Raw genomic sequence first — 144,179 nt, 5'->3', positions numbered from 1 at the left:
CGGAGGCTCTGATACCACTGTTGGAACACGCGGTACGCTACGCTAGCGCCAAATAAAATTTTCTACCGCGCACCCAAGATCAAGCTCCTGGAAATAGATCACGGGATCGGGTTTACCACTAGACGCGCAGTCACCACAGCGGAAGTAGAGTTGGTGATGCATGTAGCCGATCTCCCGGGCTGTCTCCTCCTCGCGTTGCCAATCTCCCGCGAACAGCGAAGACCTGTGAACGGTGATCCCCCGCGAACGGCACCTCGCGGTTCCCTCGAACGGTTCGTCCAAGCACCGCAGATGCGATGCTTCCAAGGTATCCACACGTACGGGGAGCACGTCGAGCGGCGGACTGCTAGGTCCGGTCGCGCGGCATGGGCATGGGGAGTGGCGGTGGCTAACCAGGGTTCAATCCAATCAACCCTCAGTGGTGTGCCCACTCCCCTTTATATAGACCTCCAGGTGGGCTCAACACTTGAGCCCACTAGGAGTCCACATCCATTTTCCACTCAGATCCAATCCGAATGGGCTGCAGCCCCTTAAGTGTGCGACCCTATAGGTTCACGTACACATGGACACGACCAGAGTCGATAGTTGGTAGCGGCTCCTAGCAGAACGTGCCAACTCCCATGTGGGCGTAAAGTCATTTGACGAACCTCAACAATGTGGCATATGCAACATTCCTTTTGCCTCACGATATTTGTTGTCGAGCTCAAGGCGAGTACTTGTCACCCTTGTGTTAGCTCGACCTCTCTTCTCGAAACCATGATATAGGTTCCCGAACTGGGTTAACACTTAACCCAAGTCACATGGCCATGCTTTCCGAATCTGATCACTCGAGAGGGCCCAGAGAATATCTCTCCAAATAGGAGGGGCAAATTCCATCTTGGTCAACCATGTCTCGCGGCATGTCTCATGACTCACCTGGAAGCTACCTTTATAACTACCCAGTTACGGAGTAGCGTTTGATAGACCCTAAGTGAGTCGATCCTCATCCCGAGAACATGCGAGGACCTCAGATCTAGGACATGGCATAGACATTGCACTTGAGACTAACAGATGAATATATCTCGCTGTGTCTCAAAGTGGGTCTGTCCGGCTCGGTGATCTCCATCCCCGAGCCCATACTATCGGTTTAGCATCTCCATGCACATGACTTGTGAAACATAGTCATCAACCGAGTTGTATACTAGTCAAGGATATGCGTCCGCATAACCTTATCAACTAGGGACCATTAAAACAATCATCATACAATACATAGTTCCACAAACAAGTCACATACTTATTGATACATATCATTGATGATGTTCAACGACAATACAAAGGACTCATGAATACATATGGAAATATCATCATCACATGATTGCCTCTAGGGCATATCTCCAACAGCTTGCTCTTTATCAGCTGCTCAAGAGCGTCATTAGCAAGATCGTCGTCACTTGAGAGATCAATGGCGTCATTCTCGTTCCTCAGAACAGCAGCAGGGGTCAGAACTGGACCAGTGGTGTGCATAGGCTTCTTGTTCTTCTTCTCAGTCTTGGAGATGCGTGAGAGATCTTCAGACTGCACACTTGGTGCAGGAGGAGCACTGACCAGAGGCTTCACTCGCGAAGCTTTTGGTGCAGGGGAAGGCTTCGAAGCTTTAGGTTTCTTCAGCTTCTTTGGCTTCGGTGGTGCAGGCGCTTCGTCAGAATCAGCGTCGTCTGCAGGCTCATCCACGGCTGTCCCTTGAACCATAATATGAGTGATGAGACCCTCTAGGTTGTAGGAGGGCCCAACAAGATTAGGTTCAGCTTCGCGTGTGCCTTTGGCACGAGGAGTAGAGGGGCCTGGATTGAAGTCTAATCCCCGCGACTTCTTGTTTTCTTTGGCAGAGTTCTTGGCAAACCGGAAGTTGCGCTTGAACAGATTGTCGTCACGACACCATAGCAATGAAGATGGGTCGGCATCTTCAGGCTGCGGTCCACGGACCATGCAAGGGTAGAAGCCTTGTTCAATGGCTTCAGCTCTGGACCTGGGTGGAAGATTTTTGTACAAAATGTCTCCCCATGGTCGCTTGATGGCATTCTTCTTAGCATATTCCTGGGTGACGAACCTGTACTTGTACCATTGTTCTGCCCAATATCTTCGAATCCATTGGATTCGGGTTTTTCGTTGATTGTAGTCCTCCTCTGGATCTGTCTTGTACAACTCAGAGAGGTCAGGAGGCAAATCCCTTGAGGTGTTCCCGAGGCGCTGTCTGCCAGCCTTCCTTGCAGACTTCTCTGTTGCCATGAAGTTCAGACTGAATGGCTTCAATACTGTCAAGGGCTTCCGTCTGCTGGTCAGACAGGAACTGGCTTCGGGAGAGTTGATGTGATGTTGTAAGAATTCTGCAAATGAATGCAGACTATGAGAACCAAGGGATTCTCCCACGGACATGTACCTGTGACAGCATTAGAGATGCGAGCGAAGGGGAAGAGGTCATATGCATTCTCAGAAGATTTTGAAGATAAATCTGTTTAGAAGACATTGACCTCATAGCGCGAAGACATTCACTTATATGTTGAGAATTGGTTCTAGATTTGTACGAATCCAAGAATAAGTACAAGTGAGGAATCTAACTATGTGTGAAGCATAAGTGAATATACTAGGCATTATATGAGATGCAGACAGGATAGATCCAAATTTGTGGAGGCAGAAACCACTTTTGGTAGAAAGGATGAATCTATAGGATCAAAAAGACGGTAAAAAGACGGTTTTAATTTACCACACGATGAACTACTAGACGGAGTAGAAGATGAGGCCAAGCAGTTTGATCTTCCGTGCCCTAACTTGGCGACGGAGGACACCTACAGCGGCGGCGGAGAAGACGATATCCGCGGCCGGTGTGAAGACGGCGTCGGAGAGGCCGCGGCAGCTAAGCGCTTCGTCGCCGGCGTCGTCGAGAGCTAGCAGTGGCGCTAGGGTTTTTCGAGGTGGAAGAAGGATTTTGACCGCGATTGGACAGGTATTTATAAGGAAAGGGGATGGCACAGCGCAATTACGCAGGTGCCCCTGGCGGTTCACATCCGAGGACTGTGGCGAACATGCAACACATTTAGAGTTGTCCCACGTTCCCACGCCCGCCTGGACGGTCGGATGGTCGTTCCGGCTTCTCCGGGTTTCAGGCAATAAGAGTTGAACATTTAAAACAGATTTAATGTTTGTCTCTGTATCTTCTGCTGACAAGGACGCAGAGAAGACATTCGACAGTTTCAACAGAACGCATATGATTTGGATAGACAGAGTTTGAGGTAGGAAGCATAGAGAGGTTAGGGTCTGATCACATTCACTTAGTTCAAAAGATTCAAACGAGAAGACATAGCTATAAGTGAATGCTGTAGAGGACAGGACACTAATATATGTATATATGAGAATGCAACCAAATCAACAAAGTGAAGATAATCATGAAGACAAGTTGAATTGAAGACAAACCAAATGCAAAGACACAACAAATGTAACGCCATGAGAAAAACACTTCAAACAGAAGAATTTGGTGGTGGCGTTACCCACCGTATAGGAAGTATTAGACCCAGACACGGCGCACAATTATCGTGGCGCTCCGAAGTCAAATTCCGCGTTAATGTATTCACACTTAGAATGTAAGTCTTCATTGATTGAAGATATACTTTACTTCGTGTGTTGCACATCTAAGTCATCATCATGGATAAGCATTAGGATGTGTGCCAGATCATAGGACATTTGAGGATTCCAAGATATTTAGCTCACACTGTAACTTGCAAAACCTTTTCTCATCCAAGGGCTTTGTGAAGATATCTGCCAGTTGCTCTTCAGTTTTGACGTGTATGATATCAATATCTTCCTTCATGACATGATCTCTGAGAAAGTGATGATGAATTTGAATGTGCTTTGTCTTCGAGTGCTGAACTGGGTTGTTAGCAATCTTGATGGCGCTTTCGTTGTCGCAGTAGAGTGGTACTTGTTTCAGATGGATGCCATAGTCCTTGTGTGTTTGCTTCATCCATAGAAGCTGAGCGCAACAAGATCCAGCAGCAATGTATTTAGATTCAGAAGTGGAGAGTGATACACAGTTCTGCTTCTTTGAAGACCAACAGACAAGTGATTGTCCCAGAAAGTGAAATGTGCCTGATGTAGACTTGCGATCCACCTTGTCACCAGCATAATCAGCATCCGAGAATCCAACTAGATCAAACTCTGAGCCCTTTGGATACCATAATCCTAATGTTGGGGTGTAAGCCAAATATCGAAGAATTCGCTTCACAGCTAAGTGATGCGATTCCTTTGGTGCCGCTTGGAATCGAGCACACATGCAAACACTAAGCATAATATCTAGCCTAGATGCACATAAATAAAGTAAAGAACCAATCATGGAGCGGTATACCTTTTGATCAAACTCTTTACCATTGGCGTCAGGACCCAGATGACTCTTGGTTGGCATTGGCGTCGTGTAACCTTTGCAGTCTTGCATTCCAAACTTCTTCAGACAATCTTTGAGGTATTTCTCTTGAGATATGAAGATGCCATTTCTTTGTTAACGGATTTGAAAACCAAGGAAAAACTTCAGCTCACCCATCATTGACATTTGATATTGCTCTTGCATCATGTGTCCAAATTCATCACTGTATTTCTGGTTGGTGCAGCCGAAGATAATGTCATCCACGTATATTTGGCACACAAACAGTTCACCATCATATGTCTTCGCGAAGAGTGTGGGATCCAGGGAACCAGGTTTGAAGCCTTTGCTCTTCAGGAAGTCTTTGAGCGTGTCATACCAAGCGTGAGGGGCTTGTTTGAGGCCATGCACTGCCTTGTTTAGCTTGTACACCATATCAGGATGTTTTGGATCTTCAAAGCCAGGAAGTTGTGCGACATACACTTCTTCTTCAATCTTGCCATTGAGAAATGCACGCTTCACATCCATTTGATATAGCAAGATGTTGTGATGGTTAGCATAGGCTAGCAGTATGCGAATAGCTTCAAGCCTACACACAGGAGCAAATGTTTCATCGAAGTCAATCCCTTCAATTTGAGTGTATCCTTGAGCAACGAGACGAGCCTTGTTTCTGACAACTTGCCCATGCTCATCTTGTTTGTTGCGATATATCCATTTTGTGCCTATTATGTTGTGCTTGTGTCGGGACCCCGATGCCAAGTCACATCGATCTAGCCGGTAACACCTCATATCACTTTGCGGCCTCATGCACGGTATTCCCACGGGTGTCGCCTTACCATGGCCCGGGACCGTTTGCGCCTTTTGGCTCACGTATATGATAGTGTCGCTAGCATCCATATGACAGAGAACCCGGGCCGACATGGCTAGTCGTGAACCCAAAGCGGCACTAACGTATGGGGACAGGCATACATGAATCAACATCGAACGTGTCGGTCAGCAGCGTGCGAATCCGGGCTGTAGCACTGGGCTAACAGAACTCCAGGAACCCGGGCTATAGCAGGCTAGGCAGGACTCCGGATGTCACCGCGTGACATTTCCCCGAAGGGACAGACACAGGAACGATATGAAACACATGCCGGCCAGTCAAGTGTCCAGAGCAGTAGTGCTGGGCTAGCAGGACTCCGGTGAACCGGGCTGTAGCGGACTACTATGGCTCAAGGAGGCACTAGACTACATTTCCCCATAAGAGAGGCTGCTGAGGATAGACAACTAGATTGTCGGATCCCACACATACCAAGCATTTCAATCATACACACAATATGCTCGATATGTGCAAATACAACATGGCATCACAACAAGACTCTGCGACTCAGAGTATTTATTCATTAGGCTCCGAAGAGCCAGATATTACAAACATGGGTCTCATGACCCAACATTCAGAGCATACAAGTCAAGGCACATGCGGAAGCTTAATATGTCTGAGTACAGACATCTATAAATGAAAAGGCTGAGAAGCCTGACTATCTACCAGATCCTGCCGAGGGCACAAGATCGTAGCTGAGGTATCAAGCTAAACGTCGAAGTCCACACGGAACTAATAGCGAGACTGACGTCTCTCTGCAAAACATAAAATAAGCAAACGTGAGTACAAATGTACCCAGCAAGACTTACATCAGAACTATCTACATATGCATCGGTATCAACAAAAGGGGTGGTGGAGTTTAACTGCAGCAAGCCAGCTTTGACTCAGTGGCTATCCTGAACTACGACTGCAAGCAACTCTTTTGAGGTGGCGCACACGAGTCCACATATTCACCATATCAATACACCACTATGGATCCGCTCCCATCTCCCTACGAGAACGCCATCCATAGCACTCATGCTTATCTTGCGCATTTTAGAGTATCCACTTTCACTTGTCTATGAACTGTTATAGGCAACCCAGAAGTCCTTTACCGCGAACACGGCTATTCGAATAGATGATGTTAACCCTGCAGGGCTGTACTTCGTCACACACGCTCTCGCCACTTACCACCATGTACACGTCGTGTACCTCGGCAACCTTCAAGCGGAAGCCTGGCGAGGGAGTCGGCCACGACCTGACTAACCAGACAAGTCTCTCGTCCAGGTTTATCGCCTATTCGGGTTCCATCTGCAAGGAGATCCAGCAGGGGTGTCGCTCACGACCCCAAACGATGTGTGCAGGGTTCCCGAGCCCACCATCCGGGTGCCACTCGGTACACCAGGCCACGTGTGCCTAGTCTGTCCCAAGCCCACCTGTACCGGGTGCCACTTGGTAGACTACTAACACTACCTACAAACACCAGAAACTAGTTGCAACTCCTGGACAGAGATCAGGTTGATTAATAAGTCGAGAGAGCTTGGAGCGCCCGGAGCCCAATGTGTGGTAGTAACTGTTCATGGATCACAAACACAGAACTCAGTTCCTGAGGACAGTTTCAATGAGACAACCCACCATGTACTCCTACATGGCCTCTCACCGCTACCTTTACCAAATCGTGTTCACACACTTAGCTCTCACACAGTAGGACATGTTCACCACTTTCCAATTCATTCCCGATGAATCAGACCTGACACAACTCTAAGCAATAGCAGGCATGACAAACAAGCATGAATGAGTAGGCACATCAGGGCTCAAACAACTCCTACTCATGCTAGTGGGTTTCATCTATTTACTGTGGCAATGACAGGTCATGCAGAGGATAAGGGGTTCAACTACCGCAGCAAGTAACACATGAATCGTTGTTGTCCTAATGCAGTAAAAGAGAGCAGGAGCGAGAGAGTGGGATTGTATCGGAATGAACAAGGGGGTTTTGCTTGCCTGACACTTCCGAAGATAGTATAGCTCTTCATCGGTGTCATCGATCGCATCGTCGAAGCAACGTCTACTGAGAGGGGACAATACCGGCAAACAGAGAAGAAACACGATCAATGCAATGCACAATATGATGCATGCTATGACATGGCAATATGAATGTGTTTTGAGCTAATGCAACTAGCAACATATTAAATGGAGTTGGTTTGAACCTTAGGTTCAAATTCAAACTCCATATAAGACATTTCAAATGCCATTTATTCAAATTGTCATATACAGTGGCTGTAAGTTGTTCAAACATGCATGAGGATGCCATAAACAGATTCTTTGGATTTTTCTGATAATTTTTCATATATGAATCATTTCATTTGGAGTTATAGATTAATTTCTATGGATTTTTGAAGTTTTAAACATTTTCTGGAATTTTCAGATTTATTACTAAATAAGAAAATCCCAGCAAATGTATTTATGACGTCAGCAGTGTGTCATAGCGACGTCAGCAGTCAACCACGGTCAAACCTGACGGTGGGACCCGCATGTCATTGAGACAGTGTTGAACTCCGGTTAACCCCGCGTTGACTCAGCTTTGACCCGTCGTGGGGCCCGGTGTCAGTGTCACTGGGTTAAACTAACCACGGGGTTAGTGGCTAACCTAATCTGCCACGTCACCTAGCCGGCGTTTAGCCGCCGGTGCTAATCAGGACGCGGCGGCGCTCCTCGTCTGGCCATCTCCGGCGATGAGAGCTCGCGTGGCTGGGCGCGTTGGAACCGGAGCAAGGAGGCGCGTAGGTTGGTGGCCTCAGGCGATGCTAGGGTGGCCGGGAACGTCGACGGCGTCGAGTTCCGCGGCGGCGCAGCTGCGGCTTGCACGGGTGCGAGGGCCACGGTGCACGAGCGGGCGACCTAAGGCGCGCTACGGGTTCCTGGAGAAACCCGGAGCACGACTCCATGCTTGGGTTGGTCGGGCGGGGCAGCTAGCAGCGGCGAGCTTCGCGGCGGCGGCAGCGAGTGCTCGGCCATGGCGGGGATGCGGTTAGAGAGCGGGAACAGAGGGGGTGAGCACGGGGGAAGGTGTAGGAGCTCACAAAGATGCGGTAGAGAAGGTCAGCGGCCTCGGGGACGGACGGAAACCGACGAATCGACGGAGACGATCTCCGGGCGCCGGCGGTGAAGACGAGGACGTTGGCGACGAAGCAAAGTCCTCCGGCTCGTTTCCTTCGGCTTGGGGATGTGGTGCCCGATTGCGGAGCTGCTGGGCACGATCACGGGACAAGGGGTGGCCGGTGGTCATGGCTACGGCGAGCGGCGCTCTCAGGTGCGTTCGGTGACGAGAGGAAGGGAGAGCAGAGGAGGAGGAGGGGTCCAGAGAGCGAGGGAGAAGTGAGAGGGGGTCGGGGAGGTGCCGTGGCACTCGTGGAGGCGTCCAGAAGCGGCGGAAGCAGGAGGTGGCCTCGCGCGCGGCGACCACACGCCCGGCGTCCCTCTGGCGTCCTTCTGGCGCGAGGTGGGAGACGGTGGCGGCTCTGGTGGGCTGGGCCAGCTCCTGGGCCGTGGTGGGGCGCCAGGTGAGTCCAGGTGAGGGGCCCAGTGGCCTTCTCTCTCTCTCTTACTTAATTGTTTCTGTTTTTCTATTTTATTTCTCTGTTTTGAATTAGTAAAAATACTAATTCATTTTGTAAGATCCTGAAAATAATTGTGGGCACTTTTGAAACTATTTCCAACAGCCCTCAAATGCTTTCAAGATTATTTGGACATTTAAAATATTTTATAGAATTTAAATGTCCAAATTCAAATACTTATGATTTAATTCAAAAATCCAGAATGTCCTAGAAAAGTGTGCACCATTTTTGCCAGGGGTTTTAGCCCAATCCAGAAATGATGAACATTTTGTGAAGGGCATTTTGGGTTCATTGAAACCAATTTTAGTAAACCCTAGTTGGTTTCAGGGGGGTGCTGGGGGTTCTGTCATCCCCATTTCAAGTTTCTGCAAAATTCAAACATGATGCACACATGAAGCTAGCCTAGTGCAATACGAGAAGCTAGGGATGTGACAACTCGCCCCCACTAAACAAGAATCTCGTCCCGAGATTCAAGTCGTGAGGTAAGAAGACAGAGGGACACAAGCTAACACAATCTTCACGGTCCAACTGCTCTTCTCGAAGACGTTGACTCATTGCATCATCCTGACCTTGACATCTTTTCTTTCGAGAGCTTCATCCAACTATGATGACGGAAGAGAGGGAAACTCTACAGGATTGATCTTCTCGAAGATCGAGCTATACAAGACCAACTCGCGGAATGAGATGTTGAAACATCTCGAGTTGAGACACCAAACACGTCGAGAGGGATGGAAGAACAAACGATGAGGTTTGATTTGGTGGGCAACAATCCCACGCTTAGATAATATGGTGCATGGGTTCCAAAGCAGCGAGGAGTTAATTGCCATGACTCCATAACGGGGCACCTTAGGAAAGGTGACTCGTTGAATTATCCCTTAAGTGGCAAAAAGAATTACTTTTGATTCAGAGATCATTGAAACTCTTCATACCAGCGTAAGGCAATTTACAAAATATCGTTTGAAAGAATTTGAAAGAATGGCGCACTCAATTTGGAATGGAAGCTATGGTTATAGAACAACTCGGCAAATGGAAGGCACATTCCAGTTGATACCAAGGATATAACCTAGTGACTGAGCGTGCTTTCAAGGACTTGAGCATTTCCATATTCATCAAGGTTTTACCAACATCCGTGCCGAGGATCCTGGCAACACATCATACTACCATGATGAACGGTGATGGAGGATGCAGGTGCAAAGGAGGACAACACTTTCTCAGATTTCACCTTAGCGAAGCCAAGGGAGCAAAATCTGGATGATCGACCGAGAGACATTTAGCACTCCGCTTCTAATGTTCTCCTTGATGTTCTAGCGTAACCCATTAGATGTGGTTTGATATCTTGAACATCAAGTAGTAGGTCGGACTTCAGGAGCTCAGGAATCCATAAGGAACAACTTTTAGAATAGATCATACGAAATCCTCATGGAGAAGATGGTCAAAGTGCTTAATCAAGATACTATAATAATAGGTCTGCCGGTTGGGTGTGTTGGCCACGACATCCACTCTACCGGTTACCGAGAGACCAATATTATAGCTCTTGGGAAACGTTCCAACCATCACATCTGCTCAAGATTCAGATCTGGTTGGTGGTAGGATATTCCAGACTCAGCGAGTCTAGGAAGAAAAATGAAGGTTTGCAACACCAACTGACGAGATGACGTTGCGAGATTCTCAGGGGATGAACTACGATAGCAAGCTCCAAAACATGAGCTGGTTCTGCTACAACATGTGAACACGCTGTCCCAGACAAGCATGACCACATAGTAGTCTTACAAGAAAACACTGCCGAGCTCAGGTGGGGAACCATCATTAATGACATCGAAGTTTCCACGCGTGGAAGTCCAAAGAATTCACCTTAGAACAGACTCCTTTATCTTGAACAAATCAATCAGTGGCTTGGTATGCTAGGGATGCATATGGAATGAAGATGATCAGTCTATCATACCACAGGGTACTTTGCATGTGCATGATTGACTTGGGATGATTCCAGAGGAAACAACAAACCTTTCTCAAATTCATGGCGGCGACTAACACCTAATGCACGTGAACTTGGAGAGGGTCACTTCTTTCACCCCAAACATATGCTTCATGAGCTGGCATGAAGAAATGCTTTCAAAAGTTTCCAACACTAGCTTAATGTGCAACATTAATCATGGACGAGATAAAATGTTGCTGATGGGCTCAACAACAAGTTATCAACATTCCAATGGAGATGGACTTCCATAATTATGTGAACAAGTGATAGCGTTGGTCAGACCAAAAAGATATAATGGTGTATGCTCGAGGGTTCAACCACGAGTAAGACAACATTATGAACATCGTTGGTTCTGATTTGCTTTGATGATAGCCCATACTCAAATCAAAGTTTGGTTAAGATGATAGGTCCATTAATTGATCACGAGGACCAATCGATGAAGAAATCATCTTTCTACAACAAACACACACACAAGAGATATCCTTTGGAGAGAACTAAGTCAGGCAGGCTTTTATCTTCCAACTCTCCAAGTTGTTGTTTAGCTTAACCAACTAGCTCAAGGTATCCAACACAGATTCTTGGAGAAAGAGTGGTTTATTGGAAAACCATTTGATCACGAGCTCAACATAGCGGTCAAGTGACAACCTGGTGATACTTCCGAGAAGATATTCGGAAAATCACGTACCACCGATATGTCACTAAGCTCGAGAACAATCTTGCCTTTCAGACAAGACAATATGATCAACTGAGCAAGGGTTTGACAAAATCCTAACTCATTGATTGAAGAGTGCACCAAAAATAAGCACTAGGTAGCACGATCAATCTTAGGGTGATGATTCAATAACCAGCACGCTAAGAATGAGAGTATTGCCATTAACTACCAAGCAACGAGTTGCTCAGAGTATTGATTTCACGCATCACGATTCACTTGTCGGTATCCCAGTTGTGACAACACGGGACCGAGGAATGAATAATGATGGCGAGAAGTATCACTGCGTCAAGAATTCATAAGAGGTGGTGCAATTCTCATGGCACTCTTGACATAAAGATGGTAATGCTCCAAGGTAGAGCAGAGCAAAAGCTGGATTGGCATTTTGGTCTGCGGGATACAATTGCTTTGACCCAATCCTAGATATGGACGAGGTTCTGGAGTTTGTTTCTCCTAGTCATTCCGGATTAGAATGGCTTGACAGACCACACGAATAATAGGCATCGATAACACAAATGCACAATTACTCCTGACTATCAACTGATAGACAGAGGTCAGAATACAACTAAAGAGAGACAACTCAAAGGAACATATGGTTTTCTGAGTTGCGGATGCATAAATTTAGTATGTCAAACAAGTTCAACATATTTCTTCCAGATAATCCATGCAGAAAGGTAGGACTGGCAGATTCACAATGCAGAATGGAGAACTCGTCAAGAGCACTCTGGTTATGATCTTTTGGTTCAACGAGGAACTTCTGCCATGATGGTTCATGGTATTGGAAGAAGGAAATACCACGGACCTCGAGGACTACCGCAAAGGTTACTAATATCTTAAGGGAACTAGCAAATACTAACAACATGAGGTAGGGTGGAGTGAATCTTGGGTTCAAGAACCCAGAAATAGAATGCCTACTAACTAAATGGCATCACGGGATGCTTTCGAGAAAGATGGCCAGAATCATCACAACGGGAACACAAAACATGGCTAGATTACTAGGCGACTCCCTAAAACACCTAGGGTCATAATAATAGCTCCAACATATATACCGAGGCAATAGAGTGCCTCAACGCACCGATAGTGTGCTTAATCTGGCCCAAAGGGACGCAAAAACAGAGGGAAAGGATTTTGCAAATGCATCAGATTGTTTAGAAGCCTGGGATGACTCGGACAGCATAACGGCTGTAAATGCTTAGAAAGGATTTGAAACATTCACAAGGATTTGCATAGTCACTTAACAACATCATATCAAGGTTCTGGGATGAACTGTCAACTCATGGAAGTAGTAGAAATTGAACTGAGGCTTGAAACCAACAATCATATGAGTCTACGGATTAGTAACACGTGATCCTGATAGAAAGATGAGAAGCCTAGTCCTTAATCCCCGTAGAAGAGAAGAGGATGACTCATATCAGAAGGCTATAAGGTAAAGGAGTAAAAAGAGCCTTACGTTCCCTTCCACAATCAATTCCCTTATATAACTAAAGCATTTCTAGACTCAACTTCGACCAGTTTGGCTTCGTAAACCTACAGGCAGTCAGGCTCTGATACCAACGCTGTCGGGACCCCGATTCCAAGTCACACCGATCTAGCCTGTAACACCTCATATCACTTTGCGGCCTCACGCACGGTACTCCCACGGGTGTCGCCTTACCATGGCCCGGACCGTTTGCGCCTTTTGGCTCACGTATATGATAATGTCGCTAGCATCCATATGACAGAGAACCCGGGCCGACATGGCTAGTCGTGAACCCAAAGCGGCACTAACGTATGGGGACAGGCATACATGAATCAACATCGAACGTGTCGTCAGCAGCGTGCGAATCCGGGCTGTAGCACTGGGCTAACAGGACTCCGGGAACCCGGGCTGTAGCAGGCTAGGCAGGACTCCGGATGTCACCGCGTGACATTTCCCCGAAGGGACAGACACAGGAACGATATGAAACACATGCCGGCCAGTCAAGTGTCCAGAGCAGTAGTGCTGGGCTAGCAGGACTCCGGTGAACCGGGCTGTAGCGGACTACTATGGCTCAAGGAGGCACTAGACTACATTTCCCCATAAGAGAGGCTGCTAAGGATAGACAACTAGATTGTCGGATCCCACACATACCAAGCATTTCAATCATACACACAATATGCTCGATATGTGCAAATACAACATGGCATCACAACAAGACTCTACGACTCAGAGTATTTATTCATTAGGCTCCGAAGAGCCAGATATTACAAACATGGGTCTCATGACCCAACATTCAGAGCATACAAGTCAAAGCACATGCGGAAGCTTAACATGTCTGAGTACAGACATCTACAAATGAAAAAGGCTGAGAAGCCTGACTATCTACCAGATCCTGCCGAGGGCACAAGATCGTAGCTGAGGTATCAAGCTAAACGTCGAAGTCCACACGGAACTACTAGCGAGACTGACGTCTCTCTGCAAAACATAAAATAAGCAAACGTGAGTACAAATGTACCCAGCAAGACTTACATCAGAACTATCTACATATGCATCGGTATCAACAAAGGGGTGGTGGAGTTTAACTGCAGCAAGCCAGCTTTGACTCAGTGGCTAACCTGAACTACGACTGCAAGCAACTCTTTGAGGTGGCGCACACGAGTCCACATATTCACCATATCAATACACCACTATGGATCCGCTCCCGTCTCCCTACGAGAACGCCATCCATAGCACTCACGCTTATCTTGCGCATTTTAGAGTATCCACTTTCACTTGTCTATGAACTGTACAGGCAACCCAGAAGTCCTTTACCGCGGACACGGCTATTCGAATAGATCATATTAACCCTGCAGGGGTGTACTTCGTCACACACGCTCTCGCCACTTACCACCATGTACACGTCGTGTACCTCGGCAACCTTCAAGCGGAAGCCTGGCGAGGGAGTCGGCCACGACCTGACTAACCACACAAGTCTCTCGTCCAGGTTTATCGCCTATTCGGGTTCCATCCGCAAGGAGATCCGGCCGGGGTGTCGCTCACGGCCCCAAACGATGTGTGCAGGGTTCCCGAGCCCACCATCCGGGTGCCACTTGGTACACCAGGCCACGTGTGCCTAGTCTGTCCCAAGCCCACCTGTACCGGGTGCCACTTGGTAGACTACTAACACTACCTACAAACACCAGAAACTAGTTGCAACTCCTGGACAGAGATCAGGTTGATTAATAAGTCGAGAGAGCTTGGAGCGCCCGGAGCCCAATGTGTGGTAGTAACTGTTCATGGATCACAAACACAGAACTCAGTTCCTGAGGACGGTTTCAATGAGACAACCCACCATGTACTCCTACATGGCCTCTCACCGCTACCTTTACCAAATCGTGTTCACACACTTAGCTCTCACACAGTAGGACATGTTCACCACTTTCCAATTCATTCCCGATGAATCAGACCTGACACAACTCTAAGCAATAGCAGGCATGACAAACAAGCATGAATGAGTAGGCACATCAGGGCTCAAACAACTCCTACTCATGCTAGTGGGTTTCATCTATTTACTGTGGCAATGACAGGTCATGCAGAGGATAAGGGGTTCAACTACCGCAGCAAGTAACAGATGAATCGTTGTTGTCCTAATGCAGTAAAAGAGAGCAGGAGCGAGAGAGTGGGATTGTATCGGAATGAACAAGGGGGTTTTGCTTGCCTGACACTTCCGAAGATAGTATAGCTCTTCATCGGTGTCATCGATCGCATCGTCGAAGCAACGTCTACTGAGAGGGGACAATACCGGCAAACAGAGAAGAAACACGATCAATGCAATGCACAATATGATGCATGCTATGACATGGCAATATGAATGTGTTTTGAGCTAATGCAACTAGCAACATATTAAATGGAGTTGGTTTGAACCTTAGGTTCAAATTCAAACTCCATATAAGACATTTCAAATGCCATTTATTCAAATTGTCATATACAGTGGCTGTAAGTTGTTCAAACATGCATGAGGATGCCATAAACAGATTCTTTGGATTTTTCTGATAATTTTTCATATATGAATCATTTCATTTGGAGTTATAGATTAATTTCTATGGGTTTTTGAAGTTTAAACATTTTCTGGAATTTTCAGATTTATTACTAAATAAGAAAATCCCAGCAAATGTATTTATGACGTCAGCAGTGTGTCATAGCGACGTCAGCAGTCAACCACGGTCAAACCTGACGGTGGGACCCGCATGTCATTGAGACAGTGTTGAACTCCGGTTAACCCCGCGTTGACTCAGCTTTGACCCGTCGTGGGGCCCGGTGTCAGTGTCACTGGGTTAAACTAACCACGGGGTTAGTGGCTAACCTAATCTGCCACGTCACCTAGCCGGCGTTTAGCCGCCGGTGCTAATCAGGACGCGGCGGCGCTCCTCGTCTGGCCATCTCCGGCGATGAGAGCTCGCGTGGCTGGGCGCGTTGGAACCGGAGCAAGGAGGCGTGTAGGTTGGTGGCCTCAGACGATGCTAGGGTGTCCGGGAACGTCGACGGTATCGAGTTCCGCGGCGGCGCAGCTGCGGCTTGCACGGGTGCGAGGGCCACGGTGCACGAGCGGGCGACCTAAGGCGCGCTACGGGTTCCTGGAGAAACCCGGAGCACGACTCCATGCTTGGGTTGGTCGGGCGGGGCAGCTAGCAGCGGCGAGCTTCGCGGCGGCGGCAGCGAGTGCTCGGCCATGGCGGGGATGTGGTTAGAGAGAGGGAACAGAGGGGGTGTGCACGGGGGAAGGTGTAGGAGCTCACAAAGATGCGGTAGAGAAGGTCAGCGGCCTCGGGGACGGACGGAAACCGACGAATCGACGGAGACGATCTCCGGGCATCGGCGGTGAAGACGAGGACGTTGGCGATGAAGCAAAGTCCTCCGGCTCGTTTCCTTCGGCTTGGGGATGTGGTGCCCGATTGCGGAGCTGCTGGGCACGATCACGGGACAAGGGGTGGCCGGTGGTCATGGCTACGGCGAGCGGCGCTCTCAGGTGCGTTCGGTGACGAGAGGAAGGGAGAGCAGAGGAGGAGGAGGGGTCCAGAGGGCGAGGGAGAAGTGAGAGGGGGTCGGGGAGGTGCCGTGGCACTCGTGGAGGCGTCCAGAAGCGGCGGAAGCAGGAGGTGGCCTCGCGCGCGGCGACCACACGCCCGGCGTCCCTCTGGCGTCCTTCTGGCGCGAGGTGGGAGACGGTGGCGGCTCTGGTGGGCTGGGCCAGCTCCTTGCCGTGGTGGGGTGCCAGGTGAGTCCAGGTGAGGGGCCCAATGGCCTTCTCTCTCTCTTACTTAATTGTTTCTGTTTTTCTATTTTATTTCTCTGTTTTGAATTAGTAAAAATACTAATTCATTTTGTACGATCCTGAAAATAATTGTGGGCACTTTTGAAACTATTTCCAACAGCCCTCAAATGCTTTCAAGATTATTTGGACATTTAAAATATTTTATAGAATTTAAATGTCCAAATTCAAATACTTATGATTTAATTCAAAAATCCAGAATGTCCTAGAAAAGTGTGCACCATTTTTGCCAGGGGTTTTAGCCCAATCCAGAAATGATGAACATTTTGTGAAGGGCATTTTGGGTTGATAGAAACCAATTTTAGTAAACCCTAGTTGGTTTCAGGGGGGTGTTGGGGGTTCTGTCATCCCCATTTCAAGTTTCTGCAAAAATCAAACATGATGCACACATGAAGCTAGCCTAGTGCAATACGAGAAGCTAGGGATGTGACAGCTTGCGGGGGTCAGGACGCTTGACAAGTTCCCAGACATTGTTCAGCTTGAACTGTTGAAGCTCTTCTTGCATAGCTTGAATCCATTCAGGTTCCATGAAGGCTTCAGCAACTTTCTTGGGTTCAGATATTGAGACAAATGCAAAGTGCCCACAGAAATTTGCTAGCTGTGTTGCTCTTGAACGAGTGAGTGGACCAGGCGCATTGATGCTGTCAATTACCTTCTCAATTTGTACTTCATTTGCAACTCAAGGATGAACTGGACGAAGATTTTGCTCTTGCTGATCATTGTCACCATTAGGAGGATTGTCTTCAGGCTCAGCATTGTCTTCAGGTTGATTAGGTGCGGAAATGATAAGTTCCTCTTCAGGCTGTGCATCAGTCGGTTTGAATTCTCCAGTTCCCATTAGCTTGATGGATTCACTAGGTGGAACTTCATCTAGCACATTTGGCAGGTGCTCCCTTTGTGAGCTGTTAGTCTCATCGAACCGCACATCCATAGTTTCAACCACTTTATAGTGAAAGAGGTTGAAGACTCTGTAGGAGTGTGAATCCTTTCCGTAATCAAGCATAAAACCTTCATGTGCTTTCAGTGCAAATTTTGAAGTGTGATGTGGATCCTTGATCCAGCACCTAGCACCAAATACTCTGAAGTAACTGACATTTGGCTTCTTACCAGTGACGAGTTCATAGGATGTTTTCTTCAGAAGCTTGTGAAGATAAACACGGTTGATGACATGTCATACAGTATCAATAGCTTCAGGCCAGAACTTTATTGGTGTCTTGTATTCATCGAGCATCGTCCGAGCGATCTGAATGAGTGTTCTGTTCTTGTGCTCCACGATGCCATTCTGCTGAGGTGTGTACGGAGCGGAGAACTCATGAGTGATTCCCAATGTATCCAAGTAAAGGTCGAGGCCGGTGTTCTTGAACTCTGTGCCGTTGTCACTCCTGATATGCTTGATCTTGACGCCATAGTTGTTCATGGCACGGTTGGCGAAGCGTCTGAAGACATCCTGCACTTCAGTCTTGTAGAGAATTATGTGCACCCATGTATATCTTGAATAATCATCAACAATGACGAAGCCATAGAGACAAGCAGTAGTAGTGAGAGTGGAGTAGTGAGTAGGGCCAAATAAGTCCATGTGTAGCAGCTCGAAGGGTTGAGATGTCGTCATGATTGTCTTCGAGGGATGCTTGGCCCTAGTCATCTTTCCAGCTTCGCAGGCACCGCACAAGTGATCCTTCTTGAACTTGACGCCCTCGATGCCTATGACATGCTTCTTCTTTGCGAGAGTGTGTAAGTTCCTCATGCCAGCATGCCCTAGCCTCCGATGCCAGAGCCAGCACTCTGAAGCTTTTGCAAGAAGGCATATGGAAAGTTGTGGCCCTACTGAGAAATCTACCATGTACAAATCATCTTTCCGGTACCCTTCGGACTAGAGACTTGTCAGATTCCATTAGTACAAGGCAACAATATTTTCCAAATATCACAATCATGTTCAAGTCACAAAGCATTGAGACAGGCATTAAGTTGAAACCAAGGGATTCAACAAGCATCACTTTATCCATGTGTTGATCCTTTGAGATTGCAACTCTACCTAGACCCAATACCTTGCTTTTACTAGTGTCAGCAAACGTGATGTGACTCTTGTCAGATGGACGTAAGGTTGAGTCCATGAGAAGACTTCGATCTCACCAATCATATGATTAGTGCATCAGCTGTCCATAATCCATTCTGAAGCATGAGGTGCCATACCCTACAGTACAGTTAGGGGGATAGGCTTCACCAAGAGTATTGTGAAGCATAAACATTTGACGGGCAAGAGGATTATCAAAGCTCAGATCAAGATTAGGACTGATAGGATGATTGGCAAACGATTCAGGAACAAAATACATAGTGAGACCATTTGGGCATTTGATCTTGCGCCCTACAAGATGTTTTAGGTCCCCAGCTATAGCATCAGACGCCTTTGATTTCTGGCTGGAGACCTTTCCCTGCAAAAGAAAGTTAATTCTTCTTAACCACCCACATCTTCAGGGGTGGCTTAGAAGCAATGAGTCTAAGTGCAGCATCTGAGAACTTTGGCTTTGGAGCCCTAGCAAATAGCCTTGCAGGAGAAGAATGATACTCATATGAATAAGCAGAAAAGTTCTTAGTTTTATGAACATAGCGGTTTGAAGACACACGCTCATATTCATAAGTCTGAGTATGGTTTCCCTGCAAAACATTGGCATTAGGGTGACTCAGTTGAGTCCTGTATCTGTATGAAGCCTTTGGACCATATGAAGCCTTTGGTCTGGGATTTGTCTTCTTCCCAGGTGGTGTCATGATGACATTCACGGGAATATTCTCAAGACAACTTTTGGGAACCCAGATCTTCTTCATAGGTGGCCCATTCCTGCAGTTAGTACCAATATATCTGGCAAACACTTCACCATTTTGATTCTTAAACATTTTATAGTTTGCATCAAAGGATTCATCAATGATAATAGGGTTAGCACAGGTGAAGCCAGATAAGGTGGATGGATCCACTGAAGGTCCCTTTGCAGCAACCCATGTGGTTTTGGGGTACTGCTCAGGCTTCCAGTAGGAGCCGTCAACATTCATTTTCCTCTCGAACCGAACACCCTCTTTCCTAGGGTTTCGGTTCAGAATCTGCTTTTTGAGGACATCGCACGGTATCTGATGCCCTTTGAGACTTTTGTACATCCCTGTTTCAAGCAATGTCTTCAACCTAGCATTTTCATCAGCAATAGTAGTGGTATCCTCAGCAGAGGGGTTAGTTACCACATCAGCAGTTGAAGATATTGCAATAGTAGCAGCAGTTGAACATTCAGCAACAAAAGTAGCGTTCTCACGCTGAAGGCATTTTAGACATGGTGGTTCAAATCCTTCCTGAGCGGAACTGATCTGTTGAGCGCGAAGTGACTCATTCTCTTTTTGAAGATCTTCATGAGTCGCTCTCAATTTCTCAAGATCTTGCTTCCTTTGAAGATAATCATAGGAGAGCTTTTCATGAGTTGTTGAGAGCGTTTCATGACGACTTTCAAGTTCTTGGTACTTAACATGAAGATTTTTTATGTCTTCAATTAAGGACTGAGAACGGGTCATTTCAGCGTCCAACAGGTCATCGGTTTTATCTAACAGTTTTTGAGTATGTTCCATAGCTTTCTGTTGTTTAGTTGCAATTTTAGCAAGTGTTTTGTAGCTGGGTTTGGATTCACAATCAGGGTCATCTTCACTAGATGTTTGAAAGTAAGCATCGCGTGATTTTACCTTGGCACCACGTGCCATGAAGCAGTAGGTGGGAGCAGAGTCATCCTTGTCATTAGCTTCAGCATTGGTGATGGAGCCATTGTCTTCAGTGTTGAAGATGGACTTGGCAACGTAGGCTGTAGCTAGAGCCAGACTTGCAACGCCAGGGTCAGACTCCTCCTAAGACTCCACCTCCGCCTCCTCAGAAGCAGACTCCTCCTCTGAATCCATCTCCTTGCCAACAAAAGCACGAGCCTTGCCAGATGAGCTCTTCTTATGAGATGAAGACTTGGATGAGGACTTGGAAGAAGATTTTGAGGATTTCTTCTTCTTCTTGTCATCTGAATCATATTCCTTGCTCTTCTTCTTCTTCTTCTTGTTCTCATTGTCCCACTGTGGACACTCAGAGATGTAGTGTCCAGGTTTCTTGCATTGTGACATGTTCTCTTCTTGTAGTCATGAGTGGAAGCTTCATCATTTCTTGAGCTAGATCGTGAAGACTTTCTGAAGCCCTTCTTCTTAGTGAACTTCTGGAACTTCTTCACAAGCATTGCAAGTTCCTTTCCAATGTCTTCAGGATCATCAGAACTGTAGTCAGATTCTTCTTCAGATGAGGAAAAAACTTTTGCCTTCAAAGCACGAGTTCGTCCGTAGTTGGGACCATAGATATCTCTTTTCTCAGATAGCTGGAACTCATGTGTGTTGAGCCTCTCAAGTATATCAGACGGATCGAGTGTCTTGAAGTCAGGGTGTTCTTGTACCATGAGGGCAAGGGTGTCGAATGAGCTGTCAAGTGATCTCAGTAGTGTCTTGACGATTTCATGCTTGGTGATCTCAGTGGCGCTGAGAGCACGAAGCTCATTTGTGATGTCAGTGAGCCGATCAAACGTGAGCTGGACATTCTCATTGTCGTTTCTCTTGAAGCGGTTGAAGAGGTTGCGAAGAACACTGATCCTTTGATCTCTCTGGGTTGAGACGCCTTCATTGACCTTGGAGAGCCAGTCCCAGACTAGCTTCGACGTTTCCAGAGCACTCACACGGCCATACTGTCCTTTGGTCCGATAACCATAGATGATGTTCTTGGCAGTAGAATCCAGTTGAATAAACTTCTTGACATCAGCAGGGGTGACACCTTCACCAGTCTTGGGAACGCCATTCTTGACGACATACCAGAGGTCGACATCAATGGCTTCAAGATGCATGCGCATCTTATTCTTGCAGTAGGGATATTCAGTTCCATCGAAGACGGGGCAAGCAACGGAGACTTTCATTATCCCTACAGCCGACATAGCTAATACTCCAGGTGGTTAAACCGAATCAGACAGAACAAGGGAGTACCTTGCTCTGATACCAATTGAAAGTGCTAGTTATCGACTAGAGGGGGGTGAATAGGCGATTTTTATGAAGGTCTTCAAAACATGAGAGTTTCGAAGACAAACAATAGAAATGAACCTATTGATATGCAGCGGAAGTTAAACTACACTAAGCAACCCATTGTCAAGTATGCAATGAAGTGAAAGCACGAAGACTAATAGCAGCTAGGTAGTAAGGATCAGGATGGAAGATGGTATGAAGCCAAACAACGATAGTAGTCACACAGTGAAGACAAATAGGTAAAGCAAATGGGCAATGACTTCACGAAGACGAACTGTAAGTAAGGAGAGGGAGAGGATAGAATCAGTCACTTGTTGAGGACACAGGATTTGTTGGACCAGTTCCAGTTGCTGTGACAACTGTACGTCTGGTTAGGGAGGCTGAGATTCAACTCAGAAGACCGCGTCTTCACCTTATTCCCCTTGATCTAAGGACACCCAGTCTTCGCCCAATCACTCTGGTAAGTCTTCAAGGTAGACTTCCAAACCTTCACAGACTTCGTTCACCGGCGATCCACAATGACTCTTGGATGCTCAGAACGCGACGCCTAACCGGATGGAGGATTCACAGTCCTCAAGTGTAACAAGTCTTTAGGTCACGCGGACAGAAAGTCTTCAGTGATGCCTAACAATCTGTGGCTCTGGGTGTTTGGGCTTTGTCCTCGCAAGGATTTCTCTCTCTCAAAAGCTTCGGAGGTGGGTTGCTCTCTATAACATCCCAAATTTTCAATTTGGAATGTTATACATTAGATCATCATGCATAACATATTTTATTGCATTTTGTTTTGCAATCCTAGAAATTATACGCAACTCAAGGACCCACGGAGAGAGTTGGGGATTTCATTATTTTCATATTTGGGTTTTCTCAATTTTTGAAAATAGGATCATTTGTTTTAATTATTTTCTCTCCGAAAATATTTCATATCAAATATATGAGAGGGGATAAAATGACTTCTCCACAAATAATGAAATATTGGAGGAAAAATATTAAAAACAAATATTTTATTTTATTTGGGTTTTATTTGATTTTATTTGAATTAGGAAAAATATGCGTTTTTCGAAATTTCATTTTAGGCCCAAATAAATGTTCATCATGTCCGGCTTATTTTAGAGGACGGGGAAAATTTATTTCCGGATTTTTGGAGTCCGTTAGTATTTCTTTTCTTTCTTTTTCTGCACGTCCAATTTAAAAAAACGAACCGACCTACCTGGCTGTGTCCGTTAGGACTCTGGCCCGGCCGGTCTTTATAAGCCGCGAGGCCGCCCCGCCAGCCCAAGCCGCCCACCCCCGCGAAACCCTAGCGCCGCTGCCGCCGCGTCCCCGCCCCGCCGCCCAGAGCCGCCGCCCCGCCGCCGCCCGAGCCCCGCCGCCGACCCCGCCCGACGCCGGAGACGCCGCCGTCCCGCTACCCGAGGTTGATCGCCGCCGCCGCCGGTTTTCTCCGGAAAACCGTGCGTGTTTTCTTAGAAAACCCGGGTTTATTTTTTTTGTTCTTAGATCGGTTTTATTTTTTTCGGTTTAGCCTATTTCGCGGACGTTCGTCCGTATGTTCGTTTTAACGAACGGTTTTCGTCGTTTAACCGCAGGCAGCGAACGTTCGTTCGTTAGCCTGTTCGTCGGTTTTTCTTTTTCTCGGATTTTCCGCGATTATTTTCGATCGCGATTTCAGATCTGTTTTTCGTTTTAGTATAACTTTTCGCTCGTTTATCGGAATCAGGCGATTCAAGCGCCTAGAGTTTTGTCTCGAAACCCTATTTCTGTTTAACCAACTCAAACAAGTTTTTCCTACTGTAAAATTTGACTTCGGTCCAGATTAGTAAACGAAGCTTGTTTCGTTCGCCGTTTGAGTTCCGTTACTTCGTTCGATTTGATTCTTTTTGCAAACCAGAGTTCTTAAGTTGAACTTTCTAGTTAGATCTTTTATTATGAGTTTTACCCGTGCACCCTTGCTTGATTGCTTATGTATGTATTTTTTTGTTTGTGATAGAGTAGCTGGAGTGCGAAGCGTGCTACTACGAGTCTCTAGGTTTCACGGATCATCAGCAAGGCAAGTAACACTTTGATCATACCTCTTTCCCGCCCAGTTTTATTGCACTAGATCAATCCTCAAACTATTGCATGATTAGGATCTGATTAAAATGTGGGTTTTGGGAAGTAGATGAGGTAGTACCTACTGCCCTGTTTATATCAAACCATTGGGAGTTACTTCTACGTTTGCTTATATTGCTATGCTATGCTCGTAGACGTGGATTGGGTTTGAGAGTTTTACATGACAGATGTGAGATTCTTAATTAATGGTTCAACTTAAGGTGGTTACTTTAATTTACATCTGGGTGTATTGAGGCACCTGGAGAACCCAATGTTGCCTGTATTTTTGGATATCCCGGAGTACCCGTGTGATCATCCTATGGACCGCCACCCAGACTCAAAGGGATCATGAGATTTTTCATGCTAGAAACTTCCGTGTGCAGCCACAAGCTATTATGGGCTCTAGCATAGTTGAGTAGGTTACACGACCTCTTGAAGAGGTGGGCTAGCAGATGTAGGGGAAAGTAGGTGTAACTATCCACCCGGAGTAAAGAGTTATTGTTTCTGAAAAACTGTGTCTCGGTCATCCGTTTCTCAAACACCATGTAGTGCGAGAAATCTAATCATGGTTAGCCGTGTCCCCGGTTATGGACATCTTTAGTATCTAGTTCTTGGATTATCATGTGAATCTCATCATCATGTTACTTAATTTAATTTGATTGGGTTAATCACGTTCTTAATTGGGATTGAGTTGGAGGTACCTTCTCAATGTTTAATAACCACCATGATAGTTAAATAAAATTTATTCCTTTGTGGTAGGGAAAAATTGGCTTTTTGCAAAACTGTAACCATAGAGCTTTCCACCAGCCAAACATGCATGTAGTGATAGCATTATTCTGTTCATTACTCTCTATGTGTTACATTGCCAGCATATTCCATGTGCTGACCCATTTTCGGGCTGCAACGTATCATGTTGCAGACTTTTGAGACGACGAGTAAGGTGCCATAGGTCGTGGTCTTATACTCAGTGATGTCGTTGGAGTTGATGGACTCACTTTATCTGCCAAGCCTTCCGCTGTTATCGTTTTTAGATGGCCTTAAGCCGTATTTATTGTAATAAGTTCTCTTTTTGAGACATTCGATGTAATAAGTGTGTGATTGCTACTCTGTTATAAATCCTTCAAGTATTGTGCGTGTCAGCATTACCGATCCAGGGATGACACTAATGCACAGAGACTAGACTGTTTGAGGTCTGGTCGCTACAAAGATGGTATCAGAGCACACGCTGACTGTAGGACACGACCACTAAGCTAAAGCCCTAGATTACTACTCTCTTCTCATTTTTGACTCCTCTCCTTCCACTCTTTTAGGATGGCGGATGCAAGGAACAAGTTCGCGCAACGGGATGAGGATACACCTTTTGGACGACACTTGAAGGAAGTAACTAAGTACCTGAACATCAGAATACCAAGCTTCACTGGAACCTACAACGCCACACTACCAGAAGAGGAGCGCTGGATGATTCGAGTTCAAGTTCCAGGAAGGACGTTCATGCTAGTCACTGAGCCCATAGAGTTTTCCTTTGATGCACCAACCTGGAGTCTAGGAAAGAGCATGGCAGCCCACATCACCATGGGACGCATTGGAGAAGTGTACCACAATGATCTCAAGGATACTATCTATCAGATTTGTGGGCGCCGAGACGAGCAATGGGAGATGATCAGTACCAGGAAGGATAGATCTATTGCAGCTTTCATTCAGGAGTTAAACCAGCACATTCGTCGCCGGGAGAACCAGATGTGCGCAGACATGATAGAACTGAAGAAGGCAAAGACAAGGATCATGGAACTCGAGGAAGAACTCAAGGCTACACGCGAGGATTATATGGAGGAAATCGTCGCACTAGTGGAGAAGAATGGCGACCTGACAAAGAAGCTAGGAGTTTTCATGGGAGACCCAGTACCAGGAGGAGATGATGACGATTCTACTTGCCCGGAGAACTACATCATCATCAACGACACTGACTCGGACCCCAGTGATGATGATTGGGAGGATAAAGCCGGAGCAGATATCATGGAGTCTTTGACTGAGCAATTTTTCTAGTAGACCACCAAATTAGTAGTAGTATTCCACCATGTATATAGTATAGTCCAAGCACTTTGTAACGATAGTTAGATCGATTGTATGTCTTGTTTGAATTGATTGGAGTGATATGATTGTGTTTGTCTCATGTGCATATGGGTAATGTTTTCCCTCTAGACCTCATTCTATCCTATTTTCTCATCTTTTCTAAAGCCCATCAGATGCCTCCGAGACGCGATACCGGATGTGTTTTCCCACCGGAGATCACTCAGTTGATTCAGCAGCAGAATGCCCTGATGCAAGCGCTAGTTCAGAACCAAGGCAACAACAACAACAACCCACCACCACCACCACCTGTTGATCACATAGCCCGTTTTCTTAGGCTGAATCCGCCGGTGTTCTCCAGTAGCACCGAGCCGATTGTGGCAGATGATTGGCTCCGCACGGTTGGAAGGGAGCTGACCACTGCAGGATGCACAGATGTGGAGAGATTGCGTTTTGCCGCACATCAGCTTGATGGACCCGCAGCACCATGGTGGGAGAATTACACAACCACTCACCCCATTGACACCGTCACATGGGACTAGTTTCAGCAAGCTTTCCGTACTGCCCACGTTTCAGTAGGAGCTATGGCCATGAAGAAGCGTGAGTTTGGCAACTTACGCCAAGGAGGACGTACCGTTGGCCAGTACGTGGAGGATTTCAGTAAGTTAGCACTTTATGCCCCAGATGACATTGCTACGGATGTAGCTAAGCAGGAGAGGTTTCTGGAAGGACTGAATGATGAGCTGAGCATGCAGTTGATGGTGGCAAATTTTAACAACTACCAGGAGTTGGTAGATACAGCTCTCATGATTGAAGGGAAGCAGCAGCAGATTGAGACTCGTAAGAGGAAGTATGGACAAGGAAAGTACAGTATAGGAGCTCACCAGAAGCCTCGTTTTACCCCAAACTCGGGAGGACACCTTCAGCATAACCATGGAGGTCACAATCACAATGGAGTGAGCTCGCACAATCATAGTGGCCCCAAGAATGGCAATGGGACCGGAGGAAGCAACGCACAAAACCGTACCAACCCATCAACCCCAGCCAAGAGGGATCTAAGCCACGTTACTTGTTTCAAGTGCCAGAAGACTGGACATTATGCCACTGATTGTCCGGAAGCTAAGAATGGAAATGGCAATGGAAGCTCGGGGAATAAGTCAAACCCTTTCAACAGAGGACAAGTGAACCACGTTAATGTGGAGGAGGTTGAAGGACAGTCTGATGCAGTGATAGGTAAGTTTTTGGTAAAGTCATTTACTGCAATCATTCTTTTTGATAGTAGTGCATCGCATTCATACATATCACGGGGATTTGTGGATAAGTTTAAGTTGCCCACCAAAGTTCTTAGAACACATATGTTAGTAACCTCGCCAGGAGCAGAGTATATGGCAAGCCAAGGATGTTTTCAGATGCCATTGGCCATAGGTAGTCATGTTTTCCCCTCAGACCTAATAGTTTTGGAGTCGCAAGGTTTGGATGTGATTTTGGGAATGGATTGGCTATCGATGTATGGAGGAAACATCGATTGCGCCAGTAAGACGATTTTGCTTACTACCCCAGAAGGAAGAAGGATTAAGTATGTATCCCGGCATGTGCCGAAGAGGACTCAAGTGAATTCCTTATCTAGAGTTATACAGGAGGAAGTGCCAGTGGTGAAGGATTTCCCTGATGTATTTCCAGAGGAGTTGCCAGGCATGCCACCGGATAGAGACATCGAGTTTTTGATTGAGCTTTTGCCAGGCACTAGGCCAATATCTAAGAGACCGTACAGGATGCCCGCTAAGGATTTGGAAGAAATTAAGAAGTAGATTAAGGAGTTACTGGATAAAGGATATATTTGCCCAAGTTCGTCACCTTGGGGATCACCCGTACTTCTAGTGGAGAAGAAAGATGGATCGTTGAGGATGGTTGTTGATTATCGTGGATTGAATGAAGTAACAATCAAGAACAAGTACCCACTGCCGATGATCAATGATCTGTTTGACCGACTACAAGGAGGTAAAGTATTTTCCAAGATTGGTTTGCGATCAGGATACCACCAGTTGAAGATTCGAGAGCAGGATATATCCAAGGTAGCTTTTACCACAAGGTATGGGCTATATGAGTACACCGTTATGTCATTTGGCCTGACTAACGCACCCGCCTATTTCATGAACTTGATGAACAAAGTGTTTATGGAGTTTTTGGATAAGTTCGTCGTAGTGTTCATTGATGATATTCTGGTCTATTCGAAGAATGAAGAAGAGCATAAGGAGCATTTGCGTTTGGTACTTGGAAAGCTTAGAGAACATCAGTTATATGCCAAGTTCAGCAAGTGCAAGTTTTTGTTAAAGGAAGTTGGATTCCTGGGACATGTTATATCCAGAGAAGGAATAGCAGTAGATCCCACCAAGGTTAACACTGTGACAAATTGGGAGTCACCCACGACAGTTGGAGAAATCCGGAGTTTTCTTGGACTCGCAGGTTATTACCGGAGATTCATCGAGAATTTCTCGAAGATTGCAAAGCCTATGACGAAGTTGTTGAAGAAGGACACCAAATTCAATTGGACTGAGGAATGTGAGGCTAGTTTCCATGAGTTGAACAAACGTTTGGTTACAGCGCCAGTGTTGATTTTGCCAGATCAACGTAAGGATTATGAAGTATATTGCGACGCTTCTCGTCGAGGACTTCGAGCAGTGCTAATGCAGGAGGGAAGAGTTGTTTCATATGCCTCACGACAGCCTGAACCCCATGAGTTGAATTACGCTACACATGATTTGGAGTTAGCAGTCGTAGTGCATGCGTTGAAGATGTGGAGACATTTTCTCCGGAAACCATTGTGAGGTGTACACGGATCACAAGAGTTTGAAGTACATTTTCACGCAGAAGGAGTTGAATCTCAGGCAAAGGAGATGGTTGGAGCTCATTAATGATTATGATATGAGATTGCATTATCACCCAGGGAAGGCTAACGTAGTAGCCGATGCGTTGAGCCGCAAGAGGCATGTCAACACACTCATGACCGGAGAGTTACCCAAGGAGTTAGCCGAAGATCTTCACGAACTATGTTTGGAAATAGTTCCGAGAGGCTATGTAGCAGCATTGGAGATTCAGTCTACTTTGATGGATAAGATCAGAGCAGCTCAGAAGATAGACAAGGAAATTGCCGAGATAAAGGAAAGGATGAGTAAAGGAAAAGCCAAGGGATTTCGTGAGGATGAGCACGATACCTTATGGTTTGAGGACCACGTTTATGTGCCAGATGATCCGGAGATCAGGAAGTTGATCTTGCAAGAGGCCCATGATTCACCATATTCGATTCACCCAGGAAATACCAAGATGTACCTGGATTTAAAGGACAGTTTCTGGTGGACTGGAATGAAGAAGGATATTGCGGAGTATGCAGCAGTTTGTGATGTATGTTAGAGAGTAAAGGCAGAGCATCAGAAGCAAGCAGGATTGCTACAACCATTGCCGATACCCGAATGGAAGTGGGATAAGCTAGGCATGGATTTTATCACAGGATTGCCCAGGACTCATTCAGGCTATGACTCGATATGGGTTGTAGTCGATCGTTTGACGAAGGTAGCTCATTTCATCCCAGCAAAGACCACTTATTCAAGTTCTAAGTTGGCAAAGATATACATGACCAGGATCGTATGTCTGCATGGAGTTCCGAGGACCATTGTATCAGATAGAGGAACCTAGTTTACTTCAAAGTTTTCGAATCAATTGCACGAAACTTTGGGTACCAGGCTAGAGTTCAGTACAACCTTTCATCCGCAGACAGACGGACAGACCGAGAGAGTCAACCAGATTTTGGAGGACATGCTGAGAGCTCGTGCGCTAGATTATGGACCTAGTTGAGACGGCAATTTGCCGTATGCAGAGTTCTCTTACAACAACAGTTATCAATCCAGTTTGAAGATGGCCCCTTTCGAAGCTCTGTACGGAAGGAGGTGCAGGACACCATTGTTGTGGGATGGAGTTGGAGACCGCCAGTTGTTTAGACAAGATTTGATTAAAGAGTCTGAACAGAAGGTGAAGTTGATTCGCGATAGGATCAAGGTAGCCCAGTCCAGGCAGAAGAGTTATGCGGATTCTAAACGCAAGGAGACAATTTACGAAGTCGGAGACAGAGTTTATCTTCGAGTATCACCACTTCGAGGAGTGAAGTGCTTTGGAGTTAATGGAAAGTTAGCGCCATGTTTTGTTGGACCATACAAAGTTTTGGAGCGTATGGGAGAAGTTGCTTACAACTTGCATACAAATTTTTGTGTTCCATGTTTCTCAGCTGAAGAAGTGTTACGCAGAGATGGCTGGGATACCACAGAGAGATACAGTGCCACTGGAAGCGATTCAGCTCGATAGCGATTTGACCTATGAGGAGAAACCAGTCAAGATTCTCGAATATGCCAGCCGAGTCACCCACAACAAGGTTATCAAGTTTTGCAAAGTTCAGTGGAGTCACCATACCGAGGATGAAGCCACCTGGGAGCGAGAGGAAGATCTACGGAAGGACCACTCTCACCTATTTTCTAGCCAACCCGAATCTCGAGGGCGAGATTCATCTGAAGGGGGGTAGGTTTGTAACATCCCAAATTTTCAATTTGGAATATTATACATTAGATCATCATGCATAACATATTTTATTGCATTTTGTTTTGCGATACTAGAAATTCTACGCAACTCAAGGACCCACGGAGAGAGTTGGGGATTTCATTATTTTCATATTTGGGTTTTATCAAATTTTGAAAATAGGATCATTTGTTTTAATTATTTTCTCTCCGAAAATATTTCATATCAAATATATCAGAGGGGATAAAATGACTTCTCCACAAATAATGAAATATTGGAGGAAAAATATTAAAAACAAATATTTGATTTTTTTGGGTTTTATTTGATTTTATTTGAATTAGGAAAAATATGCCTTTTTCAAAATTGCATTTTAGGCCCAAATAAATGTTCATCTTGTCCGGCTTATTTTTAGAGGACGGAGAAAATTTATTTCGGGATTTTTGTAGTCCGTTTAGTATTTCTTTTCATTTTTTTTTCTGCACATCCGATTTAAAAAAAAAACGAACCGACCTACCGGGCCGTGTCCGGCTAGGACTCTGGCCCAGCCGGTCTTTATAAGCCGCGAGGCCGCCCCGCCCGCCCAAGCCGCCCACCCCCGCGAAACCCTAGCGCCGCCGCCGCCGCGTCGTCGCCCCGCCGCCCGGAGCCGCCGCCCCACCGCCGCCGACCCCGCCCGACGCCGGAGCCGCCGCCGCCGCCGTCCCGCCACCCGAGGTTGACCGCAGCCGCCGCCGGTCTTTTTTAGAAAACCCCAGTTTATTTTTTTTGTTATTAGATCGGTTTTATTTTTTTTCCGGTTTAGCCTATTTTGCGGACGTTCGTCCGTACGTTCGTTTTAACAAACGGTTTTCGTCGTTTAACCGCAGGCAGCGAACGTTCGTTCGTTAGCCTGTTCGTCGGTCTTTCTTTTTCTCAGATTTTCCGCGATTATTTTCGATCGCGGTTTCAGATCTGTTTTTCGTTTTAGTATAACTTTTCGCTCGTTTATCGGAATCAGGCGATTCAAGCGCCTAGAGTGTTGTCTCGAAACCCTCTTTCTGTTTAACCAACTCAAACAAGTTTTTGCTACTGTAAAATTTGGCTTAGGTCCAGATTAGTAAACGAAGCTTGTTTCTTTCGCCGTTTGAGTTTCGTTGCTTCGTTCGATTTGATTCTTTTTGCAAACCGGAGTTCTTAAGTTGAACTTTCTGGTTAGATCTTTTTTTATGAGTTTTACCCGTGCACCCTTGCTTGATTGCTTATGTATGTATTTTTTGTTTGCGATAGAGTACCCGGAGTGCGAAGCATGCTACTACGAGTCTCTAGGTTTCACGGATCATCAGCAAGGCAAGTAACACTTTGATCATACCTCTTTACCACCCAGTTTTATTGCATTAGATCAATCCTCAAACTATTGCATGATTAGGATCTGATTAAAATGTGGGTTTTGGGAAGTAGATGAGGTAGTACCTATTGCCCTGTTTATATCAAACCATTGGGAGTTATTTCTACGTTTGCTTATATTGCTATGCTATGCTCGTAGACGTGGATTTGGTTTGAGAGTTTTCCATGACAGATGTGAGATTGTTAATTAATGGTTCAACTTAAGGTGGTTACTTTAATTTACATCTGGGTGGATTGAGGCACCTTGAGAACCCAGTGTTGCCTGTATTTTTGGATATCCCGGAGTACCCGTGTGATCATCCTATGGACCGCCACCCAGACTCAAAGGGATCATGAGATTTTTCATGCTAGAAACTTCCGTGTGCAGCCACAAGCTATTATGGGATCTAGCATAGTTGAGTAGGTTACATGACCTCTTGAAGAGGTGGGTAATAGATATAGGGGAAAGTAGGTGTAACTGTCCACCCGGAGTAAAGAGTTATTGTTTCTGAAAGACTGTGTCTCGGTCATCCGTTTCTCAAACACCATGTAGTGCAAGAAATCAAACGGAGGAGATCGAGTCTTGTGGGGAAAAGTGCGCAAACCTCTGTAGAGTGTACAATCTAATCATGGTTAGCCGTGTCCCCGGTTATGGACATCTCGAGTATCTAGTTCCTGGATTATCATGTGAATCTCATCATCATGTTACTTAATTTAATTTGATTATGTTAATCACGTTCTTAATTGCGATTGAGTTGGAGGTACCTTCTCAATGTTTAACAACCACCATGATAGTTAAATAAAATTTATTCCTTTGTGGTAGGGAAAATTTGGCCTTTTGCAAAACTGTAACCATAGAGCTTTCCACCAGCCAAACATGCATGTAGTGATAGCATTATTCTATTCATTACTCGTGTTACATTGCCAGCATATTCCATGTGCTGACCCGTTTTCGGGCTGCAACGTATCATGTTGCAGACTTTTCAGATGACGAGTAAGGTGCCATAGGTCGTGGTCTTATACTCAGTGATGCCGTTGGAGTTGATGGACTCACTTTATCTTCCAAGCCTTCCGCTGCTATCATTTTTAGATGGCCTTAAGCCGTATTTATTGTAATAAGCTTTCTTTTTGAGACATTCGATGTAATAAGTGTGTGATTGCTACTCTGTTATAAATCCTTCAAGTACTGTGCGTGTCAGCAGTACCGATCCAGGGATGACACTGATGCACAGAGACTAGACTGTTTGAGGTCTGGTCGCTACACTCTCAAACGACAAAAGCCATGCACTAACTCTGAGCATCCACCAATTTATGAGGGACTACTACCTATGTTATCCTACAATTCTCACAAACACATTAGTCCCTCAACACTACAGGAATCTGCTACTTTGCCGTCTGCCACGGCGGACGGCAAAGGCAAGGGTGGCGGACGGCAAAGAGCTTTGTCGTCTGCCGCAGACGGCAAAAGGCTCCGGCAAAGTAGGCTACGGTAAAGAGCTTCTTTGCCGTTTGCTTTCTGAAGCGGACGGCAAAGGGGCCTTTGCCATCAGCGGCGGACGACAAAGAAAGCCGACGGCAATAAATTCGCTGTTAGTCCGTTAGGCGTCTAACGGCAGCCTTTGCCGTCCGCGGCTGACAGCAAAGAGCTTCAAGCCTTTGTCGTCTGCCACTGTAGGCAAACTGACCAAATGGGTCAGCTGCCAGGAAGCGCAGGTGGTTGCCACGTGGCTTATTTGCCGTCCGTGGCGGACGGCAAAGAGCCCGTTGCCGTCGGTGGCAGACGACAAAGAGCCCGTTGCCGTCGGTGGCAGATGGCAAAGAGCCTGTACAGCCCTGTTTGTAATTTAATTCATTCAATTTGACAGCAATTCATAGATATACAGAGATATACACAGCAATTCACATATATACACAACAAGCATATCCAACACACAAGTTTCATCATATATACATACATAACCAACACATATATAGTTCCATCCTTACATATTACAAAAGTTTCTCATTATTCATCCTACACCGTTGTCCATCCATCCATATAACAAGTTCCAACCATGCAAGTTCATTGATACAAAATAAAAGCACAAATGGAAAAGAAGCACTCCATCCATGTAAGCTTCCGTGAATTAAATCAAATCTGCAAAATGATAAACAAGATGTTAGAAAAAGAAGAAGAAAATGAAGAAGAAGAAGAAGACTATAAGAAATAAGCATACTTAAGTAAAATGGAGCTAACCTAGAAGAAAATGAAGAAGAAGACTAGAAGAAGACTAGAATAATAATAATAATAATAATAATAATAATAATAATAATAATAAGACTATAATTAAGCTTATATATAAACTTGGTCATTTTGTGCTAACATAAGTAATTTTGGAGTTAACCTATAGGAAACTAAACATATTAGAGATAACTTAGCATATTAGAGCCAACTTAGGTAAAATGGAGCCAACCTAGCTAATTATGCCATCTTTGAGTGAACTAAGCATATTAGAGCTAACTTATAGCTAACTTATGTCATTTTGGAAGAAGAATAAGAAGACTATAAGCTTATTATGTAAACTTGGTCATTTTGTGCTAACATAAGTAATTTTGGAGCTAACCTATAGGAAACTAAGCATATTAGAGCTAACATATGTAACTAAGCATATTAGAGCTAACATAGGTAACTAAGCATATTAGAGCAAACTATATATAGATCATTTTGGAGATCTGACATACCTGAAATAGTTCAGTTCTCATTGTTCTTCTCCTTCTCCTTCCTCAGCCTGATGCGCCAAGAGCGGCGAGGCGCTGGAGGCGGTGGAGGCAGTGGGATGTAGTCTTCTACCACAATTAGCGTGGTCATGTCGCCCAGCTGTGGGATCGCCGGCGCCACCACCATCGCTAGGTCATCCTCAGCCACCACCATCTCTTGCCCATGGTGCGCCACCACCATCTCCTGCCCTTGGTTGGCCACCAACATCGCTAGGAGGCCATCCTCAGCCGGATGCCCACTCTGCTCCTCTTCTTCCCCACTCCAGTCCGGATCATCCTCCTTGCTGTCTTTGCTGCAGCCCGAATCGCTACTGCTTTTGCTACAGCCAGAATCGATGTTGCTTTTGCTGTAGCCAGTGTCGCTGCTGCTGCTCCCATTGCCTGTCCAAATGCAACAATTAATGACCGTTAACAATCGATGCAAGACAAAGCCAAATGTAGAGGAATAAGAAGAGGCAGAACGTACCGGCATCATCATCGTCAGCGTAGCGCATGCGACACATAGTCGCGTTGAACACCTTCACGATGAGCATGTTGGCGTCGTCGTCGTGCCTGAAGAGAAGGAAGTACCCCAGCCGCAGGTCGTAGGCACGGTAGAACTTCGCCCAGCCATGACACAGGTACATGTGGCCCTCCTTGATCACCAACTCCACGTCCCACAGCCTGCGAACCCCGCTGCCGGCCTGTCGCAGCTTCACATTATTTGGCGGATCTTCACCCAGCATGTTCATATAAGTGTCAGGCAGCCTCTGCAGTTTGGGACAAGGAGTGATGTAGCAAACAACAGAGTTATCATAATGAGATGGGTGAAGGGGAGATCTCTCCTTCTATATACCTGCCTCTTGGAGGAAGTCCCAAGTATGATACTGAAGAACTCGAAAGCATCCAACTCGTACTTCGGTGTGGCAGAGCGGAGACAGCGGTGACGGCCTCCCCCCATCTCTAATAAGCAGCAGAAGAGACCAATTAGTATCTAGCTAGAAGCATATCTATAAACATAGAGCCAAGTTTCTAGACATGAAAGAAAACTGAGAAAAAAAGCAATGCACTTGTGCTCAACAACATCAACAACACTTAGTTAATTTGGTAGGTTAGTTGGCAATGGCAATTGGCACCCTTCAAAACTAGGGATTTCTTTAGACATGAAAGAAAACTGAAAATGTTGAAAAAAAGAGCATAGTAATCTAAAAATAGGGGAAAAAAATACACTTCTTCTTTCTCCTCTTTATCTTCTTCTTTTTTTCATCTTTCTTCTTTCTTCTTAACCAAAACTAAACCTAAAGTTCCTTCTGGTGTGATCACATTGGAATACTTGTGGCAACAAATCATAGTTGCACCATATTTTCATAATATTTTATACAACCCCTACAAGGAGTCTGTGGATAACTTTCGTTTACAGTTCACTAGATATGTGTATTACATTTTCTATTGGAAATGCATTTGAATTCATTTATGACAAATACTAATTCTACCACGACATGCCAATTTTTTTTCTTGTATATAAAATAACTCATGCACTAATATTTACTTCACTGAAAGATTTTTCACTTTGAAGGGAAATAGTTTTTGTTCCATCATCTATTAATAATATAACAATAATAATTCATTATATGGCAATGAGTTGAGAAATCTGGCAATACATTATTTAAATGACACATAAAAAGCATAATGTACTAACTAATAAGACTACTAGTGAGAATTGAGATTATACACAATTATAGTAGAGAAGATGCTATCTATGCTCTAAACCTAAACTAAAGTAAACCTAAACTAAACCAAACCTAAAATAAACCTAAACTAAACTTTCTCCTCCTCCTCCTCCTCCTCCTCCTCTTCTTCTTCTTCTTCTTCTTCTTCTTCTTCTTCTTCCCCCTTCTACTTAACCTAAACCTAAACTAATTAAAACTAAACAATTTAAACTAATTAAACCTAAAATAATTAAACTAAATAACCTAAACTAATTAATTCTAAACTGAAAAAACTTAAACTAAAAAACCTTATCTAAACAGAAAAGAAAAACAAAAAAAATGGCAGGGGCTCACTGTGGGGGGCGGCGACCGGTCGGGGAGGGGGCGGCGACGGGGCGGGGCAGTGGAGGAGGCGGGGCGGCGGGGGCCGGGGCGGCGGGGGGCCGGGGCGGGGTGTGGAGGAGGCGGCCTGGGGCGGCGGGGGGCTGGGGCGGCGGGGGCCGGGGCGGCGGTGGGGCACGGGGTGGCGGGGGGCCGGGGCGGGGGGCGACGGGGCGGTGGGGCGGCGGGGAGCCGGGGCGGTGGGGCGACGGGGCGGCGGGGGCGACTGGGCGGCGGCGGCGGCGGCGGGGTGGGAGGAGAAGGGCGAGGAGGAAGTGAGTAATGGGCGGCGGGGGGGGGGTACCTGCCGTTAGTAAAGTGCCCTCTTTGCCGTCCGCCAGCCTTTGCTGTCCGCCTTTTTGCCTCTTTGCCGTCTGCTAGCGGACGGCAAAGAGGTGGGCCGTTAAGATTTTCCCAAACGAGCGGGGGGTGGGGGCCACCTCACTCTTTGCCGTCTGCCAGCGGATGGCAAAGATTCTTTGCTGTCTGCTGGCAGACGGCAAAGAGCTAGCAGATGGCAAAGAGATTCTTTGCCATCAGCCTTTTCTTTGCCGTCTGCTTTTGGGTAGCTGATGGCAAAGAGCTTCTTTGCCGTCAGCTAGCAGACGGCAAAGAGCTGGCAGATGGCAAATTAGCTGATTCCAGTAGTGCAACCAGGTTTGTCGTCAATACTCCAAAACCAACTAGGGGTGGCACTAGATGCACTTACAGTGAGGCTGCCCCCAGGGAGGTCTTGGTGTCGTCCGCCTCGCGAGGCTTGGCCCCTTGCGAGGGTCTTGAGTTGTTGCTCCTGAAGCTGGGCCGTACCGGGCCATTGATGGAGCCACGCCACAGGCCGCAGGCAGGCAAGTCTGGGCACCCCCATTCCTAGGACGCCGAAAGTAGCCTCGGGCCCAAGGCACGCTCGAACTTGGCTGCGAGTCGAAACCAAAGGGCAAGTGCAGAGCGCCGCAGGCCCTAACCGCCTGCAGCCTCGGTCGACGTGTGACGATTGATGGGACATGAGTGCCTCCGCTTCCCCACGCTGCCTTGGCAACTGTCCCTACCTGACAAAAAGGCTGGTGACCGCAACAGGGCGTTCATTGCCCTTCCTTAGTCTTGCTCCAGATCCCCTTCTCCTTATCGCCCAAGGACTTCCAGATCCACTGAAGCTCTCCTCTCAGTCCGTCGCAGATGGCCATCGACAAGGCGAGGGCCGCGCGCTCGCCTTCCTGGTTCGAGCCTGCTCTGAGTGCACTCACTGTCTCGGAGAAGAACTTCGCCTCCGCACTCCTGGTGTTGGCGGGCACCATCAATGAGGGAGGAGAGACTAGGCTCCGTGCCATCTCCGCCGAGCTGGAAACTTCGGGCGGTACCTTTTATCCCTTCTTCTTGCACAACATCTTTGCGGGGCTGGTCCCCCCTTTCTCCGGCTTCTTCTATGCCGTCCTTCGCCATTACAATCTCCACGCCATTCATCTTCATCACAACTCCATCCTCCTCCTGTCGATCTTCACCTTTTATTGTGAGGCATTCGTGGGGGTGATGCCATCCGTGGCGCTGCTCCACCATTTCTTCTACCTCCGGGTCAAGGAGGGCCAGTGCTCGGGGTGTGCCAACTTCGTCGCAGCCAACGGCACCAACGCGATCACGCGTGCAGGGAAGACGGTGGAAGACTTTAGGAACAAGTGGATCTTCATGGATGCCAGGCGCTCCTACCCTCGGCTGGCGCTACCGACTTGGATGCCAACGCCTCACGAGGGATGGAAGCACGAGAAGCTCACCGATCCCCGGGTGGAGCAGTTGATGGAGAGGATGGTGGCCGACCTGAGAAGCCGGATGACCCGAAAGCGGAGACGTTGATGGGTGCGATGATTCTCAAGGAATTCCTGACACAACGCCTAGCTCCACTTCAAGCACGCTCGCACCCCTTGTGGAATCTTGCGGGCGAGGGAGGCGAACTCCGCCTGCACCCGGACGACCTGCCCGAAGAGGGGCTGAACAAGGTCCTGCGCCTCCTGGTCGGGAAGGACCAAGGTTGCTCGCCTAATACCCATCTGCTATTAGACCGCCGCCCAGATGGGGTGAAGATCGCCGCCGCCATGCCCGTCTTCAACGAGCACAGCCTCGTGCCGCTGGCGCCCACTGGAGCCCCGGTGGTATTGTCCTCCGGCGAATCCGGCCAGGAGGAGGGGTCGAACTCGGAGGCGACCCGGGAGGGAGCAGGGAGACTTCTCCTCCACGCCTCGCAGATCTCCTACGCACCCTCCCTGATGACGACGACGCCGACGAGCATCCGGTGAGGGAGTCGCCGCATCCCGCCGGGGTCACCATGAGGTCCAAGGGCACCCCCCGTATAAGCCGCAGGCCGGGGTCCCAAAGAAGAGCAGATCGACGCTGATCTCCTAAGGTGATGCCTCCACTTCGTCGCCAGCCGGTGCCGCTGTGGATCCGGCCGCCGTCCCCTCATCTGCCCCTGGGGCTTGCGCGCCGGGGCCCTAGCCCGCGAAGCCTACGGGCTTGGTGCTTCAGAAGAGGGTGAGGGAGTACGCCGCCGTGGACCAGTAAGTGCTCTGCCTTGATCTTTTGTTCCTGCCCTTGCCGTAGTTTCTTAATGCATTCCCATTGTACTGCTAGGACAACGCCGGTGGTGAAGAAGAAGAAGGGGGTGTCGGTGTCAAAACCGGCGGATCTCGGGTAGGGGGTCCCGAACTGTGCGTCTAAGGCTAATGGTAACAGGCGGCGGGGGACACAATGTTTACCCAGGTTCGGGTCCTCTCGATGGAGGTAATACCCTACTTCCTGCTTGATTGATCTTGATGATATGAGTATTACAAGAGTTGATCTACCACGAGATCGTAGAGGCTAAACCCTAGAAGCTAACCTATGATTATGATTGTTGTTCTACGGACTAAACCCTCCGGTTTATATAGACACCAGAGGGGGCTAGGGTTACACGGAGTCGGTTACAGAGAAGGAGATCTACATATCTGAATCGCCAAGATTTCCTTCCACGCAAAGGAGAGTCCCACCCGGACACGGGACAAAGTCTTCAATCTTGTATCTTCATAGTCCAACAGTCCGGCCAAAGTATATAGTCCGGCTGTCCGAGGACCGCTTAATCCAGGACTCCCTCAGTAGCCCCTGAACCAGGCTTCAATGACGATGAGTCCGGCGCGCAGATTGTCTTCGGCATTGCAAGGCGGGTTCCTTCTCCGAATACTCCATAGAAGATTTCAAACACAAGGATCGTGTCCGGCTTCTGCAAAACAACTTCCATATACCACCGTAGAGATTACAATATTCCACAAATCTAATCTGCTGACAACTCTTCGTTCTCCCTAACCCGCTACTGCGCGTGTTGCGAGGCGGTTTTATGGGCATGTCTCATCGAGGCAGAGATCGTGTCCCCCTATCTCAGGATTCTCATCAATACGGGCATGGGTAATCCAGCCCCGTCTTCAGCGCGACGCTTGGGAAATAAGCGAGTTTGCCGGGCAAGTGCGGAGGCGCTGGATTCCTCCCGCCTTTATAAGGAGATAAGGACTCCCCTTTTTCACCCATGCCTTCTTCTTCTGCTTATCCATTCCCCTTCGCTCGAGCCCCAGCGCCCAAGCGTTCGTCTTCTCCGCCCACGAAGGCCTTCCGAAAATTTCTGGATCCGGAGCAGGATGCAAGTGGGTGGCCTCTACCGTTTGGGAGAAGGATATCAAAAAGCTTCGGGAGGCCGGGTACCTGGCCCAGAAAATCAGCCACCGTCTCCCGACGGCAGGATAGATCGTCCCTACTTCAGAACCCCCCGAGAGGGTTGTTTTCCTCCCTCATTTTGTCCGCGGGCTGGGGTTTCCCCTCCACCCATTCGTTCGCGGCATCATGTATTACTATGGGATCGATTTTCATGATCTATCCCCCAATTCCTTCCTCAACATCTCGACGTTCATCGTCGTGTGCGAGGCCTTTTTCCGCATCCCACCACACTTCGGCTTGTGGCTGCAGATCTTTAATGTGAAGCCCAAGGTAGTGGGCGGTGGGCACGCCGAGTGCGGAGGCGCCATGGTGAGCAAGATGCCCAATGCCACATGGCCTACAGGTACTTTCAATGATTCCGTCAAAGGGTGGCAGCAGTAGTGGTTTTACGTCACTGAGCCGCGCGGCACGAAATGGGCCGCTGCTCCAGAATTCCGATCCGGAGCCCCCCTGCGGCTTACGTCCTGGCCCAAGAAGGGCCTGGATTGGTCTTCGACCGACGAGCTGTCGGCGCTCCAGACGCGCGTCAAGGGTATGGAAGACAAGAATATCAAACATGTCAATGTGGTCCAGGTGATGCTAGTTCGTCGGATCCTTCCTTGTCAACACCGGGCTTGCAATCTATGGGAATTCGACCCGGCCAAGCACCAGACCCTGCTAGAGCTCTTTGGCTCCTCACACAAAGACATCTGGAAGGTGCTTTTTAAGTCCGGCAAGTCATGGCCTGACTCAGCCGAGGACCGCGGATACCACCTGTCCCGCCCCGCAAGTTCGGTAAGCCATTATAAGTTTTATTCGCATAACCCAAGGGAAACGCTTAATGTGTTTTCCACAACTCTCCTAGGGCTGGACGAAGAAGGTGGGGTGGATCTACTGCCCGGCCTCGCTACCTGAAGAACCCGCCGGCCCACTTCTAACGATGATGCTGGTCCCGGCGCCCTACAAGGCGCCGAAGAAGAAGGCCGAGAAAGAGGCCAAGAAGACCAGGGGCGGCCTCCGTCATCGTGGCGCCTCGGACATGGTATCCGAAGACTCCAATGCCCGTTCTTCCTCCAAAGAGGAGGAGGAGGAGGGAGACGAATCCCCAGCGGGGGGAAGAAAGAAAAGGACAGCCTCCACATCCTTGGAGGCCGAGTGGCCTAAGAAGGGAAAAACTCCTCTTCCAGAGGAGTCCACCGCCGCTGATAGCAGCCCGGAGTGGGATCCCAGGGCTCAGCCCCTGGTGAACTCGTGAGTATATAAAATCCGAACACGTTTATGCGTCCAGACTCATCATGGCATAATATTTTAATGTAGGCCATACTTTTTGTAGTCCGGCGAGGCCCCGCGCCGAGCAATGTTCGTCGGAGGATTTGCTAGGCTCGGATGCTATGGAGAGCGGGACACCCCCGAAGTCCCCTTCCCCCAAACATGTGAATGACACCGAGGCTTTGTCCCAGGAGGACCCAGGCCAAGGAGGGGGAAAAAGATTACAAAGGTGGCGCCAGGAGGTCAAACTTCAGGGGCCGGATACATGGGAGAGAAGGCTCCCATAGGCGTCGTCGGCGGGAGCCATCTTGAATTCGGCCCCCAGCCGGGCGCAATTCCACAGACCAATATGGTTCCAGAATCAGGCAGGCGGCCTCCCTCGGTTAGAGGGGGTGTACCCGTTCCACCGGCAACCTCTGTCCAACTAGTGGTGCTGGATACTTTATTGGCGGCGCTGAAAAGCGCCTCCATCATCGATGAACACCGTGCCCTTATGGGTGCGGAGGTTGAAAAGATTCAGTCTGCGGAGAGTGGACTGAATGAAGCCTGTATCAGCCTTATAAGAGGCTTTGAGGTATGTTTTATGAGGTTTCGAAGAGTGTCACAGTATAGATAGTAGCCCCTGATACACTGTTCGGTGAGAGAAAGAACCGGACAGAGGATCAAATCTGTGCTCGCAGGAGACTCACTTGATGACATTTACCTCTTTTTTTATATAAACAGGCGTCTGTAGCGACTGCCGCCTTTCATACTGCTGAGGTCTCCGGCTAAATCAAAGCCTGGAGCGGGCCACAGAAGAATTGGGCCAGTTGAAAAGGCAGTTGGAGGATAAACAAGGTATGCTCAAACCTTGCTCACGTCCAGTGTGAACGAATTTAAAATATGTTTTATAATGTGTGCCAGGAGCGATGACCGAAGTCGAGGCTCTTAAGAAGGCTATTGCCGAGGCCGAGAGAAAGGCAGCCGCAGAGCGGGGTCTTCGTGAGAAGTTCGGGGCCAAGGTTATTGAAGCTGAGCAAGAGCTTCAAGAGGTCGTGAAAAGATGCGAGGCCTTGGAGCAGAGTCTAACGGAGCAAGAATCCGAACTTACCAAGGCTCATCAGGCCGCATGCGATGCCCAGGGGGAAACCCAAGATGCCCTGCAGGAGATCCAATAGGCGAGGACGATTGCGGCGGGTAAGGCTTGTTCCATGTAAGGCAGGTATTTGGGGAGAAAATCATGTTTCTAATCTTGAGTTCGTACTTCTCCAGGGGTATTTGCAGAGCTGCCACGTAGCATATCTAATGCCGCACAATTCTACCGAGCCGAAGAATGGAACACTGCGAGTAAGCTCTTCTGGATGCAGTATCTGGCACCAAATTATCCGGTGCCTTTTGTTGATCAACTGAAACAGCTTATCGAACTGCATAAGGCGGACGAGCTAGCCATGAAGGATTTGATTATCCGGCTATTGCCCGCCGAGCCGATTCCAAGCAGCTACTTCGGGCTCATGAAGCGGCTTGTGAGTGCCTGCCCTTGACTGGACGTCGTCAAGCGGTCGGTCTGTATAGAGGGTGCGTGAATGGCCTTCGCCCGTGCAAAGGTGCACTGGGGGAAGATGGATGCTGAAAAGCTAGTGACCGAGGGACCGCCGGAGGGAAACGAGCACCGCAAGCCTGAGTTATATTATGAAAGTGTCCTGAAAGGATCCTGTCATGCGGCGGACCAATGCACCAAGGACATTATATTTCCATGAATACAATCATGTTGTCCTTTGTAATGTTGAACAAAGTCATTTCTATTATTTATTGCCTGTTATATGAAAGTTTATCCTCCTGCGCGGCCGTTTTATATGTTAATCCTGAGAGTTGGCCAGTCGTCGGCTTCTGCCCCCACGTAGGAAGTACGAGGGTGTTCGGGATAAACCTGATCACTCTTTATCCCAGCTTTGGGTCTTCGAAGGAGGTGTTCAGCACAACGAACCATGCAATCGGACTATAGGGCTTTATCACTCTCACTTAGCCATAGGAGCTTTAGAAAAGGAAGGTAGGCGCAGCCCCTGGTGTTCGGAAGACCACACGAGGGGCTCTATAAGCACCTGATCGGAAGAAAAACCGATCCATCGCACGCTGCATTGGTTATGGCATTATGCGGGAGAAATCCTTAAAGATTTTACAACCTCTCGAATAGCTGACCAGCTCTCGCCGTATCATGACAGTCAGTTTTCGGCTTTCTCTACTGAGGTGCTTGTCCGGAAGAACCGGGACACAATCGCAGTAGTTCTCCCTGTGCCGCCTTAGCCGATATAGCGGAACGTAAGGCAGCAAAACATGGGAGCCGGGCAAACCCAACATTTGACCCAAGACATGATTCAGAGCTGATGCATATAATGCTATAAGTTCGGGGTGCCGAACTACCATGAAGGTGTTCGGACTTTATTGTCGTGTTATGGGTAAAACGAAGCCCTGGCATATTAAGGCATATCGCGGTGTACGGATGCCATTTGAAAAAAGAGTTTCAATAAGAGATAACAGCAGATAAGCGTCATATAAATCCACATGTTGTATTTGAATAATACGCCGATACGTATGAGTACATGTAATAAAAAGAGAAAATGACTGCAGAACATACTGAGACAAGGCGGGAGGAAGCTGTGTGCGGATCCGGAGTGCAGTCGGATGGTCATCGAGGGGAATATCTAAGGGTTCCCTTGCGCGTTCGAGCTGTTTCCATATCGCCGGTCCTGGCCCGGGCGAGAATGAACCTAAAAAGAAAATGCAAGAAATGTTTGTGTGCCACAGAGTGGTCGAGCCGCGGTATGTGGCCTGTTCTGGCTTTTGCCGGAGTGTCTAATTGAGCTCTGGACGAGCCGAGCTATCCTGCCGCAAAGTAGTTCGAACTCCTTTGACAGTATCCGGGAGTTTGGTCTTGCCATTTACCGTGATGACGCTACGCGGACCGGGCATCTTGAGCTTACGGTAGGCATAGTGTGGCACCGCGTTGAATCGAGCGAACGCGGTTCGTCCGAGTAGTGCCTGATAATCTCTGCGAAAGGGGACGATGTCGAAGATTAAATCTTTGGCACGGTAATTGTCCGGTGTTCTGAAGACTACCTCAAGGGCGATGGAGCCTGTACAGCTGGCCTCCACACCTGGTATAATACTTTTAAAGGTGGCTTTAGTGGGCTTGATCATCGAATCATCGATACCCATCTTGCGCACTATGTCCTGCTAGAGCAGGTTTAGGCCGCTGCCTCCGTCCATAACGACTCGTGTGAGGTGGAACCCGTCAATTATTGGGTCGAGGACTAGTGCGGCTGAATTGCCCTTATTGGTATTAACCGGACGATCCGTGCGGTTCAAGGTGATCGACCCTGGTTTATATTGTGGGGCGACTGGTTCCGTCGAGTCGACATCCCTAAGGGTGTGCATCCGTTCGGGGTTGGGGATGTGGATGGCGTTGATGACGTTCACCGTTCTGATTTGTGGGGGAAATTTCTTTTGCCCTCCTATATTCGGTGATCTGGAATCCTCGTCGCCATCATCGCTTTGAGACCCCTTCTCCTTGTTTTCGGCACCTGACCTGCTGGCTTGTTTGAAGACCCTGCATTCTCTGTTAGTATGATTGGCTGGTGTTCCTGGGGTGCCATGAATTTGGCATGGTCGGTCGAGTATGCGGTCCAGACTGGACGGGCCCGAATTGTTATTTTTGAATGGCTTTTTCCGCTGACCGGACTTAGAGCCACTGAATCCGGCATGGACTGTCGTGTCTTCGGTGTTATCACCATTTTTGTGACGCTTGTGTTTGTTGCGTCGGGGTTTGTCGTTGCTATCTGTGGCCTCTGATGTGCCAGGATTGCCTGCTGTGTTGTTGCTACGGGCCAACCAGCTATCCTCGCCCGTGCAAAAGCGGGTCATGAGTGTCGTGAGGGCTGCCATGGATTTTGGCTTCTCTTGGCCGAGGTGTCGAGCAAGCCACTCGTCATGGATGTTATGTTTAAAGGCCGCTAGGGCTTCGGCGTCCGGATAGTCGACACTTTGGTTCTTTTTTAGTTAGGAACCGAGTCCACAATTTCCTAGCTGACTCTCCGGGCTGTTGGGTTATGTGATTTAAATCATCAGCATCCGGTGGTCGCACATAAGTGCCCTAGAAGTTGTCCAGGAATGCGTCTGCCAGGTTCTCCCAACTCCCGATGCAGTTTGCCGGCAAGCTATTCAGCCAATGCCGAGCCGGCCCTTTGAGTTTTAGTGGGAGATACTTGATGGCGTGTAGATCATCCCCGCCGGCCATGTGAATGTGGAGGGAGAAATCCTCTATCCATACCGCGGGATCTGTAGTACCATCATATGATTCAATGTTGATGGGTTTAAACCCTTCTGGGAATTGGAGTAATAGTAGTAGATGCAGAATCGTTTCGGTCTACTTGTCACGGACGTGATGCCTATATACATGATCATACCTAGATATTCTCATAACTATGCTCAATTCTATCAATTTCTCGACAGTAATTCGTTCACCCACCGTAATACTTATGCTATCTTGAGAGAAGCCACTAGTGAAACCTATGGCCCCGGGGTCTATTTTCCATCATATTAATCTTCCAACAACTAGCTATTTCTGGCGCCGTTTAATTTGCTTTCTTTACTTTTAGTCTTTATCATAAAAATACCAAAAATATTATCTTATCATCTCTATCAGATCTCACTCTCGTAAGTGACTGTGGAGGGATTGACAACCCCTTTATCGCGTTTGTTGTGAGGTTCTTATTTGTTTGTGTAGGTGTGTGGGACTCGAGCGTGGTCTCCTACTGGATTGATACCTTGGTTCTCAAAAACTAAGGGAAATACTTATGCTACTTTACTGCATCACCCTTTCCTCTTCAAGGGAAAACTAACGTAGTGCTCAAGAGGTAGCAAGAAGGATTTCTGGCGCCGTTGCCGGGGAGTCTACGCACAAGTCAAGACATACCAAGTACCCATCACAAACTCTTACCCCTCGCATTACATTATTTTTCATTTGCCTCTCGTATTCCTCTCCCCCACTTCACCCTTGCCATTTTATTCGCCCTCTCTTTTCCGTTCGCCTCTTTTTCACTTGCTTCTTGTTTGCTCGTGTGTTGGATTGCTTGCTTGTCATGATGGCTCAAGATAATACTAAATTGTGTGACTTTACCAATACCAACAACAATGATTTTCTTAGCACTCCAATTGCTCCTCTTACCGATGCTTAATCTTGTGAAATTAATGTTGCTTTGTTGAATCTTGTCATGAAAGATCAATTCCCTGGCCTTCCTATTGAAGATGCCACTACCCATCTAAATAGCTTCATTGATTTGTGTGATATGCAAAAGAAGAAAGATGTGGACAACGATATTGGTAAATTGAAGCTATTTCCTTTTTCTCTTAGAGATCGTGCTAAAACTTGGTTTTCATCTTTGCCTAAGAATAGTGTCGATTCATGGAATAAGTGCAAAGATGCTTTTATCTCCAAGTATTTTCCTCCCGCTCAAATCATCTCTCTTAGAAACGATATTATGAATTTTAAGCAACTTGATCATGAACATGTTGCACAAGCTTGGGAGAGAATGAAATTAATGATACATAATTGCTCTACACATGGTTTGAATCTTTGGATGATTATACAAAAAATTTATGCCGGATTGAATTTTGCTTCTAGAAGTCTTTTAGATTCGGCCGCAGGAGGCACTTTTATGGAAATCACTTTAGGAGAAGCTACTAAACTCCTAGATAATATTATAGTTAATTAGTCTCAATGGCACACTGAAAGATCCACTAATAAAAAAGTGCATGCGATAGAAGAAATTAATGTTTTGAGTGGAAAGATGGATGAACTTGTGAAATTTTTTACTACTAAAAGTGTTTCTCCCGACCCTAATGATATGCCTTTGTCTACTTTGATTGAGAATAATAAGGAATCTATGGATGTGAATTTTGTTGGTAGGAATAATTTTGGTAACAACGCGTATAGAGTAAACTTTAATCCTAGGCCGTTCCCTAGTAATTCCTCTAATAATTATGGTAAGTCCTACAACAATTCTTATGGAAATTTTAATAATATGTCCTTTGAATTTGAGACTAGTGTTAAGGAGTTTATGAATTCGTAAAAGAATTTCAATGCTTTGCTTGAAGAAAAATTGCTTAAGATTGATGAATAGGGTAGGAACGTAGATAGAATTTCTTGCTGCCTGGTTCTTGCCTTATTCCGGAGCTCGCACTCGCTGCCTCCCCCTCGCGGGCCCCTCGCGAGCAAGGCTGGGCGCAGCATACGCACCGCGTGCGTCGATACCACGATCGGCACTTGACTCTCGTGAGGACCTATCGGGCGAATAGGCAGACCCTTCAAGAGTTCCTCGGGAGCTCACGATCTAGTTCGGGGCTTGCCTCGGCTAAGGTAAGACGCAACAGCGAACTTGCCACCAGACTCATGGATTCACAAAAACGTACACTCAGCTTGACATAAAGGAATAAAGGCAGCGGTTTGTTTACACGAGGGGCTCCCCCTCTCAAAATGCTCTTACAATCTTTAGGGGCCACGCCCAAGTTTTTGCATACAGGGTAAAACAGCAGGGAACATGGGATCAGCCGGATATGTCATTCGCCGCGTCCCCCAGGTCGTCTTCAGATGCACCGCTGGCGTCGCTGTCACCGTCGCTGGCGCCGCCACCACCTTCGCTGGCCTCGACATCGCCGTCGTCAACGAAGTCTCCTTCGTCTGCCGCGACTACCACCGCGTCGTCCTCAGAAGCGAAGGCTCTGACCAGCGCATCCACGCTGTCCTCCACCCACCGCGCCAGGTCGCCACGGATAGCCGCAGGTACGGGGGCAATGGCGGCGTCAAAGTCAAAGTCGGGGAAGGTGTTTCGAAGATGGCTGAAGACACGGGAGAACGCGCGCCCGAGCAAGCCACGGCTCCTCTCTTCCACGAGCTGGTGAGCTCTATCGGATCGAGCTTCCAGATGCATCACCATGTCGGAGAAGAAGCAAAGATGGCTGGCGTAGTCGTCCGTATGGGGATGAGGGGCATTCTCATCGCAGATATGGCCCAGCGTAGTGTTGGCCCTGACCCTGAGGACCTGAAGCATGGGGGCGTGCTCACGCTCCAGCGTACGCCGATGAAGCACTTCCTCCCTGTTCTGCCACACAACGGACTCGGCGTCATCAACCCGCTTCTGAAGAGAGAGCAACTCGGCGCGGGCGGAAGCCAGTTCCGCCTACGCCGTGACCAGGGCGGCTGCCGTGGCCTCATCGCGCCTCTTCGCATCAGCTAGCCTTGGCCTAATGGCAGCAGCCCTACCTGCAACCTCCGTCTCCGCAAGCTCCAACTTTAGGTCATGCGTATCCTCAAGATCCGCGCGAGCCTCGGCTACCCGGCGATCAGCCTCCTCCTGGGCCCTGGCCTCACGCGCGTTGATGGCGTCCTCTGCTTGGGCGACATCACGCTCCCTCGTCTCCAGTCGCTCGAGCTCGAGGGTGCGCTCCACAGCTTCCAGCGCCAGCGCTTCCTCGAGCTTCCGAATCTCTTCCTCCTCGACGGATGCCCCCCTCATCGACGCAAGGGCGGCTTTGCGCACCTCCACCTGCTGCTCCAGGGACGCACTCCAGGCCTGGAGCTCCCACACACGCCTCTCCGCAGCCTCGCGATGATGGTCGGCCTCGCAAGCCTCCTCCAAAGCTCGGGAGCAAGCTTCATGAGAGACCTCAAGAGACGAATCGGCCTTCGCATTGTCAAGATCCCGCTGGTGGCGGCCAAGGTTGATAGCCACCTTCAGCTTACGCCATTCCTCCGCTAGCCGAAGACTCTCAGCCTCGAGGCGCACGTCAACATCCGCGAGTTCCCCACCAAGCCGATTCATCGCGCCCATTGCCTCCTGGAAGAGCTCGAGGCGAACGACGCTCCGTTCGTCAAACTCAAGCGCACGGCCCATCTCGCCCTCCAACACGGGGGCTGCCGGTGAGGCCCGAGGCGGCGCGCCCCCTCTCGGCAGGGGGCTGGTGTTGCCCTAGATGCCAGCTAGGCCTCGCAAGGGGCCTGCTGCTCGAGGAGGAGCCCAGGACCGGGGCCACCCAGTTGCCGTCCATGACTAGAGGAGGAGCCCTCTGCACGCTTGCTGAGCTCCAATCAAAGCCGCGAAGGAGGGACGACAAGGGCGTGGGCTCAAGGCGCCATAGAGGCGGGCACGCCTCTCCAACTAACCCTGCTCTAGGGGCGGCATGCAGGCTCGGGGCACTCAAGGCCAGCGGGGAAGTTGAGGAGAGAGGAGGCTGCTTCTCAGGAGATGCAGCGGCCTTGGCGGGAGCGGCCCTGAAGAGCCAATGTCAGGGAGGAAAGCAGCACTCAAGAAATCTCAAAGATACAGTACTTACTCGTCGACAGTGTTGTACTTCCTCCGCTTCAATGGCCCGAAGATACCACCGCTGCTCGGGGATCCATTCCTCTTGTGAAGCTCCTCGAAGTCCACACAAAGCTGACCGAAGCGCTAGGCGTGGCGGCCGGCACGGTGCGCGACCGGAGAAGCACTCGAAGGGACAGCTTCGGGGGCGCCGGGCTGAGGAGAGCAATCGGGCGCCATCTCATCGCGACCCCCCGAGGCGACTGGATCTTTGGCCTCGGAAGCCGCGTGCTGCATCGTCTCCGCAACCGACGCCCCAGGGGAAGAATCATGAGTCCCTGAGGACGACGCCTTGGATCCCCGGGCGGCATCTGCACCTCAGCACTCGGGCCGCCAGCTTCCGGCGGTGCTCGCCCCCTGCATCCGCATTCGGGATGAGCTCAACACCAGCAACGAAGAGGGGAACCATGTTGACAGGGTTCTCGCAGGGCCCCACCAGGTTGTCCGGGCGCAGCCCCCACTCATCAAAGGAAGGCATGTGCTCCACAAATTCTCCCATGTTCATGCAGCGGTACAGCAGACAACTTTTCCCAGGCATGTCGTCCGACGAAGGGACACCCGTCAGGAGCTCGAGCATTGTTTGCCGCGTCTCAAGAGGGATCCCGGACTCCTGAAGTCTCATATAGTCCTGACTATTGAGCAAGGCCCACATCGGGCGAGAATGGCACTGAAGCAGAGTGACTCGGCGCCTGACAAACTCCTTCACCACCATAGGTGCAGTCACGCCACGGTCCTTCAACCTCTTCAGCCTGAGCCAGACGGGGACAAGACAGGGGATCTCGAGCTTCTCATGGCCCAAACCGGAGCTGGGAACGGCAGGCGCCGATGAAGAATGGAGCAGAGGGCTAAGCACTCCCGCGTCGACAAATACCCACCGTGTCCAAAACTCGCTCGTGGATGGAGGAAGCTCGAAGTCGATCCCTGTGCTTGCCGTCGCAGCCATAGCTTGGAAGCTCACGCATCCCGAGCTCTGCCGGGGATCCATCAGGTGCAATGAGAAGAAGTGGCGAAGAAGGGCCACGGAAGGGGCAATGCCCACCATGGCCTCGCAAACGAAGGCAAAGACGGCGATAAGAGTCACGGATTGGGGGTCGAGATGCAGCATGTGGATCTGGTAATGTTCAAGCACTGCGTTGAAGAAGGCGGAGAAAGGGGGGACCAGGCCGGCCCAAAGAGCGTCAATGAAGATTGGGACCTCGGTGGTTGCCCGGTCAATACGAGAACGGGATGCGGGCCAAGCCGTCGTCTTTCCTCACTCATTGAAACTGGAGCGAGCATGGGGCGCACCTTGCCCATGGCCTCATTGTTGAGCACCAGCGATCGGCCAACCGCGGGCTCGATGGCTGAAGGCGCACTGGCAGAAGATAGAGGTTTCTTCCCTTATCCGCCTGTTTCGGCGCCATGGCGATGGAGTGGGTAGAGCTCAGGTCAGATTGGGAGGAGGAGCAAAGTCTTGGGGAAGTAGAGGAATTGGGGAAGTATGGCGCGGGCAATGGAAGAATAACTGTGTAGGTTGCGGGGGCCGCATAGCCAGGCGGATTCCAAGGCAGCATGGGGAAGTGGAGATGCCCACGTCCAATCAACCGCCATGCGTCGACCAAGGGCGCAGGCTATTGGGGCCCGCGGCGCTCCGCACTGGCCCTTTGGCTTTGCCTCGAAGACATGTCCGAGCACGCCTTGGGCCCGGGGGCTACTGTCGGCGTCCTGGGAACGGGGGTCCCGAGACATGCCTGCCTGCGGCCCACGGCGTGGCTCTGCGAGCGGGCCCGTGCAACCCATCTTCACCAACAAGCATTCATGACCCTCAAGAGGGGCCAAGCCTCGCGAGGCGGACGACGCAAGACCTCCTCAGGAGTGGCCTCACCAGGATTGGCTCGCGAGGGGCGGAGAGTTCAAGGAAAGGCAAACCTCGCGAGGTTCTCAGGACGTGAGCCACGATGATCAAGTTCAGGCGGGCGCCCGCGCGTACAGTGTCCATGTTTCCTCTTTGGTGCAAAGGGGGCAAGCGAAGGCGCGGAGTACCGAGGCATCAAGCAAAGGTTTCCATATTAGTGCAACGAGACCAAGACCAGCAGGACGGCAAGACGGAGGTCACCATGGAGCCCAAGGCGGCGTCACCACCAGAGCCTTTGTAGGCGAAGACTGCTTTTGTCAGGATAAGTTGTACTAGCTGTCCCCTTTCAAATTGGCCGTTGTTGGCTCCCTTCCCACTCAATATTTGGGGAGAGGACCAGGGCCTCTATAAATAGGACTAGCCACCACAGTAGGAAGGGGGCTGATCTTTATCCAATCCTTAGCCACAGACCGAGCACAAGAACACCTTAACCTCAGGAGTCTGTTCTTCCCCCTGTACTGTTCATCCTCAGCCCAAGAGGCAATCCAACACCACACACTGGAGTAGGGTATTACACCACAACGGTGGCCCGAACCAGTATAAATCTTGTGTCTCTTGCGTTGCGAGTTCGTCGAGTTAGTCCTTGAGATCTTAGCGAAGCTAGGACATGGATCGGTAGGGGGAGATCTTCGTGCGCACCCCAGAGTTCGAACCTTGAGGGTTTTGCTGGAACCTGTGATCCGACATTTGGCGCGCCAGGTAGGGGTGCGCCGGAAGCGCTATGCTCCGCGCTATGCACGTGCAAGTGCGGAAGCGCTATGCTCCACGCTAGTGATAAACAACTGAGGGTGGCCCCACGGCCGCATCAACCTCACGGAGCCCCTGAGCTCAGTGTCCGACCTCACCACAACACCTCCGCACAAGAGAGTCGCGCGAGGGGGCTGGGCACGGGGGCTGCGCTCGGGTCACGCCCAAGCGTACGCCACCCAACCAGGTCCCCCGGACCTAGTCGTCACGCGCCCCTCCCGAGCCGAGCCTCGGCGAGGGCAACGGTATGAAGGTTGTTTGCGCGTCAAGCGGGACTCCTGAGCATCGTGACTCAGGAGCCTAACTGGTCACGTAGCCCTTCACTCCTTGGTTCCCTCCTGGTCTCCGGTCGGCCCAACGGCGGTTGAGGTCTGCGCGGGGCCGGGCTCTGCCGACGTAGAACACTAAACCTATCCTTGCCTCTCCTTCCTATAAGTTGTTTGCGCGTCAAGGGGGACTCCTGAGCATTGCGACTCAGGAGCCTAACTGGTCATGTAGCCCCTCACTCGGCCCAACGGTGGTTGAGGTATGCGCAGGGCCGGGCTCTGCCGACGTAGAACGTAAAGCAAATAGGAAGAAAATCGCAAAATCTCAAAGCAAATATTACAAGACATATTGTTCTCCCAAATATCAAGCACAAGTTTAAACGCCTCCACGAGGCATGATGCGTTTTGCAAGAGTAAAACAGGAAAACTGCCACGAGCAGGTCACCCCTAGACACCGCCGCCGCCAACAAGAGGTGCTCCTCCCTTGGTGGCGTCGCCTTCACCTGTACCGCCAGCCGGAGCCACAGGATCGGTAGCACCACCGGTTGAAGGCGCGAGAGCGAAGTCGCGGAACTTCTTCCGCAGGGCCTCCACCTGGCCCTTCACGGCTCCAGGAGCGGCCGCACAATGCTCCTCGTCCACAGGCTCCAGCAGCTCGTCCAGGCGGGCAGCGGGATCGCGAAGATGGATGTGACTAAAGACACGTGTCAGTGCAGCTGAGGAAAGAACGTGGGCTTCTACCTCGGCAATAGGACCGATAACGCTCACAACCTCCTCAAGCGCGGCAACCAAGTAAGGAAGCAGCTGAGCAAGGCCATCCTCGTCGGTGGTCAGCGGCCTCTCCAAGCCCTTCTCGCACAGTGCCTTCAGCGCCGCACGGGACCTCTTCTCGAGGAGCGCGAAGGCCGCGCGGTCCTTGGTCAGGACCTTCGCATTGGCGTCAAGACTGGCCTTCTCCGCCTCCACCTTCCGCTCGAGCTCCTCCAACCGGCTGCGCTCCGTGGCCTGCGCCTTCGCCAGCTCCCCCAGCTCAGCATCACGATCCTTGATGGCATCCACCCGGGCCCTCATCTTCTCCTCCTCCGCCTGGCAGCCACGATCTTATTCCGCGCGCCTGGCAGCTTCTTCAGTTCGGCCTCCAGCGCCCGGCAGCGATCCTGGGCGGCTTCGGCATCCTTCAGCGCCACTTCACGAGCAGCTGCAGCTTGGGCGGTGGCTTGCTTCTCCTTTTCGGAGGCCGCCACGGCTTGGCTCAGCGTCGCTCGTACAGACACGTCGGAATGAAGCCAGCCGGAGACCAGCTCCAGGCGCCTGGCTACCAGGTGGGAGTCGGTGCACTGGAGATCTTCTTGCAGCTGGGCCATCTCCAAAAGGGCGCGCTCGAAGACATCAGGAGAAACAGAGGGGCCTGGAAGCACATGGCGTTGTCACCAGAGCCTGGAAGACCGGGGGCTTCTGAGCCTTGGGGACCCCGGCAGCCGGGCTGGACACCAACGCCTCCGGAGCCAGCGGGGCCACGGGGGCTGTCTCCCCATGAGGATGCTCCTCCAGACCTCGCGAGGGTGACTGGATCGAGGAGGTGCGAGTGATGTCGCTCCCCTTCTCCACGGAAGGGGGTGCGGCTGCTGCAGAAGGTTCGGTCCCGGGCGGGGCCGCGGCATCCTCCTTCCTCTTCTTCGCCGCAGGCGGTGGCCTAACCAACACCAAGGAAGAACATCAAGAAGCAGTAGCATGGGCGAGAACAAGGCAAGGCACGAGTACTTACTGGTCCACCACGGCGTAATCCACCCTCCTCTTGCTGAGCTTGAAGCCCGAGAGCCTCGGGGCTTGAGGCGCGGGCGCACAGGCTCCAGGAGCAGAAGCTGGGGCAGCGGAGGGGCCGGAGGCAGCCCCAGGCGGCGTCAAAGCCGGGGAAGCATCTCGGGAGACCAGGGCCGACCTGCCCCTCGTCGGGACCACGGGCGGCTCCCCCTTCTCCTGGCGGGAGTTGGCCTCGTTGTCATCTGGCAAGGTGCAGAGGATGTCGGCCTTGCTCAAGGGGGAGGTCTCCCCCATACCTTCAGGGGTCACCTCCGAGTCCTCCTCCTCTTCTTCCTCCCCACGGGACTCACCAGAGGACAGCTCCACCGGTGTCGGTGCCACATGGGCCTCGGTGGGCGCCGACGGCACCAGTCCACGCCCGTCAAAGCTCAGCCTGGCGGCCATGACCTGCGCTCCATCCGTGCGGCGGAATAAGGGAATGAAGACGCTATGCGGGTACTCCTGGTCATCCCCGACCAGGAGGCGGAGAGCTGCAGCCAACTCACCGTTAGGCAAGGCTTCTGAGCTCAGGAGAACCTTGTCCTCTTCGTCCCCAAGCCTCCACAAGGGGCGCATACGCGCCTGATGCGGGGCCACGCGCAGCATCAAGAATTCCCTTAGAAGCATGGCCCCAGTCACCTTCGCCGCCTTCGCGTTGCCCGGCTTCAGGTTGACGTTCATCTGCTCCAGCACCAACGTCGCCCGCTCATCAGTGAGCTTTGTGCAAGACCACCCCTTGTCGGACTGGGGCATCTCCGTTGGCAACACCAAGCGTGGGTGGGCGCACTTGGCGTCCATCATGATCCACTTGCTCCTGAAGCCGTCGGCCTTCTTCCCAGCCTTCGAGATTGAGTTGGCCTTGCCGGCCGCGATGAAGTTGGCACACCCGGAGGTATGACCCTCTTTGACGCGGAGGAAGAAGAAGTGGCGCAGAAGAGCCACCGACGGCATCACAGCGAGGTATGCCTCACAATAGTAGGCGAAGATCGACAGAAGAAGGATAGAGTTGGGATGAAGATGCAGCGCTTGCAGCCCGTAGTGGCCGAGGACCTCATAGAAGAATTCAGAGAAGGGGGGAACCAGCCCCGCGGCGATGCTGCTCGTGAAGAAGGGAAAGAAGGTGCTTCCCTCGGGCTCCGGCACGTCGGAGCCGGCCCGGAGCTCAGTCTTCCCCCTATCGTTGCTTTCCCCTGCCGTCAGCAGGCGGGTGGTGGCGAGGCTCTTCTCCGAGACGTTGGGTGCGTCGAGAGCCGGCTCGTACCAGGCCGGCAACGAGGCAGGCGTGACCTTCCGGGGCGCCATTGGTCGCTGATGCGAAAGAGGATGGGAGCAGATCTAGAGATTTTGGAAGCAAGGAGCAAGGAAGGGGATCTAGAGCAAGGCGAAAGGAAGCAATGAAGGCACGCGCTATCTGCGCCAGCCTTTTGATAGTCGGGCAGTTGCTGAGGCAGCGTGGGGAAGCGGAGATGCCCACGTCCAATCAACCGCCACGCGTCGACCAGGGCTGTAGGCTATTGGGGCCCGCGGCGCTCAGCACTTGCCCTTTGGCTTCGCCTCTAAGCCAAGTCCGAGCGCGCCTTGGGCCCGGGGGCTACTGTCGGCGTTCTGGGAACGGGGGTCCCCAGACTTGCCTACCTGCGGCCCACGGCGTGGCTTTGCGAGCGGGCCCGTACGGCCCATCTTCACCAATGAGTAGTCAAGACCCTCGCGAGGGGCCAAGCCTCGCGAGGCGGACGACGCGAGACCTCCTCGGGAGCGGCCTCACCAGGCTGGCTCGCGAGGGGCGGAGAGATCAAGGCAAGGCAAACCTCGCGAGGTTCTCATGACGTGAGCCATGACGACAGAAGCCAGGCGGGCGCCAGCGCGCACAGTGTCCTTGCTTCCACTTTGGTGCTAAGGAGGCAAGTGCAAGCAAGGAGTTCTGAGGCATCAGGCAAAGGTTTCCATATCGGTGCAACGAGACCAAAACCAGTAGGACGGCAAGACGGAGGTCACCGTGGAGCCCAAGACGGCGTCACCAACAGAGCCTTTGGCAGGCGAAGACTACTTTTGTCAGGATAAGCTATACTAGCTGTCCACTTTCAAATTGGGCATTGTGGGATCCCTTCCCGCTCAATATTTGGGAAGAGGACCGGGGCCTCTATAAATAGGACTAGCCACCATAGTAGGGGGCAGTTCGAACTGACCTTGAGCAATCCTCACCCACACAAAGCACAAGAACACCTCTCCTCGTGAGGCTGTTCTTCCCCTTGTACTGTTCATCCTCAGCCCAAGAGGCAATCCACCACCACCACACTGGAGTAGGGTATTACACCACAACGGTGGCCTGTACCAGTATAAATCTTGTGTCTCGTGTGTTGTTAGTTCGTCGTGCCTAGCCTAGAGATCGCGAAGTGTGTGAGGGTGTGATATGTGAGGGAGAGATCTTCACGCACACCCCAGAGTCCGAACCTTAAGGGTTTTGCTGGAACCCGAAATCCGACAATGTTTATAGTCTGCGCTATAATTGTAATGGTCCTTTAGCCCGTATATCCATAAAGGATCGGAGGAAAACCCATGTACATGTGTACAATAATAAACAGTAAATTATATTCCTAGTCGTGTATCTAAGACTAGCTCTAAAAATCCCAAAATTCCAAATTTTGGAATATTATATTAAATAAATAATTATGATTGTTTTTGTGAAATTGAGTGAAAATTTAAACTTTTTTTAAGTCGGATGAGAGAGAATAAAAGGACTTTACCAAAACTTTCATACTTGCTTCTGGTTTCAATGGGTTCAAATTTATTTCGAATACCAAACCCTAGAGTGAAGATGACATGACTTCTTCCATTAAAGAAATGAAAAGGGTTTTTGAAAAAAAATTAAATTCCATTTGGAAGTAATTCAAATTCAGAAACTTTATGCAACTCAATGATTTTCAAGAGAGAAGATAAAATGACTTCTCAAATAATAAGAAAGAGGAGTTAGAAGTTTAAAAGAAATTTGAAAGTCCCTTTAGTTCTTTTGAAATCCTTTCTCTCTCTAGTTGAAAGTGAATTTTCAAATTTCAAACTCTATCAAAACTCATTCAAAAGAGAGGAGGAATATGACCCTTCAAAATTTCAAAGACATTTGAAATATATTTGGTCAAAGAGAAACAGAGAAGAATTGCAAATGGGTTGAAATTCAAATTCATACTCATTTGACGTTTTTTTTCAAAATATTTTTCTCCTAAAAGATAAATATATGGAAAGAAGGGTAAAAAGATTTGCTTCAATCAAAAATTAGGATAAAATAATTTTGAAACCATTTTGGAATTTTAAAAATGATTTTATTGGATTTTATTGCAAGAGTGGCATTATTTGAATTTTGTGATTTTATAGTTACTTTTTTTGAACACGAAAAGTAATTCACCTTTTCTTTGTATTTTTCTGAACATTTTGATATATTATATGATTATATGATATTTAATTTAATTTGTTTCTTTTCAATTTTTCTTTTCTATGTTTAGTTTAGAAACAAAATGGCCGAAGCCCACTAGACCTACAGTGCCAGGTCAGCCCAACTCCTCTCGCGCGCGCTCGAGCCCCCTTCGCATAGGCCTCCGATTCCTTTCCTTTTTCCTTCCTTCGTTGACACTTGGGTCCCACTGACTGCCCCTTTCCTCTTTCCTTCTCTCCTTCCTCCTTCCTTACCTCGCCGCGCCGCTGCAGCAACCACCCTTCCCTATGATTTCCTTCCTTTTGGTGAATCCCCTGCCCCAAGGCACCCCCTCCTATAAAGCTCCCCCTCCCATCGCTCGATTTCACCCAAAAGCCCCAGTCCGACGCCCTCATGCCGCAGTAATCGCTCACCGGACATCTCCCTATCCGTCGCCTCCCGAACTCACCTCGCTCCCGACCGACCACCCCGAGCCTCTCCGTCGCCACTCACGAGCTCGCCGTGAGCTACCACATCGCTTGGACACTTCTCTGTCGCTGGAGATCCTCTGGAGGAGCCGCCTACATCGTCACCCGGAGCCCTCGTCGACGTCAACCTCGCTGGAATTCACCGCCGCCCGTTGTGAGCCCTCCCCGAAACCCCGCCGTCTGATCTAGCATGAACACATAGGATTAGATTCTTTATAAACCACGAAACATTTTATTTTACTTTGCGGTCGTATGCCCGTAGCTCCATTTCAGCTACTAGCCCACCCAATCACATACTGCCACGTAGACACCACCCGATCCTTAGCGTTTTCCTTATTTTCTGTTTTTATTATCTTTTTCAGTTTATGTTCTGTTTATAAATCTTTAATACATTTTATGTTGATTCTTTTTGCGTTAGATCAATAAATTTATCTACTTTCTGCATTTTCAATTGGAGCCAAGTTTGAAAGTTTTTAAATTTGAATTTCATGAATTTTGTTCAAATTAGTTTTCAAAAATAGAACCTATTATGCTTGTCTTAGTAGTAGAAAAATAGTTTCTTTTTAAATTTAAAGTAGTTCTTTTTTTCACTTAGTTTTATTTTCAGTCAAATTTCTGTTAGTTAACAAATATTTTTTATTAATAATTACAATTTGTTTTAGTTAACTTAGATTTAAAACTTTTTTGCTAGCAACTCTAGTTTTATATTAGCTTTTGAAGTGTTTTCTTTTGACAGTAAAAACTCTAGTTAAATTGTTTTCTTGTAACTTCGTTGTTTACTAATTTCCTTTCTATTAATTTGTTAGTTTAGTACTTTCCTTGCTGTTAAGTTGTTACTTAGGACAAAACTATTTGGTTGGTTGGATATTAATCTTTATAGTTTGCAGTTGAAGTTTTCTTTGGATTTTTATTTGGTTTTTCTTATTGAATTCTTTGTTGCTTTTATTTGTTGATTATTATTTTGAGTGCTAGAATGTTTGCTTATGTGAATGCAAGAAGAGGGGATCCTAGGGATTGACTAGTGATCACCAGTTCTACAAACTAAGAGGGGATCCTAGGGATTGAGTAGTGATCACCCAGTTCTATAGACTAAAGAGGGGATCCTAGGGATTGACTAGTGAACACTAGTTCTACAGACTAAGAGGGGATCCTAGGGATTGACTAGTGATCACCCTGTGCTACAGACTCAAGAGTGGATCCTGGGGATTGACCAATGATCACCTAGTTTTACCAGGGGATCCGAGGGATTGACCAGTGATCACCCAGTTTTACGGAAGGCCACCCAGGCTCAAAGAGATTGATGGATCTTTCAAGACCAGAAGCTTCCATGTGCAGCCGCAAGCTATTATGGGCTCTAGCATAGTTGATACTACAGAAAGACTGTGTCTCGGTCATCCTGTTCTCAAACACCAGGCAATGCGAGGACTTCAAGGGAGGAGATCGAGTCTGGCAAGAAAAGTGGTCAAACCTCTGTAGGGCGTTAAACTAATGATTAGTCGGGTCCCAGGTTACGGACAATTTGAGCGATTGGAAATTGGATTATCTGGATATTCTCAACACTGTTGCCGATTAAATGAATTTGGCATTATAATGACCTAGGAATGAGAATTGGTTGGTGGAACCATATGATAAATGACATCCACGTAGTATTAAAATGCTAACGAAAACTTTGAGTTGGGACAAAACTGGCTTTTATGCAAAAACTCAGACTTAGAGCTACCACAGCCATATTGCATATAGAATAGCTTGTTTATCTATTTTAATTGTGATCTTTCTGGTACATTAATTGTACTGACCTACATGGCTGCAAATTATCATGTTGCAGATATTTTCTACCAACGGGTAAGAGTTATGATATTGTGTCATGGTCTACACTCAACTTGTCGTTGGTGTTGATGGGACTCCACACCCTTATGCTTTGTTTTCGCTATGATATATAAGGTATACTCAGGATCTACGGTACTTACTTTAACATGTAATGCTATGGTATTTCGTCGATGTACTGTGTGTGCTAGCATACTGATCCAGGGATAGCACAGAAAGCACATATACTTGACCGTATTGGCTCGATCGCTCCAGTGATGGTATCAGAGCACATGTTGATTATAGGACATGACCCTAGAAACTAGAAAGCCCCTAGGGCAGGATATCTCCAAAACTTTATTTTTCAAACAAGTCCTTTACTTCTCGTCTTTTCTGATTTTATCAAATTGTCCCTCTTACCTCAAATAGAATATACCCCTTTTCCTTTTGACCACACGGAGAATCAACCGAGGACCACTTTAGAGTAGAAGGATTTGATCATGCAGAATTGCAGCTACAACAGTTGAAAACTCTGAAGACCTTGGAAAATGCCAATATTTATATGACCTTTGGAAGACCCAAACCCCTATTTTATACTCACGTTAGATGCAATGATGTGTGAGTTGTCATTTTGTAGTTTTTTTACAGCAAACAAATAAAACATATTTCATAAACTATATTGTTTATATGGGTATCCTTCTCCCTCTCTCTCCAACCTTACCTCATCACTACTAAACCCATTAGATGCCACCGGGATGTAACAATACCAGGAATGGCTCAGGGAACAATGGACCTACCATAGATTGGTTGCTCCAGACCCAGAACCAGATGTTGCAGCTCCTGATGCAGAACCAGAACCACAGGAACAACAATAACCCGCCACCCCAAGTTGATAACCATAGACTTTTTCTGAAGTTGAACCCACTTGTGTTCTCAAGCAGCACAGAGCCAATTGTCGCAGATGACTGGCTCCGCAAGATAGGAAGGGAGCTGGCCACCACAGGATGTGTCGGGGTTACAATCCTGACAATCAGTACTAGGGGTATGAAAGAGGGGCAGAGCCTAGCTACAACGCAGGTGTAACACTCAGTGTTTAACAAGTTCAGGCCCCTCTTGGAGGAGGTAACAGTCCTACGTCTCGTGCCTTGAGTCTTATTTTTCTTCAGGGGTATGATTATAGAGATTGCTTAACCCCGGCCTAGGAGGAGGAGTGCAGCTTATATAGAGTGCGCCATAGCTCCCTGTACTCCCACGTCGCTGGGGCACTTAATGCTCATAAGAGTACGGCAGTTACAGGTGTAAAGCGCCACAACTATGGCACTTATAGGTAACGGTAGCCCTGACTCTACATTAAGGGTGAGTTAGGATTCCTCGACCGTTGCAGCTCCCTCGTTGTCCCTTCACCTCTCTAATCCTGAGACCCACAAATGATGATGCGAGGCCCCAGGTGGGCCCTAGTTGTCAAGTCCTTGACCCTACCAGTAGTAGGTGACCACATCATTAGCCCTCGAATCGGTTGAGGTTTTAAAGGGCAAATGGACTGAGCTTTCGGTTAGGTATGAGTGCTCCCGAGTGCTCATGGAGCACTCGGAATATGTTTTTGAACCATGGCTCGTCGCTCTGTAGAAGAAAACACAACGAATTCTGGACCAAAAGGTTTCCCGGATGACCAGGTGTCGTTGATCGGCGAGAAAAACCTGGTGGCATTCATTTGTCTCAAGGAGGAGATAGACTTGAGGTTTCACTGAGGACATGCCATTATAACCCAAGTGGCGATGCCGACGCGTGGTCTCACTCTCCCGGGAGATGCCACTCCTTACCCCAGGGGAATGCCAGCGGAGGGCATCTACGAGTCCAGATTTACAAGTCATGTGCCTTGGGACCTAGTGGAAGGGCCAAGTCAACCCGCGGAAGGGCGTCAAGCTTGTGCCATGCCTATCCTGAAGAAGACTTCCGTCGGGTGCTTAGCGTCGCCGAGTGCATGGGTCCCCGTGGAGGGTAGTCACTCAGACTGACGGATGCCCATTAGGAAAGGGACCGCGAGCAACCAATCGGATTGATTCGCTCTGGAAATCATGGGATTTGAATTTGCGTGTGCGCGCGTGGAAGTGGTAACGACGTGGGTTAGTGGGGAAAGTGGGGGCATGATGCCTCGATTTTTGCCCACAAAATCCGCCACGTGCTACTGTTGCTCTGCGCGAGACCTGGCAGCATGCACCGTCGATCCAGGGATCAGTGGCGAGAGATTCGCCCCATGATTTCCACCGAAGATATAAAAGAACTTGGGGCTAGGGCTTGACCACCAGACCCCCTTCTCTCCCTCGACTCCTTCACTTCTCCTCTCCACCCGAGCACACTGAGCACTCGAAGCCATGGGGAAGGATTCCATAATCAAGGTGGAGAAGGCGAAGAAGGCCGAGAAGGCCACCTCCTCGGGCTCTGGCACATCGGCTGGGGGTGCGTCAGGGGATTCGATCCCCTCGCGCATCTCGACCAAGAGGCTAGAGGACCTGGCTGCGGAGGGACTCATCTCGCAGGATGGGTGGCACCGTTCGAAGCCAGGGGAAGTCGAGCCAACGTCGCAGGAGGACGGGCGCGTTCTCCTGGTGACCCACATTGATAGAGGTTTTTCAATGCCTCCCCACCCCTTCTTTCGGGCTTTTCTAGACTATTTCGGGGCGCGGCTCCATCATCTTCCTCCAAATTTTGTCATCTACCTTTCGGCTTTCATCTCTCTTTGTGAGAATTTCCTTGGTTGTGACCCCCATTGGGGCCTCTTCAAGCATATCTTCCCTTGTCAGTCGATGACTGTAAAAAAGGATTCAACTCAGGGGGCAGCGCCTTCACAAAGATGAGCTTCCTTGACTCCGTCAAGGGGTGGCAGGGGACTTGGTTCTATTGTCGGGATGTCCCCGAGGCCAATAGCCATTCGGGCCTTCCCCCGTACACGACGGAGAGGCTGAGTGCTCCCGAGTTCCTTACGGTGATGAAGGAGGAAAAGACGGAGGTCGGCATCCTAGCCAACGCCCTTGACGAGGTTGTGAACGCCAGCGTGAATGGGATGGATCTACTAGATACGTTCCTCACTCGGCAGATCCAGCCATTGCAAGGCAGAGCCCATCCTATGTGGTAGTATTAGGGACTGAGTGACCCCACTCGGGTGCATCCAGAGGATCTCGATGAGAAGAACATGCAGGTCAAGATCAGAGAAATCACTCGTGCTCGAGACAAACCACGGGGAGCCAGGATGGTGCCTCCATACTCCAAGGACTTGCCGCCAGTTGAGGTAAGCTTCTTCTACTCAGTCCAACCATTCATATGTTACTTCTTGTGCATTTGATTCTTGTGTTGTGGTATGTTTGTTCTTCCAGAGTTTCAGCACATGATCTCTAATATAATAGTGGTCTACTGGTCGCCCGAGGACGTGACGAGTGACACTGCGTGCCAGTACTCAGAGGAGGAGGACGATGACGATGAGAGCGACGGAATGAGAGACCCGAAGAGGGGGAGGGAGCTGAGTCCTCGCCGTCCTACGAGGGCCCCAGGGAATCATCAAAACAAGCACACAATGCAAAGGAAACAAAATCTGTGTAGCAATCTGGATAGTTCGAATACTTCTGTAACTCCAAAAATTATGAAAACTTAGGACAACCTGAGCAATTTGTATATCAATGTACTGTAAAAAAATCAGAATTTTTCGTCGCTTCCGTGATTTTTAAAAATTGTAACTCTGGACGCAAAAGTTTCTGTTTTTCCAGCAAGATCAAAACAACTATCACCCAAGAAGATCCTAAAGGCTTTACTTGGCACAAACACTAATTAAAACACAAAAACACAATCATAACAGTAGCATAATTGTGCATACACTCAGGAACAGAAAGCAAAAGGCAAAAATAAATTTTATTCATTGGGTTGCCTCCCAACAAGCGCTATTGTTTCACGTCCCTAGCTAGGCATAAAGCAAGGATCTAAGTTTTGTCATCCATAGTTTTGGCAACTTTTGTAAGGGCTTTCTCAAACACGGGAGGCTCTTTGCGCTTCCCTAAATTCTTAGGAAAATAAACCATCTTTAGATCTAAAATATCCAATCGCTTATTGCAGAGAGTAGTCAAGGTATTCATGCGATTGATACTACCATTAAGATATTTGAGGGGTTCGTTATATTTTTGCAATTCAACCATATGTTTATGCAAATCACCAAGTTTGTCCAACATTTGAACTCCCTTTGGGGTGAAAGAAAACCCCTTCTTTTGAGGTGGAACCCCCAAAATTCCTTCTAACATTTCATAGGTAGCATTGGCATCAAACTCAATAAAATTCCCTTCAGCGGCGAAATCTAAGAGTTGTCTATGATGCAAAGCAAATCCTATGTAAAAATTACGAAGCAAGATCTTCGAAATTCCCTTTAAATTGCAAACACGATAGGATTCCATAAGCCTATACCAAGCATCTTTCAAATTTTCACCTTGTCGTTGCTTGAAGTATAGAACTTCAAAATCTGGTGACAAAGGACGAGTAGACACGCTAGCCATTACGACTAGAAAGCAAGAACAAGGATAAATCCGAAAAGAAGATGATGAACGAAAAAGAGGGCAAATAAAACGGAAAATATTTTGGTGAAGTGGGGGAGAGGAAAACGAGAGGGAAATGGCAAATAATGTAAATTACAAGGAGATGAGATTTGTGATTAGGAACCTGGTAGATGTTGATGATGTCTCCCCGGCAACGGCGCCCGAAATTACTTTTGATGTCTGCTAGACTACGTCGGTACTTCCCCAAAGAGTAAGGGATGATGCAGCACAACGACGGTAGGCATTTCTCTCAGTGATGAGACCAAGGTTATCGAACCAGTAGGAGAACCAAGCAACACTACGTAAACAGCACCTGCACACAAATAACAAATACTCGCAACCCGACGTGTTAAAGGGGTTCTCAATCCCTTTCGGGTAACGGCGTCAGAAATTGGCAAGCAGATGTGAGCTAAAATAAATTGCAGCAAGGTATTTTTGTATTTTTGGTTTAATAGGTCTTAAAATAAAAGAAAATAAAATAGATCACAAAGGCAAATATAATGAGAAAGAGACCCGGGGGCCGTAGATTTCACTAGTGGCTTCTCTCGCGAAAAATAGCAAACAGTGAGTAAACGAATTACTGTTGGGCAATTGATAGAACTTCAAATAATCATAACGATATCCACGCAGTGATCATTATATAGGCATCACGTCAAAGATTAGTAGACCGACTCCTGCCTGCATCTACTACTATTACTCCACACATCGACCGCCATCCAGCATGCATCTAGCGTATTAAGTTCATGGAGAAATGGAGTAATGCAATAAGAACGATGACATGATGTAGACAAGATCTATTTATGTAGAAATAGACCCCATCTTGTTATCTTATTAGCAATGATACATACGTGCCGGTTTCCCTTCTGTCATTGGGATCAAGCACCGTAAGATCGAACCCATCACAAAGCACCTCTTCCCATTGCAAGATAAATAGATCAAGTTGGCCAAACAAAACCCAAATATCGGAGAAGAAACATGAGGCTATAAGCAATCATGCATATAAGAGATCAAAGAAGACTCAAATAACTTTCATGGATAAAAAGATAGATCTGATCATAAACTCAAAGTTCGTCTGATCCCATCAAACACACCGCAAACGAGTTACATCATGTGGATCTCCAAGAGACCATTGTAATGAGAATCAAGCGAGAGAGAGGAATCCATCTAGCTACAAACTACGGACCCGTAGGTCTACAAAGAACTACGCACGCATCATCGGAAAGGCACCACTGGACATGATGAACCCCTCGCGATGGTGTCTAGATTAGATCTGGTGGTTCTGGAACTTGTGGTGGCTGGAATTGATTTTCGTCGACTCCCCTAGGGTTTCTGGAATATTGGGTTATTCATAGAGTAAAGAGGCGGTCCGGGGGGACCCGAGGTGGGCACAACCCACCAGTGCGCGCCTGGGCCTCCAGGCGCGCCCTAGTGGGTTGTGCTCCCCTCAGAGCAGCCCCCATGTGCTTCTTTGGCCCACTGGATGTCTTCTGGTCCATAAAAAATCAACAAAAAGTTTCCCTGAGTTTGGACTCCATTTGGTATTGATTTCTTGCGATGGACAAAACATGCAAAAAAACATCAACTGACACTTGGCACTATGTCAATAGGTTAGTACCTAAAAATGATATAAAATGATTATAAAACATCCAAGAATGATAATATAACAGCATGGAACAATCAAAAATTATAGATACGTTGGAGACCTATTAGCGCCCTGGTGGGTTGTGCTCCCCTCGGAGCGCCCCCCCCCCCCCCCCCCCCAGGTCCTTCTTCGGCCCCTGGATGTCTTCTGGTTAACAAGACCCCTAGTTTCAAGAAAAAGCGCAAGGTCAAGAAAGGGAACTTCAAGAAAGAATGGCAAGCAAGATGCCACTCCCGTGAAGAAACCCAAAGCTAGACCTAAGCCTGAAACTGAGTGCTTCTACTGCAAAAGGAATGGTCACTGGAAGCGGAACTACCCCAAATAATTGGCGGATGAGAAGGATGGCAAAGTGAACAAAGGTATATTTGATATACATGTTATTGATGTGTACTTTACTAATGTTCATAGTAGCCCCAGGGTATTTGATACCGGTTCAGTTGCTAAGATTAGTAACTCGAAACAGGAGTTGCAAAATGAATAGAGACTAGTTAAGGGCAAGGTGACGATGTGTGTTGGAAGTGATTACAAGGTTGATAAGATCACCATCGCATACTCCCTCTACCTTCAGGATTAGTATTGGACCTAAATAAATGTTATTTTGTGCCAGCGTTGAGCATGAACACTATATCTGGATCTTGTTTGATGCGGGGAGGTTATTCATTGTAACGCCCACGATGCGGCTATATCTCCCACGTGTCGAGGCACGACTTAGAGGCATAACCGCATTGTGGTTTTGTCGCAAGAAGGGTCATCTTCACACAATCCCATGTAATGAACAAGAATGGGATAAAGAGTTGGCTTACAATCGCCACTTCACACAATACATAAATAAAACATACATCATTCAGAGATACACACATAGGTCCGACTACGGAACCAAAATAAAAGAAGACAACCCAACTGCTAGATCCCCGATCGTCCCAACTGGGCACCACTACTGATCAATATGAAAAGAAACAACACAACGAACAAGATCTTCATCGAGCTCCCACTTGAGCTCAGTTGCGTCATCTGCACTGGTCTCATCGGCACCTGCAACTGTTTTGGAAGTATCCGTGAGTCACGAGGACTCAGCAATCTCACACCCGCGAGATCAAGACTATTTAAGCTTAAAGGAAAGGATGGGGTAAAGTGGTGAGGTTGCAGCAGCGACTAAGCAAGTATGGTGGCTAACTTACGCAAACAAGAGCGAGAAGAGAAGCAAAGGAACGGACGTGAACTAGCAATGATCAAGAAGTGATCCTGAACTCCTACTTACGTCAAACATAACCCAGAAACCGTGTTCACTTCCTGGACTCCGCCGAGAAGAGACCATCACGGCTACACACGCGGTTGATGCGTTTTAATTAAGGTCAAGTGTCAAGTTCTCTACAACCGGATATTAACAAATTCCCATCTGCCACATAACCGCGGGCACGGCTCTCGAAAGTTTATACCCTGCAGGGGTGTCCCAACTTAGCCCATCATAAGCTCTCACGGTCAACGAAGGATAAACCTTCTCCCGGGAAGACCCGATCAGTCTCGGAATCCCAGTTTACAAGACATTTCGACAATGGTAAAACAAGACCATTAAAGCCGCCCGAATGTGCCGACAAATCCCGATAGGAGCTGCACATATCTCGTTCTCAGGGCACACCGGATTGTCCAAGCTTCCGATAGGCCAGACCAGAGTTGCCCCTGGTGCCCACCGGCGACTGACAGGTTGGACCAACACTCAGAGGAGCACTGGCCCGGGGGTTTAAAATAAAGATGACCCTTGAGTCTGCAGAACCCAAGGGGAAAAGGCTTAGGTAGGAAAATGGTAAAACCAAGGTTGGGCCTTGCTGGAGGAGTTTTATTCAAAGCGAACTATCAAGGGGGTCCCATAAATCACCCAACCGCGTAAGGAATGCAAAATGAAGGAACATAACACCGGTATGACGGAAACTAGGGCGGCAAGAGTGGAACAAAACACCAGGCATAAGGCCGAGCCTTCCACCCTTTACCAAATATATAGATGCATTAATAATATAAGAGATATTGTGATATCCCAACATAAACATAATCCAACATGGAGCAATCTTCATCTTCACCTGCAACTAGCAACGCTATAAGAAGGGGCTGAGCAAAGCGGTAACATAGCCAAACAACGGTTTGCTAGGAAGGGTGAAAAGGTTAGGGGCTGACATGGCAGTATGGGAGGCATGATATAGCAAGTGGTAGGTAGCGCAGCATGGCAATAGAACAAGCAACTAGAAAAGCAAAGATAGAAGTGATTTCGAGGGGTGGTCATCTTGCCTGAGGTCCCGCAAGGAAGAAGAACGAGTCCATGAAGAATACAAACGGATGGAGTCGAACGAATCCTCACAACTCCGGAACGAAACCGAAGCTAACGAGAGAAGCAACCCAGAAAGAAACAAACAACATAATAAACAACCATCACATAAACATGGCATGATGCACAATCAAGGATGATGCATGTCCGGTTTACAAAGGCATAGCATGGCAAAGTGCAACAAACAACACTACAAATTAAGTGGAGCTCAATATGCAATGAGTTGCATATTGACGAAATACCACATTTAATTATTTAGTTCTCTCTCGTTTATGTACCCAACAATATTAAATGTTATTAACCATGGCAAGAGGTGAAGCATATGGAAACTAACTATTTAGGCAATTTTAAATGAGGCCGGAACAACGAACAACAATTCCGGAAAATCCTCATGTCCATAATTTAGATTTGGTACTGTTCTGCCATAAAGACAATTTTAATGTTTTTAAACAGAAAAATTAAGTGCACCATGTTAAACTAGGCATTTTTCTACCCCATTTACATATAAAGTTTATTATAATCCGAGCTACGGTTATTTAGCTATGAAATAAATCATTTAAACATGGCATTTATGCAAATTAAATGCAAACAGTAATTTAAACATTTTAAACATGGAGGAAATTGGGATATTGTGAAACTAGATGAAATTCTAAGCATGTTACATATATGACATGTTTTATTTGGATGCATGGTTAAATAGTTATTAGCAGTTTAAAACAGGGGCATTTTTGTAATAAGCATGTCCAGGATTTAATGACAAAATCACAGCACAGGAGAAAAACAAGTCACGAGCCGAAATCTGGAGGGGCTGGTGGCTGCTCACATGGGCCAAGGCCCAGATCGGTGGAGGAGGATGCAGGCCGGCTGGCTTGGGGCACTGGGCCGAAGCCAGGCTGGGCCACGAGGTGCGACCGGTCAACGAGGAGGCTGGACGAGGCGGGCGCTCGTCGTCTTGTTTCTGAAGCAGGGGATCGAGCAGTTTGAGCTGGTGGCGGCGCGAAGCAGAGGAGTCCATGGCGCGGTTGCGGAGAGGCGCAGGGGCTTGGGGCGTGGAGCGGCGACAGCAGGGTTGGTGCAGGAGCTCCGGTGGCTTGATCCCGTCGGGGCATCGGCGACCTGCGGAGAGGCGACAACGGCGGGGAAAAATTCAGAGAAGATACAAAGAGGGAGGAAAAGAGATAGAAGGAGAGGAGAAGGCGCGAGGCGAGGGGCATGGCCTGCTGGTGATGCTCGACGGCGATGAGGTTCGGGACGGGGATGCCGGCGTGGAGAGGAGCGCTCGGGCAGAGGAGGAGCGGTGCTGGGGCTTGCGAACTGCTGCTGTTGCCGCGGCGACGAGGCAGCGAGGCGAAGGCAGGGAGGAGGAGCTCGACCTAGGGCTCCTCGGGCACGAGGTTCAGGCGGGGATGGACACGGGCGACACGGATGAGGCGAAGGCCTCCGGCGAAGAAGCTCCAGGCGGCGGCGCAGCAAGATCGGGGACGCGAGCGTCCATGGCGTCGGGTCCCTGCTAGAGAAGGGAGAGGCGAGAGAGATTAGAGAGATTGAGGGAGAGAGGAGCATGGGGAGCAAAAGAAGAGAAGGCAAGGAAGAAAAAGAACGGGAAGGCACGGGGCACGGGGAACCTCGTGAGATTGCCTCTTGGTGGCGCTGGTCTTCGGACGCGAGGCGAGGAGGAGGCCAGGGACGAGGCAGGGCTCGTGCAGGAGGAGGAGGACTGCTGCGGGATTGGTCCAGTGAAGAAAACGAGGGAGGATTGTATCGGGGAAGAACCCGAGGTGGGAGGAGACAAAAAAGGAGTGGCGGCGGCGGCTAGGAGGATGGGACAAGTCTCCTAATTTCTAGGGTTGGACTATATATATCTCATGGGATTGGATTAGAGGCTATTTGGGCCCTCCAATTTAAATCGGACGATTGAGAAAAATAGGCTAGGACGTCCAACAAAGAAAACAGTGATGTTTTGTAGATGTTAGGGGATGATTCGGAGCCAACGGTCACAACAGTCCGGGTCGGGTTCGGGAAGTTTTCGGACGCACGCCAGAGGGGGGTCGGTGGTTGTGCAGAGAGGGTCAAACGGTCAGACAAGAGAGAATAAAAAATCCGGTTAGACTCAGAACGGTCGACGAACGCAAGGGGGGACGCGGCAACTACGAGCGGATGCAAGTTTGAAAAACATGCGGATGCAAGGCGATGATGCAATGATGAATGCAACACACAAATAAAACACATGGCGCACACGAAAACATGGAAGGCGTCTGGAGTGTCGGTCTCGGGGCGTTACAACACTCCCCCACTACAAGAGGATCTCGTCCCGAGATCTAGGATGGCACCGGAGAAAAACGGAAGAGGAAGAGAAAAGGTAAAGCTAAGTTTCTTCTTCGACAAACGAGTGAAACCAAAGAACCTTGAGAGGTCGCAAAGCTTGAAGAAATGACACGACAGAGGTGAACAAAATTGAGAAGACTCCGGTAGAAAAGAGAGACAAGGAACACCAAGTGAATCTTGAGGTTAATTGACACGATAGATATTTAAACCCACTCCGGTTAAAACAAGATAGGGAAGGAATAAGAATGATATAATTTGGGCAGCACTCCGACTGTAAATGGAAGGAATTGAACATGATCTTGATAAGATGAGAGGATACTCGATGAAATTGACAACACATTTTCTCCGAAACTAATGAAAGAATGGCACAAGGGGTAAGAAAGATTTCAGACAGCACTCTGGTTGAGGAAGGAGACAAAACTTGATAAGATGAGAGAACTCGAATGAAAACACGACACTCCGGTTAAATGGACAAGAACGAAAAACATGGTCCTCACAAACCGAGAAGATGAGTGAAGAGAGCAACATCACGATGCCTCCGGAAGAAATAAATAATAGAAGATAGATCCTTGAAATAAGAATGGAGAAGAAAATGCCAACTTCTGCCACAAATGAGCTTGGAAAGTACCCTTCCAAGAAGGTTAGAACGGAGTTTGTTGGAAAAACCAAGAACGAAAAGAATAAGCTTGTAGTGGGCTTATGGAAACGCTTTCTCAAAATTATGAGGTGAGCTTCTGCCACCAGCGGAAACAAATGATTAGATTGATATCAACAAGGAGACGAGAAACTTATTTCACCGGGAGGACAAATGAAGAACTTGGGTCATTTATGAGCACCATAAATAGCAAAATCCTTAGGGAAAGCTTTAGGTGAAACATGACACAAGATAAATCCAACGACGAGATTGATGGATTTAAAATACCTCATTCTTAACAACAAGTGAATCATGGAACATTTATGGAAATTGTCAAGAAGGACATAATACCATCTCAAAATGAGGTAGAAAGAATTGCACTTCGGAATGCAAGATGAATAATGCTTGAACTCCTCAAAACAACACATGTGTTGAGCACCATGTTTGTTTTAGAGTATAGCTTGACGGATCATAACTTCAAGAGAAATCTTGAAGAACAATTGAAAAATGAAAGGAATCCTTGACGAACCACCATGTAGAGCCTCCATGAAGAACTCCGGTAATAAAAGAATGATCAAACGAAATGGAAATTTGAAAAGAACTCCGGAAGAAGCCTTGCAATGATTAGATGAAGCTTTGAAATGATATAATTGAAATAACTTGGAACTCCGGAAAGAGAGATGAACAACTTGGAACCGATAGTTTGATATCATGAACGAACTCCGGAAGAAGGAATTAATCACTTGGAGGAAACAAGAATAAGAATTACATTATGCTTAGCCTTCACCAATTTAGATTGATGACAAGCAATGGATTTGGCATACTACTTATTCTCGTAGAAAGGATTAACATAGATATTGCGCAAACTTGGGAAGGCCTTCATCGAACCACCGGTAGGATTGAAACAACGAATAAATTGACATGATAACGAAGGAAGAGAAATCCTGAACGAACCACCGCGAGAATTGAAAATGAATGAAGAAAAGAGAACGAATCACCGTAAGAATTAAAGAGCGCGCGAAAATACTCGAGGGAATTTGATACATGAGAACGAATAGATCACGAGCTGACTAGAGGATACTTGGACGATGCACTGGAATAATATGGAGATGAGCGAAGAGACATCACTTTAGAGTAATTGGAGAACGAAGCTTAAAACTTAGAACGAAGAAATCTTCTGAAAAGATGGCCTTTGGATGATCAAGAAATGAAAACAACTCATGAAATGCTCCGGATGGGTATGAAAAGAATTCTCACAATTGAAAACAACTATGAGAGGATGGCGTAAGCTAGAACTATGAATCTTCAAGAGAACGGATAAGATTTGGAGGAAAAACTCTTCTTCGGTCTTCAAATGTTGAGAAGGATGATGCGAAACACCACCAAGAATTATTGAGGCACTCCGGAATGAAAAATTAGAAAGGTTGAACCAATGATGAAAAGAATTTGAAAGATCTTGAAGAAACATATTTGACTGATGATAATTCATTCTTACGTCAAACTTTGCAAAGAATTTGAGAATAACTCCGGAAAGAATTAGAAGAGTCAGGTAAGATCCTGGAAAAAGACCTGTGGGTTAGGGCCCACTCAAAAGATACACCGTTGAATAATTACTTGAAAAGGAGATAGCACCGGTTGAATTAAATGGATTGAATGAGTTAACAACCTCAAAATAGTTAGAATGGATCTTGAATGAAAACACGAATCTCCTGAGATATCTTCAACACTCCGGTACACATGGAAAGCGAGAGGTGAGTGATTAAGAGATACACCGGCATGAGAAAAACATTTGAAGAACATCTTCATGAGAACCACCGGGTAAGAACATTGATTGAAAAGAATGAAGGGACTTCACGTGAATAAAATGGATACTTGGTTAAGACATCTGAGTCCTTGAAGAAAGAGGGTGGGAGGGCGGGAAAACAAAGGCAACTTTGGGCAGATGAAACAAACAACGTTGAGAAAACTTATTATTGAACTTCCGAATGGGGAGAATGATGGGATCATCTCGAAGAGAAACGCACCGGTTGGAAATAGAATTAAGATGGCAAACTCGATGATCAAGAAGGATTAGTATCCACATAGGAATATGAGAACACCGCTTAGAATAAGGTATGGAATCAACATTTGACTTCGAAGCAACTCGAATACCACAAATAAAACAAAACAAAGGATTTGGCTTGCAGAATAAGCCGGAACAAACATATGATAGAGATTTCATCCGAAGTTTTCGTGGTGGGGCCCACACGGGCTCGATCGTACAGCACCATCATGTACAAGGCTGTGCACATGACATACGAAGCGTCCCCGAGTCGGCATAGCCAAGGACTCTTTAAGACACTACGAGACCACTGTAAAACCAACCGTGTACAGGCGGACCACTAGACGTCGAACCCCAATCTCATATCATGCGTCTGTCGGAAAGATATCCTAAGAGCTACTTGAATTCCCACTTATAAACTCCCGAAACTTTCTGGTTATGCAATCCGGTGTTGGGGATACATGGACACAAAATATATCACCCAAACTAACAATACCTAGATCCAGCTGTATCCATCCGTCAACACATAACCAAGAAACCTTCCGAAATCGTTTACCTCAACCTTCGAAAAGCATCCGTTATACGAGTTATGGCAATACTCCCGAACTCCCGCCCCAGTACTGGGTGGCGTCGAGGTGATCTCACCAACAACTGCATAAAAGAGATTTCGATGTCGGCGAAACTCAGGTATTCCAGAACTGCAACGATAAAATTGTGACGACAACACCTCGGAGCTCAACTCCCCGGGACACTACCACAACCCCTAAATGTCAGGAGGCACCAAGAACAATGTTATCGTCACAAAACCATCGGAACGATTCCAAGATACCCGCGTGATCCTAAATTTTTTTTAGTGAAATTTGAGGAGAGAATATTCAAAACTACTACGTCAGGAGACCTCACCAGAGCGACGAAGGGACTGAGGAGTAAAAAGAATCCTACTCTCCGATATATATAATCCTAAGACTAAAAACATTTTTGTTCTAGACTCAACAACGCCAGCGATTCGATCAAGAAGGGGGCTCCTAAGTCGGGGATGGCTCTGATAACCAACTTGTAAGGCCCACGATGCGGCTATATCTCCCACGTGTCGAGGCACGACTTAGAGGCATAACCGCATTGTGGTTTTGTCGCAAGAAGGGTCATCTTCACACAATCCCATGTAATGAACAAGAATGGGACGGGTCATCTTCACACAATCCCATGTAATGAACAAGAATAGGATAAAGAGTTGGCTTACAATCGCCACTTCACACAATACATAAATAAAACATACATCATTCAGAGATACACACATAGGTCCGACTACGGAACCAAAATAAAAGAAGACAACCCAACTGCTAGATCCCCGATCGTCCCAACTGGGCACCACTACTGATCAATATGAAAAGAAACAACACAACGAACAAGATCTTCATCGAGCTCCCACTTGAGCTCAGTTGCGTCATCTGCACTGGTCTCATCGGCACCTGCAACTGTTTTGGAAGTATCTGTGAGTCACGAGGACTCAGCAATCTCACACCCGCGAGATCAAGACTATTTAAGCTTAAAGGAAAGGATGGGGTAAAGTGGTGAGGTTGCAGCAGCGACTAAGCAAGTATGGTGGCTAACTTACGCAAACAAGAGTGAGAAGAGAAGCAAAGGAACGGACATGAACTAGCAATGATCAAGAAGTGATCCTGAACTTATACTTACGACAAACATAACCCAGAAACCGTGTTCACTTCCCGGACTCCACCGAGAAGAGACCATCACGGCTACACACGCGGTTGATGCGTTTTAATTAAGGTCAAGTGTCAAGTTCTCTACAACCGGATATTAACAAATTCCCATCTACCACATAACCGCGGGCACGGCTCTCGAAAGTTTATACCCTGCAGGGGTGTCCCAACTTAGCCCATCATAAGCTCTCACGGTCAACGAAGGATAAACCTTCTCCCGGGAAGACCCGATCAGTCTCGGAATCCCGGTTAACAAGACATTTAGCCAATGGTAAAACAAGACCATTAAAGCCGCCCGAATGTGCTGACAAATCCCGATAGGAGCTGCACATATCTCGTTCTCAGGGCACACCGGATTGTCCAAGCTTCCGATAGGCCAGACCAGAGTTGCCCCTGGTGCCCACCGGCGACTGACAGGTTGGACCAACACTCAGAGGAGCACTGGCGCGGGGGTTTAAAATAAAGATGACCCTTGAGTCTGTAGAACCCAAGGGGAAAAGGCTTAGGTAGGCAAATGGTAAAACCAAGGTTGGGCCTTGCTGGAGGAGTTTTATTCAAAGCGAACTGTCAAGGGGGTCCCATAAATCACCCAACCGCCTAAGGAACGCAAAATCAAGGAACATAACACCGGTATGACGGAAACTAGGGTGGCAAGAGTGGAACAAAACACCAGGCATAAGGCCGAGCCTTCCACCCTTTACCAAATATATAGATGCATTAATAATATAAGAGATATTGTGATATCCCAACATAAACATAATCCAACATGGAGCAATCTTCATCTTCACCTGCAACTAGCAACGCTATAAGAAGGGGCTGAGCAAAGCGGTAACATAGCCAAACAATGGTTTGCTAGGAAGGGTGAAAAGGTTAGGGGCTGACATGGCAGTATGGGAGGAATGATATAGCAAGTGGTAGGTAGCGCAGCATGGCAATAGAACAAGCAACTATCAAAGCAAAGATAGAAGTGATTTCGAGGGCTGGTCATCTTGCCTGAGATCCCGCAAGGAAGAAGAACGAGTCCATGAAGAAGACAAACGGATGGAGTCGAACGAATCCTCACAACTCTGGAACGAAACCGAAGCTAACGAGAGAAGCAACCCAGAAAGAAACAAACAACATAATAAACAACCATCACATAAACATGGCATGATGCACAATCAATGATGATGCATGTCCGGTTTACAAAGGCATAGCATGGCAAAGTGCAACAAACAACACTACAAATTAAGTGGAGCTCAATATGCAACGAGTTGCATACTGACGAAACACCACATTTAATTATTTAGTTCTCTCTCGTTTATGTACCCAACAATATTAAATGTTATTAACCATGGCAAGAGGTGAAGCATATGGAAACTAACTATTTAGGCAATTTTAAATGAGGCCGGAACAATGAACAACAATTCCGGAAAATCCTCATGTCCATAATTTAGATTTGGTACTGTTCTGCCATAAACACAATTTTAATGTTGTTAAACAGCAAAATGAAGTGCACCATGTTAAACTAGGCATTTTTCTACCCCATTTACATATAAATTTTATTATAATCCGAGCTACGGTTATTTAGCTATGAAATAAATCATTTAAACATGGCATTTATGCAAATTAAATGCAAACAGTAATTTAAACATTTTAAACATGGAGGAAAGTGGGATATTGTGAAACTAGATGAAATTCTAAGCATGTTACATATATGACATGGTTTATTTGGATGCATGGTTAAATAGTTATTAGCAGTTTAAAACAGGGGCATTTCTGTAATAAGCATGTCCAGGATTTAATGACAAAATCACAGCACAGGAAAAAAACAAGTCACGGGCCGAAATCTGGAGGGGCTGGTGGCTGCTCTCATGGGCCAAGGTCCAGATCGGTCGAGGAGGATGCAGGCCGGCTGGCTTGGGGCGCTGGGCCGAAGCCAGGCTGGGCCACGAGGTGCGACCGGTCAACGGGGAGGCTGGACGAGGCGGGCGCTCGTCGTCTTGTTTCTGAAGCAGGGGATCGAGCAGTTTGAGCTGGCGGCGGCGCGAAGCAGAGGAGTCCATGGCGCGGTTGCGGAGAGGCGCAGGGGCTTGGGGTGTGGAGCGGCGACAGCAGGGTTGGTGCAGGAGCTCCGGTGGCTTGATCCCGTCGGGGCATCGGCGACCTGCGGAGAGGCGACAACGGCGGGGAAAAATTCAGAGAAGATACAGAGAGGGAGGAAAAGAGATAGAAGGAGAGGGGAAGGCGCGAGGCGAGGGGCATGGCCTGCTGGTGATGCTCGACGGCGATGAGGTTCGGGACGGGGATGCCGGCGTGGAGAGGAGCGCTCGGGCAGAGGAGGAGCGGTGGTGGGGCTTGCGAACTGCTGCTGTTGCCGCAGCGACGAGGCAGCGAGGTGAAGGCAGGGAGGAGGAGCTCGGCCTAGGGCTCCTCGGGCACGAGGTTCAGGTGGGGTTGGACACGGGCGACGCGGACAAGGCGAAGGCCTCCGGCGAAGAAGCTCCAGGCGGGGGCGCAGCAAGATCGGGGACGCGAGCGTCCATGGCGTCGGGTCCCTGCTAGAGAAGGGAGAGGCGAGAGAGATTAGAGAGATTGAGGGAGAGAGGAGCACGGGGAGCAAAAGAAGAGAAGGCAGGGAAGAAAAAGAACGGGAAGGCACGGGGCACGGGGAACCTCGTGAGATTGCCTCTTGGTGGCGCTGGTCTTCGTACGCGAGGCGAGGAGGAGGCCAGGGACGAGGCAGGGCTCGTGCAGGAGGAGGAGGAGTGCTGCGGGATTGGTCCAGTGAAGAAAACGAGGGAGGATTGGATCGGGGAAGAACCCGAGGTGGGAGGAGACAAAAAAAGGAGTGGCGGCGGCTAGGAGGATGGGACAAGTCTCCTAATTTCTAGGGTTGGACTAATATATATCTCATGGGATTAGATTAGAGGCTATTTGGGCCCTCCGATTTAAATCGTACGATCGAGAAAAATAGGCTAGGACGTCCAACAAAGAAAACGGTGATGTTTTGTGGATGTTAGGGGATGATCCGGACCCAACGGTCACAACAGTCCGGGTCGGGTTCGGGGATGTTTTTGGACGCACGCCAGAGGGGGGTCGGTGGTTGTGCAGAGAGGGTCAAACGGTCAGACAAGAGAGAATCGAAAATCCGGTTAGACTCAGAATGGTCGACGAACGCAAGGGGGACGCGGCAACTACGAGCGGATGCAAGTTTTAAAAACATGCGGATGCAAGGCGATGATGCAATGATGAATGCAACACACAAATAAAACACACGGCGCACACGAAAACATGGAAGGCGTCTGGAGCGTCGGTCTCGGGGCATTACGTTCATTTAAATCAGAGAATAATGGTTGTTCTATTTATATGAGTAATATCTTTTATGGTCATGCACCCTTGATGAGTGGTCTATTTTTGTTGAATCTCGATTGTAGTGATACACATATTCATAATTGTCGGTGTACAAAAGTAGGGACTCTCCTTTTGACCCATTTACTTGTGCACGGGCAGCCAGAGCCGCGCCGCGGCCACACTCAGCATGGCAGAAGAGGGAATCCGGAGAGAAGCCAAAGCAAACAAAGCAACGCCAAGACCAGAAACACAAAGAGCAGAGGGGCGAAGCAGGTTCCCCCGGCAAGACCCTTGCCGGGGCAGCCTCTGCAGCCCCGGCAAGAGCCTTGCCGGGGAAACTTGCCCAACACCAGCAGAGCGAGCCACCCTTGAGCCCAAGGGTTCCAAACGCCATCAACAACTACATTGGGACCAGGGCTCGGGAGGCACCTCCGTGGTGGCATGCAGATCTTTCTCAAGATCATAAGTACACATGATCAGATGAGGACCAGAAGACGGCGACCCTCGGCGGGATCCTAGCCGAGGAAATCCACAAGACCCCTGGCAAGCACCTTGCCGGGGACGACCGCAACGCCATGGCAAGACCCTTGCCGGGCCCCCGGCAAGACCCTTGCCGAAGGCATCAGCGGGGCCACAGCCAGGCCCGCATCAACCATGGCTCCACCGCCGTTCGCATGCAGCTGCCAGCCGAACCAGCTGGGCAGGCACCTCCGTGGGAACATGCGGCTTCCAGGCCAACTCAGCAAGCACCTGCGTGGTGGCATGCAGATCTTCGTGAAGGCTCCACCACCATGCCACCTCAGCAGCCTGCCTGCCTACATGGCGCCACACACATCGCTGGCCTGGGCGCGTGTTGAAGCGAGGCGGAGTGGCGACGGACGGGACGGGCCTCGTTCCCGTCCCTGATAAAGCTAATGGACACCTAAGTAGCGCATTTAATGCTCTTTGTCCCGTAATGCCGAGCAATAAGCTCGCGCACTGTACGCCTTTCCACCTCCTGTGTGCCACTGTGGCAACCCCTTTTCGACTATAAAAGGAGGCCCGAGGCATACTGCAGGGGGATTCAGCTCTTTGGAACTACGCAGCCACCGTAGCTAGTTCGAGAGCTCAAGAACACTCTGAAATACATCCACCAAAGCAGGACTAGGGTTTTACGCATCCTCGCGGCCCGAACCTGGGTAAACGATCCGTGTGCTCTCTGTCAGACCTGCTCTTTGCACAACCTTGCGCCCGCCGACCGTAGAAGGGATCCCAGTGACCCCATAGGTGTCGTTCCCACCGACATCTTTGGCGCGCTAGGTAGGGGGCGCAGTTGTGAGAATCTGGCCTAGTAGTTAGCCTAGCAGTTCTTCATCGCCATGGCTCCCAAGAAGAAGACGATCACGGCGATCGGCTCGTCGGGAGCCGAACGACCCGTGCCAGTGCGGACGAGCAGCGGGCCAGTCGTGGACAGAACCCGAGCCGCAGCGGGTGAGCACCAGCATCGCTCTGGCAGTCAGAGCCTGGGAAGCGGCGTCGTTCGTGCGCCAGACGATGGGCCGCACACCGCCAAATCCAAAGACGCGGCTGGGCCCCCCGCAGGCAGCGCGGGGCCCTCCAGGGGTGTCGCTGTGCCACATACGGGTGGTGCAGCAACCTCCAAGACGCCTACGCCGGCGCCCACAGTGCGCTCTTCCCAGGGTGTGCGCGACGAGCAGCGTCACCACACCGGTGACCCTGGGCACCGCCGTGGGAAGAGCCATGTGCATCATCTGCGGGGCGAAGGAGGCCAGCATGCCCGCCGAAGTGCTGGCAAAAATGGCACGCAGACACTGGGCCATGATAGAGCTCCTTCTAACGTGGTTAGAACTCGAAGCGCGCCACGGTCCACGCAGCTTTCGCCACCACCCACGCCAGCAGAAGATTTGGCGCGCGCGCAGCTGCTCCTCGACTTCCCTCCTGCTGCGGGGAAGCTCGACGAATGGAGAGCCAGCATCCAGAGTCTCGTCGCTGTCGCCAACAAAGATGATCCGCAACCGGCGGGGCCCTTGGGCGGGCGCTCCGTCGAGCCCCCACATGCCTGCGATGGAAGGACTGGGGAGCTGCAGCCACGGTGCACTCTCCTCCCCCGCGCCAGTTGCCGCCGGTGCCGGTCCGTCGTGACGACGCTTGTGATAACATTTCCATAGTGTTGCCCGACCCACGGACCCACCGCGATCAGCGCCAAGTTCTTCGGGAGCGAGCCCATGAAGACGCTCGAACCACCATCGAGCGCCGGCGCGATACACGCGACTAGTCGGATAAGTGGGCAGGGCCCGCTATGGACCACCCAGCACAGGGTGGCTCCGGCGGCCTACCTTACGAGGTGGGTTGCCCAGCCTTTACCTGTGAGCTGCGGCAGTTCCAGTGGCCGTCCCACCGCATGTACAAGCCCGACGTCGGCGAGAAGTACAATGGCAAGACCCATCCGTCAGAATTCCTCAGCATCTACACCATCGCGATGCAGGCTGCTGGAGCTCACGACGACAAGGTGTTTGCCAATTACTTCCCGTTGGCACTGAATCCCAATGTCATGTCTTGGTTGATGCACTTGCCTGCGGATTCCATTTCTTCTTGGTCGGATTTGTGTCATGAGTTCATTGGTGCCTTCACTGGAGGCCACCAAGCTCATGGCCAGGCGAGTGGTTTGCACATCATTCCCCAGAAGGAAGGTGAAAACCTGCGCAAGTACATACAGAGGTTCAGCCGGGTGCAATACAACATCCCGGATGTTCACCCCGCCGTCGTGATCAGTGCGTTCCATCAGAATGTGTGCAACCGCAAGATGCGTGAAGAGCTGGCGATGAACAAGGTTAAGGATGTGGCCGAGCTTTATGTTCTTGCCGACATGTGCGCCCGAGCTGAAGAGGGGAGGAAGTACCCCGGCGAGGACGCTGGCGCGGAAACCGACTCTACGGATGAAGACACCGCCGCCTCGACGAAGAAGGGTCGGCGTCACAACAGGAAACGCAAGGGCAAGGCCGTGCTTGCCATCGAGGGATCCGATGACACCGGCGCGGCCAATTAGGCCAAGGCAGACGACCCCGGCAAGGAGATTGCCGGGTGCGCCGCTTGCCGGGCCTTGGCGGCTGCCGACAAGCCAGGAGGCTCCGACAAGCAGTACTGCAAGATCCACCGCACCAAGGGCCATGACCTCCAGAACTGCCGGCAAGTCGAGCTGCTTGCTGAGAAGCAAAAAGCTAAATATGAGAGGCGGGACAAGGAGAAGGGTCAGGATGGTGCCGAAGGATCCGGCAAGAAGCGTGGCGGCCAAGGAGGTCCTCGCAGCAAGGATAACCAGCAAGAGAGGCCCACTCGGGGCCACGACAAGAACCAGGAAGACGATGATCATGACGAGGACGATGAGTCCGGCGATCATGAGTTGCAGAAGCCTACGGAGGCCATGTGCGTCGATGGTGGCGCCTCGCTGCATACTTCTCACCGCCAGCTCAAACAGTGGGCGCGTGAGATTACAGCAGCAGAGACATCGTTCGACGCTCAGAAGCCGCTGAAGTAGTCCAGCACGCCCATCATTTTTTACGCCGAGGATCACCCTGATCGCACAACTGCGGTCGGGTGCTTGCCGTTGTTGGTTTCACGAACGATACACAACCTCAAGGTGAACAAGATGCTGGTTGACGGCGGGGCCAGCCTGAACTTGATCTCACCCATCGTGATCAAAAGGCTGCAAATTCCTGACGGAGACCTTGAGGAGACGGGCACGTTTCAAGGGGTCAACCCGGAAGGAGCCAGCCGAAGGGGAAGGTCACGTTGCCTATGATGTTTGGAGGCGAGTTGACTACAGGACGGAGAGGATTGTCTTTGATGTAGCCGAGATCCCTTTGCCCTACAATGGGATCCTCGGCCGCCCAGCACTAGCCAAGTTCATGGCGGCGGCGCATTACGCCTACAACACGCTGAAGATGCCTGGGCCGATGACAATCATCACCGTCCCCTGCGACATGAAGGACGCATTGATCTGCGCCGACCTACTCTACCGGGTAGTAGTTGCAGCAGCTGCCGCTAAGGCACTTGCTCCTGCCGCCGAAGCCCCGGGAGGGAAGAAGAAGACCGGCAAGACCTCTCGCACCCACTCCGGCAAGTCCACCTCTTCGCAGTGTGGTGCTACCGTCGAGGACGTGCCCGAGAGCTCCACCGGCAAGAGCATGAAATCCGGAGCTGCACCACCAGAGACCAAGAGGGTGTCCGTCAAGGAGGATGGCACGGGAGGGCTTTCACCATAAGCTCCACCCTCGATAGCAAATAGGAAAGCGCGCTCGTCAGTTTCCTGTAGGCGAATGTCGATGTGTTTGCATGGCAAGCATCCGACATCCCCGGCGTTCCCAGGGAAGTAATTGAGCACCATCTTGCTGTCTGTCCCCATGCGTGACCCGTCAAGCAGATGTTTAGGAAGCAAGCTTTGGAATGGCAGGAGTTCGTCATAGAGGAGATCAGGAAGTTGGAAGCAGTAGGCTTGGTGACGGGAGTGCTCCATCCGACGTGGTTGGCCAATCCGGTGGTGGTGCGCAAGGCAAACGGGAAGTGGAGGCTATGTATTGACTACACAGATATCAATAAGGCTTGTCCTAAGGACACCATCCCGTTGCCGCGCATCGACCAGATTGTTGACTCCACGGCCGGGTGTGATCTGTTATCATTCCTCGACGCCTACTCGGGCTACCACCAGATCTTCATGACAAGAGAAGACGAAGAGAAGACAGCATTCATCACCCCATGTGGTACGTATTGCTTTTTACGGATGCCTTTCGGGTTGAAGAGTGCTGGCTCGACGTTCGCAAAGGAGGTCCAAATTGGTTTTGAGCCCCAGCTACATAGAAATATGGAAGCTTATATGGATGACATAGTGGTCAAAACCGAGGACAAGGCAACCCTAGTATAAGACTTAGAAGAGACGTTTGCCAACCTACGCAAGATCAACCTCAAGCTGAACCCTGAGAAGTGTGTCTTCGGCGTTCCGTCCGACAAACTATAACACCCACGATGCGGCTATATCTCCCACGTGTCGAGGCACAACTTAGAGGCATAACCGCATTGTAGGTTTTGTCGCAAGAAGGGTCATCTTCACACAATCCCATGTAATGAACAAGAATGGGATAAAGAGAGTTGGCTTACAATTGCCACTTCACACAATACTTAAATAATCATACATCAATCAGAGTACACACATAGACCGACTACGGTCAAAGCCAAAAGAAAAGAAGATAACCCAACTGCTAGATCCCCGATCGTCCCAACTGGGCTCCACTACTAATCAACAGGAAACGAAACATAGTAACGACCAAGGTCCTCGTCGAACTCCCACTTGAGCTCAGTTGTGTCACCTGCACTGGTATCATCGGCACCTGCAACTTTTTGGAAGTATCTGGTGAGTCACGAGGACTCAGCAATCTCACACCCGCAAGATCAAGACTATTTAAGCTTATGGGTAGGAAAGGGTAGTGAGGTGGAGCTGCAGCAAGCACTAGCATGTATGGTGGCTAACATATGCAAATAAGAGCGAGAAGAGAAGCAACTCAACGGTCGTGAAGCTAGAAGTGATCAAGAAGTGATCCTGAAACTACTTACGCACAACCATAACACAAGAACCGTGTTCACTTCCCGGACTCCGCTGAGAAGAGACCATCACGGCTACACACGCGGTTGATGTATTTTAATTAAGTCAAGTGTCAAGTTCTCTACAACCAGACATTAACAAATTCCCATCTGCCACATAACTGCGGGCACGGCTTTCGAAAGTTTATACCCTGCAGGGGTGTCCCAACTTAGCCCATCACAAGCTCTCACGGTCAATGAAGGATATTCCTTCTCCCGGAAAGACCCGATCAGGCTCAGAATCCCGGTTTACAAGACATTTCGACAATGGTAAAACAAGACCAGCAAAGCCGCCCGATGTGTCGACAATCCTGATAGGAGTCTCACGTATCTCGTTCTCAGGACACACGGGATAAGCGAAGCGTACAGGTACCGATGTAACCCAAGTTATGGTCCCGCACGGTGCTCTAGTTTGGACCAACACTTAGACAAGCACTGGCCCGAGGGGTAAAATAAAGATGACCCTCGGGATGCACAACTCCCAAGAGAAAAAGGCTAGGTGAGGCAAATGTAAAACCAAGGTTGGGCCTTGCTGGAAGAGTTTTATTCCAAGCGAACTGTCAAGGGGGTCCCATAAATCACCCAACCGCGTAAGGGACGCAAAATCAAGGAACAAAACACCGGTATGACGGAAACTAGGGCGGCAAGAGTGAACAAAACACCAGGCATAAGGCCGAGCCTTCCACCGTTTACCAAGTCTAGAGATGCATTAATTAAATAAGAGATATTGTGATATCCCAACATATCCATGTTCCAACATGGAACAAACTTCATCTTCACCTGCAACTAGCAACGCTATAAGAGGGGCTGAGCAAAAGTGGTAACATAGCCAAACAACGGTTTGCTAGGAAAGGTGGGTTAGAGGCTTGACATGGCAATATGGGAGGCATGATATAGCAAGTGGTAGGTAGCGCGGCATAGCAATAGAGCAAACAACTAGCAAGCAAAGATAGAAGTGATTTCGAGGGTATGGTCATCTTGCCTGAGATCCCGCAAGGAAGAAGAACGAGTCCATGAAGAAGACAAACGGACGTAGTCGAACGAATCCGCACAACTCCAGAATGAAACCGAAGCTAACGAGAGAAGCAACCCGGAAAGAAACAAACAACATAGTTAGCAACCACCACATACACATGGCATGATGCACAAACAAGTATGATGCATGTCCGATTTAATGAGGCATGGCATGGTAAAGTGCAACAAACAACACTACAAATTATGTGGAGCTCAATATGCAACGAGTTGCATATTGACGAAACAACACATCAATTATTTAGTTCTCTCTCATTTATGTACCCAACAATATTAAATGTTATTAAACATGGCAAGAGGTGAAGCATATGAAAACTACCTATTTAGGCAAGTTTAAATGAGGCCGGAATAACAAACAACAATTCCGGAAAATCCTCATATGCATATTTCGAATTTGCTACTGTTCTGCCCTAAACCATATTTTAATGTTGTTAGATAGCAAAATAAAGTGCACCATGTTAAACTAGGCATTTTTCTACCCCATTTACATATAAAGTTTATTAAATTTGGAGCTACGGTTATTTAGTTATGAAATAAATCATTTAGCATGGCATTTATGCAAAATAAATGTAAACAGCAACTTAAGCATTTTAAACATGGATTTGAGCAGCATATTGTGAAACTAGACAGAATTCTAAACATTTTACATATTTAAATCATTTTAATCCGATGCATGGTTGATGAGTTATTATATGCATGAAGACTAGGGACTTTTCTGCAAAACAGGTAAATCACTGGATAAAGCTAAATTCGCAGAACTGAAAATAACATGACACGGGCCAGATCTGCTGGGACTGGGCTGCTCACATTGGGCCTTGAGGCCGGTCGGCTTGGAGAGGGAGCCTGGAAAGGGGGGCGCTGGGCCTGCTTGCTGGTGGCCCACGCGGCCGCTGAAGCTGGGCCAGGGGCGCTGGCTACGGTCAACGCGGCAGGGATGAGCGGGCGTCCTCTGCACGACAGGAAGCAGAGCCGCGGCAGCACGGCTGCTCGCCGGAGACGATGGCAGGGAGGCGGAGACGGCGGATCTGGATGGAGGGGGCCGGATGCAGGTGAAGAAGCTCCAGGCAGAGAATGTTCCATGGGGCGGCGGCGTCCTTGTTCGTCCCTAAGAGAGAGAGAGCGCGATTGAGAGAGAGGAAAGCAGAGGAGGACTGGAGGACAGAGAGGAAGGGTCAGCGACCTGTGGGGCTCCGGTGGCGCGGTCAACGGGCAGGAGAGGCGGGGTCGAGGTGCTTGTCCTCCTCTGCACTGCTTTGATCCAGAGAAACAGGAGGCAGAGGCGAGGCGGGCATTGCGCGGCAGAGCTCGGGCCCTGGGATTCTGGCGAGGTGGCCGTCCGGGAACGACGTGGGGAAAAGGGGACGCAGGGCTGGTGCAGGAGCCCCAGCGGCTTGATCCCGTCGCGTGCGTCGGCGACCTGCGGACAGGCGGCCACGGCGGGGAAGGTTCAAGAGGAGTAGCGGGGAAAAGAGAGAAGACATGGGGAGCGACGGCGTGACCTGGTTGCTGCTGCTGCTTGCCGGCGTCGCGCCGGGTGCATGGGACAGGCACGGGGAGGACGGGGCTCCGCTGGGATGATGGAGGAGGCGCACGGCTGCTGGTGGTCTCGGCGTAAGCAGAGGGCTTGGGCGATTCGGCGTGGCGCAGCTGGCTGGTTGTGCAAGATGAGGAGGTAGGTGGTTGGATGGATCAGGAGGGGATCCCGATGTGGAGAGGACAAGGGGGGTGGCGGTGCGATGGATGGAATGGATGGGACAGGAGGCCTAAAAACTAGGGTTGCCTGCTATATATATGTTATTGGATTAGGTTAGGGGTATTCGGTCCGTCCGATCGTAATCGGGCGGTCGAGAATAAGTAGGCTAGAGCGTCCAATTAAGAAAACGGAGATGTTTTATAGATCTTTGGGGATGATCCAGACCCAACAGTCACGACTGAGCGGATCGGGTTCGGAGACGTTTCGAACGCGCGAGAGGGGTCTATGCACTGCGCAAGGAGGGGTTAGGCGGTTACGGTCAAGAGGGAAGCGAAAATTCGATAGATCTGAAACGGTCAACGAAGGCAAAAGCGGTCCGAGGGAAGGTGATGAAGGCAAAGGAAGAAACAGCAACGACGAGCGAATGCAAGTTTTATGAAAACATGCGGATGCAATGCGTATGATGACATGATGAATGCAGCAAACAAATAAATACACACAATGATAACGAAAAAGATGGAAGGCGTCTGGAGCGTCGGTCTCGGGGCGTTACACAAACTTCTCATTTTCTTTGTGTCGCAGCGTGGGATCGAGGCAAACCCAGACAAGATCAAGGCTATTGAGCAGATTGAGGCACCCAAGCGGATCAAGGATGTGCGTCGGCTCACTGGCTGCGTTGCCGCCATGAGCAGATTCATCTCCAAGTCCGCTGAGCGTGCCCTTCCCTTTTTCAAGATCTTGAAGAAGGCGGGCCCAATGGAGTGGACCCCAGAGCCTGAGGCAGCGCTGCAGGATCTGAAGAAATACCTCTCTTCTACACCAGTACTTGTGGCGCCTAAACCGCAAGAGCCGTTGCTGATGTATCTGGCGGCGACGAATCAAGTGGTCAGCGCCGCGCTGGTGGCACAGAAGGAGTTCGACGAAGAGGCAGTGGCAACGGCAGGACCGGCGGATGGCAAGTCAGAGATCCCCCAGCAGGGCCTGGCGCCAGCAAGGCAAGGCCCCCGGCAAAGTCTGACGCCATCGGAACGGAGCCCGCGCAGCCAAGTGAAGAGGTGCAGAAGAAGAAGATGATGCAGCACCCGGTTTACTTTGTCAGCTCCCTCTTGCAGGGGGCTAGGTCAAGGTACTCCGGTGTGCAGAAATTGCTCTTCGGCCTCCTTATGGCCTCGAGGAAGCTGCGTCATTACTTCCAAGCCCATGAGATCACTGTCGTCACCCGCCTCCCGTTGCAACGGATACTGCACAACCCAGACGCAACCGGAAGTATTGTGGAGTGGGCCTTGGAGTTATCAAGCTTTGGTTTGAAGTTTGAAAGTACTTCGACAATCCAGAGCAGAGTCTTGGCGGAGTTCATTGCAGAATGGACCTCAACGCCTGACGAGGAAATCCAGGAGCCCGCTTTCCCCGGCAAGGAAGCAAGTCGCGACTGGATCATGTACTTTGATGGGGCTTTCTCGCTGCAAGGTGCCGGTGCCGTAGTGCTGCTTGTTGCACCCACCGGAGAGCACCTCAAGTATGTAATCCAGATGCACTTTCCTAGGGAGATGTCCACAAACAACACTGCCGAATATGAGGGGCTGCTTGCCGGTCTAAGGATCGCAACAAACCTCGGGGTTAAGAAGCTCATCGTCAGGGGGATTCGCAGCTTGTCGTCAGACAAGTCAACAAGGATTATCAGAGCCCATTGATGGAGGCCTATGTAGATGAGGTGAGGAAGCTGGAAGAGCACTTTGACGGTATACAAGCAGAGCACGTTCCCCGAGTGGAGAACGACATCACCGATTACCTGTCAAAGCGCGCTGCCTTCAAACTACCTGTGGAACCAGGTACTTTCGTGCTTTGGCTAACTCAACCATCCGTCGAACCTTCAACGGGGTAGAACAAGCGAAGGAAATCAGGCCCCGGAAAGTACTTTCCCACCGAGCCCCCCGGGGCCACCGTTAGGGGTAATGCCGTGGGTACTGAGCCTGCCGAGGGGCAGCTGGCTCCAGCAGGGCGCCAAGCCCTGGCCGTAGAGACGGGCGTCCCCATGGCAGAAGAGAGGTCTTTGCTCCTTGTCGTCGAGCCCTAGGATCCGACATGGGCACAACATACCGTCCGTTTCCTCCAGACAGGTGAACTTCCTGAGGAGCAGGAAGAAGCGGAAAAAGTAGCCCACAGTGTGAAATTGAAGTGCATCCCCCAGGAGGAAGGACTGGAGCTGTTGGCAGAGATACATGGAGGCATATGTGGCTCCCACATAGGGTCGAGGGCTCTTGCTGGCAAGGCATTCTGGCAAGGCTTCTTCCGGCCCACCGCCCTCAGGATGCGACGGCACTAGTAACCAGGTGTGAAGCGTGCCAGTTCCATTCGAAGAAGCTTCATCAACCAGCTCAAGCCCTTCAAACAATCCCTCTATCCTGGCCGTTTTCGGTCTGGGGGCTCGACATACTGGGCCCTTTCCCTCGCGCTGTCGGGGGCTTTGAGTACTTGTACGTTGCAATCGACAAGTTCACAAAGTGGCTAGAGGTGGAGGCAGTGAGGAAGGTTACTGCACAGTCAGCCGTCAAGTTCTTCAAAGGGCTAGTCTGCCGTTTTGGTGTGCCAATGAGTCATCACCGACAACGGCACACAGTTCACAAGCCACACCTTCATGCAATACATCCAAGACCTCGGCAGCAAGGTCTGTGTCGCTTCCGTGGCACACCCACGGAGCAACGGCCATGCGGAGAGGGCAAATGCTGAAGTGTTGCAAGGCCTGAGGACAAAGACTTTTGACAGGCTACACAAGAGCGGAAGGCGCTGGATTGATGAGTTGCCGGCGGTTCTTTGGTCGATCAGAACAACGCCAAATCGAGCCACCGGCCAGACACCCTTTGCCCTGGAATACGGGGCAGAAGCAGTTCTCCCCGTGGAACTCATGTACGGGTCACCTCGAGTGCTCGCTTACGACGATCTTGAGCAGCACGCTATTGCGGCATGATGACGCAACGCTCCTTGAGGAAGATCGTTTTTGGGCGGCTGTTAGAGCAGCACGCTACCAGCAAGCCTTGCGCCGCTACCATATCCGCAAGGTTCATGCCCGAAGCTTTGAGGAAGGCGACCTTGTTCTTCGGCGCGTTCAGTCGGCCACGAATCCCAACAAGTTGACGCCAAAGTGGGAAGGCCCTTATTGGGTAATACGAGTCACCAGGCCCGGCGCAGTCCGCCTGGAGACTGAAGATGCTGTCCCAGTGAGCAACTCCTGGAACATCGAACATCCTCGCAAGTTTTACCCATAAGGCGCGGTTGTCGGGCCTCCCGGCAAGCCACCTTTTGTACAAGCTTTGCCGGCAAGGCATGTAACCCTCTGTACAAAGCCAGGCGCAGACCCTGAGCATAAATAAACGAAACGGTGGCGCCCTAAGGTATAGCATGCATGCTAGGTTAAGTCTCTCCCTCGGTTTTGGTTGATAGTGCTTAGCGGCGACTAACCCCTAGCTTAGAGGTCGAGTATGCGTCTTTCTATCCTCTTTGGCTCGCAGGGCACGTGGACACTTCTGCTGAGCCGCTTGGGAGAAAGAGAACAGACGGGCGCTCCGGCCCCGGCAAGGCAAGACTGTCGGGGGCTGAAGACACAAGGATCCAACCACGGCAAGCCAAGGTTGCCGGGGCTGCAGATTGAGATAAGTCTTTCATCCCCTGTTATTCATTTCTGTATGGAACTGGGACAAATGAAACCTCGTTTTACTCCGGAACCACTGTGCTCCCCCTTCTTCTTGTACCCAAGCCACTAGGACAGAACTGGGTCGTAGACGCGATGGCCAGGAGATACATGAGGGGCCTAACTCTACTTCGCCCTGCCTCCGCCAAGAGCGTGAGAATGGTCGACTGAAGTGGGGGGACGGCAAGGCCTGTTGCCGGGCGACAATGTTTATCTTAAAAATAACAAGGATTCGTTCCTTGGCATGGGCCTCGCTCACGCACAAAGAACCCGGCAAGCACCCTTTTTCATTAAAAACATCCCATACAGGTATAGTTCATACAGAATTAAAAACATGAGCAAGGGGATTACAAGTCTTAAAATTAACAAGTGCGCAGGCTTACAAACTAAAAAGAGATAAGGTGCCCGTAATCCCTTTCTTGTCCCTCTCCTCAGAAGGTGGAACAAGGCAGCAAGAGGGCAAAAAGAGCGCCTAGGCAAGGTACGAGGAGCAGAAGGCACCAAGAGAACATCTTGGTGCGGCGAAAGGAGCTGGAAGACAAGGCAGCGGGCCGGCAATTCGTGACGAAGGCGTCAGTGCCCGCATACTCCGACTAGATGGCCGCCACCCGCCTTCTTCGCCTTCTCCGGCCCTCCTACGCCAGCCGCCCAAGGAGGCGACGGGGAGCACCCTGATGGAGAGCTTGGCGAGGAAGGCCCTCGGCAGGGCATGTGGCCGAGGGAGGGGCGGCGCAGTCAGTCGGAGTCGGGGTCGGCATCCCGCCGCTCGACTCCCTCGTCGTCGCTGTCGCTGTCCTCCTCGTCACTCCCGCTCGAGGAGGAATCTTCATCGTCGGAGGAGCTCTCCACGCAGCACTTTAGGCGAGTTCCAAGATCTCCAAAGACCTTGATGAAGAGCAGGCTGCCCTCCATCAACTTGAAGTAGAGGACGAGCCCCGCCGTCAGGTTGTGGATGCGAGCAAACGTCTTCCATCCGCGACAGAGGTACATGACGTGAGGAGCGGGGAAGTCGACGTCGACCTGCGTGCCACCTTTCCCGCAGTCCCTCATGTGCAGCCTGAGGGTCTGGGGCGGATCGAGCTCCAACTCCCGAGCAAATGGGGTGGGGAGACGTAGACGACGACGCGGTGGCTGGCGCAGCCTGATGAAGAACTTGCGGGGCTGGTCCCCGACGCGGCCCTCCATCACGGGCGGAATCACTGGCGGAGGCACGACCATCGCGCCGCCTCGTCCCCCTCTCCCCCGACCGCCGCGGTGACCTTGGCCTCGCCCCCTCCCCTTCCTCTAGTGGCTAGCTCCACCATCGCGAGCTTGTGGGAAGGAGGAACGCGCTGTCGAGCGGCGACCCTCGCCCCCACCGTTGAAGGGCCCGCGCCCCCTCTCGCCATGACGGGTGGAAGGAAGGAGCGGAAGTGGAAGAAGATGGATGCTGGGAGAACGTGGGATGACATGCCTCTCCCCCTCCTTATAAAGGGGCGGGGTCGAGGCTCGGCCGCCCCACTCGACCAATCCAGCCATCGGAGGCGCAGGGAATCAGGACCGACCCGCTACCCCAATCAGCGACGGCCCGGTTTCCCGCCTCCACCGCCTGCCACCTGCATGGGGGATGCGTGGCGAGTGAGCAGGATCGAGGGGACGGGTGAGGCAACTGTTCCCCACCCCGTGATCGTGGGGCGCGGGCGCCTTGAAGACCGCGACCCGAGTCCACCCGAGTAAATGAGTCGCGCCTATGCGCCTCCCTCTTTTTTGGGAAGGCGCGAGCCGCCTCTTTACTCTGATGTGACGCATGCATGCGGGAACCACCCCACGCATGACCCCCCACATCACGCATGACCCTCCACGTCGTGCGTTCAACGTGGGTCATGGGGAAGCGCAGCGGACGAGAAGTTACCACAGTAAAAATCCCGCCCCCGACTGCCCACGCACCGTTTTGGGCCTGGCCCAACAAGCGTCGCGCTTATGTGTGGCCCAGACCCAGGGGCTCTCCTTTTGACCCCTTTACTTGTGCACGGGCAGTCAGAGCCACGCGCCGCGCCCACACTCAGCATGCAGAAGAGGGAAGCCGGAGAGAAGCCAAAGCAAACAAAGCAACGCCAAGACCAGAAACACAAAGAGCAGAGGGACGAAGCAGGTTCCCCTGACAAGACCCTTGCCGGGGCAGCCTCCGCAGCCCCAGCAAGAGCCTTGCCGGGGCAACTTGCCCAACACCAGCAGAGCGAGCCACCCTTGAGCCCAAGGGTTCCAAACGCCGTCAACAACTACATTGGGACCAGGGCTCGGGAGGCACCTCCATGGTGGCATGCAGATCTTTGTCAAGATCATAAGTACACATGATCAGATGAGGACCAGAAGACGGCGACCCTCGATGGGATCCTAGCCGAGGAAATCCACAAGAACCCCGGTAGGCACCTTTCCGGGGACGACCGCAACGCCACGGCAAGACCCTTGCCAGGCCCTCGGCAAGACCCTTGTCGAAGGCATCGGCGGGGCCACAGCCAGGACCGCATCAACCTAGACTCCGCCACCGTTCGCATGCAGCTGCCAGCCCAACTAGCTGGGCAGGCACCTACGTGGCAACATGCAAGTTCGAGGCCAACTCAGCAAGCACCTGCGTGGTGGCATGCAGATCTTCGTGAAGGCTCCACCATCGTGCCACCTCAGCAGCCTGCCTGCTTACATGGTGCCACACACATCGCTGGCCTGGGCACTTGTCGAAGCGAGGCGGAGCGGCGACGGACGGGACGGGCCTCGTTCCCGTCCCCGATAAAGCTAATGGACACCTAAGTAGCACATTTAATGCGCTTTGTCCCGTAATGCCGAGCGATAAGCTCGCGCACTGTACGCCTTTCCACCTCCTGTGTGCCACTGTGGCAACCCCTTTTCGACTATAAAAGGAGGCCCGAGGCATACTGGAGGGGGATTCGGCTCTTTGGAACTACGCAGCCACCGTAGCTAGTTCGAGAGCTCAAGAACACTCTGAAATACATCCACCAAAGCAGGACTAGGGTTTTACACATCCTCGCGGCCCGAACCTGGGTAAACGATCCGTGTGCTCTCTGTCAGACCTGCTCTTTGCACAACCTCGCGCCCGCCGACCGTAGAAGGGATCCCAGTGACCCCATAGGTGTCGTTCCACCGACAATAATATTGAAGCCAAAAGATGCAAAGTTAATAATGATAGTGCAACTTATTTGTGGCACTGCCTTTTAGGTCATATTGGTGTAAAGCGCATGAAGAAACTTCATGCTTTTGGAATCACTTGATTATGAATCACTTGTTGCTTGCGAACCATGCCTCATGGGCAAGATGCCTAAAACTCCATTCTCCGGAACAATGGAGCAAGCAACTAACTTATTGGAAATAATACATACCGATGTATGCGGTCTGATGAGTGTTGAGGCTCGCGACGGGTATCGTTATTTTCCGACGTTCACAAATGATTTGAGCAGATATGGGTATATCTACTTGATGGAACACAAGTCTGAAACATTTGAAAAGTTCAAAGAATTTCGGAGTAAAGTGGAGAATCATCGTAACAAGAAAATAAAGTTTCTACGATCTGATCGCGAGGCGAATATTTGAGTTACGAGTTTGGCCTTCATTTAAAACAATGTGGAATAGTTTCACAACTCACGCCACCTGGAACACCACAGCGTAATGGTGTGTCCGAACGTCGTAATCGTACTTTATTAAATATGGTGCGATCTATGATGTCTCTTACCGATTTACCACTATCTTTTTGGAGTTATGCATTAGAGATAGCTGCATTCACGTTAAATAAGGCATCATCTAAATCCGTTGAGATGACACCGTATGAACTATGGTTTGGCAAGAAACCTAAGCTATCGTTTCTTAAAGTTTGGGGCTGCGATTCTTATGTGAAAAAGCTTCAACCTGATAAGCTCGAACCCAAATTGGAGAAATGCGTCTTCATAGGATACCTAAAGGAAACTATTGGGTAAACCTTCTATCATGGATCTGAAGGCAAGATATTCGTTGCTAAGAATGGATCCTTTCTAGAGAAGGAGTTTCTCTCGAAAGAAGTGAGTGGGAGGAAAGTAGAACTTGATGGGGTAATTGTACCTTCTCCAGAATTGGAAAGTAGTTCATCATAGAAATCAGTTCCAGTGATTCCTACACCAATTATTGAGTAAGCTAATGATGATGATCATGAAACTTCAGATCAAGTTACTACCGAACCTCGTAGGTCAAACAGAGTGCGGTCCACTCCAGAGTGGTACGGTAATCCTGTTCTGGAAGTCATGTTACTAGACCATGACGAACCTACGAACTACGAGGAAACGATGATGAGCCTAGATTCCGTGAAATGGCTTGAGGCCAGGAAATCTGAGATGGGATCCATGTATGAGAAATAAGTATGGACTTTGGTTGACTTGCCCGATGATCGGCAAGCCATAGAAAATAAATGGATCTTCAAGAAGAAGACTGATGCTGACGATAATGTTACTGTCTACAAAGCTCGACTTGTTGCAAAAGGTTTTCGACAAGTTTAAGGAGTTGACTACGATGAGACCTTCTCACCCATAGCAATGCTTAAGTCTGTCCGAATCATGTAAGCAATTGCCGCATTTTATGATTATGAAATTTGGCAAATGGATGTCAAAACTGCATTCCTTAATGGATTTCTTAAATAAGAGTTCTATATGATGCAACGAGAAGGTTTTTTCAATCCTAAATGTGCTAACAAAGTGTGCGAGCTCCAGCGATCCATTTATGGACTGGTGCAAGCGTCTCGGAGTTGGAATATACGCTTTGATAGTGTGATCAAAGCATATGGTTTTATACAGATTTTTGGAGAATCCTGTATTTACAAGAAAGTGAGTGGGAGCTCTGTAGCATTTCTAATATTATATGTGGATGACATATTGTTGATTGGAAATAATACAGAATTTTCTGGAAAGCATAAAGGGTTGTTTGAAAGCAGTTTTTTCAAAGAAAGACCTCGGTGAAGTTGCTTACATATTGGGCATCAAGATCTATAGAGATAGATCAAGACGCTTAATAATATTTTTCAATGAGTACATACCTTGCTAAATTTTCAAGTAGTTCAAAATGGATCCGTCAAAGAAGGAGTTCTTGCCTGAGTTGTAAGGTATGAAGTTGAGTAAGACTCAAAACCCGACCACGGCAGAAGATATATAGAGAGAATGAAAGTCATTCCAAATGTCTCAGCCATAGGTTCTATAAAGTATGCCACGCTGTATACCAGAACTATTGTGTACCTTGCCATGAGTTTGGCAAAGGGGTACAATAGTGATCCAGGAGTAGATCACTGGACAACAATCAAAATTATCCTTAGAAGACTAAGGAGATATTTCTCGGTTATGGAGGAGATAAAGAGTTCGTCGTAAAGAGTTACGTCGATGCAAGCTTTGATACCGATCTGGATGACTCTGAGTCTCAATCTGGATACATAGTGAAAGTGGGAGCAATTAGCTAGAGTAGCTCCATGCAGAGCATTGTAGACATAGAAATTTGCAAAATACATATGTATCTGAATGTAGCAGACCCGTTGACTAAACTTCTCTCACAAGCAAAACATGGTCACACCTTAGTACTCTTTGGGTGTTAATCGCATGGCGATGTGAACTAGATTATTGACTCTAGTAAAACCTTTGGGTGTTAATCACATGGCGATGTGAACTATGGGTGTTAATCACATGGTCATGTGAACTATTGGTGTTGAATCACATGGCAATGTGAACTAGATTATTGGCTCTAGTGCATGTGGGAGACTGAAGGAAATATGCCCTAGATGCAATAATAAAGTTGTTATTTATGTTTCCTTATATCACGATAAATGTTTATTAGTCATGCTAGAATTGTAATAACCGGAAACTTAGTACATGTGTGAATACATAGACAAACAGAGTGTCCCTAGTATGCCTCTACTTGACTAGCTCGTTAATCTAAGATGGTTAAGTTTCCTTACCATAGACATGTGTTGTCATTTGATCATCGGCATCACATCATTAGAGAATGATGTGATGGACAAGACCCATCCGTTAGCGTAGCATAATGATCGTTTAGTTTCATTGCTATTGCTTTCTTGATGACTTATACATATTCCTCTGACTATGAGGTTATGCAACTCCCGAATACCGGAGGAACACCTTGTGTGCTATCAAACGTCACAATGTAACTGGGTGATTATAAATATGCTCTACAGGTGTCTCCGAAGGTATTTGTTGGGTTGGCATAGATCAAGATTAGGTTTTGTCACTCCGTGTATCGGAGAGGTATCTCTGGGCCCTCTCGGTAATGCACATCACTATAAGCCTTGCAAGCAATGTCACTAATGAGTTAGTTGCGGGATGATTCATTACGGAACGAGTAAAGAGACTTGCCGGTAATGAGATTGAACTAGGTATGACGATACCGACGATCGAATCTCGGGCAAGTAACATACCGATGACAAAGGGAATGACGTATGTTGTTATGCGGTTTGACCGATAAAGATCTTTGTAGAATATGTAGGAGCCAATATCAGCATCCAGGTTCCGCTATTGGTTTTTGACCGTAGATGTGTCTCGGTCATGTCTACATAGTTCTCGAACCCGTAGGGTCCGCACGCTTAACGTTCGATGACGATTTGTATTATGAGTTGTGTGTTTTGGTGACCGAAGTTTGTTCAGAGTCCCGGATGAGTTCACGGACATGACGAGGAGTCTCGAAATCGTCGAGACGTAAAGATTCATATATTGGAAGGTTATATTCGAACGTTGGAATGGTTATGTGTGATTCGGGTATTTTTTGGATACGGAGGGGTTACCGGAACCCCCCGGGGAAGTGTTAGGCCAACATGGGCCTAAGGGAGAGAGATGGAAGCCCGCGGGGGTTGGCCGCGCGCCCCCTCCTAGGGAGTCCGAATAGGACAAGGAGGAGGGGGCAGCGCCCCCTTCCCTTTCCCTCTCCCTCTCCTTCCTATTCCCTCCGGTGGAGAAAGGAAAAGGGGGGGGGGCGAATCCTACTTGGACTAGGAGTCCAAGTAGGACTCCCCGCATGGCGCGCCCCTCCTGGCCGCCGGCCTATCTCCTCCCCCTTTATATACGTGGGCAGGGGCACCCCAAAGGCACACACATAGTTCTCTTAGCCGTGTGCGGTGCCCCCTCCATAGTTTACTCCTCCGGTTATAGCGTCGTAGTGCTTAGGCGAAGCCCTGCGCGGATCACATCACCAACACCGTCGCCACGCTGTCGTGCTGACGAAACTCTCCCTCGACCATCTACTGGATCAAGAGCTCGAGGGACATCATCGAGCTGAAAGTGCGCTGAACACGGAGGTGTCGTACGTTCGATACATGGATCGGTTGGATCGTGAAGACGTTCGACTACACCTACCGCGTTAACAAACGCTTCCGCTTTCGGTCTACGAGGGTACGTGGACACACTCTCCCGTCTCGTTGCTATGCTTCTCCTAGATATATCTTGTGTGATCGTAGGATTTTTTTGAAGTACTACGTTCCCAACAGTGGCATCCAAGCCAGGTCTATGCGTCGATGATATGCACGAGTAGAACACAAAGAATTCTGGGCGATAATAGTCATACTACTTACCACCAACATCTTACTTTGATTCGGCGTTATTGTTGGATGGAGCGGCCCGGACCAACATTACATGACCATATTCATGAGACCGGTTCTACCGACGTGCTTCGCACACAGGTGGCTGGCGGGTGTCTGTTTCTCCAACTTTAGTTGAATCGAGTTTGACTATGGTTGGTCCTTGCTGAAGGTTAAAACAACACACTTGATGAAAAATCATTGTGGTTCTGATGCGTAGGTAAGAACAGTTCTTGCTAGAAGCCCGTAGCAGCCACGTAAAACTTGCAACAACAAAGTAGAGGACGTCTAACTTGTTTTTGCAGGGCATGTTGTGATGTGATATGGTCAAGACATGATGAGATGATCATGTTTTGTAAAAGTTATCGGCAACTGGCAGGAGCCTTATGGTTGTCGCTTTATTGTATGAAATGCAATTGCCATGTAATTGCTTTACTTTATCCCTAAGCGGTAGTGATAGTCGTAGAAGCAATAGTTGGCGAGACAACAATGGCGCTACGATGGAGATCAAGGTGTCAAGCTGGTGATGATGGAGATCATGACGGTGCTTTGGAGATGGAGATCAAAGGCACAAGATGATGATGGCCATATCATGTCACATATTTTGATTGCATGCGATGTTTATCTTTTATGCATCTTATTTTCTTAGTACGGCAGTAGCATTATAAGATGATCCCTCACAAAATTTGAAGGTATAAGTGTTCTCCTGAGTATGCACCGTTGCGAAAGTTCTTCGTGCTGAGACACCACATGATGATCGGGTGTGATAGGCTCTACGTTCACATACAACGGGTGCAAGATAGTTTTGCACATGCGGAATACTCGGGTTAAACTTGACGAGCCTAGCATATGCAGATAAGGCCTCGGAATACTGAGACCGAAAGGTCGAACGTGAATCATATAGTAGATATGATCAACATAGAGATGTTCACCATTGAAAACTACTCCATCTCACATGATGATCGGACATGGTTAGTTGATATGGATCACGTGATCATTTAGATGACTAGACGGATGTCTATCTAAGTGGGAGTTCTTAAGTAATATGATTAATTGAACTTCAATTTATCATGAACTTAGTCCTGTTAGTATTTTCATATCTATGTTGTAGATCAATAGCTTGCGATGTAGCTCCCCGTTTATTTTTTGATATGTTCCTAGAGAAAAATAAGTTGAAAGATGATAGTAGCAATGATGTGGACTGGGTCCATGATCTGAGGATTATCCTCATTGCTGCACAGAAGAATTATGTCCTTGATGTAGTGCTAGGTGACGGACCTATTGCAGGAGCAGATGCAGACGTTATGAACGTTTGGCAAGCTCGGTATGATGGCTACTTGATAGTTTAGTGCACCATGCTTTACGTTTAGAACCGGGACTTCAAAAATCTTTTGAACGCCACGTAGCATATGAGATGTTCCAAGAGTTGAAATTGGTATTTCAGGCTCATGCCCGTGTCGAGAGGTATGAGACCTCTGACAATTACTTTGCCTACAAAATCGAGGTGAATAGCTCAACGAGTGAGCATGTGCTCAGAATGTCTGAGTACTACAATCGCCTGAATCAAGTGGGTGTTAATCTTCTATATAAGATAGTGATTGACAGAGTTCTCTACTCACTATCACCAAGTTACTGGAACTTCATGATGAACTATAATATGCAAGGGATGACGAAAACGATTCCCGAGCTCTTCGCGATGCTAAAATCAGTGAAGGTAGAAATCAAGAAAAAGCATCAAGTGTTGATGGTTAACAAGACCACTAGTTTCAAGAAAAGGGGCAAAGGAAAAGAAAGGGAACTTCAAGAAAGAATGGCAAGCAAGTTGCCACTCCCGTGAAGAAACCCAAAGCTAGACCTAAGCCTGAAACTGAGTGCTTCTACTTCAGAGGGAATGGTCACTGGAAGCGGAACTACCCCAAATACTTGGCGGATAAGAAGGATGGCAAAGTGAACATAGGTATATTTGATATACATGTTATTGATGTGTACTTTACTATTGTTCATAGTAGCCCTGGGGTATTTGATACCAGTTCAGTTGCAAAGATTAGTAACTCGAAACAGGAGTTGCAAAATGAACAGAGAGTAGTTAAGGGCAAGGTGACGATGTGTGTTGGAAGTGATTCCAAGGTTGAGAAGAACACCATCGCATAGTCCCTCTACCTTCAGGATTAGTATTGGACCTAAATAAATGTTATTTGGTGCCAGCGTTGAGCATGAACATTATATCTGGATCTTGTTTGATGCGAGACGGTTATTCATTTAAATCGGAGAATAATGGTTGTTCTATTTATATGAGTAATATCTTTTATGGTCATGCACCCTTGATGAGTGGTCTATTTTTATTGAATCTCGATTGTAGTGATACACATATTCATAATATTGAAGCCAAAAGATGCAAAAGTTAATAATGATAGTGCAACTTATTTGTGGCACTGCCGTTTAGGTCATATTGGTGTAAAGTGCATGAAGAAACTCCATGCTTTTGGAATCACTTGATGCTTGCGAACCATGCCTCATGGGCAAGATGAGTAAAACTCTATTCTCCAGAACAATGGAGTAAGGAACTAACTTATTGGAAATAATACATACCGATGTATGCGGTCCGATGAGTGTTGAGGCTCGCGGCGGGTATCGTTATTTTCTGACCTTCACAGATGATTTGAGAAGATATGGGTATATCTACCTGATGAAACACAAGTCTCAAACATTTGAAAAGTTCAAAGAATTTCAGAGTAAATTGGAGAATCATCGTAACAAGAAAATAAAGTTTCTACGATCTGATCGCGGAGGCGAATATTTGAGTTAAGAGTTTGGCCTTCATTTAAAACAATGTGGAATAGTTTCACAACTCACGCCACCTGGAACACCACAGCATAATGGTGTGTCCGAACGTAGTAAGCGTACTTTATTAGATATGGTGCGATCTATGATGTCTCTTACCAATTTACCACTATCGTTTTGGGGTTATGCATTAGACACAACTGCATTCACGTTAAATAGGCCATCATCTAAATTCGTTGAGACGACACTGTATGAACTGTGGTTTGGCAAGAAACATAAGTTGTCGTTTCTTAAAGTTTGGGGCTGCGATTCTTATGTGAAAAAGCTTCAACCTGATAAGCTCGAACCCAAATCGGAGAAATGCGTCTTCATAGGATACCCAAAGGAAACAGTTGGGTACACCTTCTATCACAGATCCGAAGGCAAGATATTCGTTGCTAAGAAAGGATCATTTCTAGACAAGGAGTTTCTCTCGAAAGAAGTGAGTGTGAGGAAAGTAGAACTTGATGAGGTAATTGTACCTTCTCCCGAATTGGAAAGTATTTCATCACAAAAATCAGTTCTAGTGATTCCTAAACCAATTAATGAGGAAGCTAATGATGATGATCATGAAATTCAGATCATGTTACTACCAAACCTCGTAGGTTAACCAGAGTATGGTCCGCACCAGAGTGGTACGGTAATCCTGTTCTGGAACTCATGTTCCTAGACAATGACGAACCTACGAACTATGAGGAAGCGATGTTGAGCCCAGATTCCGCGAAATGGCTTGAGGCCATGAAATCTAAGATGGGATCCATGTATGAGAACAAAGTATGGACTTTGGTTGACTTTCCCGATGATCGGCAAGCCATAGAAAATAAATGTATCTTCAACAAGAAGACTGACGCTGACGGTAATGTTACTGTCTAAATTCTCGACTTGTTGCAAAAGGTTTTCGCCAAGTTCAAGGAGTTGACTATGATGAGACCTTCTCACCCATAGCGATGCTTAACTTTGTCCGAATCATGTTAGCAATTGCCACATTTTATGATTATGAAATTTGGCAAATGGATGTCAAAACTGCATTCCTTAATGGATTTCTTAAAGAAGAGTTCTATATGATGCAACCAGAAGGTTTTGTCGATCCTAAAGGTGCTAACAAAGTGTGCGAGCTCCAGCGATCCATTTATGGACTGGTGCAAGCATCTCGAAGTTGGGATATACGCTTTGATAGTGTGATCAAAGCATATGGTTTGATACAGACTTTTGGAGAAGCCTGTATTTACAAGAAAGTGAGTGGGAGCTCTATAGCATTTCTAATATTATGGATGACATATTGTTGATTGGAAATAATACATAATTTTCTAGAAAGCCTAAAGGAGTGTTTGAAAGCAGTTTTTCAAAGAAAGACCTCGGTGAAGGTTCTTACATATTGGGCATCAAGATCTACAGAGTACTCTTTGGGTACATACCTTGATAAATTTTTTCAATGAGTACATACCATTTGGAACTCCTTGTTTGACTAATCCATTTGAAACACTTATTTTTCAATGATTACATACCTTGATAAAAAAATTCAATGAGTACATACCTTGATAAAAATTTTCAACTTCATACATTATTAAGATCAAGACACTTAATAAGATTTTTCAATGAGTACATACCTTGATAAAATTTTGAAGGATTTCAAAATGGATTAGTCAAACAAGGAGTTCTTGACTGAGTTGTAAGGTATGAAGTTGAGTAAGACTCAAAACCCGACCACGGCAGAAGATATAGAGATAGAATGAAAGTCATTCCAAATGCCTCAGCCATAGGTTCTATAAAGTATGTCATGCTGTATACCAGACCTATTGTGTACCTTGCCATGAGTTTGGCAAAGGGGTACAATAGTGATCCAGGAGTAGATCACTGGACAGCGGTCGAAATTACCCTTAGAAGACTAAGGAGATATTTCTCGGTTATTGAGGTGATAAAGAGTTCGTCGTAAAGAGTTACGTCGATGCAAGCTTTGACACCGATCTGGATGACTCTAAGTCTCAATATAGATACATAGTGAAAGTGGGAGCAATTAGCTAGTGTATCTCCATGCAGAGCATTGTAGACATAGAAATTTGCAAAATACATACGGATCTGAATGTGGCAGACCCGTTGACTAAACTTCTCTCACAAGCAAAACATGGTCACACCTTAGTACTCTTTGGGTGTTAATCACATGGCGATGTGAACTAGATTATTGACTCTAGTAAACTCTTTGGGTTTTGATCACATGGCGATGTGAACTATGGGTGTTAATCACATGGTCATTTGAACTATTGGTGTTAAATCACATGGCGATGTGAACTAGATTGTTGGCTCTAGTGCAAGTGGGAGACTAAAGGAAATATGCCCTAGAGGCAATAATAAAGTTGTTGTTTATATCTCCTTATATAGTGATAAATTTTTATTATTCATGCTAGAATTGTATTAATCGGAAACTTAGTACATGTGTGAATACATAGACAAACAGAGTGTCCCTAGTATGCCTCTACTTGACTAGCTCGTCAATCAAAGATGGTTAAGTATCCTGACCATAGACATGTGTTGTCATTTGATCAACGGGATAACATCATTAGAGAATGATGTGATGGACAAGACCCATCCGTTAGCTTAGCATAATGATCGTTCTGTTTTATTGCTATTGCTTTATTCATGACTTATACATATTCCTCTGACTATGAGTTTATGCAACTCCCAAATACCGGAGGAACACCTTGTGTGCTATCAAACGTCACAACATAACTGGGTGATTATAAAGATGCTCTACAGGTGTCTCCGAATGTATTTGTTGGGTTGGCATAGATCAAGATTAGGATTTGTCATTCCGTATCGGAGAGGTATCTCTGGGCCCTCTCGGTAATGCACATCACTATAAGCGTTGCAAGCAATGTGACTAATGAGTTAGTTGCGGGATGATGCATTACGAAACGAGTAAAGAGACTTGCCGGTAACGAGATTGAACTAGGTATCATGATACCGACGATCGAATCTCGGGCAAGTACATACAGATGACAAAGGGAATGACGTATGTTGTTATGCGGTTTGACTGATCAAGATCTTCAGAGAATATGTAGGAGCCAATATGAGCATCCAGGTTCCGCTATTGGTTATTGACCGGAGATGTGTCTCAGTCATGTCTACATAGTTCTCGAACCCGTAGGGTTCGCACGCTTAACGTTCGATGACGATTTGTATTATGAGTTGTGTGTTTTGGTGACCGAAGTTTTTTTCGGAGTCCCGGATGCGATCACAAACATGACCAGGAGTCTCAAAATGGTCGAGAGGTAAAGATTCATATATTGGAAGGTTACATTCGGACATCACAATGGTTCCGAGTGATTCGGGTATTTTTTCGGAGTACCGAGGGGTTACCGGAACCCCCCGGGGAAGTGTTGGGCCAACATGGGCCTAAGGGAGATAGAGGGGAGCCGGCGGGGGTTGGTCGCGCGCCCCCTCCTAGGGAGTCCGAATAGGACAAGGAGGAGGGGGCGGCGCCCCCCTTCCCTTTCCCTCTCCCTCTCCTTTCTATTCCCTCGGGTGGAGAAAGGAAAAGGGGGGAATCCTACTTGGACTAGGAGTCCAAGTAGGACTCCCCACATGGCACGCCCCTCCTGGCCGCCGGCCTCTCTCCTCCCCCCTTTATATATGTGGGCAGGCGGCACCCCAAAGGCACACCAATAGTTCTCTTAGCCGTGTGCGGTGCCCCCTGAGGGACTCCTTGATTAGGGGGTCCCCGGGCTGGACTGGTGGGCCATGAAGATACAAGATAGAAGGCTTTCCCCTGTGTCCGGATGGGACTCTCCTTTGCGTGGATGGCAAGCTTGGCATTCGGATGTGAAGATTCCTTTCTCTGTAAACCGACTCTGTACAAACCTAGGCCCCTCTGGTGTCTATATAAACCGGAGGGTTTAGTCCGTAGAGGCTATCACGATCATACAGGCTAGACATCTAGGGTCTAGCCATTACGATCTCGAGGTAGATTGACTCTTGTAACCCCTATACTCATCAAAGTCAATCAAGTAGGAAGTAGGGTATTACCTCCATTAAGAGGGCCCGAACCTGGGTAAACATCGTGTCCCCTGCCTCCTATGACCTTCGATCCTCAGACGCACAGTTGGGGACCCCCTACACGAGATCGGCTAGTTTTGACACTGACATTGTTGCTTTCATTGAGAGTTCCTCTATGCTGTCGATAGAAGGTTCGATGGCTCGTTCGATCATCTACAATGATGTTGTTTCGGGGGAGACTTCCCCCCGGCCAAATCTTCGTATTGGGCGGCTTCGCACTGCGTGCCAACTAGATCAGCCACATTGAGCAGATCGACAGCTACGCCCCTTGTCATTAGATCAGTTTCGGGAACCTAAATTATGTCGCTGATATCCGAGGACACCTGATCTTCGAAGGATTCGTGGCCCCGACCGGCGCTTTGGCCTTAGATCCAGAGCAGACTACCAGGTCCGAAGACGAGAGTTTAGAGCCCGCCGGACTCCTAGCAATTATGGAAATTGATATCGAAGATCTAGAGGGGACGGCGTCATCGGCAAGTCGAAACCGAGCTCCCCTTGTCGCTAAAGTGCCGGATTCTCCCTCGGATGCTAAATCCGAACTCTCGAGGTCCGCGTCGAGCAGGCGCGGCCAGGAGGCTCTCGCCCCGGTCGGCCCTGCGGACCCTCGCTTCTCTGTCCAAACCTCGCTCCTAGACGAGGCTCTAGACTTAATGCGATCACTCACCATTACGGAAGAATTGCTTCCAAATTATGCCCAGCCCAGACTAGGGGCTGAGAGCGGGGAATTTTACGTCCCACCCACCACCCACTTCATAGCCACTTTCGAAGATCTAACCGACATGCTGGACGCCTCCGAAGACATCGATGATATGGATGGCGATGCCGGAGACGAACAAGGCCAAGACCCTCCATTTACCGGACGATGGACGGCCACCTCCACACACGACGTGTACATGGTGGACACACCCAAAGAGGATGGCGACGATGGCAAGCAGGATCCGGTAGAGGACAAGCCTGCTGAGGCACCTCCGAAGCGTCGACGTCAGCGTCGCCGCTCAAAATCGCGTTGCGACAAAGATAGAAATTCTGGCACTAGAGATAATAACACTCCGGACAATGCCGAAGACCCTGAAGCCCCTATCGAGCCAACATCCGAATAGGACGATTGGGAGGATGGGCAAGTTAACCCCGACAATCCGGTCGAGAACAAGGACTCGGAGGATAGTAATTACCTACCGATCTCCGAAGAGGATGTGAGCCTCGGCGATGAAGATTTTATCGTGCCCGAGGAACCCCTCGAGCAAGAGCACTTTAAGCGCCGGCTAATCACTACTGCGAGAAGCCTGAAAAAGAAGCAGCAACAGCTTCAAGCTGAACAGGATTTACTCAATGATAGATGGACTAATGTCCTGGCAGCCGAGGAATACGGCCTCGAATACCCAACTAAGAGTTACCCGAAGTGCAAGCTACTACCACAATTCGACGCCGAGGCCCTTGAACCAATACCGCCAAAGAATAAAACTATTGACGAACCCGACCGCCCACCACGTGGACGGGACAGACCGGCTACTTACACCGAACACCAGCCCGCGCCACCCCGCTGCCGAGACAAGGAGACAACGACCCCGGGCTATACCTACGACCTACGCAAGGACCTGGACAATAGAGCCGGTCAGACAAGATCAATCTATGGATCAAGGGGACGTGCTCCAACGCGAAAGGACGACCATCAGGCCTGGCGTGACAGGCACAACCTCACCCGGGCCGAAAACCGCATACGGACTTCATCCGATCTGCACCGCGATATCGCCCGATACAGAGGCGTTGCACACCCCATATGCTTCACCGATGAGTTGATGGAGCACCAGTTCCCAGAAGGGTTTAAACCCATGAACATGGAATCATACGATGGTACGACGGATCCCGCAGTATGGATCGAAGATTTTCTTCTCCATATCCACACGGACCGTGGTGATGATCTCCATGCCATCAAATACCTCCCACTCAAATTAAAGGAACCAGCACGACACTGGTTAAACAGCCTCCCGGAAAATTCTATTGTCAGCTGGGAACACTTGGAGGATGACTTTAGAGACAATTTCCAAGGCACCTATGTTCAGCCTCCAGATGCCTATCACCTTAGTCACATAGTCCAGCAACCCGGGGAATTAGCCCGGAAACTCTAGACTAGGTTCTTAATTAAAAACAACCAAATTGTGGATTGTCTGGATGCCAAAGCCCTCACGGCCTTTAATCACAACGTCCGAGATGAGTGGCTCGCCGGACACCTCGGCCAAGAAAAGCCGAACTCCATTCCAGCCCTTACCACACTTATGACCCGCTTTTGCGCGGGAGAAGATAGCTGGCTAGCTCGTAGAAGCAATAGCACCAGCAACCCTGGCACCTCTGTGGCTAGGGATGGCAATGGCAAGCCACGACGCAACAAGCACACATGTCGTAGCAATAACGAAGGTACCGAAGACACGACGGTCAACGCTAGATTCAGTGGCTCTAATCCGGTCAACGGAAGAAGCCATTCAAAGGAAACAAAGATGGTCCATCTAGTTTGGACACAATACTCGATCGGCCTTGCCAGATTCATGGCACCCCCGACAAGCCTACCAATCATACCAATAGAAACTATTGGGTCTTTAAACAGGCCGGCAAGCTCAATGCCGAACACAAGGGGAAAGGGCTACCCAGCAAGGACGACGATGAAGAGCCTCGCCCACCGAACACAGGGGACAGAAGAAATTCCCCCCAGAAGTCAAAACGGTGAACATGATCTACGTTACTCATATCCCTAAATGGGAGCGCAAGCGGCGCGTTAAGGTACGTCTACGCCATCGAGCCAGTCGCCCCAAAATTTAACCCGTGGTCAGCCCGTCCGATCACCTTTGATCGCAGAGCGCATCCTACCAGTACCCGTCATGGAGGCTCGGCAGCATTGGTCCTCGATCCAATTATTGACGGATTCCACCTCACGCGAGTCCTTATGGACGGCGGCAGCAGTCTCAATCTACTTTATTAGGACACTGTTTGCAAAATGGGCACTGATCCATCAAGAATCAAGCCCACTAAACCACCTTTGAAGGGGTAATACCCGGGGTAGAGGCCTGTTGCCCGGGGCACAGGATCCATAACGCTGGAAGTCGTCTTCGGCTCACCGGATAACTTCCGGAACGAAGACCTGATCTTCGACATCGTCCCGTTCTGCAGTGGGATCCAGCCGCTGCCTGAGGCGTGAGCTGATAGCACAAGGGCGGCGCTGCCATGGCCGCTGCGTCCAGTAGCTCGGCGATGCGTTCCAGCAGCGCATCCCGGCCGCTCTCCATCAGTCAGCACCGTAGCAGCTCCCGTGCCACTGTGAGTGCAGCCCGCATGTTCGCCTGCTCCCGCCGGGTGTGTGGCGCCATTGCCGCCGCGTGGCTTGAGGCCCTTGCAGCGGCTCGCGCTTGTCTTGGAGTAAGGGTGGACGGCGCTTGGCCGCGCCGCCTACGCCCAGTAGCATTAGGTAGCACCTGTGCTGCCTGGAGCGCGGGGTTGAGGTCTTCCTGGGCAGGCGGCGCCGCCCTGGCGGGCCAGGTTGCCCAGCGGTCGGCGTCAGCCCTCGGGTCGCCGGACATCGGAACCGCGGAGCGTCGATGGATCGACTGATGGGAAAGAGGCTCCGGCGCACCCCTACCTGGCGCGCCAAATGTCGGATCACGGGTTCCAGCAAAACCCTCAAGGTTCGAACTCTGGGGTGCGCATGAAGATCTCCCCCTACCGATCCACGTCCTAGCTTCGCTAACATCTCAAGGACTAACTTGACGAACTCGCAACGCACGAGACACAAGATTTATACTGGTTCGGGCCACCGTTGTGGTGTAATACCCTACTCCAGTGTGTGGTGGTGGATTGCCTCTCGGGCTGAGGATGAACAGTACAAGGTGAAGAACAGACTCCTGAGGTTAAGGTGTTCTTGTGCTCGGTCTGTGGCTAAGGATTGGATAAAGATCAGCCCCCTTCCTACTATGGTGGCTAGTCCTATTTATAGAGGCCCTGGTCCTCTCCCCAAATATTGAGCAGGAAGGGAGCCAACAATGGCCAATTTGAAAGGGGACAGCTAGTACAGCTTATCCTGACAAAAGCAGTCTTCGCCTGCAAAGGCTCTGGTGGTGACGCCGCCTTCGGCTCCATGGTGACCTCCGTCTTGCCGTCATGCTGGTCTTGGTCTCATTGCACTAATATGGAAACCTTTGCTTGACGCCTTGGTACTCCGCGCCTGCGCTTGCCCCCTTTGCACCAAAGAGGAAACATGGACACTGTACGCACGGGCGCCCGCCTGGCGCCCGCCTGATCTTGATCGTCATGGCTCACGTCATGAGAACCTTGCGAGGTTTGCCTTGCCTTGAACTCTCCGCCCCTCGCGAGCCAATCCTGGTGACGCCGCTCCTGAGGAGGTCTTGCATCGTCTGCCTCACGAGGCCTGGCCCCTCGCGAGGGTCTTGAATGCTTGTTGGTGAAGATGGGTCGTACGGGCCCGCTCGCAGAGCCACGCCGTGGGCCACAGGCAGGCAAGTCTGGGGACCCCCGTTCCCAGGATGCCGACAGTCAGACAACCTACGCAGAACGAATCTCCTGAGGTTATCGCATGAGAAGGCCAAGCACCAACGGCCCCAGGAGGTGACATGAACGGGCCCGGCCCGCCAGACAGAGCTCAGTCGTTGGATTTATCAACGCTGCATGGACGGGACCGAGCACAGACGCCGTGCCTAACCCTCTCACGCGAAGGGTCCTGAAGAAAGACGACCGGCGCGCGGCTCCCGCGGTGGGTGACAATCAAGCAGGTGATAGTCATAGATAGATTAAGCATGGAAAGCAAATTGGCTCAAGTAAATGCAGGGAAGATACAAGCCACTGGGTCAGGCCCGAGTGGCTTGGGGATGATGCAGCCCGGGGGGCGCCCCTAGCAAGGTAAGCTAACGACATAAAAAGAGGATACATGCCACAGGGACGGACCCATGCGGCCTGGGAATGATGCAGCCCGAGGGGCGCTCCCAGCTAAATAAACTTGGAAAATGTCACCTGGTTCTGTTGTTGAAGAAATGTTGAGGTAGTTGAAGATGCGTGGCGAAGGGGTTACTTCTCATGAGCCGCCGGGGCCTTGAGCCTCAGGAAGGTTTGTGGGTCTGGGCAGTTCCTTGAGGACCGCCTCCTTCTCCGCCAGGACGGCGCGGTGCCTGGCCTCCTGAGAAGCCAAGATGCTCCACAAGTTGCGCTGGAAGGCAGATACCACGCTCGGCAGGCCGAAGGGGATGCGAACGTAGCTGTGAGGCGGGCCCTCGCAGCGTCCCACACGCGAAGGCCAGAAGAGCTCCTGAGATGCGGCCATGTTGAGCCCTGGGACGTCGACGCAGACGCGCAGCCTGGCATCCTCACCTGGATGGGGAGCTACGCCAAGTGAGCGGCAGTCGCCGCGCATGGCTCTCGCATCTTGCAGTTCCTGAGTGGTCTTAGCAATGAACTCCTGAGCGCTGGGCGCCCCTTGCCCTATGTCCTCCTGAGGGAGACGTGTCGCGAAGCACGCCTCCAAGTGGTGCCCGAGCGCCTCCCTCGTGAAGAGAGCCCCCAGGCCCTGCCCAAGGAGGGCACTGGGCGCGCCTTCCTATGCGAGGGAGGGAGGCGCCCCAGGTGTGGGCGCTGATCCTGACGAGGTACCACTCGCGATGCCACCCTCCTGAGGTCCTGCACGGAGTAACGCTTCTTCTTCTTGGGGACAACCTTAGGTGGGTACCGAGCTGCACTGTTGTCGGGGTCTTCGACTGATGCTGCTTGGAAGGCGCGCTCGAGGGAGCACACCGCATCTCTTTCTTCGCAGGGGACTGTGATGATCCCGCCGCTCCCTGGCATCTTGAGGACGTTGTAGCCGTGGTGAGTCACCTCCATGAACTTGGCCAGGGCAGGATACCCGAGGATGGCATTGTATGGCAGATGGATGTGTGCGGCGTCGAAGTTGATGAGCTCGGTGCGGTAGTGGTTGCATTCTCCGAAGGTGACAGGGAGGCGGACCTGCCCTATCGGTGTGGTGGAACCGTCGGTCACTCCTAAGAAGGGCTTAGTGGGATGAAGCTGATCGTAGCGCACTTGGAGACTGTCGAACGTGTCGACGGACAAGACGTTGAGCCCTGTGGCGCCGTCGATGAGGGTCTTGGTGACTTGTACGTTGTTGATGACGGGTGAACATAGCATCAGGAGAGCACCAGCGGTAGCCGCGCACTTGAGCTGATCTGCCGAACTGAAAGTGATGGCGCACTTGGACGACTTGAGTGGGCGAGTGGCCTCGAGCTTGGGAAGGACTGTGTTCACCTCGCGAGCAAACTGCTTGAAGATTCGCTGTGAGGCTGGGGCATGAGCTCTGCCCAAGATGCAGGCGATAGCACGCGGCTCCTGGCAGCCCCCAGCCCCCTCGTCCTGATGGTGGTCGTCGTTCCTTCTTGGTGGGGCGGCAGCGGAGGAAGCCCAGCATTGCCCTGAGGACAGTCCTCGCGAGGCTGATCCCTCTAGGCACCCTCGCGAGGTGGATCGTACCAGCGGTCCTCACGAGGCCGGTCGCGCCACTCCTAGCGCGAGCCACGGTCGTCCCAGCATCCTCCACCACATCCTCCTCCTCGGCCGTAACCTCGGTCGTTGCGCTCAGGGCATCGACCGAAGCGTCCGTCGGGAATGGCCCTGAGCTCTTGACAATCATTGGTGTTGTGGTTGTGCACGTTGTGGAAGGCGCAGAACGGTTGACTGCTCTTGGATGACTCAGGCTGGTCCCTACCGCGCTTCGTGTCCGGCTCCGCCGCGAGCACGGCGACTCCCTTGCGCTTCACGTCCTTGGCCTTGGCTTTCTTTTCCTCCGGGTCGGTAGCTGGGAGCCCGAGGAGGGAAAGGCGCCCTTCCTTAGCCCTTGCGCACTTGGTCGCTAGGTTGAACTGCTCCAGGGATGTGCACAGCTCCTCGTGGATGGCAAGCTCCTCCTTCATCTTGACGTCGCGGACGCCATCGGAGAACGCCGAGATGATGGCCTCGTCCGTCACCTTGGGAATCTTGAGACGAACATTGTTGAAGCGCTGGATGTACTTCTGGAGGGTCTCTCCTAGTTGTTGCTGGACGCGGCGCAGGTCACCCGCGGCCGGGGGCGGTCGTGAGTGCCCCGGAAGTTGGCAACGAAGCTGTCGCGCATCTCGTCCCAGGAGGAGATCGAGCCTGGAGGCAGGTTCAGGAGCCATGAACGAGCGCCGTCCTTGAGCGCCATGGGGAACCAGTTCTCCATGACTTTCTCGTCGCCGTTGGCCGCCTCGATGCTTAGCTCGTAGAGCTGCAAGAACTCCGCGGGGTCGGGGGTGCCGTTGTAGCGAGGAGGCAGATCCGGCTTGAACTTGCCCGGCCAGGCGACGCTACGCAGCTCGGGGGTGAAGGCGCGGCAGCCAGTCGTGGTCACCGGGGCTCGCCGTGCAGGTGGAGCTTGATGTTGGCGCCCGCGCGCCGCCACGGCAAGCGGTGCTAGACCCTGCCGCAGCAAGCGATCCTGATGTGGCGGTGCGGGGACCGGTGGAGCGTTCTCTTACGGTCGAGGAACTTCTTGACAGCTTCTTTATTCACGCGCGGGCGCCGGACACGGCGCATAGCGCCGCGGAGCCGTGCGCCTTGGCGCCGTCTTGGTGCAGAGGTGGTGGAGGTGCTCTGTGAGCTACGTCGCCCGTAGCTGGCGGTGGACGAGGCAGCAAGAGGGACGGTGCAGGGGAGCCCCTTGCGGCGCTGACGAGCTCAGCGATGCGGTCCAGCCAGTCCTCGTAGAGGTCGTCGACTGGGCGGTAGCGCAGGAGCTCGTGCGGCATGAGGAGCACGGCCCGCGCATCCGTGGGAGTGCGACGAGTGTGAGACAACGAACCAGCGGGGGTCAGCAACGGAGTGGCACTGCGGCCGTCCCGCCGCAACAAGGGGTGCAACGAGGATGCTTGCTGCTTGTTCCCCGCTGGGCCGGTGGCGGCGTTGACGACGGGAGACGGAGAACGATGGGGAGGCCCGCCGACAGGAGCCGTCTGAGCGACGCAGGCGGCGAGGGAGGCCCGACACTCAACACGGGCGCGAACAGCGTCCGACATGGTTGCGACGAAGTGATGGGATGCGGATCAGCGAAGGAAAAACTCCGGCGCACCCCTACCTGGCGCCAAATTTCGGATTTCGGGTTCCGGCAAAACCCTTAAGGTTCAAACTCTGGGGTGCGCGCAAAGATCTCTCCCTCACAGATCACGCCCTCACACAGTTCGCGATCTCTAGGCTAGGCACGACGAACTCACAACACACGAGACACAAGATTTATACTGGTTCGGGCCACCGTTGTGGCGTAATACCCTACTCCAGTGTGGTGGTGGTGGATTGCCTCTTGGGCTGAGGATGAACAGTACAAGGGAAAGAACAGCCTCCTGAGGAGAGGTGTTCTTGTGCTTTCTGTGGGTGAGGATTGCTCAAGGTCAGTTCGAGCTGCCCACTACTGTGGTAGCTAGTCCTATTTATAGAGGCCCCGGTCCTCTTCCCAAATATTGAGCGGGAAGGGATCCCACAACGGCCAATTTGAAAGGGGACAGCTAGTACAGCTTATCCTGACAAAAGTAGTCTTCGCCTGCCAAAGGCTCTGGTGGTGACGCCGTCTTGGGCTCCATGGTGACATCCGTCCTGCTATCCTGCTGGTCTTGGTCTCGTTGCACCGATATGGAAACCTTTGTCTGATGCCTCGAAACTCCTCGCCTGCGCTTGCCTCCTTAGCACCAAAGTGGAAACAAGGACACTATGCGCGCTGGCGCCCGCCTGGCTTCGGTCGTCATGGCTCACATCATGAGAACCTCGCGAGGTTTGCCTTGCCTTGATCTCTCTGCCCCTCACAAGCCAGCCTGGTGAGGTCGCTCCCGAGGAGGTCTCGCGTCGTCCGCCTCGCAAGGCTTGGCCCCTCGCGAGGGTATTGAGGGCTTGTTGGTGAAGATGGGCCGTACGGGCCCACTCGCAGAGCCACGCCGTGGGCCGCAGGCAGGCAAGTCTGGGGACCCCCGTTCCCAGAACGCCGACAAACATTAGTTAGAAACTTGGAGATAAATAAAACCTGTTATTATTGCATCTAGGGCATATGTCCTACAGACTCTCTCTTGCACTAGAGTTAATAATCTAGTTTACATAGCTTCTTTAGCGCCAATGATTATGGGTGTTGCTCATGCTTTCCTCTTGGGAGAGGCTTCGCCATTAGGTCTGACACATTCAGATCCGTGTGAACTTTGCGTACTTTCACCAACCCTCCTCAACATGATGTAGGATGAGGTGACATTTGCATGCAATATGTCTTGCCTTAAGGTGGGATCTAAGTTCCTTTGTGCCACGGCGCCACTATTATCACAATAGATCTCCACTTGGTCCAGCGCACTTGGAACCACACCCATCTCTACAAGAAACTTGTAACATCCAGATTTTCGAAATGTTTAAGATCTTTTTTCTCAAAAAGTAGTGCTAGAAAATTTTGTTTATTTTATTTGTTAACAAAAGCATAAATGGAGTTTTATAATTTGAGGATTAATTTTGTTAAATGCCAACCTAAATTAAACTTTTGGTTTTTTTCTTTAGTTTAAGTTGGGTTTTATGTTTCTTGTCTTTGACATATTAAATTATGTGCATTTGTATTTTTGGAACTTCTTGTTATTTTTGTTTAAGCTTCTATTCCTTTTCTTGTTTTTTCTTTTAGAAAAATCTAATTCATTTGTTCTTTCAAACTCTGGACTGAATTTCCTAGCCCAATCTATCCCCTTATCTATTTTTTAACACCCGAATGGACCAAGCCCATATATCTTTTTCATTTTACTTTGTTTTCTCTTTCTTTCCTAGGCGACAACCAAACTAGTGCCTCTCTCTATATTTTTCCTTCTTCACATGTTCCGACTTGGGCTTAGCCTAAGTAGCCCAGTACCAGGCGAGCGGGCGCCTCCTCTCTCTATTCTTTTGTAGGTTCACATCCAAAGAAGAGAAACCATCGCCTACGCGTACATAAGGGAAGGTACAGCCATGGAAACCCCTCCCCTAACTCCCTTTAATTGTCGAGGTTTCCAAATTAGAAGATATGAGGACGTGCTTCGCCATCAACTCTTCCAATACCGTAGAAACTCCTCCCTGTTCCTTCAAGACCTCTCCATGAACTTTGAAGCTCCATGAATACTAGTGCTTGATCCCAACGAAGGAGACCATTCCCGTCCATGCCCTTGCGCCAAAAGATTCTCCTCCATGCCGCTGCTTCGTCCAGAGAAGAAGAAACTCGTTCCGTCGATCACACATGAAGAATTTTGCATCTTCTTCGACTATGTTCGACAAGTTCATTGCATCATATCTTCATGTTCGGTGAGCCACTGCCCAATTTCTACTGCACACCTTCTAAAACGTCACTCATGTTATCTCCTAGACATCATATAGTTCCTCTTATTTTGCCGTTGGGCACGTCGATGCCATTCGTCGCATGAACCAAATATTACAGGCATATTTCCATCGTTTTTATTCATCGTTTGATCTTGACCCCAATAGATGAAATGTTTTAAGTGGTTAGAGGAACCAGTTTGTGGTTTTAGATTTTGCGTATATATTATATTAGATGCTAGTTTAGTTCAAATGGAAGTTGCACTACGTGCATGTTTCTTACACTATTTTTTTCGCTTGTGTGATGTATACCTAGGAGTCGCTCCTAATTATTTTATGATCGTAGGAGTTAATTATGGTTTGCTGATTACTTGTGCGAGACATGTGACTTATGAGATTTTGTAAAATAAGTGTTCCATGTTGTTTGGACTTGACAATTTGTTGTATTGTGTATAGTCCTCTTTTATGCGCGTACATTATTTGGTGAACGTTTCACATGCCTAGGAGTTACTCGTAATTACTTTGGACTATTTAGTAGTAACATGTGCATTACTAGATTTATTTATAGGATTTTTTAACTTACAAAAATGTTTTACATGTTGTTTCGTGTTATAATTGTTGGTGCTCTATGTAGTTGTATGATATGCCTTCGTACAAGTTTTTGCAATTTATTACCATGCACAGTTTATGTAAGATTATTCTAAGATTTCTTGATTTATTTAGTTACGGAATATTTTGTGTTTGATTTTTTAAATTTTTTGTTTAGCATGGTGGTATCTTAGACGTGGTTTACACATTCATTTATGTAGATGTCGCATGTTTGTATTATTGGTTTAAAATCATGCCATGTCAATGATAGTTGTTTAGGTATTTATCGTGTGTGATTTTGCATAGTTTTCTTTATGCTAGGTTTTAGATGTTAAATGAAGTGCTATGTTACTTTAGAACAATTCCATTATAGTTCCCTGTGGCATAACACATTTTGTGTAGTCTTTCCTCTGGTTTCGTATATGTCACCATCCTAGATTACATGGTTGGTTGCTTTATGCCAAGATTTAGGTCATATTGCTATATGGAATTTATGCCTGTGGCATATAACTTAGTTTATTTCTTGTAGGTAATTATCCATTTATTTGCCTAGGTTTGGTAGCTATGCATGCTTAGTTGATTTACATGTATTAGTTCATGCCTAAGTTGTCCACTATATATTTGCAAGTGTAGGTTGTACTACATAGGAATGCATGCCATCTTGGTAATCATTCTAATATACTTCATCCGTCCCATAATGTAAGACGTTTTTGACACTAGTAGTGTCAAGAAACATCATATATTATGAGACAGAGGGTGTAGTATATTGCTTGATATTGTTGATGACATGATTTAGTTGTTTAATTTGCCTACATGCTTAGTATGATGTGCCCATGTGTTTGCATGTTAGAACATCAATTGTTGTGTGCTACTTTCATGCTTCCAGGTGCATACATGTCAACTAGTCTCCTAGAGTTGTGTCCTATTGACATGCTTGCTATTTATGTTAGTCGATACAAACTATGTTAGGTTTTGTATTGTATTGTATTGGTATCATAGTGTGGTATCTCGTGTGATGACCATCCATGTTTACACTTTATATTTTGTTTACCTTTCTATTGCATTATGTTATTCCTAGACATATTTCATGCAAGTAATCTTTCATGTCTTATGATGTTGTGTGTGTTATAGTTGCCTAGTTTAGATCTTCCTTATAGATGTTTAACTTCATCATATGCTAGTATTAAGAGTGTTTTAATACTTGTCTGTATGACTCATATGCTTACACTATTTCAAAAAATACACTTCCGTGATGATACGTGTTTGTCACAGTAGGTCACATTTTCTGTCATGCATGTACATCCATGACGATTTTATGACAGAATCAAGATAGTCATACCTGTGCTGTTGTAGAAGTGTTCCATGACATTACCAAAATTATCATCACGGAAGTGTCCACTTCCATGATGATAAATCGCGCTTCATAGAAGTGCTTTCGTCAAGGGTAACCGACACGTGGCATCCACCGTAACGGGTCGCCGTTAAGCTATCGGGTTTCGGTTTGGATCCATTAACAGCTGGGACCAATGGAGATTTTCCACATGTAAAATTATCATTGGCTATAGCAACCACGTGTCAGCACCGCAAAAAGGACAGATGTCAACCGCCCAATGGACAGGAGGCGCCTAAGACACGTCGACACATGGCAAGGCCCAACAGCGGCCCATTTAGGTTAAAAAGGCTGGCCGAGTCAAAATTAGCGGGCTGGCCCATTAACGGCCTGCTTGCAGACGACCCATTCATAGTTAAGGCCTGTATGGCTAATGTCAAATCGGCCAATCAACGGCCCGTTCTAAACTTGTCATCATCGCGGCCCATGGTCAATTTTGGCCCGTTAACAGTCCGCTAAGTATTTGGGCCGAATTACGTCCCTGTGTATTTCCGGCCTCTTAAAGGTCCTGCTTCATTTTGGCCCATTTATTGGCCATTGAGACTTTCGGCCCATAAACGACCATGAAGGATTTGGGTCATATTCGGCCTGTTAACGTCGGACGAAATCCATGGGCCATATGTGGCCCAACGTCACATCGAGCCTATTAACGGCCCATATAAAACTAATACTAATCAAGCCTGACCGAACTTCTGGCCTGTTAAAGGCCCGTGTAGTATGTCCGCGCATTTACGGCCCGTCTGAATTTTGGCCTGTGAACGATCCGCATTGTAAATGCGCCACCACGACCTGAGACACATTTCGGCCTGCTAATGACCAGTGGGTTATTTGGCACAATCAGGGCCCAATCTCACTTTCGGCCTATTAAAGTCCCATGTTATTTATGGACTCGAGATATTTACACATGCTAACGGCCTATTGTTACTGAGGGCCCAAATTATGTTTAGGCCTGTTAAAGGCCCACTAGGGGCACAGGCCTACCAAAAATATGAAAGCTTTTGCTGATTTAGGCCCAGATATTTTTTTGGGCTACATGCAAATTAAGGCCCATAATCATTTTTAGCCCAATTGGAATGGGCTCGACGAATGTTGGCACATTGGGCTCCTACGAAGCTTTCCGCCGAATACATTACTAAGATAAACCTACACTATACACAAATTGCATCGTAATTTCTACATCCTTTGGCAGCACGATAAATGCTATATCACAACAAAATAAATTCCAGCAATACAACAAACGGCTTGTTGGCATAAAGTTTACAGTCCTTGCAGATAAAAGCACCAACAGATGTATATAAGCACAGATCATTTAACCTGAGTACTAATGTTTCCGGCTATAGAATCTGATGGAGCAGCATGATCTTCCCCTTTTTTCTGCCATTGCTCTTGAACAATGAAGCAAATGTCTGATTGTCTGATTTCAAAACCATTCATATCTTGACGACATTTGTCAACCACTATTCTTATTTCCGAAATTACCTCCATTAGGGATTGGACTTGTGTCTGGAGCACAGATATATCACTCTGTCTAGCCGAAATATTTTGTTCAGTAGGCGATTCGGACGAGGTTACCTTGACAACGAACCCAGAATTACACGGCAAGGTGCTTTTTGCACAGTTAGTGGAGAGATACTGACGCACTGCATCAAGAGGTGAATTTGTGCCTGTGGTAGCCTCGTCACCTTCAGGTGGTTGTGGCTATTTAATCATTTGTTCCATAGCTTGCTGAAAGTTTGAACTTGTAGATTAGTGTACCAGATAAGTTACTAATGAGACAAAAACAGACAAAGTAGGTTTCACGTTTATACATAACTTATTTTGGTGAACTACTATAATACATTAGCATGTATTGTAGTGCCAACTACATAAGAAAATCACTTTCGGAACATATGTCCATGTAGCATGCCTACTGTATTGCCCATTTCCTGACATTCATTGACATCTAAGGATAAAGAGACATGGGTTAAAGTAGGATGAACATAGTATGACATCATTCATATCATGGGCAAACAGATATAAAACAAACAAGCTATTGTATCATTGTGTGGGCACGTGAACATCACAACTAGATTACAGATCAAGACCAAAAGAATATCCTTCATCTCTTTTAAACCATGTAAAATGAAATGATACATTAAGACAACTGTGTATAAAAGTGAACAGAGTAACTGACATTGGCTGCAAACCAAGCAGTTAAATGAACACGTCACAGTAACAAGCAGTTCAAAGGCATGAGGAGTAAGGACTTATAACAACGGCTTGAACTGGTGTGCTCATGCCCTTCATCTTGCTGGTGTGGCAATCCTTGAAGATTTGCACTGCATTCGGTTCAGGTTCTTTTTGGTCCGCACGGGCTTTCCTCTGTATTGGGAACAAGTCAATATAGATATGATAATATGGCACAGAAAAAAGAAGGAACTAGCAGCTATTTACAAGAGCCTAGCAGTGTGCAATATAGCTATGAGATCCTGTTGTCTGTTGGAATTTCACTTTAGAACGGTTCGTCTTGTTCTTCAAACAGTTAGCCTAGAAGAAGATACACTTGTATGGAACATACATAAATACAAGTTCAATATTTGATCTGATCAAATACATATACCCTACCTGATACTTTGGATCAAACCAGTGTTTAACAAGGGTTTTCTAGTCTTCATCTGTAATAGATTCCAGTGGAGATGTTTGGGCGATTTCATTGTTAGCCTTGCCTTCAAAGTGAGTTTTTCTAAGGTGATACTGATACTGTCGCAAAGCAGACTGAAAACATGAGTGCATGCTTGTTTAGTTGCATCATATTTCGGATTCAACTTCAACCTCATCTGTTGAAAAAAGAATGTGAGTCTAATTAGGAGGAAGCTACAAAGTATGGGACAGAGCAAGACAATATTACAAATTGCAATGAATAACATTACTTATGGATAAATTGTCGAGGAAGGTGTTAAACTGGGTATCATCTTTCTCATTCATGTACTGGATCCACGTTGGGAGGATACGTGCATGACACCTAACAGCAACGGCTGCCTCTGATACTAACTTGGCTGACTCTGTAGCATCACGTGGCCTTTTTAAACCTGCCCCAAAATGGATCTCCATTCTTCCTCCTTTAGATTTTGTTGATCTGTCAAGCATTATCCCTGATGTCTATTTCCGCTTATGCCATGGTGCTAGTTCCACAACGAATATGGAAAGTGTTAGTGCACATCAAACTGTGAGAGTACATATAAAGGAGCATGCAATTGGAACTTGACTCGGTCAGGCACCGTCTTGGTGTTGATGCTCATGAGCTTCATTTGATCTTGCCAAGTCCTGTTGTGTCAGCAGTGCTTCAGAAGTAGTGTTAGGTGTGAAGGCAGCTTGGGAACTGGCCAGTTGCGGAGCAAACGAACGAGTAACTCATTGAGATGTCGGTAGAGTTGAAGCAGATGCTGCAGCTGGTGGAGCAGGTGATACTATGTTTGTAGATTTAGTCGGTGGACTTGTACCTTCTACTGCACTTATGTACCAATAGAATCTCAAGGGCAGATCCTTTTCCATTGCACCCGACGAGTAACACCTTTCCCTACTATATTATCTTCCTTTCTGTTTTTTGACTTTGCCATGTCAAGCCGTACCCACATCACAAAAGAATAAAATCGCTCATCAGAACTCATTGATGCATGATACAGACAAGCAATACTTTGATGTAAGACAACCATATGAGGATGGAATATGTAAGAAAAATAGGACGGCGTGACATATTCACAACTACAATGTGTAAACTAAGCAGAAGGATTTTCAAGAAAATAGAAGTAATGCAAGCTAGACACCATAAGAAAGATGCAACCAATATCACTCTGCCAAGTTAAAAGTTTCTTGTCATTGGTGGCGTTTCAAAAAATTAGAAGCAGTACAACCTAGAAATCAATGCAAGATGCAACCACTATCAAACTGCCATGTTATAAGCGTCTAATCATGAGTGACTGATGCGGGATACACAACAGCATTACTTTGATGTAAGAACATGGTATGATAGATAGATGCAGTGTATTCTAGACACAGAAAGGCATGTCATATGCACATGTATAACTTATAAACTCAGCAGGCGCAATTTAATCAAAATAGAAGAAACAAAGGTTAGACAACATATGCAACATGACACCAATTATCACACTGTCAACTTACAGCAAGCACCTGTGATGGTGGAGTAGGGGAGATGAACTCTTCATGTAGACTTGGGACTTCAACTGCATTAGCAGTAGCAGTGGCAAATCTAGAGAGTCTTTGTTTGTGTCGGTCCGGAGGACCACCCACATCCCCTAACTTACTCTTTTCCTTCCTCTTTTTTGATATTTCCTTCTGAAGTCAAAACCACAAGAAGATGAATAAAATTCGCTCTGCATAACTTGTTGATGCATGATACAGATGAACACTACTTTAATGTAAGGAAAGCGCATGATAGGAGGATGGAATATATACAAAAAAAGACAGCATTGCATATTCACATGTACGATAGGAGTATGGAATATGTATGAAAATAGTAACCAGAAGGCATTTCAACAAAATTGGAAGAAATGGAAGCTAGGCACCATATGAACATGCAACCAATATCACTCTATCAGGTAAAAAGTGTCTCCTCATAAATGCCATTTCAAGAAATTAGAAGCAGTGCAAGCTAGAAGACAATGCAAGATGCAACCTACATCACACTCCCAAGTTAAATGTGTCTTATGGGTAAGTGATTGTTGCAGGTATAAGTTGTAAGCTACGTAGATGAAATTCAACAAAATTAGAAGCAACACAAACTAGACATCATACGGAACACGCAACCACATATAACAGTTCCAAGTTAGATCAAGCACCTATGAAGGTGGAGTAGGGGAGATGTGCTCATCATCTACACAGCTACGTTGACTGTCCAGCCTTGTGTTGTCTTGTGAATATTGTTGGGAGGATGGCGAAGTAGAATCTGTAGAGACCCTCTATTTGAGTTGCTCCGAAGGATCACCATCATCCACTGCCTTACTAATTTCCTTCAGCTGTATTGATTTTGCATTGTGAAGTCCTCGGTATAGGAAAAAGGAATAAAATTCGCTCTTCAGAACTCATTCATGCATGATACTGACGAGCACTACTCGGATGAAAGACAAACACATGATACGAGGATGGAATATGTACAAAAAACAGGATGGGGTGACATATTCACACCTATGATGTGGTAACTAAGTAGAACACATTTCAACAAATTAGAAGCACTGCAAGCTAGACACCATATGAAAGATGCAACCAATATCACTCTGCCAAGTTCAAACTGTCTGGCGTTTCAACAAATTAGAATCAGTACATGCTAGAAATCATATGCAAGACGCAACCAATATCACAGTGGCCACTTAAATGTGCCTCATCATAAGTGACTAATGCGGGATATGCAAGAACAGTAGTCTGATGTAAGAACATGGTGTGATCAGATATAGTATGTTCTAGAAACAGGAAGACGTGACATATTCACAGGCATGATGTTTAAAGTAAGCAGGTGCAATTCAACAAAGTTAGAAGCTTTACAAGCTAGACATCATACGCAACATGAAACCACATATAATAGTGCCAAGTTAGAGCAAACACCTGTGATGGGGGAGTAGGGGACATGTTCTCATCATCTACACAGCTACATTGACTGGCTAGCCTTGTGTTGTCTTGAGAATCTTGTTGGGAGGATGGCAAAGTAGAATCTATAGAGACCCTCCGTTTTAGTTGCTCGCAAGGACCACCATCATCCAATGCCTTACCAATTTCCTTCTACTTTATTGATTTTGCATTGTGAGGTCAAACTGACAAGAAAAAGGAATAAAATTCGCTCTTCAGAACTCATTCATGCATGATACTACGAGCACTACTCTGATGAAAGGCAAAGATATGATACGAGGTGTCGGTGCAACAAACCCGGGGTCCGTTGCCCAGACTGTACATAGGCACGAGAGCAAGATTACAGCACCAGGATCAGGCCGAAGTACAAGAGATCAAGATCTTCAAAGGACCAACGTGCAGATCAAGAGGACCAAGACCAAGCCAGAGAAGTAAGAAACCACCAGGAGAAAAGCCTCCCTTGCCAGGCAGGCGAGCCTGGCAAGGACGGGGTCACCCCCGAAAGAAAACCTCAAAGACGGGGTCACCTTCCGGGACTCATGGAGGCGGAACCTCCTCACCAACCCACCTCACTACGACGCACGTCGTCAATCAGTGCGGTGTCAAGCCGCAAAGTGACTAAGTGGCAGCTATTTGCCACATGGCAGCCCTTTTCTACAGGAAATACCTACAGACGACACCCTTCATGCGACGTGTCAAGCGAGCAGGCGCGAAGCTGGCAAAACTGCTGGGCAAGCGACGATGTGACGTTGAGCAGAGGATTTAATGTGCCATGTCAGCCTGCAGAGTTAGGTATGTTAGCACTATTCGCTATCTTATCAATACATAATGACTGATTTGCCACTTTGGTGACCCCTTAGTATATAAAAGGTGGCCCAAGGCAACCTGAGAAAGGGTTGGACCCTATGTTAGCTAATCCACCCCCTCACATTTCATACGCTCGTAGCCGTTTCTCCCCGAGACAACCCTGCCGGGCATTCGCACTATGACCACCACCATTTTCCCCACCATCGATCCACCAAAGCAGGCATAGGGTTTTACACCTCACGGTGGCCCGAACCTGGGTAAAACTGCCCGTGTGATCTCTGCCGTGCTGCCCCATGCTCTTCTGCTCTTTGTGTAGCGTGCCTTCCCCCCGCCGAACCAGCAAGGGACCCCTGGTCCCATAGGTGGTTGTGGTTTCCCATGACATCTTTGGCGCGCCAGGTAGGGGGATCACTTGCGCGAACCTGAAAGCGTGAGCAGTGCGTCATCTTCATCGCCGTCTTCATCTTCAACGGTGCCATCGACCATGGCGCCCAAGAAGAAATCCAGTGCTTCAGCTCACCCGTCCTCCTGGAAGGCTCCGCCACCCGTAGCCACAAATGCTACGGGGGATGCGGAGGCGCGCGAGGATGTGGACGCTTCTGGGGATGTGGTTGGAGCAGGCGGCGTCGTCACCACCTCCCCAGCGGCCGAAGCAGGAGACACCGGAGGAAAGCAGCATCAGCAACATCCCGATGGCCACGCTCCACGAGGTACGGGTGAAGGGGTTATCCCATCCGCGCTGCTTACTCTCGCCGATGGGCATTGCCACAGTGATGGCGCTCGGTCCGGGGCGAATCGCCGCCCTCCGGCCGCTCCCGCCATGGGAGCGACCGCAGCGCGTGCGGCTCCCTCGGGGTGAGTCGACCAGGTCGCTGCACCCAACGGAGCCGCCAGCCCTCAAGCGCCTTCACCACGTCACCATGCCATCCAAATGGTCGCCTCGCAACAGCAAGGACATGGTGATGTCACGGTTGGCACCGTCAGAAGCCGAGCGACGGTGCGGTCCACATCATCATCACCCATGCCAAGCACTGCTACGGAGGCCATGGCGCGGGCTCAGCTGCTACTGAGGTTTCTGTCGGCGGCCGAGCAGATGGACGAGTGGCGTGCCACCATCCAGAGTCTGATCGGTTTCGCCGAGGCTGGGGGCTCACAGCGAGCTAGCTCGCCACAGCCTCCCTAAGCGACAACAATAGCTCGTGTTGCTGGTCGTACGGAAGGGGCCACCCCCATGGTACAGTCCCCACCATGGCAACCAGCGCGAGCGCGGGGAGACGCGCACGTCGTCATTGAGCGACACCGCGACGACCACCATCGGACCAATGGGTGCGATGGTCCCGACATTGACGAGCCTGCGCTCGAGGTTGGCGGTTGCCTACCTTTCGAGGTTGGGTGCCCTGCCTTTACTCGTGAGCTGCGGCAAGTCCGTTGGCCGTCTGTTCACACATTCAAGCCAGAGATACCCGAGAAGTATGATGGGAGGCTAAACCCGGCAGAGTTTCTGAGCATCTACACCATCGTTGTTCAAGCTAGTGGGGGAAGAGATGAGAAGGTGTTTGCCAACTACTTCCCTTTGGCACTCAAGTCTAATGTGAGGTCTTGGCTGATGCACCTGCGGGAGAACTCCATTTCGTCATGGGCTGACCTGTGTCATGAGTTCATTGGGGCCCATCAAGAACCAGGGCGGCCCAGCGCCTTGCAGCTTCTCCAGCAGAAAGAAGGAGAGTCTCTCCAGAAGTACTTGCAGAGATTCAGCAGAGTCCATAGGAACATCCCGAATATCCATACAGCGGCTGTGATAGCTGCCTTCCAATCCAATGTGCACAACTGCAGGATTCGTTCCAAGATGAATGTGCGGTTGCCCAAGACTGTGAAGGAGCTTTACAGCTTGGTGGACAAGTGTGCTCAGACGGAGGAGGGTAGCAAACTCCCCGGTGAGGAGGATTACATCAACGTCGACTCAGAGGATGACGACGAATCCACAAGTCAGAAGAAGAGCAAGAAGTGCAAGGATAAGGCAGTGATGACTGTCGAAGGATCGGGCACACTTAGTACTGGCAAGAAGGCTAAAGCCGAAGCTCTCGGCAAGGAGGCTGCCGTGTGCGCTGACTGCCAGGAGGCTGCGGCTGCCGAGAAGGTCGGGAAAGGTGATGGGCTGTACTGCAAGATTCATCGGACCAAGGCCCACGATCTTCAAGAGTGTTATCAGGTTGAGAAGCTCGCCAAGAGGCAGAGAGCAGAAAATGAGAAGCATGATATGGAAAAAGGTCAGAATACCGCCGGCGGGAAGTGTCACGACCGGAATTTCGGGATATAATTTCCCAGAAAACGGCCTTTGTGCTCACCAGCCCCAGGATTACTGTTGGCTGATGAGACACCAACTTGATACAAGAATTCCAAGCAAGGTACAAAAATATGCAGTACAAGACCATTGTGGCCTAGGAGTACAACATTTGGTTTCTAGTGGTTGATGGCGGAAGCGGTTTGGTGTATCTGCGTCTATGGGACTCCATTTCCCACAAGAACAGCTGACCAGGATAACTCCTATCTTCACGAGGCTGCTATCCACACTGCCTAGGTTCCGGGACTGTCACCGCGATACTTATCTCCATGCGCGAAATCTGGCCAAGACAATAGCCAGGGACAAGCCAGTGAGTACGTTTGAATGTACTCGAAAACATTCCGAACACGGGTATAATATAATAAGAGATAATCATACTCCGAAAACATTTATGACGAAAAGCCTGCCATGAAGTAAACGAAAATCTGTGATGCACGTGTGCGATTAAACATGAGTATGCAATACGGGAGTAAAGATGGAATGCACTGAGCGAGTGTCTGAAAAGACTCCTCGAAAGGTTGTAAATAAAATGACAATGCCGCAGTCGGGCGTCTGAGCGACACCACATAAAGGGCTAATAAAAGAAAAGTAAATATCAAACATGCCACAGTCGGGCGTCTGAGCAACACCACATAAAGGGCTTATAAATGATAAATAAATATCAACATGCCACAGTCGGGAGTTTGAGCGACACGGCATAAAGGGCTTATGAAAGATAAAAAAACAATGAATATCCAGGAGGTAGAACCGTCCCAGGGATACTCAATAATTGAAAATAAGGTAAATGGTTAGTCCACAACAATAATAAATCATAGACCTTTCATGACATAGGTCATAAATAACGTTCTGGTATATCCGTTTCTCCATCCGAAGACCGTTACTAGATTCTAATCAAGCCGTTCTCCATCCAAAGACCGTTACTAGATTCTAATCAAGCCGTTCTCCATCCAAATACCGTTACTATGATCCATCTTAGACTGTAGTCCTTACTCATGAACCTGGCTATCCAAATGGATATGACCTCTGCAGAGGGTGTACTTTCCACCACGAGTAACGGATTTATTTAGTCCTTCAGGACTAATTCCGTCTACGGCCTTTTAATTGAAAACACGCCTGACCTGCACACACCATCTTAACTTACCGGTGTCTGGAATCACCCACGACACCCGTCAAGCAAACTCTAAGTGGGGAGGCTACAACCTCGACGTAGCATGGGATCAAATATATATACGCGCGCTCTAAGGGGTGCCCCCCTCTCGGTCCCAACCGGAAACACCCATGCCCCAGACCAGGTGGCATGCCTACCGGATGCACCCGGTATCTTCCACCATGGCCTCTCTGTACGGTGTGTGCTTTGGTAAGGGGTTGACAACTTACTGAACCATACCCCGTCTGCGACAGGGACAAGAGGTAGTACAAACAAATAGGGAAGTTGCTGATCAAGACTCGACCTACGACTGACTCAGGTGGTCCAAGAATTCTCCAATAATATTACCATTAATGGAATAAATCACCACTCATCAAGCCTCACCATGCCATACCGGACATACTCGTCTCGACGAGGGACTAGGGACAAGCTCGTGTCTACCCAAGACCACGACTTTCCCGGATTCCTTCTGGTATGCATGAGGAGCTCACGAGGATGATCCAAAACACTAGCGTATCCATTGCTGACCACAAAATATCTCCAAAAAGCACTCATGCACGAAACTTTATCGTTACATAAAGATAACGCATACTCCAAGTCAAATAGCGTTGTAATCGTATCAGAACACCACAACAAAATATTATGCCAGAGTTCAGAAATGCTTGCCTTCAAGAGTATGCAAAGGATGCACTTTTTGAAAGCTTTCCCTTTTCTCCAAAATCCTATTTTGAGAAATATTCAAATAACAAATATTTCAAACACAGTACAAAAGTTGTCTCAAATATTTTTGAAATAAATCTTAAAATAAACTAGATGGAATTTGAGAGAGGTAGGAAAAAGGATCAACTCATTTGGAGTTTTATTTTAAAAGTTATAGCTGGTCAAAGTCTGGTCAAAACTCTGTTTTTAATAAAACTAGAAAAAGGAAAACGCTTCGAGGGGAATACACTTTCGGGGTAGGGGAGACGTACTCCGTGGTTATACGCTTCCACTTAACACGCGTTGGCGGGGCTGGGTCACTGACAGTGGGTCCAGAGGGCCCACTGGTCAGGTTTGACCGTTCCTCCCTCTCTCTCCTCTCCTCTGCCCGATGGGAGCGGGACTCCGGCGATCGCCGGCGACGAACGGCGGATCCTCGAGGGCATCTGAGGGCAGGGATGGACCGGCCAGACCGAGGCGGTCCTCTTGGTGGTCGCTGGGTCATCGGAGGTGGGAGGAGTCGCCGGCGGCGAGCTCCGCGGCGGAGGGGGCTACGGGTGAGAAGTGGGTTTTGGGCTCCGATGGTCTCCGATCGAGGTTGGGTTGCTGGGCAGCTCCGCAAGGACAAGGGGAAGCTACTGGTGGCGTTGGTTGGGCAAGAGAGTGGTTGGCTGCGATGTATTTCACCGGAGCGCAGTGGCGGCTGAACTGGCCGGAGTTGGGGAAGATGGCCCTGTTCGGTCAATCTACGGCTAGGGAAGAACCAGGGGGAAAGTATGAGGTCGCTTGAGGTCTTGCACGGGCTCGGGGGTCCCTTAAATAGGCGCTCGGGGTTGGGCCGCGGCGGCTGAGGATAAGATCGCCGGCGACAGCCGTGCTGTAGCCGCAGGGCGATGTGGGGGCGATGAGCGCGTGCCGACGAGCTTCGGGATAAGACCGGGCTGTTCACGGGGGCAGCTGGCGCGCTGGGGTGGCTTGGGCGGCGCCGTCCATGTCAGAGGTTCGCTGCCGACGCCGGCGTGCCGCCAAGAGCTCTGCTAGCGGCGCTGCAGGGCGCCAGGGGTGGCGTGGGGAGTGAGCGAGCGTAGTGCGCGGTTCAGCAGTGGAGCAGGGGCCAGGGACGGGTCGCGTCGAGTGTGGCAGTGCGACGCGGCGGCTCAGTGCGCGCGCGTGCAAAACGTGCGCTCTGGGCGCGCCCAGAGCACGCACGGAACCTGCTTGACGAAATGCGAGGGCGGTGTAGAGCGCGAGGGTGGAGCTGGCAATGAACAGGACAGGGGTAGGGGTAGCTAGGAGCTCAGTGGACATGGTTGCTGGGTCATTGGAGCAAGATCACAGTGCAAACTAGGAAACATGCCCAAAACTGACTGTGCACACCAAGTGTTCGACAGAATGCCAAGTGTACTTAGGCAACTCTTGGAGTGGCCAAAATCTCCAGATCAGGGTCTCTTTAGGTGTGGATGATGAAGGCAAGATCATTTGGGCAAAACCAGAAACTTGTTAGTGCAAATTTTGCAAAACCACAGTTTTGGACAGCAAGAAAAAGGGTTTATAGCATGCACTTAAAAACTTCCAATGAGTCCACTCTCCTGGACTTAAGGGTTTTGAAGGGAGGGCTACAAGTAGGAAAAAGCTCAGGGTCACTAGAGCAAAATAAAATAAGGTTGCAGTACAAATCACCAAATTGGACCAGAATGCAAAAGAGGGTGATTCACTCAAATTTTTCAAAGAACATCACTGGGTTTTTGCATAGAGTTGAATTGTATGCATCCACTGACATCTCCAAACAATTGGAAGAATTTTTAAAGAAATATTTAAATGGGTTGTAGTGCAAAAGTGCCTACTGGATCAGATTGGAAAAGTTGGTGTAGAGCTCAAAATCTCCAATGGCCAAAAGGTATTTTTGCATAAAAGTGATGTGGAAACATCACATGACATCCCCAAATTTTGGTGGGAAATTTAAAAGCATTTATCAAATGGTTACAGTGCAAAACAGGCTCCAAATTCAAAAGAAATCACTTTAAAAGAACAAAGCTCTGAGAAAACAAATCTTGCAATTTAAAATCACTGATAAAGAATTGTTTTATTATAGAGAGTATACAAATTCAACAATCCTTTTGGAAAGTTTCCACTTGAGGTAAAAATCCACACAAATCAAGAGGGTGAATCAAGACAAATGGAAAAGTTTTATTTCCTGGCAAAAATTTTAATTAATAAAACAAGGTCAAAATTTTGGGGTGTCACAGGAAGGGCCGAGGCGGTGAAGCAAATCGCCCCAGCAAACGCTTCCGGAACCAAAGAAAACCCGCCAGGGGTCGAGAGAAGGAAGCTTGCAATGATGAGAGTGATGGAGGGGATGAAGAGGAAACCAGTGATCAGGAGTTCCAGAAGGCCACTAATGCCATGCGCATTGCCAGGGGGTGCATCCCTGCACTCCTCTCACCGCCAACTCAAACGGTGGGCACGTGAGGTCAATGCCGTGGAGCCAGTGGTAGAGGCTCGGAAGACGCTCAAATGGTCACACACGCCCATCATCTTTGACGAAGAGGACCATCCTGACCGTACCACTGTGGTAGGATGTTTGCCATTGCTGGTCTCTCCAAAAATTCGCGGCCTCAAAGTCACAAAGATGTTGGTTGACGGCGGGGATGGTTGAATCTAATTTCCCCGAAGGTCATCAGCAAACTCCAGATAGCAGAAGACGAACTAAAGATCACGGGCATGTTTCAAGGAGTTAATCCCGGCATGAGTCATCCTAAGGGAAAGATCACATTGCCAGTGACATTTGGGGGAGAACTGAACTATCGGACTGAGAAGGTTGTGTTTGATGTGGTCGACCTCCCCTGCCGTACAATGGATCCTTGGATGCCCAGCCCTGGCTAGATTCATGGCGGCATCCCATTATGCATGCAACACCTTGAAGATGCATGGGCCAATAGGAGTCATTTCCATCCCATCAGATGAGAAGGACGCAATCATTTGCATGGATAAGATGTACTGGGACGCAGTAGCGGCAGAGGCACCGACAGCAGCGGTTCCCGCCAAGGAGAACATAGGAAAGGAGAAGGATAGCAGGGACACTGACAAGGAATCCGGGAAGCATACCTCTTCGGAGTGTGCTGCACCTGTTGATGACTTGCCGGAGAGTTGCAACACCAAGAGATCCAAGGTTGCTGCACCACAAGTGAAGGAGGTCGCAGCAGGGCTGGCTTGCGTTGATGGTACCTTCACTATCAGCGCCACCCTTGATGACAAATAGGAAAGCGCGCTCGTTACCTTCCTGCGGGCAAATATTGATGTGTTTGCCTGGCAACCATCTGATATCCCCGGTGTTCCTAGGGAGGTAATCGAGCACCACATTGCTGTCTGCCCACATGCCCGACCTGCCAAGCAAAAAGTTCGGAAGCAGGCCTTGGAGTTTATTGCAGAGGAGATTAAGAAACTCGAAGCAGCTGGTTTGGTCAGAGGAGTGCTACATCCAACATGGTTAGCAAATCCAGTGGTTGTTCGCAAGGCTAACAGGAAATGGAGGCTTTGCATAGATTTCACAAATCTCAGCAAGGCTTGCCCGAAGGACCCATTTCCCTTGTCGCGCATCAATCAGATTGTGGATTCCACTTCGGCTCCAATTTGCTCTCCTTTTTGGATGCATATTCTGGATATCATAAGATCTTCATGTCCAAAGAAGACAAAGAGAAGACCTCGTTCATCACCCCATGTGGTACGTACTGCTTTGTCTGCATGCCATTAGGATTAAAGAGCGCCGGGTCTACTTTTGCATGAGCAGTCGAGATTGGTTTTGAGCCACAGCTGCACAGAAACATTGAGGCTTATATGGATGATATTGTGGTCAAGACTAAGGACAGAGCAACCCTCATCCATTATTTGGAGGAGAAGTTCCCTAATCCGCGCAAGATCAACTTGAAGCTCAACCCGGAGAAGTGTGTGTTTGGCGTTCCCTCCGGCAAGCTACTTGGGTTCTTTGTATCCCATCGGGGGATCGAAGCCAACCCTGACAAGATCAAAGGTATCAAGAAGATTCAGGCACCCAGGACAGTCAAGGATGCGAGGCGTTTGATGGGGTACGTTGCCGCGCTAAGAAGATTCATCTCCAAGTCTGCCGAGCGCGCCCTGCCTTTCTTCAAAATCTTGAAGAAGGCAGGTCTCATGAAGTGGACCCCAGAAGCAGATGTAGCTTTGCAAGAGTTGAATGAAGTGGACCCTAGAAGCAGATGCAGCTTTGCAAGAGTAGAAGGCCTATTTATCCTCGGTGCCCACCTTGGTTGCCCCCAAACCACAAGAGCCGTTGCTGCTATACTTGGCGGCAACTAATCAAGTCGTTAGTGCGGCCTTAGTGGCATAGCAGGAAGTGGAAGAAGCAGAAAGTGAGCAAGGCTCAGCAGAGCCAGATAAGGATCAGGACAGAAATGAGCACGTCAGCGAGGGCAACCCCAAGGACATGGAAAAGAAGAAAGTGGTGCAGCGCCCAATATACTTCGTCAGTTCCCTGCTACAAGGAGCTAGGTCGAGGTACTCTGGTGTGCAAAAATTGATCTTTGGTCTCATCATGGCCTCAAGGAAATTGCGCGACTACTTCCAAGCCCATGAGATCATGGTTATCACTCACTTCCTGTTGCAAAGGATACTCCGAAACCCTGAGGCTACTGGCAGAATAGTGGAGTGGGCTTTGGAGTTATCCAACTCTGGCCTGAAGTTTGAGAGCACATAAAAAATTCAGAGCAGGGTATTGGCAGAGTTTATTGCAGAATGGACGCCAACCCTTGATGAGGAAGTGTTGGAAACAGTTATCCCTGGCAAGGAAGCGGCCCAAGAATGGATCATGTATTTCGATGGTGCCTGTCGGCGTTCTGGGAACGGGGGTCCCCAGACTTGCCTGCCTGCGGCCCACGGCGTGGCTGCGCTGCAGGCCTGTACGGCCCATCTTCGTCAACGAGGCATTCAAGACACTCGCGAGGGGCCAAGCTTCGCGCGGCGGACGATGCAAGACCTCCTCAAGAGCGGCCTCACCAGGCTGCCTCACGAGGAGCGGAGAAATCAAGGCGGGGCAAACCTCGTGAGGCTCTCATGACATGAGCCATGACGATCCAGACCAGTCGGGCGCCAGCGCGCGCAGCGTCCTTGTTTCCTCTTTGGTGCTAAAGAGGCAAGCGCAGGCACGGAGTACCGAGGCATCAAGCAAAGGTTTCCATATCAGTGCAACGAGACCAAGACCAGCAGGCCAGCAGGACGGAGGTCACCATGGAGCCCAAGACGGCGTCATCACCAGAGCCCTTTGCAGGCGAAGACCGCTTTTGTCAGGATAGATTGTACTAGCTGTCCCCTTTCAAATTGGCCGCCGTTGTTGGCTCCCTTCCCGCTCAATATTTGGGAAGAGGACCAGGGCCTATATAAGTAGAACTAGCCACCACAGTAGAGGCATCTGATCTTGAGCCAATCCTTAGCCACACACCGAACACAAGAACACCTCAACCTCGGGAGGTTGTTCTTCCCCTTGTACTGTTCTTCATCAGCCCAAGAGGCAATCCACCACCACCACACTAGAGTAGGGTATTACACCACAATGGTGGCCCGAACCAGTATAAATCTTGTGTCTGTGTGTTACGAGTTCGTCCGCGAGATCCTAGTGAGTTAGGGCGTAGATCGATAGGGAGGAAATCTCCGCGCGCACCCCAGTGTTCGAACCTTAAGGGTCTTGTCGGAACCCGTGATCCGACAGTGCCTTTTCCCTACAGGGTGCAGGGGCTGGTGTGCTTCTCGTTGCCCACTAAGGGGAGCACTTGAAGTACGTCATCCAGATGCACTTTGCCCGGGAAGAGGCGACCAACAATATAGCAGAGTATGAAGGGCTCCTTGCCGGGCTCGGGATTGCTGCAGAATTGGGAATCAAGAAGCTGATCATTCGAGGAGATTCACAGCTTGTGGTGAGACAAGTGAACAAGGATTACCAAAGTCCATTGATGGAGGCATACGTTGAGGAAGTGAGAAGATTGGAGGAGCGCTTTGAAGGACTGCAAACAGAGCACGTACCCCGTGCGGAAAACAGCATAGATGATCATCTGTCAAACTGTGTTGCGCAGAAGCTTCCTATGGAACCAGGAACTTTTGTTGTCCATCTTACTCAGCCCTCCTTATCCCCAGCAACAATGGACTCCGGTAAGCCTCTCCCGATAGAGCCTCCCGGGGCTCCTAGTAGGGACCCTGCTGGAAACAACGCCCTGTCACTTGCCGGACCGCACCCTCCAGCCAGGCCTATGGTCCCCACGAATGAGGAACATGCCCCGCAGTTGAGGAGGTGCCGCTAGTCCTTGTTGCCGAGCCCCATGCTCCAACTTGGGCAAGGCACATAGTCCATTTCCTCCAAACCGGAGAACTTCCCGATGACCAAGATGAAGCTGAAAGAGTACCCGGAGGGCCAGTATGTATCAGTTTGTCGATGACACTCTTTACAGAAGGAGGCCCAACGGTGTGAAATTGAAGTGCATCTGCCAGGAAGGAAAGGAACGGCTGGCTGAGATACACAAAGGCATGTGTGACTCACACAATGGATAAAGGGCATTATTTGGGAAAGCATTCCGACAAGGATTCTATTGGCCCACAGCCCTCCAGGATGCGGTTGAGCTACTCACCAAATGTGAAGCCTGCCAGTTCCATTCCAAAAACATCCAACTGCCTGCACAAGCTCTTCAGACAATCCCTTTGTCATGGCCGTTTTGGTCTGGGGGCTCGATATCCTCGGCCCTTTCCCCCGAGCTGCCGGGGTCTTTGAATTCTTGTCTGTCGCTATCGACAAGTTTGTAAAGTGGCTGGAAGTAGCTGTCGTTAGAAATGTGACTGCTTAGTCAGCTATCAAGTTCTTGAAAGAATTGGTGTGCCGTTTTGGAGTCCCGGCAAGGATCATTACCGTCAACGGCACCCAGTTCACGAGCGACACCTTCATGCAATATGTTCGTGCCCTCGGAAGCAAGATCTCATTTGTCTCTGCCGCGCATCCCAGAAGCAATGGGCAAGCTGAGAGGGCGGACACTGAAGTGCTGCGAAGACTCAAAACAAGAACCTTTGATACGCCGCAGAAGCACAGCAGGCGGTGGTTCGGTGAGCTGCCGGTAGTTCTACGGTCCCTCAGAATGATAGCAAGTCGAGCTACCGGGTAGACTCCCTTCTCCCTTGTCTATGGGGCAGAAGCAGTTATCCCCAAGGAACTCATTTACGGGTCACCCCAAGTGCTTGCCTACAATGAAGTAGTACAGGATCAGCACCGGCGTGACGATGCTATGCTACTCGAGGAGAACCGTCTCTGGGCTGCTACGCATGTGGCACGCTATCAGCAAGCCCTGCGTCACTACCACAGCCGCAGGGTTCATGCCCGGTGTTTTGAGGAAGGCGACCTTGTCCTTAGGCGCGTTCAGTCCGCCAAGGGTACAAACAAGTTGACGCCAAAGTGGGAAGGCCCTTACCGGGTAGTTCGAGTCACCAGACCTGGCGCAGTCCGTCTGGAGACCGGAGATGGCATTCGATTGCAAAACTCATGGAATATTGAGCATCTCCGCAAGTTCTACCCATAAGGCGAGCCTGTCGGACCCTGCCCGGCAGCCACCCTTTTGTACAGGCCTTGCCTCAGTTGCATGTAACCCCTTGTACAAAGCCAGGCGCAAACCCTGAGCAACAGAGAAATAAACAAAGCATTGGGGGCCCCCGACAAAGTTGCATGCATGCATGAGCATTTCATGAGAATTGCATAAGCATTTCATGAGCATTGCATATGTATATAGATAAGGTCGCATCTTTCATCATTTCCATCTGCATGAGGCTGCAGGTTCCTGCTATGAGCTTGGCCTCTACGGGGAGTTGGGAAGATGAACCAGCACTGCGATCTCCGGCAAGCCGAACAGATAAGTTCTACCTCTTGTCCATAAGTGTTCTGTAAGCTGAAACTTGTGCATGAAAAAACCTCACCGCTCTTTGAAACTTAGGTGCTCCCATCCCTGGACTCGAACGTTGCTTCGGCCAGGATGGTCGTAGTGGCCTTTGGTGAAAAGAGATTGGCATGGGCTGGTCCCTTTATTTATGCCCGGTAGGCTCAGCTCCCCGGCAACAAATAAAGGGTACCGGCAGGATAGCCTGCTGGGGAAAACTCGTTTATTAAAAGTAAAGAGGCGTTCCACCTCTGCATGTACATATACATGCACGAGTTTCCGGCAAGGTTAATCTTTTTCATTAATATGTTGGTCATAAAAGTACAAACCTTATAGAACACATACATGGAATTGAGATATTACATTATTTGAACTAAAATTTGGAAGGTGCCTACAGGTTTAAGATTGAAAAAAGATAAGTGCTCGGTGATGCCCTTTCTTGTCCCTCTCCTCCTAGGCACGTCGGTAGAAGGCGAAGGGGGCAAAAGGAGCGCCTGAGCAGAAGCCAAGCCTGACCCCGTCGGGCTCTAGGAGAGGTAGCCTGGCGGGGCAACAAGACATCGGCGAACGCGTCGATGGGGAGCATGGCGGAGGCGACCCATCAACCGCCACCACCAGGGCTAGTAGGACGCGGCAGGGCTAACAGAGCTGCAGCCCAAGAGGAAGCCTCCCGAGGTCCAGCTGGAAGGCTGCTAGAGGAAGCCGGGAGGCACCATCCCCACCTGTGCATCCAACTCCCCGGCAAAATGCCTTGCCGGGAAGGAGATGCAGGTGCAAATGATGGTGCTGCCACCTGATGAAGATGGTGCGGGCGGCGCTCAGCCGAAGTCAGATTCGTCGCCCTCCCGCTCGCTATCGTCGTCATCGCCTTCACTGTCCTCCTCGTCGCTTTCGCTCGAGGAGGTGCTTTCGTCGTCGATAGAGCTCTCCGCGCACCACCCTAAGTGAGTTCTTGAGCGCCTAAAAATCTTGGCGGAGAGCAGGCCGCTCTCCATTAATTTAAACTGGAGAATGTGCCCCTCCGACAAGCTATGGCCTCGGGCAAAGGTCTTCTAGGTATGATGGAGATACATAACATGAGGAGCAGGAAAGTCGACATCAACCCACATGCCGCCATTTCGACAACCCCTCATGTGCAGCCTCAGAGCACATGACGGTTCAAGCTCCATTTCCCATGCGAATGGAGTGGGGAGACGGAGGTGGCCGCACGGAGGTTTGTACAACCTGATGATGAACTCTCGAGGCTGATCTCCGGCGTGACCTTCCATCGAATGAGGAGCCGCAGGCGTGGCCCAAACACTGCCTCGTTCTCCTCTTCCTCGGGCACCATAGAGACCACGACCTCGCCCCCTCCCTCTTCCTCTCGCAGCGGGTTCCGCCACCGCAGGGTCCGGAGGAGGAGGGATGCGCTGTCGAGCAGAAACTCTTCTCGCCACCGCTGGGGCACCACCGCAGCCTCGCCCCCTCACCATGACGGGCAAAAAAAGATTAAGGAAAGGGATGAAGAAGTGTATGTGTGAGCAAACGCACCACTCCCGCCCCCTTTTATAAAGGGCAAGGGAGGGGGCTGCCCCCTCACACAGGAGCGGCCGCCCCGCTCCCTCAATACGGCCTCCCTGCACCTTCGGTAGCTTTGGGAATCAAGGCTGACCCTCTGCTCCAACCATCGACACCTGGTTTTCTACCATGGCACTTGTCCCCGCGCTCTCCGCATCCACCACCTACCCATCCCAATGCATGAGGTACACATGTCGGGTGCACGTAAAGCGGGGAGCAAGTGGGATGGTGGTTTACGCCCCGTGATCATGGGGCATGGGCAATCCGCAGGCCACGATCAAAGGTTTTCTCGTAACGTTAATGGGGCATGGGGCGTGAGGCACCGGAAAACTGCAAACTGGCCTGGGCTCAAGATTAATGGAGAAGCAAAGAAGACCTCAAGGAGCCAGCTTCTTCCACACCCCTACCTGCTCACTTATTAAGGCCTACACGACGATGCTCGACAGCAAAATCAGGGCAGGCCTGGGGGATTCTGTCGGTGCAACAAACCCTGTGTCCATTGCCCAGACTGTACACAGGCACGGGAGCAAGATGACAGCCCAGGATCAGGCTGAAGTACAAGAGATCAAGATCTTCAAAGGACCAACGTGCAGATCAAGAGGACCAAGACCAAGCCAGAGAAGTAAGAAACCACCAGGAGAAAAGCCTCTCTTGCCGGGCAGGCGAGCCTGGTGAGGACGGGGTCACCCCCGGAAGAAAACCTCCAAGACACCTCGAAAGGGCCTGCCGGGACTCGCGGAGGCGGAACCACCTCACCAACCCACCTCACCACGATGCACGTCGTCGATCAGTGCGGTGTCAAGCCGCAAAGTGACTAAGTGGCATCTATTTGCCACATGGCAGCCCCTTTCTACAGGAAATACCTACAGACGACACCCGTCCTGCGACGTGTCAAGCGAGCAGGCGCGGAGCTGGCAAAACAGCATGGCAAGGCTTGCTAGGCAAGCGAGAATGTGACGTTGAGCCGCGCATTTAATGCGCCCTGTCAGCCTGCAGAGTTTGGTACGATAGCACAATTTGCTATCTTATCAGTATGTAATGACTGATTTGCCACTGTGGTGACCCCTTAGTCTATAAAAGGAAGCCCAAGGCAACCTTAGAAGGGGTTGGACCCTGTGTTTGCGAACCCACCCCCTCACATTTCATACGCTCATAGCCGTTTCGCCCCGAGGCAACCCTGCCGGGAAAACACACTATGACCACCACCATTTTCCCCACCATCAATCCACCAAAGCAGGAGTAGGATTTTACGCCTCACGGCGGCCCGAACCTGGGTAAAACTGCCCGTGTGATCTGTGTCGTGCTACCCCATGCTCTTCTGCTCTTTGTGCAGCGTGCCATCCCCCCGCCGAACCAGCAAGGGTCCCCTGGTCCCATAGGTGGTCGTGGTTTCCCACGGCACGAGGATAGAATATGTACGAAAAACTGAATGGCTTGACATATTCACACTTATGATGTGGTAACTTCAACAAATTAGAAGCACTTCAATCTAGACACCATATGGAAGGTGCAATCAAGATCACTCTGCCAAGTTAAAACTGTCTCGTCATAGGTGGCGTTCATCAAATTAGAAGTACTACATGCTAGAAGTCATATTCAAGACGCAAACCAATATCACACTGCCAACTTAAAGGTGTCCCATCATAAGTGACTGATGCAGGATCCACAAGAAGAGTAGTTTCATGTAAGAACATGGTGTGATAGACAGATATAGTATGTACCAAAAACAGGAAGGCGTGTCATATTCACACGTATCATGTCTAAGCTAAGCATATGCAGTTCACACGAATTAGAAGCAATACAAGCTAGACACCATATGCAACATGCAACCAGATATCACACTGCCAAGTTAGAGCAAGCACCTGGGATGGTGGGGTAGGGGAGCGGAGACTTGGAACATGTAATGCACAAGCAGTACGAGGAGAATCGGTACAGATGCTCCGTTTACGTTGCAGAGGACCACCATCATCGCCTTCCTTACTCTTTTCCTTCCCCTTTTTTGATTTTCCCTTGTCAAGTCAAACCCACAAGAAAAAGGAATAAAATTTGCTCTTCGGAACTCATTGATGCATGATACTGACAAACACTACTTTCATGTAAGGCAGCTGCATGATAGGAGGATGGAATATGTATGAAAAACAGGACGATATGACATATTGACATGTATGATGTGTAAAGTGTAAACTAAGCACAAGGTGTTTGTCGGTGTTCTCGGAATGGGGGTACCCAGACATGCTTGCCTGCGGCCCAAGGCGTGGCTCCATCGACGGCCTGGTACGCCCTAGCTTCAGCATCAGCAACTCAAAACCCTCGCGAGGGGCCAAGCCTCGCGAGGCGAACGACACCAAGACCTCCAGAAGGAGCGGCCTCCTCAGGCTGGCTCCTGAGGAGCGGAGATTTCTATGCAAGCCTCACCTCGCGAGGTTCGGGTGACGTGAGCCATGACGACCAAGGCCAGGGGGCCGCCAGTGGTCGTAGGATAGCAGTTTCCTCTTTGGTGCTAAGGAGGCAAGCGCAGGCGCGGAGCCCCGAGGAATCAGCCAAAGGTTTCCATTCCCATGCAACAAGACCAAGACCGCCAGGACGGCAGGACAGAGGTCATCGCCGAGCCCACCGCAGCGTCACGACCAGAGGCTTTTGCGAGCGAAGACTAGTTTTTTCAGGATAAGATGTACTAGTTGTCTCCCTTCGAATTTGGCCGTTGTGGGATCCCTTCCCACCTTCCTTTGGGAAGAGGACCAAGGCCACTATAAATAGGGCCTAGCCACCACCGTAGATGAGGACGAATCATTCAGATCATCCTCTCCCCCATCAGATCAAGAACACTCCTCCTCCTGAGGCTTTTCTTCCACTGTACTAGTTCATCCTCAGCCCACCTCGAGGCCAATCCACCATAAAGCAAGAGTAGGGTTTTACACCATGAGGTGGCCCGAACCTGGGTAAACTGTTATGTCCCATTTAATTCCAGTTCATCAAGCTTGGCCGTGAGATTGGCGAGTAGGCAGACTGGGGAGGTTGAGTCCTTCGCATGCACCCAGAGTTCGAATCTATCAAGGGTCTACGGAGCCCGGAATTCGGCATTTGGCGCGCCAGGTAGGGTTGCGTCCAAGATCCGCCTCTCTATCCGTTGCGCTCCACTATTCGGCTCTCATGGCGGGCGCTGCTCCATCGACCAGACCGGCGAGTCCTTTCGGGGGAGCCGTGGGCCTCCGGGCTTTCACCCTCGCCCTACGGCGGGTGGAGTGGCCACCCAAGTTCAGGCCGGAGGTGCCACCCTGATACGACGGCACAACGGACCCGGTAGGTTTTCTCCGAGCATACGAGGAGGCTGTCTTGGCAGTCGGCGGCGACAGCAAAGTTATGGCAAACTGGCTTCCCATTTCCCTCACAGGCACGCCGCGCGCCTAGCTTCTCAGCTTGCCAGAGTCTTTGGTGGCCTCCTGGGAGGAGCTACGCGGCCTTTTCGTCGCGCGCTTCACGGCATCGGCGCCCCACGCTGTTGCTGCCCTCCTCAGCGGTTCACAGGCACCACCCTCAGACCGCCACGTCAAGCAATTATTTTGACAGGTGGGTGCCACCCACCTGCAGCAGGGAGCTCCTCCGGGCAGGGCGGCGCCTAAGGCCGACCTCACCTATGACTCAGAGGACCACCCCGCGACCACCACAGGCGCCGGCGTGCTCCTGATGCTCTGCCCCTCACCATCTGCAACGTGGCGGTCACCAAGACCCTCATCAACGGCGGAGCCGGCCTCAATGTGCTTTCTGTGGAAGTATTCGGCTTACTTCATGTGCCCCATGGCCGGCTCCGCCCCACCAAGCCTTTCTCTGGAGTCGTCGACGGCTCTAGCTGCCCCCTAGGGCAGATCTGCCTCCCCGTCACCTTCGGCACCTAATAACCCACAAGTATAGGGGATCAATTGTAGCCTCTTTCGATAAGTAAGACTGTCGAACCCAACAAGGAGCTAAAGGTAGAACAAATATTCCCTCTAGTTCTATCGACCACCGATACAACTCTACGCACGCTTAACGTTCACTTTACCTAGAACAAGTATGAAACTAGAAGTACTTTGTAGGTGTTGTTGGATAGATTTGCAAGAATATAAAGAGCACGTAAATAAAAACTAGGGGCTGTTTAGGTAAAGAAGCAATAAATTTAGTATAGCGAGTGTGGAAAAGTGGTGGTAGGAGTTGCGAAATTGTCCCTAAGCAATTGACTACTTTACTAGACAGATAGCAAGTTTTATGTGGGAGAGGCCACAACTAGCATGTCATCCCTGACTTGGAATTGTATGCACTTATGATTGGAACTATTAGCAAGCATCCGCAACTACCAACGTTCGTTAAGGTAAACCCAACCATAGCATTAAGATATATTGGTCCCCCTTCAATCCCGTATGCATCAATTTCAATGCTAGGTTGAAGCTTCTGTCACTCTTGCCCTCCAATACATAGTCCTATCAACATACAACTAACCCTATGGTGTGATCCACACACGTGCTCATATGATGAGCACCAAAGGACAGCATCATAACCACAAGCAAATTAAACCAATCATAGCAATTCACAAATTACCGATAGGACAACGAAAATCTACTCAGACATCATAGGATGGCAACACATCATTGGATAATAATATGAAGCGTAAAGCACCATGTTCAAGTAGAGGGTACAGAGGGTGGCGGGAGAGTGGACCGCTGTAGATAGATGGGGGGAGGTGATGGATATGTTGGTGAAGATGACGGAGGTGTTGGTGTAGATTGCGGTGACACGATGATGGCCCCGTCGGCGTTCCGGCGCCACCGGGAGAGAGGGGGAGAGGCCCCCTTCTTCTTCTTCTTGTTCCTTGACCTTCTCCCTAGATGGGTGAAGGGCTTCCCCTCTGGTCCTTGGTTTCCATTGCATGGGAAGGGCGAGAGCCCCTCTGAGATTGTATCTGTCTCTCTGTCTCTCTCTGTTTCTGCGCTCCCTGATTCTGGCCTTTCACCGTTTCTTATATTCCCGGAGATCTATAACTCCGATTGGGCTGAAATTTGGAGACGATTTTTTTCCGAATATTGGCTTTCTTGCGGAGAAAGAAGGGCACCAACCGCATTACGGGGTGGCCACGAGGGTCAGGAGGGCGACCACCCCCCTGGGGCGCGCCCCTGCCTCCTGGCCCCCTTGGGCATCGTCTCGCGTTGATTCTTCTTCCCAAAAATCACATATATTCCAAAAAATCTCCGTCAGTTTTTATCCTGTTTGGACTCCGTTTGATATGGATGTTCTGCGAAACAAAAAACATGCAACAAACATGAATTGGCACTGGGCACTGGATCAATATGTTAGTCCCAAAAATAGTATAAAAAGTTGCCAAAAGTATATGAAAGTTGTATAATATTGGCATGGAACAATAAAAAATTATAGATACGACGGAGACGTATCAGCATCTCCAAGCTTAATTCCTGCTCGTCCTCGAGTAGGTAAATGATAAAAAATATAATTTTTTATGTCGAATACTACCTAGCATAATCTTCATCATGTAATCTAATCACGGCATGGATATTAAGATACGAATGATTCAAAGCAATAGTCTATCATTTGACATTAAGACAACAATACTTCAAGCATATTAATAAAGCAATCATGTATTTTCAAAATAACATGGCCAAAGAAAGTTATCCCTACAAAATTATATGGTCTAGCTATGCTCCATCTTCACCACACAAAATATTCAAATCATGCACAACCCCGATCACAAGCCAAGCAATTATTTCATACTTTTCACGTTCTCAAACCTATTCAACTTTCACGCAATACATGAGCGTGAGCCATGGACATAGCTCTATAGGTGGAATAGAATATGATGATGGAGGTTGTGTGGAGAAGACAAAAAAGGGAGAAAGTCTCACATCAACGCGGCTAATCAACGGGCTATGGAGATGCCCATCAATTGATGTCAATGCGAGGAGTAGGGATTGCCATGCAACAGATGCACTAAGAGCTATAAGTGTATGAAAGCTCAAACTGAAAACTAAGTGGGTGTGCATCCAACTTGCTTGCTCATGAAGACCTCGGGCATTTGAGGAAGCCCATCATCGAAATATACAAGCCAAGTTCTATAATGAAAATTCCCACTAGTATATGAAAGTGATATCTCAAGAGACTCTCT

This window comes from Triticum aestivum, chromosome 7D (assembly GCF_018294505.1).
Source record: "Triticum aestivum cultivar Chinese Spring chromosome 7D, IWGSC CS RefSeq v2.1, whole genome shotgun sequence".
NCBI classification, from domain to species: Eukaryota; Viridiplantae; Streptophyta; class Magnoliopsida; order Poales; family Poaceae; genus Triticum; species Triticum aestivum.
This window is presented reverse-complemented; position numbering follows the sequence as displayed.